Source organism: Protopterus annectens, chromosome 12.part0, assembly GCF_019279795.1.
Source record: "Protopterus annectens isolate FY-2018-M chromosome 12.part0, PAN1.0, whole genome shotgun sequence".
NCBI lineage: Eukaryota > Metazoa > Chordata > Ceratodontiformes > Protopteridae > Protopterus > Protopterus annectens.
The window spans coordinates 1,183,782,166-1,183,926,344 of NC_056746.1; the positions used below are offsets into that span (position 1 = coordinate 1,183,782,166).

At 39.4% G+C, this 144,179-nt stretch overlaps 1 protein-coding gene across 1 annotated transcript; it reads right to left on the reverse strand.

Moving 5' to 3' along the window:
- Window positions 1-17,902: 17,902 nt before the first annotated feature.
- NEURL2 (neuralized E3 ubiquitin protein ligase 2) lies at window positions 17,903-102,349 on the reverse strand. The gene is made up of 2 exons (XM_044090223.1): window positions 101,565-102,349; window positions 17,903-20,642 (listed from the first exon to the last, which is right to left on the reverse strand). Exons 1-2 carry the CDS (start codon window positions 102,250-102,252, stop codon window positions 20,527-20,529), a joined length of 804 nt encoding a protein of 267 aa, XP_043946158.1. The 5' UTR covers window positions 102,253-102,349; the 3' UTR covers window positions 17,903-20,526.
- Window positions 102,350-144,179: the final 41,830 nt, after the last annotated feature.

A 144,179-nucleotide genomic window follows, 5' to 3' on the forward strand; every position in this document is an offset into this window, starting at 1 on the left:
CTGCATGTCCCTATCAGACAATCTTGCAGAAGATACCTCAGATTCATAGCTGGCTTAATGCATTACCAATTCTCTGCACTGCCCTTTGGCTTATCTACTGTGCCCAGGGTCTTTACAAAATGCCTGGCACCAGTAATTGCGTTTTGCAGACAAAAAGGAATTTAAATATATCCCTACTTGGACGACTGCCTAATTCAAGCAGAGAACAAAGGCACATTTCTAAAGCATCTGGCATTTGTAAAAAGATTACTAATTGGCCTAGGGTACACAGTAAACGAAAAGAAATCAAAACTAGTACCCTCTCAAGAGATAATATTCCTGGGTGCAAGCTTAAATACAGCTGTCCAGATGGCTTATCTCACGCCAGACAAGCAAAAACAACTGACTACTTACTTCAAGAAATTGGCAACAAAAGCCCACTTATCTGCAAGGAAAATCCTGCAGACCTTGGGTTTCATGGCATCCTGCATTCTTCTAATTCCATATGCCAGACTGCATATGAGGAAACTACAATGGTATCTGAAAAGTGTTTGGACTCAGCATTGCCACAGCCTGGAGACAGTAATTGCACTCATTCCCTGCCTACAACAGGAGTTTCGATGGTGGGCAGAAGCCTGTCACCACAACAAGGGTCTGCCATTCAGTTTACCCACAGCCAGACAGACACTGACAATGGATGCATCAGATTATGCCTGGGGGGCCCATATGGCAGGAAAATGTATTCAGGGCACATGGCCTGCGAACCAGATGCATCTTCACATCAGTCAAAAAGAGATGCTAGCTGTTCAAAATGCCCTGACAGCTTTCAAGGACCTGCTTCATCCAGGACAATTACTGATAAAGACAGACAACACTACGGTCATGTGGTACATAAACAAGCAGGGAGGTACTCATTCCTACCCCCTCTGCAGACAAGCAATGACCTTATGGGACACAGCATTGGCTTTTCAAGTTCACCTGCAAGCACAATTCCAGCCAGGAAAAACAAATACTCTGGCAGACGAACTAAGCAGAAACCTCATGGTTCCCCATGAATGGAAACTGGATCCACAAGTCTTCAGGATAATAATAAGGAAATGGGGCTGCCCAGACATAGATCTATTTGCCTCCCCACACAGCTGTCAATAGCAGAGATTTTGCACAAGGATTTACCACAAGCAAGTATGGAAAGTGGGCGCCCTATCATTCAGCTGGAAAAATCTAACAGTATATGCTTTTCCCCCTCTACCTCTCCTTCCAAGAGTACTCCTAAAGGTCAGGCAAGAGAAGCCAAAAATGATTCTGATTGCACCAGACTGGCCATGCCAGCACTGGTATCCAATCCTAAAGAGCTTGTCTCAAGGTCCAGCATGGATATTACCTCAAACTTCTGACTTGCTGACCCAACAAAACAAATCAGATCCTGCACAGCCAACTCAGGACCTTAAATCTGGCAGCATGGCGGATAATGTAGCCATTCTGAACACTTCTCTTTCAAAAGCTGTTATGGATGTTATCTTGGAGGCCAGGAGGCCCAGTACCAGAAAATCTTATGTAGAAAAATGGAAGAGATTCTGTGCTTGGAACCAGGAACAAGGCATTGACATGTCTGTACCAAACATTCCTCAGATTTTACAATACTTAACTGAGATGCTGAACAAAGGCCTTTCTTTCTCATCAATTAAGATTCATGCCTCTGCCATTTCTGCACATTACAATACGGAACCACCTATCTTTTCTCATAAGGCAGTACCTCAGAGGGGCCAAAAACATTAGGCCTCCAAAGAGAGCACCAATTCTGGCATGGGACCTCAATTTTGTTTTGGAAAATCTCACACTGCCTCCTTTTGAGCCAGCATCAACAGTGGATATTAAATTCTTATCCTGAAAAACAGCTCTGCTCCTAGCCATTACCTCTGCAAGGCGAGTCTCGGAGTTACAAGCACTCATGGCTGTGGAACCTTTCATCATTTTTCATCCAAACAGGGTTTCTCTGAGGACAAACCCTACATTTATGCCTAAGGTGGTGTCCAGTGTGGCCCTCAATCAAACAATTCACTTGCCTACCTTTTACCCAATTCCACAGAACAAGGGTGAGAAAATTCTGCATTCTTTGGACATACACAGCAGTTACGCTTCTACTTGGGCAGAATTAAAGCTTTCAGAAAGACTGAGCAACTTTTAGTGTCATATACTGCAGGATAACAAGGAAAGGCTATCTCAAAACAGACTATTTCTAAATGGGTAGGCCATTGCATCCATTTCTGCTATTCTCAACATGGCAAATCAGTGCCTAAGGGAATTACGCCTTGTTCCACCAGAGCAGCAGCCACTTCAGCAGCCTTCCTCAGGGGAGTACCAACCAAAGAAATCTTAGAGGCTGCAACTTGGAGTTCAGTGCACACCTTTACAAAGCACTACCACTCGCCTCTCTACTCTAAGTCCAGAGCAGGCTTCACCACTGCAGTTCTGCAGGGCCTCATAGCCTCTCCTAATCCTATTTAGCCCAGCCACCCTTCCTCAGCTTTGGGATTCAACCCAAGAGTAATGACTGCAACAGTGAAACACGATGAACAGTACAGTTGTGTACCTACCATAAATGTAGATGTTCGAGCGTATTCACTGTTGCAATCCAGGTTACCCACCCACCATCCCCCTTCTCCTTGCTGGGACTTATCTGCACTTCTCTATTCTTTACAACCCTTTTGGTATATTTGCTTGTAAATGAAGGAAATGTTATTTTTGTGTATGCATTTCATATTAATATATTTTTCAGCCTACCTATTTGGGGCACCTGACATCTGGGGCAAGAAAAACTGAAGAAAATGGCGTCGGCTGCATCTTTTATACCCCTGGCGCACTGACATCAGGGAAGAAGCGACAGCAACTGACGCCGGACCTAGACTTCGGAATTCTGGCCGACTGCGGGTAGCCTGCCAGCAGGATAACCCAAGAGTAATGACTGCAACAGTGAATACACTTGAACATCTACATTTATGGTAGGTACACAACTGTACTTTCTCAGAGGTACAGACTCCATTCATTGGTGAGTTTAAAGTGGAATCAGCTTGTTTTTTGGAAGTGGGAGGAACCCCACAAAGAGCATGCAAACTCCAAACAGACATTGGGCGGAGGTCAGGATTGAACCTTGTGCATGGGAGGCAAAGACCTTAACCATTATGCCAACTGATCTCTATATGTGGCAAGTAGGATTTAATGCAAAATGTGATGTTGTGTAGGTAAAATGTTTAATTCTGAGCTAGGTAAGTGAGAATTCCATAACTAAGAGACAATGTGCAAAAAATAGGGACTTAAATACCAAGTCTGAGAAAGCCATGCCTCAAAGTATTCTTTCTCTGAAGTGTGCATGTATATATATATATATATATATATATATATATATATATATATATATACATGCACACTTCAGAGAAAGAATACTTTGAGGCATGGCTTTCTCAGACTTGGTATTTAAGTCCACAGGCATATGGTGATGGTGCAAGAAGGCCTTCTCCTGCAAAGAATAACTTTATAAAGGAGAACAATTGTCAACATTCACTGTTGTCTTTCATAGCTGCTATTTCTACAGAATAAGTGTTACTGGTATTGCTAACATGCTGGTGTATCCTAACATTACTGACTCTACTCTTTGATATTACTGTGTAACCAGAGGTGTGCATCATGACAAAAGCTGATCTGAGTTGAATACCACTATAGGGGCCCTCTAATGCACTGCCTGAAGCAGCTAAATAATTTAAGTCAATAAAGAAGTGCAAGAACAGTGACCCAAGAAGTAACTAGCATGGCTAGAAAAGTGGGTTTAGATACTTAGATGCCAACTGCAATGCTGGACTGAATGGATCATCTTCTTCCACTGCCATCTTATTATTTTCATATTTTTTTCACCTTAATTCCATTATAATCTATGAAAAAACTAGGAGGTGGAAGAACACATTGCCTCAGGAGTAACACAGCATAACTGGAATTAAAATAGAAAACCTAAATAAATATATATGACACTTTGTACATAAAGTTATGTGATGGTACGCAGTGTGGCCTTACCGATACAAAGACGCATATTGTTTTACCCTACAATGCAAATGAATTGTAAAAGTTTACATGCTTGACACTGTACTGCTAACATTCCCAATGTTGGTTTGCCATGACAAACATTGGCACTTCACCCTCTAACCTACCTTTCCACCTTCTGAAAGATTCTTCCCTTTCCAACATAATGTGTGTGCACTTTGGAACACTGTTTTAAGTCCAAATGTCTGAACACTGGCAATCAACATTTTAATATGATTCACAATAGTGTTAAGCATGGATATAACTGCAAGCATTAGCTTCTTTTTCACATTTTAGGATTAAATTCTGCTTCAGGTCAGTGATACTAAATAGAAAGTTGGGATTTTCAGTGTAATGTAGGGTCCATGCCCCATGCCGAGTTTTTGTGTACTCAGACTAATAATTTTATTTCCATCAGAAAACATAAAGATGGTTAAATCTGTCAGGATGCTAGCCCTGTCATGGCTGGCGCCTTTCAAGATGACCTTCTTAACTCTGTGTGACCCCTTTCATAAGTTTACCAGCCAAAGTTAGTATTCCTTGTATATGATATATTTATTCATTCCTTATTCTTTGATACTTGCTTTATCCATTTCAGGATCTCTGGGGAGCTGGAGCCTATGTTTGTATTCATTGGCTAAAAGGCAGAGAAACTAATCACTAATAGAATGCTAGCCATTTGCAGAGCACACACATTAGAGCAATTTGAAACTTCTCCAATTTACCCGTGGCACAAATTTTGGTATATGAAAGGAAAAGAGAAAAAAGACAAGCTTGTTAAGCACCTTTTTTTGTCTGATGTTAAGTCTCATAGTCTCATAGTACTGCTGTATCAGATCTCGCTCTAAGAAAAAACAAGGATAGTGCTATATGGCAAAGAACAGTTGCAGAAGGTTAAAACTAAAGCTTTTAAAAAGCTGTTAGATCTTCTGTCCGTTACATTTTTAAACAAAAAGTGTGGTAGAACAAAGTGCATAACAGCTTTTAAAACTGTTTGTGTTACAGAGAATCGCTTAGTTTCGGCCTTCTGTTTCACAGTGAGAAGTGTTTTACCAGCTTTCGAAGGCTTTGAAAGATTTTGTGGTCCTACACTTGTAACTGGTAGTACATGGAGCAGATAGCCGATCATAACCATTTATTATGTATTCTCAGCTTGAATATCAAGATTCACCTCCCAAGCTTTGCTCTTGATGTGAATTTCATGGTATCCATGTCTTGAGCACATAATATGCTGGTTATGATAAGGGTTCCTGTTCATAATCCTTTGTATGTTTATCTTTAATCAAACCAAACCCAGTTAACTCTATCCCTACCAGTATGAATGAAACTCAACTCTGTGAGAGCTAACTTCTCATACATGCTGCTAACTGTAGAAGTATGTAAAGAATGCTAGAAAGACATGAGTCAGGAAATGCACAAAGACTAACCTAATTTCTGACCTAGAAATTGATATACACTTAAGCAACAAATGTAAACAAGTCATAAACATATTTAAAATAGTAATTTGAATGGGCAAATTCAGCTATCATCTCACTAAGCTTTTTTTTTTTTTTTTTTTTTCTTTTTTTTTTTTGCAGTTGATAAACTTCTAAAGCCAGCCTGTAACAAAAAAACTGTTGACCTTCTATGCAACTACTTAGAAACTACAATGCCATCCATATGCACTCTACCCTCACATTCATTACAAACATCAAAAATTTGGGTCTATATTAGAACACCGAACGTTCAAAATTTCGAGTGTTCTAATATCGACCCGTTTTCAGCAAACACTGAAAATATTGACGAAACAGAAAACCAAATTTTTTCCTAGGGAAATAATTTGGTTGTCCATTTCTGTTGCTTCTGTATTTTCAGCGCTGTGGTGGAAAGTTACGGGTCGGGTTCAGGTAAGTGTTCGATTGTGTGGACGTGAGGGTTGGGGCGGGTTAGGTGAGTTAGGGTTAGGGCACGGGTCAGATTGTGTGGACGTGAGGGTTAGGGCGGGGTAGGTGAGTTAGGGTTAGGGCACGGGTGAGGTGACTGTGCGATAGTGACGGACCTTAGGGTTATGGTTTGGGTTAAGGTAAGTGGATAGTTAGTGGTGTATGTATAGTTTAGTGTAGGGTTAGGTGTAAGAGTTTAGGTGTATGTGTCTGGATTGTTGTTTGTTTGGTGTGCTTGTGTTGTGTGTATGTGTTTTGGAACAGCAAATTTTTCCCTAGGAAAAAATTTGCTGTTCTGAATGTTCAATGTTTTCAATTTTCGATTCATAGGGTTCGATATTAGAACACTCGACATTTTGAATGTTCGGTGTTCTAATATAGACCCAAAAATTCAACAACCAGGACAATTCCAAATTAATAGAGAGTTTTTACTGTCAAGAAACTCCTGTGAAAGATCAAAAATTAAGGGTCTACAAGAGCAGATCAGCTACTACTTAAATTCCTTAAACTGGGAGCTCACTCTGTTGTCACTACCTAAAATGATTAATAAATAGATGCATTCATGAAGGCAAACTACCTCCAGTTTGGTAGAAAACCCATATTATAGTTATTCACTGTCTCGATGTCATATGTAACATCTTTTTTAAAAAAATATTTGTGTGAAAAGTGCATGAGCAACTTGCAAATTATCTAAACAAATGCAAACTCCTCACTTGCACACAACATGACTTGTACACTATAAATTTAGCACCGCTAAGTGCAACTGATTATGCCTTAGCAAATATAAACATGGGAGAAGTGGCAGGATTATTTCTACAGTTATCTAAGGCTTTTGCCAACATTAATCATATAGGTCTTATAAACAGACTCAACCTTGGTTTCCACTACAATACTATGCATTTGAAAACTACCTTTCAGACAGAAATTTTCCTATTTTATCAATTTATTTATGAATATTAGAACATTAATCCTGTATCAGAATATATAGTGAACAACTTAACATGATACAGTTTATCAATGACATGACTTTTGTGCTGGACAAACCATACTGAAGCAGAAAATAATCAGTCGGGCTTCTCATCACTAAAAAATGACTACATGACTCTCGCATGATGCTAACTGCATGTAACAGTAAGACTGTCAACCTTGTTTCTGACAATATAAAAGTAGGCATTCACCCAAACTAGAAATTAAACTCCCAGGTAATACTGTCTTAATTTACCCCTAGATAAAAATTGATAACACATTCTCACTAGTGTAACAAATACTCTGTGTCTATACTGAATCATTGACATGATTTAACAACGAGACTCAATTTATGGTGCACAGATCATAAAACATTCAATATTATTTATTTTATTTGTATCTGTCAACTAGGGTAGAGAATTGATCTCCATGGACCTTTTGTAGACTCATGCTGGGAGCACTGCCTTTTGTAAGTGACTTGCTCAGAGCCTAACAATTAGGCAGTGGAGGCTGGGGGAATCAAACCCTGGACCACAGGAAATAACTTTCTAACAGCTCATTAATCCCCTGTGCCAGGTGCCAAACAGTCCTTCTGTTAAAAAAGAAAGAACATCATACAAAGCAAGTGATTTGTAGGGAGCAAGCGCCTGTACACCCCCATCCCTGCTACTCCAACATGGGTTAAGATTCCCTTACCCCACTACAAATTATTTTAACAAAACACTGTCAGCACCAGTCAGTGTCAGTGTAAGTGAGAAGTGTGAACCTTCTGTTCCCCTTCACTTATACTATTATCTTCCAAAAGACTGAAATGCTGATGTAAGTTTTTGATGTAAAACACATCAGTGGATTGCATTCTGACAAACTGCAGCATTCCCCACTCTCAACTATAAAAGAGCAACACCACACCAGGTAGTTTATACAGAGCCAGATAATTCATGTCACCCAGAGCTAAGAAATAAAACTCACAAACAGTACATATACGACAAGAAAATAAACTGTAGAAATCAAAAAACAAAACACTGGATTGGATAGATAGATTGTTAATCTACCAAAATAAACAACTGAACACTTTATTTATTCATTCATAGGGGTCTGAAAGGAGAGATGATAAAAGCACTAAGAAAAGGAGAGTAACATTGCTGGAATTGAATTCATCCTCAAGTCTTGGTGATTACCTTCACAAGGTGGACACTATGTTTATAAAATCTCACCAAGATGACACTGACATGTAGACCGTATTTCATAATAAAAAAGCTGGGTCCACAAGTTCAAAGATAAAAAAGTGCCTAATCCTGGAAAAATGGCAGTGTAGAATCCTCAAGACACTGAAACATTCCTAAAATGGGTTTAGGCCAGGCTTAGGGTGATAATGGCTCCCTGTTGTAGAAGAATATAGTAGTCCACAAAAAACATAAAAAACTGACAGGCCAAAAAATAGCCATAAAGATGATAGAGTGAACTATTTAGGATAAGGATGAAATTATGTATTGTTAATTATTCTGCAAGAAGCCTAGAATTTCCAGATAGAATATATTCTAAAAGATTAACAGAGAAATTAGAGGAAAGAAAACTGCTTGCACAAGAAAAACTGTCAGAAGCTTCAAATGCAAATTTGTGTTCATTAATACAACAGACCCATGAAAACATTATACAGATCAAGAAACTTTAGGATGTTTGGAAAAAGAAGCAACAGACGAAGTGCGGAAATATAAAGACAAAACCTAAATATTTTTGAAAGATATTAAAAAAAGAATTATGGACATGGGAAAGCAAAAGAGATTTAATATGGTGTACTATTTATGCAAAGGAGAAAGCAAAACTAATCACAAAAAAGCAGCATCAAAGACATTTGAAGAAAAATATAGGCAAAGGCATCTGGATGTGAAGAATTTCACAAAACAAAAAATAAGTAAACAAAGTGGGAAAATAAAAAAGGATTAGTAACGGAGAACTTAAATACAAACCGAAGTTATGGATTTCTTGTGAAATGAAGGATTTCGTGTAGAGAATCCAACTCTAGTAATGTCACAGCATGATGGGACAATGAGTCCCCAAATTAAGGAGAAACAAGCTGAACAGGAAGCCACATGAAGATACTCCGGAGCCTTCAGTAAGATACCACTACAAAAGTTCAGATGGAGTTGCACAACAAGGGAAGGAGCATAAAACAGTGACAATGCTGACATAGTCAAAATTGTGGAATGATACACCAGTGAGTTCCAATATGAAAATGTAATGGATGAAGCAGGATGCAGCTGAAGAGAATATGTCATAGGAAGATGTTCTAGAACTTTCTGTAAAATGCTCACAGGAAATGGAGAAAATAATCCAAGGGAAGAGTTGCTTGATTTAATAGAGATGGATAGACATATTAAGACCGATGAAAGAAACAGATTACAGAAAGTCAGTAAGACCCAAAATGTTAGAAATCCGATAAAACAAATGAACACAGTAATCAATTAATAGAAATTCATGTGATTTAACAGAAGTAAAGAGAATATATTACTGTGCAACAAAATTAATAACATATAAAGTCTTACTGCAAAAACACAGAGCAATAAGGGAAAGGAAGAAATCAAATGCCATTGTGGAAGAATTGAGTAGAGAGAAAGCTAAAGCAACTAAGGCAAGAAGTGTCACTGTTAGAAGTACTGAAGAGGGAAGGGGAACCAGATTAAAAAATACTTAGAAAGATAGATGTTATAAAAACAATATGCAGTATCAGAACAGACAAGGATCGGTTGTGCACTATTGCAAACAAACTAAAGATAGCACAGTCAGAAAAACTTTGAAGATATGCAGATAAATATAAAGGAAAAGTGCAAAGTAAACAATTCATTGATGACTCAAAAATGTTTTATAGAGAATTGGGGAGCAAATCAAAAGGAATAGAAACACCACCAAAAAAGAAGAAATAGACACATTTTGGAGAAATATCTATGAAGACCCTATGGAACATAACATAGATGCTGAGCGGATGGAAGAAATAAAACGTTTAAATGTACAGGATATGAAATGGAATGACGTAATGGGCAGAAAAATTGAAACAAAATTAAGACAAGCTCATAAATGGAAAACCCTAAGCCCAGATGCATACCTAAATTCTAGCTAAAAGTATTAACAACTTTACACAAAGCTTTACCCCTGAGTAATAACTACTTAGATGCACATCCCGAACAGACACCAACCTGATTAACAAGAGGAAAAATTATACCCTTCCTTAAGAGTGAACCTGCAAGCTATTCTAAAAACTATAGACCAAATAACTTGCTTTCTGACAATTTATAAAGTATATACTGGAATTGAGCCAACAGAGTTTATAGACATTTAGAAGAAAACTCAATCATGGCAATAGAACAAAAGGGTAACACAAGAAAGTCATATGGAGAATTTTAAAAAGGAGAAGACTCTAAGTATAGCATGGATAGATTGCAAAAAAGCTTTTGACACCATCCCATATTCATGGATAAAGGGGTGCTTACAGATTTACAGGATACACCCTACATTGATCAGTTGCATTACAGTGAACATGAAACAGTGGCAAACCACTTTACAGTTAAACCATGATAAAGGATAAATTATTATCTCAGGGATAAAAAATCCCTGAGGGATATTCCAGGGTCATTCTTTGTCAGCGCTGCTCTTTGGTTTTGCCCTTAACCCATTAAGATGTCTACTTAAAAGATTAGGTCATGGTTACAATGTGGATCTCAGAAAACAACAAAGTATAAAGACCTTTCATGTTCTTTTTGTGGGTGATTTAAAATGGTATAGTTCATCAAATGAAGGGCTAAAACCACAATTGCAAGTGGTCAAACCTTTCTTGGATGATATAAGAGTGTCATTTGGTCTTGATAAATGTGCAAAAGCAACATTTAAAGCATTAAAACTGCAGCACCAAGAAAATATCAGTGTTGGACAGGAATGTGATATAAAGGAACTTGAGCAGGAGGGAGTGTATAAATATTTGGGAACTAATGAAGGATTGACAATAAAACATTAACAAATACAAACAAAATTCAGTAAGGCATATTTTAGAAGTCTAAAATTAATACTGAAAACAGTCCTGACATCTAGGAACAAATACCAAGCTATAAGCCAATTTGCTCTTCCTGTTCTAACTTACAGTTTTGGGATGATTGACTGGCCCCTAATGGTATTGAATCAGTTGGACAGGAAAACAAGAAAAAATGCTTCATGCTTCTCAAATGATATATAAACATTAATGTATACTAACATTATATATTTCTCATTTGGAAGGAAGTACGGGCCTCCTCAAAAGTGATTACATGCATAGATCTGCAAGTGTAGGACTGCATACATATCTACTCATTTCATCAGATCCAAACACAGTAAAAGTTTTAAAACATGAGAACAAGTCTAAGATGACTTCCCTGTTTAATTTAGCAAAAGCATATCAGTGTCAAGTGTGAATGGCAATCAAAACACAAGTAGACAAACATCAGGCAGCAACTGAATGTGTCAAAAAACAAAAGAAAAAAATATAAGGATCAGCTGAGAAGGCAAGAAGTCTGGAAAAGGCATAAATATAGTTGTGAGTACAGAAAACTCCTGGAATAACCTCATGTTGATCAGGATCTGACCCAGGAATGGTTAAGGATCGGTGAATTGAAACCAAAAGATGAAAGGTCAACATTGGTGGCCCAGGAGAGTGGTCTATGTACACACTGGTTTACAAAGTCCATTGAACAAATGGGAGAAAGAGACAGATGTAGGTTTTGTAAAACAGAATTAGACACAATTGTACATCTTGTTGCTGGTGCGATACACTAAGGGGCTGTATATTGAAAGGCATAATAATGTGTCAAGACTGTCACACTGGGGATTGTGCAAATGTTACAATACTGAAGTAGATGAGAAGCACTGAAAACATGATCTATAAAGCATTATAGAGAATAATGCAGTTTATACCACATGAGATCACCCATTATAAACGGTTCAAAAAATAGATGTGAGAAAACCAGATATAGCAGTCCATGAAAGGAAGACAAAAGTAGCATTGATTATTGAAATTGCTACAGTCAGTGATTACAGTGTCTTAGGCAAAGAGAGACACAAAGTCATAAAATACCAGGATTCGTAGGCAGAAATGAGGGCAATGTGGTAGGACACCCAGACAGATACAGTAGTTGTAGGAACAATGGGTCTCATAAAAAAGAATTTACAGTCATATTTAGATATGCTACCAGTACATGTAACTCCATATGAATTACAGAAGGAGTCAGTTCTGGGCACACTGCTGATACTGCAAAGAGCATTTTTGGCTAACATCAAAGATTGAAACAATATTAATATCATGAACTTCAATCGTACTTTGACTTAGGAATGGGGTCCATTCCCTTCATGTTGCTATAAACCTAAAAGACATGGAGAAATTAAAAGCCAGACAATTCCTCTCACCCACAGCTAATAAATAAAACTCACAAACAGAACACACAGGACAGGAAAATAAACTCTACAAATCAAAAAACAAAACATTGGAATGAATAGACAGATCTTTAGGCCTCAAACAGATGCCCTACGCAGACCGTCTCAAAAAACTCCATCTTTACTCCATCGCATATCGCCTACTCAGAGGCAATCTCTGCCTAACATACAAAGATATGTCAAACCCAGAGCTGTTGGACATGCTCCACTTAAAGAAATCCCAATCCCTCCAAGCTACATGCTCTAGGGACCTAAACCTTGTCACCACAATAAACAAAACATGCTGGAGGGATAGATTCCTGTCCCAGAGACTTCCCATACTCTGGAACAGACTACCTATCTATGTCAAACAGAGTTCCTCATTAGCACTCTTCAAGAAAAATCTTGATGATTGGATGGGTAATAGGAAATTCACCCCGGGGATCACTTCTGTGGCTCTGCTTGACAGGGGCACAGGAAAATAATTTTCTTGGGTGGCAAAAGCCAGGGTACCTTTTTGGCTAGGCTTGTATAGGCCCTAGGGCAAATAGCCTAGTACCTACTTATGAACCTATAATATACTGGTGTGTGTGTGTGTGTGTGTATATATATATATATATATATATATATATATATATATATATATATATATATCAACAGTGTGACATAAGAGAATTGATTTTTTTCAAGAGATTTGAGTTTAATGAGCACATAAATAAGAACACATGTATTTGAGTATCGTGGAATTGCATTAGTGGGATATGCAGTAAAGTGTGCTGATTTAACCATTGTCCATGAACAGGTACAAAAGGATTCCTTTAAAAGATGTCCTTTTATTTGCAAGTTAAATTGTTAAAGAGATCCATGTTCTGTAACATTTGCAGGCAATTTATTCCGTATGGCTTGACCTAGCTTAGGAAGGCTCCTTTGTCCTGTTCTACTTTTAAATTTAGGCCTTATAAAGGTCAGGTCTTTCTCTAAGTCATGTCTGAATGAGTAATTTTATTTAATGACAAGTTTAGTTATTAAAGGGGGTATTGCAGAACCACACCCCAAAACTGAAAAAGCATATGCTTTTTCGGCAAATCTTGAAATTCTCTGCATTACTGATATCTCTGTTTCAAAGTAAATGGCTATTGTTGTTTTCTAATTTGATCTGAAAGGGGCTGCCATGTCTTACAGTCATTGCCTCCGCCTTCCTGATGTCATTTTAGAGAGGTGGAAAGAAATCTTTATTATGAGGGATTCATTTACTGTGGTTTTCTCTCTCATCATTTTATAGCAGTACTGTGACTGCCTACTTTTCACTGTCAGCATAAATTTTCATTTTTAATTACTGTGCCTCCTTTGATTTTCATTAGTGTCAGCATCAATTTGCATTTTTAATTACTGTGCTTCCTTTGATTTTCATTAGTGTCAGCATCAATTTGCATTTTTAATTACTGTGCTTCCTTTGATTTTCATTAGTGTCAGCATCGATTTGCATTTTTAATTACTGTGCTTCCTTTGATTTTCATTAGTGTCAGCATCAATCTACATTTTTAATTACTGTGCTTCCTTTGATTTTCATTAGTGTCAGCATCAATTTGCATTATTAATTACTGTGCTTCTTTTGATTTTCATTAGTGTCAGCATAAATTTGCATTTTTAATTACTGTGCTTCCTTTGATTTTCATTAGTGTCAGCATCAATTTGCATTTTTAATTACTGTGTTTTTTTGATTTCATTAGTAGTGTCTAACATTTTTTTTTAATTTATGTTTGAATGACAGGTTTTCTCATTAGTGACGCGCACTTTTTGCACTTTTAATTAGTACAATTAATTTGATTTTCATTAGTGTGATTGTCTCATGCTGCATTTTTGGGAATTGTAAGTGATTACAGGTTTTTTTGTGTGTAGAGTGAACAGTATTGTTCTTTTTAAAGTTCATTGTTTGTTGTTTGTCTAATGTTCTTCCCTTTAACTAATATTGGAGCTAAACATAATTTGGCTGACATTGTTTGTATTGTTAAAAATAGTGTTAAAAATTAACTAGAAAAAAACAAACTTATTTTATTTCTTTCTGGCACTGAGAATTTTATTGAAGGGAAAGAGTTATGTGAGAAAACTAAGCATGAAAGCCCTGCTTTTGTTCAGACTCTAGGTTACACTATTTATCTGAGGTGTGATGCAGGTACACTGGTAACTAATAAGGCACATTTAAATGCCATTGTTTTCTTAATGGCTCTGCATTTGGGATAAGTGGCCTAACCTAATTATTCTGCCACTCTTAGTAACCTTTGTGATGTAACAGATGAGGCAAATGCAGGGAAGAAAGGCAAACATGATTAGTAAATTATCCGTTTTCTGTATATGAAGCATTTAGTGCTGGATTACAGGGACAAAAATTAACTTTTTGAAAACAAGAATATGGCATTTGAGTGGTGTTGGCGACATTTGTTATGGGCAGCACATTAAGGGTTGCAAGTTAATGGCAGTGATAGAAGTGGCTGTCAGCCAGCATGACAAGCACACAGATGGGGTCTATATCAGATTGTCGAATACTGACAACTTCGAAGCTTCAAACTTCGAACTTGAAAGTTCGAAGTCTAAAAACGTTGAATGTCAAAAAAAACCCACTCAAAACCCAAAACAAACAAACAAAAAAAAATGCTCTATGCTGGGGGCAAGCCCCCCTCCACCCCCCCCTACTTAAATATATCAACTCCAAAATCGCACTACAGTGCGGTAAAGGGAAATCTTCCCTTCCCACACTCTGTGGTGATCTCCGTTATATGTTTCAATGTTTTTACATTTCGAACTTTCAAGTTCGAAGTTTAGTGCTTCCAACTTGTCAGTATTCGACATTATGATATAGACCCCACAAATGTTATTTACTGCTATGTGTAATTTATGTGTGTTGTACTGAATGGAAAGTTTTTAGGGGTAGGCCATGCGCCAATTTGGGTATTAAGATATTTCTGGCTGGACAGAAGATAAAAATGTAAAAGGTAAATCTTATAACAAAGCGTTAAATGAGACAGTGTTTTCTTAAGGACAATTTCAGTGTGTTTGGCAAAGTCAAATGTCATGCCAGATACTTTAGCTCAGAGACTAAAGTAAAGATATTGCCCTGCTTGTTAGTGATGGCTCTAGGTGGGTATCTAGATAGTTTATGTGTAGAACCAATAATCATTAGGTTAGAATTATCTGTGTTGATCAATAGTCTGTTGTTACAGGTCCAGTTGGACAGAGCTGTGAAATCATTTTACAACTTATGGAGGGTAGGAAGAGGTCTACTTTTTTCTAGCAGTAGAAGGTTATCTGCATATAAAACCGTTTTCATGTTTGAAAGATCTCAGGTTAAGTTGTTTATGATGTGAAAGAATAACAAGAGGCCCTGTTACTGATCCCTGAAGGATTTTTGAGTTTAAGGTGCCTGTACTAAAAAGGGAATTATTTAAAAATACTCGGAAAGTTATATTTGTGGGGTAGCTATTGAACTGCTGTATTGTAGTGGTTCCAAAATTACTCTTGCTAAGTTTGTTTATGAGAAAGTAATAATTATCTAATTTAAAAGCTCTGGATTGATTTATGAACAAACCACCAGTTACCCTGGCATCTTTAATGGTATTAAAAATTATATTCTTGGCTGAAGATAGGACAGTCATGGTGCTGAAAAAGTTAAAGAATCCATGTCGTACATCACAGATTAAGACATATTTGTTTATGTGCTTGAACAGTTATTTCTAAGTTTTTTTTAATATTTTTGTTAAAAGGCAAAGATTAGCAATTGGTCCATAATCTTTACATTCCTTAGGATGAGAAATTTTTGGGAAAGGGATTATGATAGCATGTTTAAATTGACTGGGGAATTGTCTGATGGATAGTGAAAGGATGTAAATATAGATTAAGTTCTTTAGCTAATTGATTTACAGACATTTTGAAGAAGGTGGGATGCATCATACTGAACTTTGACCCTGATGTGGAGTTCAGGTTGAGAACAGATTTTTTAACTTAATTGAGAAATATTTAAAGAAGAAAACAGGATTGTAAGCAGTTAGATTTTGTAACTGGGACTCATAGAAATTAGGATCTAGTGTGGCACTTCTAAGACTGGTAGTATTTGGTAAAGGAGGGAAAGTGGTAATTATATCTTTGACAGTTTAAAAGAAAAAAAATTGTGTAATAGCAGTAATATGACAGTTATTGATGAATTTGGATGACTTTGTGGGCTCATAATTGGTGCCTGCTACTAATTTTAATTCCTTCCAAAATCTCTTAGGGCTGGTTATAAGTACCTCTTGACTTTTCGTAAGGAAGGAGGCCTTTGCTGCATTAGTGGCTATTCTAGCTTTCTTTCTAACACCTAGAAACTGTTCATGTAGTTGGTTATTAGAGGCTTGCTGTTTATATTCCTTCCATGTTTTGCCCCTTACTATGAGAAGCTTTTTAAAATCACTAGTAAAGCAAGGGCAAGCTTGGCCTTTTAAACTTTACCTAACTCTGGGAGAAGATGGCATTGTGAACTATAAAGAGTTTTATAAGCAATAAGAGAGTGTATTACTACAATCTGAGCAGCTGTATAAAGAAGCCCAATCAATGGAGTGTATGTAGGCATTAAGTAATTGTTGTTTACCTTCAGGAACTGGTCTATATGATAGAATGTGAGGGAGTTTAAGGACCATGTTGAGAACATGGGGCAGTGGTCACATAAGGTGTTAGGTGAGCTGTTCACCTGTGTGCATCTTGACCTTATTTTAGTTATTATGAGATCAAGTGTGGAATCATTTCCTGTTCTGGGGTTTGGTCTACTGAGCTGGTTAACGATTTGTTCTAAATAAGATTATATAAGCTATTAATGGGAGAGAAGAGAGACCACAAGCATTTTTGTTGAAGTCTCCCAGCATAATAGTCTTCTTGGTAATATTAGAAAGGTAGATTTCCTCTAATTGTTGAATGTTGGGTACTGTAGATGGAGAGAGAGTATAAATTAAGTAGATGTGTGATGATTAGGTAGGACCTGCAGACATGAGGTGTGTTGAGATTCTTTCAGCTCATCAAGCTACTGTCCAGTGGTACCCCTGATTAACAAGTGTACAGGAGGCTGCACTTTCAGCAGGAGGGCATTGAAGGTCTCCATAGTGATGTAGGTAGCTCATTTACCCCCAATGTATAGGTTTAAGTCACTCGTGTCCTCATAGTCAGGATGGTAGTGAAGACATCAATAAACCTCATTGCTGCCTGAATTACAGTTCCTCTGGCTAGATCTCACCTCCATAGCATGAGTACCCCCCACCATGGAGGAACAAACAGGCTTGAGTCCATTTGGGGGAGACTTGATGGTTGGCACATCTGGGGGCAAGAAAAAGAACAGAGAAGAAGAAACTTGAGAGTATATTATTAAGTATAACTGTATTCAAGACAACCTTACAGTATACTTTGTCATTAAAATTCATTAATTAGCTGCTAATCATTACTTTATTTTACTTACCCAGCATAGCCTAGCTGGCTCAGACATAACAACACTGAAAAGCAAACTAGAATGCATCTCTTTCTTTCTTTTTTTGGTACTACACAATGTAAACCTTTTGCATTTATTTTCTTTGTCATACTGAATTACTGTCTTATTTAACTAGTAACAAGTAATTGTAAAATGCATTTTTAAGTGTGAAATTTATGTTCATCTGTTATCAGTTTTGTCCATGACATTGCATTTATATGATATCATTTTCACTTTACATGTGTAAAATTTCACTGCATTTTTACTGATGCTTTTATACCAAGGCCTCCACTGTAAATTGACAAAAACATAGCTGGAGACTCTAGTAAGCAAGTAAACAAACAAACAAATAAAAAGTCACATTTTTTCATTATTGAAAACAAAGCAAAATTCAGGTTATTGTCTATTTTATCCTTATATTTTGATATATGTACACCTTATTCAAATAATCTTGTTAAAAATCTGTTTATAGCTATATAATTCTGCTTGTATTCATCATACCAAAATGTGCTTTCAGGACAATTTTTCTTAAATACCTTGACAATTCCCTGAATTATTTGGAATTTATTAGGTAGTACTGTGCTTTTTCATTGGATTTCAGTCAGCACAGCATCATAATTATTGTTTAGTGTAGTTTTAACTTTTGTTTCTGGTTTTACTATGGGCTAACAAATTGAGTCATTAAACACAGTAATACCATACGTACCTATATGAACCATTTGCCAGAATGATTTGGGGGCATCATGCCTACAATCTTCAGAGCAGGAGTTTGTGTCCTTATAACCCCCTACTTAAATAATCAGCTCAGAGACCAACTCAGTTTGGATATGAGTCAGATTCTCTGTGATGAAGGGGTCTTTGGTAAAACTGCCTGCATTTTTTAAATAGGCTTGTGAAACACTTCTTTGCTTATCATTTTCATGGTCAGTCGTGTAATTAACCTTGTTTCTACCATCATTTATTTCACTTTTATTCTTTTGTCTTCCCCATATATCTCAACCTGCAGACATGGAAAATAAGTTTAAAGGCCTTTCAAAAGTAGAAAAATCTGGACTTCTAATTAGCATAACAATTGAATACCAAATAGCACATAACTCTTCCCACTTCCAGGAATGTGGGATTTTAGTCAGAAGCATGTTTAAAAACAGAATGACAAAAAGTGATGGAAAAATAAGCACATTATCAAAGAGACAGTGTATAAGATCTGAACTGTATTGCAAAATACTAGGTCATTTATTTTTGCTTCAGAAAAAGGAGATATGTCCTCTTTCTTTAAATTATTGGTGCCACTAATACATTGGTCAAGAAGTGTGGTTTTCTGTGTGCTAGACAGCTTCAAAGGAACAGTGTAATAGGGGGAATTCAGAAAATTGTGTGAAGGGGTATGTGAAGCCTAAAATGGAGACATACCACCAGATATAAATACATCATATGCAGTGGTTAATCAGACCTGAAAATAGGAATGTTTCTCCAAAATAGACACAGCTGAGAGGTCTGGTCTTGCCTTTTTCCTCCACTGGGCATTCTTTATGCTTCTTTCTTTTGTTGCCTATGTTATCAGAAGTACAGTAAACAAAGTGCATTAAAGGAGCTTTGTGTTGATCTCTCCCTGCTTCATATACAAGTATAAAATAAAGTAGCACGGTCCTTGCACTGCTAAAATTACCCCCCAAAGTTCTCAGGCAGAGTTATCTTTTCCTTTAACTCCTTACCCCATTGAATAATCTTGGAGACACATCCTTAGGGTGATAGTACCTCTTTCTTCAGATTTAGTATTTCATATCCACATTGCTGTCTTTTTACATAGACATAAAATATATAACAAAATAGTATAAGTGAATAACGTATGTAACCCTTCATCACAAGCACTGCAGTCAGTACATGACACCTTTTAAGTAAATGTAATGTATTACATACCGTGTGAGGATGGATAAGAGACATTATGAGTACATAACACTCTTTGCAATAAACTTAATTGTACCTGTTCTAGAAAACATTTTTTTTTTTTAAGTTGACCATTTTGAATTTTGTTTTTGAACTCACCTCTGTGTATGTGCTGCCTGGATTGTGGTGGTTTTATTGCAGAACTGCAATTTTGAACAAGCAGTATAGCTGGTAGCATACAGTTTAGTAAGACCTACTAGTACCAATCTGTAGCTTTCTAAACCCACACTGACTATTCCATAGACTAAAAGTTTTTGCATTTCTCTGATCTAAATGGTGGAAGGCTATAGACAATTACCTTCAAATCTACATAATTATGTGCTCTTAGGATGATTTTTGTCTAGATGTACTGTAATTCCTTACAAATCACACTAGAATTTCTGAAAAACCTCTATAGTGCAGGCAACTTGGATGAGATTCAATTCCCAAAATTGTTCTGTCCAGAATCATCACAGTGTTTTTTTTTTCTTTGGAGTAGTGTTTGGAGCCCAGAGATACTGTTTCCAGAAACTTCCAGACTGAAATAATGCAGGAACTTAAGAAGTCTCACATTTATAGTAGATATTATTTTCTGGAGGATTTTTCTCCTGGCGATAGAGGCAGGTGCATTTATCATTTATGCGCTTTAAGACCAACTCAGAGTTCAGGTTTAGAAAGGTGCCTAGCAAGAGACACAAATCTGTTATGAGTGAGACTCTGCTCCTTGCTCCTTTGCAAGTGTTGTCCCCTGCAGTCTTACTCGTACTTGCAGAAGTTCTTTAGGAGTTCAGGGAGATCGAGCCAGTCAATAGCCAGCCTGTGAATAATATGTTTCTGAACCACCTTTCGACACAAAGTCTGCAGTGAAGGAACTGAAACGAGAAAAAAAAGCAAGAATGTGAATGAACAAATTTAAAGAGACACTCTCAGTATTGAAAATTCGGTCAGAATTGAAGGTGACCAAAACAACACCCAGTTTAACAAAGTCACGTTTATTCCCACCCACAGTGTCATTTTACTTGGAATATCCTGTAAACTGGTGGTTCCAGTCTTGTTTTAGTTTCCAGTGTGATCTAAGTTTTAGTTTTGTGTTCCTTTTAGATTCTGAATGGATTTTTACTTGAAAGTTTAATAGTTTTATCCTGCTGCCATTTACTGCATCATCCTTCTCGTCTATTTTCCCTTATGAAATATTACCATCACAATCTTTTAAATTATAAGTCACATTCACAGGGGATCCTGATATGTTGCAGGTGCTTGTAACTTTTATTACACACATGCACAGAGTTTTATGTAAAACAGTAGAACAGGTTTTGCATCATCTTGCATTCTCAGAAAAATAAAAAATATGAAGATCTACTGTCTGGCATTGTTGACTAATTCTAATCCTTGACGATGTATCAGGAAAATCAATAATAACTTGGGGACAGGGCAAAAATATGATCAAATTGAGGACGCATTGCAAAAATCTGGATAACCAAGGGGCATGCTTTCACCAAAGAACTAAAATGTTTGATAAATGTATAAAGAATAACACTTCAAAAATATGTATAAAAAGCAGATTGCACAATGTAATTACAAAATAAATGTACCAAAGCAAATACTAAGCACTTCTGTCATGCATACAGATTTTAGCCTCAGAAAATCATAATGAAATGTAGGACTAAAGCCGCTAACTATTTGCTTTAGTAAAGTGTTTCTCCTGCCCATGCATTACCCAAAGTTTTTTTTTTTTCTTAATAACAGTTAAACATTTTTCTGTACTCATTCAAAGCAGCAATTTATACTCACAAGTACAGCTCTGTTTTTGCATAATGTTGCCGTATAATGTTTCCGGAGCAGGCCGCTCCGAGCAGTAAGTACTTGTGAGCGCATTATTTGTTATAAAAAGTCAATTTGAGGCATTGTTACCAGCAAGCTAATGCTCCAAACTTATTTATTTGCATTTAGTGTTGCATTGCTACACAGACAAAGCCAAAAAATAATTATAAAAAAAGATCCAAAACCAGGGACGGTTTTTAATTAATAGTCCATATTAGCTGAAGTGTTACTAGAACTTCGGGTTTTGCATGAATTCACACTCTCTAAACAATGCAACATATGAAACTCTAATGTCTGGCACAATTGACCAAGTTTAATCCTTGTTGATTAACCAGAAAAAAAAATCAAACATTTAACGAGAGCATGGCAAAAGTATTAAAATCAAAATTGTTCTGCAAAAGTCTGCACTGCTGATGGGTGCATTTTTATCTAATATCTAAATGGTCCAAAAACAGCAGAAACAGTAACACTTCAAGAACTTGGGGTAGGGTACAGCTTGTGTAATTTAAAAGCAGAATAAACTTTCTTAAAACATTAAAACGCTGAGCGCTTTCAGCTTGCATTTCATTACGCACTTCAGTGTGATGAATGCCAGACTGAAGTGCTATTTGTTCTTACGAAGTGTTAGTCTTGCATTTGCATTACACAAGTTGTGGTGTTTTATACATTTTATTTCAACTGTGGACATATTAACATAAAAAAACTTTATAATTTAAATGGCGCTATTTCAGTTGGAGCAGCAGACAAGTCCACAGCAGGTGCAACTCTGATCTTGATAACTGTTTCCATGATACCACTCGCTCGTGAAATAGCTGCAGCAAAGACTCACCAGTGTATTTTCTGTTATAAAAACTAAATCTGGAGTGCTGCTATGAGCAAGCTAAGTCTCCAAACCTAGAATTTAGTATTTAATCAATTTTACTTAACTGAAAGCTCTGATAATAGGGAAAACACCTAACACTTCTAAAAGAATAAAAATAATGCTTCTGTGTATTAGTGAGGGCCCTAGTTTATAGGGTATTTAATCTGGTGGCATCTGATTGGTGTAGTCATCTTGTACAGGGAATTAGTAGTATTTAATGACCTAATCATTTCGGATGCCGGACTTGTGTAACACAAATTTACAGTGACTCAGTTGTAAAAATAATTTTCTTTAGTAAAATGTATCCCATTTGCTATTGCTCATAATTTGTTCTGCTACATCATTAACTGGGAACTTAAGTTTGAGACCCATGGAGAAACACCTTAAAGATCAGTGGAAGATGTATGTAAGAGGAAAGTACAGTTGTGTAAAATCTTACCATAACAGTAGATGTTCTTGCCTTCACCACTGCAGTATTCATCATGCATGGGATTCTCTGCAAAGGAAGCCTGACATCTGACCAGTCTACCAAAGTCTACCATTGCTTTAAGGTAGGGTGAACGTCACTTAAATGCTTCTCTCGTAGGTTAGGGCATAAAGGTGACTTTCAAGTGTACCATCCTTAGAAATGATTGCCTCAGTAGGAACACCAGTCCAACAAAAACCAAAGAGAACCTGCACATCCAGGAAGGAAAAAGACTAGGGGAATAGAGGGAGGGAGTGAATACTGCAGTGGTGAAGGCAAGAACATCTACTGTTATGGTAAGATTTCACATAACTGTACTACGTGCTTACATTCACCACTGCAGTATTCATCACATATGGGAGAGTGCCAAAGCTCAAGAAGAAACTTGGGAGGAGGAAGCAGCAGTGGAGCCGTCTAAGAAGCCACAAAGAATGGCATTAGCAAAACCAGCTCTAGCTCTGCAGATACCATCCAACTTGCAGTGTTTGGCAAACGTATGCACAGAAGTCCAGGTAGCTGCTTCAAGACTAGAATTAGTGTCTAAGTCCTTGAGAAAAGCACCAGAAGAAGCCACAGCTCTAGTAGAATGAGTCTTTACTGAAGAAGAAAGGGTCTTGCCATTGAAAAGTGTAACAAAAAAAGTAACCTTTGAAATCCAAGTAGAAATAGTTTGCTTGCAAACAGCTAATCCTAAAGACTTAGGATGAAGGGAAACAAACAACTGATCAGATTTTCTGATAGCTTTAGTCTTATCCAAATAAAATCTGAGCTGTCTAGCCACATCCAAAGTATGCAGCACCCTCTCACTGTCATATTGTGGAGAGGGAAAAAAGGTAGGCAAATTAATAGACTGATTAAGTGACAACTTATTAAACACCTTAGGCATAAAAGAAGGATTAGTATGGAAGGACACCCTGTCCTCCTGGAATATCAAAAAAGGCAGCCAAGCCATAAGGGCTTGCAGCTCAAACACTCGTCTGGCAGAAGTAAGAGCTAACAAAAGAACTGTCTACCAAGAATAATGTTGCAAGGAAGCTGAAACAGCAGGCTGAAAAGGAGCCTGAGTCAATTTCTCCAGAACAAAATTAAGATCCCAGGGAGGAGGGGCAGGCTTCCTGGGAGGTCTACTATTAAGGACACTTCTAAAAAACTGCTTAGTCTCAAATCTAGAAGCTAAAGGAGGAGTTAAAGGCAGACAAGAAGAAAGAGCTGATAAGTGGACCTTAAGAGAAGAATAAGCCAAACCAGCATTGAGCAACTCACACAAATAAGAGAGAACCAAAGGAACATCCACAGTAAGTGGGTCCAGGTTACAACAGAGACACCAAATAGAAAACCTCTTCCATGTAGATAAGTAGGATTTCCTAGTAGTAGGTTTCCTGGCCTCTTGCAGGACCTGCAGCATGTCCTCAGGAAAAAAAGGTTGTCTATGAAGAATCAAAACCCTATCACCCACAGAGTCAGTTGAAGCATGGACAGGTGGGGATGGATGAGAGATCCCTTGTCTTGTGTGAGTAAAAATACCCTGTGAGGTAACTTTTGATAATTGCCCTTGGCTAGATACAGAAGTAGAGGGAACCAGTGCTGTCGCAGCCAAAAGGGAGTCACCAACAAGATTTTGAGAGCATCCTGTTGAATCTTGAACAGGACGTTCGGAATGAGAGGAAGGGGAGGGAATGCATAAAGAAACATCCCCTTCCAGGAAAATGAGAGGGTGTCCACCTTCCACACCAGATGACCTGGGACTGTGGCACAAAACAGGGGAAGTTGATTGTTCAGAGGGGAGGAAAAGAGATTTACTTGAGGAGTACACCACTGGTGAACAATGTCCAGAAACACATCCCTGTGAGGCATCCATTTGTGGGATTGAGAGAAGGACCTGCTCAGAGTGTCTGCCACAATGTTTTGATCTGAATGGATATAAACTGCCTGAAGAGTCACTTGATACTTGATAGCCAGATCCCATACCAGAAGTGTCAACCAGAAAAGAATGTAAGTTCTTGTTCCCCCGTGTTTGTTGATATACCACATGACTGTGGCATTGTTTGTAAATACCTTGAGAGGCCCCGGAGAGAAAAGCAGATGAAAGGCCTGAAGAGCCAGCATAAGAGTTCTCATCTCTTTGATGTTGATGTGCTCCTTCTGCTGATGAGGCGACCACACTCCCTGTACTTTCAGGGAGTCAAATGTTGGTCCCCATCCCTCATCTGAAGCATCTGTGAACAGATCCTGAGAGGAAAGAGGGGGATGAAAAGGGAGCCCTGGAGTCAGACACAGCTGCTGAATTCATCAGAGAAGTTCCTTCTTGAAACAAGAAAGAAGAGGAACTGTAAAGTCTAGAGGATGTGCATGTTGAAGCCACCCCGACTTCAGAAACCACTGGAACTTCCTCATGTGGAGTTTGGCGAGAGGGACATTGGAATGGTGGAAGCCATGAAGTCCAGAGCCCTCAGAAACTCCTTGGCTGTAATGGAGGCCAGGGGAAGAATAGTCTGAAAGTAAGAAATGAGAGTTAAGGCCTTTGGAGGAGGCAAGGATGCCAGCACTGGCACTATCTGAATCTTGTAACCCAGAAAGACATGATCCTGAAAAGAAGTCAGAGAAGACTTTTTGAAGTTTATCATGAACCCCAGGCTCTGAAGAAGAGAAATGGCAAAACAAAGATTTTACAAAAGGGTCTCCGGAGGGGATACCTGAATCAGCAGGTCATCCAATTAAGGAAGTATTTGGATTTCTTGAAGCCTGCAAAAAGCAATCACTGGAGCAAGGCATTTGGGGAGCACCCTTGGAGCAGTAGAAAGGCCAAATGGCAAAGCACAGAACTGAAAATCCCAGGAAGCAACAGAGAAAAGTAAAAACTTCATGAAAAGAGGAAGGATTGGAATATGGAGACAAGCATCCTTGAGATCCAGAGAAACCAAAAAGGCCTGAGGGAGCAAGAGAGGAAACAGAGTCTGAAGGGAAAACATTCAAAATGAAGGCACCTTCAAAAAAGTGCTTAGACGAGACAGGTCTAGAATCAGTCTCCAAGTACCCTCTTTTTTGGGCACTAGAAATATTCTTGAATAAAACACCATCCTTTTTGGGACATAGGCACCTCCTGAATAGTACCCTGAGACAAGAGATCGCAAAGAACCTCTGGGAAATAAGGAAGTTGTTCCTGAGGAGGCTGAGGAATGCCCTTAAAAGGAGCATGGGATACGCACACCATGAGGTACCCCTGACAAATGATTGACAGAACCCAAGAATCCTGAGTGATTCAAAGCCAAATAGGAAGGGAAATAGAGATGCAAAGAGAAAGAGGAATGTGGCTGGGAAGAGGTGGATAGTCAGACAGCACCTGGTTTGTAAGGAATGGAAGGTTTCTGAATCCCTGAAGACTGATTGGCCTTAGCAGGAAGAGTCCGTTTACCACCCTTTTTACCTTTAGCAGGAAGACAAGATTACCTACGAATGAAGGCTGGCTTAGAAGAGTAGTTTCTTTTGAAATTTAGGCACACAAGAAACAAACACATGTTTAAGCTCCTGTAAGGCCTTCCCATTGTCCTGAAGAGACTTAAACAAGCCAGCAGCTGCTTCCCAAAAGAAAAGTTTATTATCCAGAGGGGCATCCATCAACTTAGTCTTAATATCATCAAGCAAAGGTTGAAGCCTAAGCCAAGAATACATCCTCATTACTGAACCAAAAGCAGCAGCCCTAGAAGAGGCATCTACTGCATCATAACTACTTTTGCTAGGATGACGAACTACTTGAGAGGAAGTTCTTAACAAGGAAAGAGCAGAAGATTTACTCTCAGAGTCTGCAAGATCAGAAAAATGTTGACAAGCTTGAGAAAGAAGAGCCAACACATGCCTAGATAATATGAGTCTGATAATGAATTGCTCTAAAAGCTAGGGTAGCAGAAGTATAAACGTTTTTACCTAGCCTGTCCATGGTTCTCTTGTCCTTGTCAGATGGCAGTAACTTAGACAAAGGAAGCAATTGAGATGGCTTATCAGAGGCTACAGACACCACAGAGGGGTCAGCAGCAGGACATTTGAACAAAAAGGAACAATCCTTAGGCACTGTATAAAACCTGTCAGGCTTCTTGGGAGCAGGGGGCAGAGAATCAGGTGCGTTAGAGGCACTGGAAAAACATCCAGTAAAGCAGCCATAACAGGGGGAATGGCCACATGTTTAGGAAATTCCATCTGCAGTAACTCATAGTACCTCTTATGGATATCAAGAGACCTGAGCATAATCCCACTTAAAAAGTTCCATCATCGTAGAGATTGTGTCTCCAAAGGAAATTTCCTCAGAAGGAGTATCGGGACTATTAGATTCCTCCTACTCTGACCCCTAGTCCAAAGGAGAAGGAATCTGAGTAGAATAAGTAAGGGATTCTTCCTCAGAATCCAACTCTTCCTCAGTAGAATTCATTTTTCTGAGCCTTTTAAGTGGAGAAGAGGACCAAGGAGGAGCAGGAACTGATACCCTTTGAGGAGGCCATAATGACAGTAAAGCATTAAATAACCCCTGAGTAAAGGCCTGCCACTCACTTTGTGGATCCCTAGGAACAGAAGAAACATGTTTAGTTTTCTGTTTCTTTTTTAAGGGAATGTCCTCCCTAGAAAACTGAGAAGGCTCTGACTCAGGACAGCATTCAACAAACGTGGTAGGAACTTCTTCCCTAAGAAAAATCTGTGGACCCCCCCCCCTTGACCCATTGGAAACAGTCAACTGTGGTTTCCCCTGAATGTCTGAAACGGACACCTTCAAAGCTTCGTTGGACATGCTGCCCACCAGATCCTCAGTGGCCTCCAACTTGGTCATGACAGAGAAATCTGACAACACAGCCAATCGAGCCTCCAGGTTTGTAACAACCTCGGGAGAAACACCCACCAGAGGGTGGACAGTGGAAGATTCTGGTCTTACCTTTTTCACCTTCTTCTTCCCTGACGGCTGACCCTTGGGGTGGAAAGTTCCTTCCATTGTATCTTTACCAAGAAGCTTAAGACACTGGTTCTCAAGATACAATGACAGGGAAGAAAGCCGACTGTGAAGGGTTTTCGGGAAAAGACCAGACAAATTGAACAAGATGCATGGTCGTGAGAAGCTCCTAGGCAAAAAAGATAGTTGTCATGGCGGTCTTTAAGGGAAATCTGTCTCCCACACTGCCATTTACCCTTCCTGGATGACACTAACCCCAAACAGCACAAAACATTTCAAGAAAAAGAACAAAACCCCAACTGGGTACTTAACAGCAATGGTGAGGACTTCAGCAAACAGGAGAAATCACTGGAACACAAAATTGCAGTAAAAATGGCAGAAAACGGACATAGGCAAACGGACCAATGGTTAGAAATGGTGTTCTGATTGGCAGCAAAGAAGTTCTGAGGATGGTGCCCCTGAATACCACCTTTCTGCCCTACTCTATGAGAGGAGTGTTTACGTGATGTTCAACAGGCTTTGGTAGACTGGCTTGATAGTCGGGCTTCCACGGCAGGGAATCCCATATGTGATGAATACTGCAGCAGTGAATGTAAGGGCATCAAGTGTAACAGCAAGATTTAATAAATTAGAGATGGCTGTTGGTGCTTTTTATAGGAATTGCTCATCTTCAGAGCACTGAAGTATTTAGGAAGGTCATGGATGCAATGGTATACCCATGAGTACTATTTTTGTCAGAGTGCCAATCTTTATTTTTTCTCTACAAGTTGTCATTTACACATTATAGAGGAAACAATCACTGTACTGGCATTCCATGTAGTTCTGTTATTTAAAGTATTGCAGCATTTGTAAATGTAAACTTGATAAAAAAAAATACAGTAAGGATCGCTAGTCTGGTGTTCTATGATTTATACTCAGTGTATACATGCAAGGTGATTCCAGGACTTGCTTTACTGTTAGTCACAGAGAACCACTTCAGCCATTCTATTCTGTGTTTTTTGTACTATGTTTATTTTATTAATGTTTTTATTTATTTATTTTATTTGTAGGTGTGTGAATGAGAGAGAGAGAGAGTGAGAGAGAGAGAGAGAGAGAGAGAGAGATCATCATGAAAAGCAGCTGCTTCCAAAGAAACTCAGAAGGGTGACATTGAAAGCAGGAAGCAATATCAGGTTCCTTCTTCAAGTTAAAAAGAATAAAAAATCATTAATTAATTTTTCTCCACTGATGCCAGTTATCGTCATCATGGTTATAGTATGACAAAGTTAATCCACATTAGGCAGGTAGGCATTATAAAGCATTAGTATTTCTCTGGTCACCTGCCGCTTGAAATAATGCCTCCATTGCGGTTCCGGTTTGCAGTTAAGGCTTTTAGTTTGTTTCATGGTTCCTTCTTTTTCTTTTTTTAACTGCTGTAAAAAGTTATTTTGTAATTCAGCACAGTTACAAAACAAAGGACTTTAACAGCAGTTACAAAAATGTATTTCAACCAGGTAACTTGCACATCACTTCAACTACAAAAGTACGGAAGAAATCCAGACATTCTTTCAAATGGGAGATAAATGGAGACAGGATAATCATGAATGGATGAAGAGTGAGAAAATGATGAGCCAGTGAGCAAGTATTTGTATATGAAGATTTATAATTTCTGTTGCTTTATTATTATGGTGATGCAAGTCATTGTAATGAATGCTGACTGATACCATCTTTACTGCCTTCCTCAGTCTATTTCCTGTCACACTGGCTATATGAAGACACTCCATTTCCTAAGGTGTTCACATAAGTTGTGGTTCTATTGCATTTGTAGAAATTTTATTTTTAGTTTTCATTTGTTAACGGCTAATTAATCTGGTCATGGTGCACACTTTTTGTTAACAACCCAGTCCATAATAGTGAGGGTCAAAGCAACATGTATGCATACTTTAGAGTAGGTAGTCAAGCAATATATTTTGGGGGTAGTGAGGGGGAAAAGGAGTAGCCTGTGGGGAAACACACAAAGACAGAACATGCAAACTATGCAAAAAGTAAGTGATTACTGATGAAGACTGAACACTAGACCCTGAAACGGAGAGCTATGCAGCTTAACTTCTGAACCACTGTGCTGTCCTTTGATAGCTTAAATTCTTCAGTTCTTTCCAACTAAGACATTATTTAACATTTGCTAGAGAACGGGTAAACTGTACATCAGCACCCTGCTTGGAAAACGAGCGTTCTCCAGCAGGGCATTAATGTACACTGCCATGGAGCTCGGACAGAAAAAAACTAACAGCCGCTATTATTTCACGTTCATTAAGCAGTGCTTTAGCTGTTTAGCAAGTGTAAAATAAAAAAAAAAGAAAATTAAAATAAAAAAATGTGTGTGTGTTTCAGTGTAAAAAATAAATGAAACAGGAAAAAGGTGTGTGCATGTCTGTATTTATGTTGATGTCTACATGTGTGAGTGAATGTGTGCATGAAAGTAGAAGAGACAGTGTGTGTGTGTGTGTGTGTGTGTGTGTGTGTGTGTGTGTGTGTGTGTGTGTGTGTGTGTGTGTGTGTGTGTGTGTGTGTGAGTGTGAGAGAGAGAGAGCGAGAGTAACCAACCTTTTCCCTGGCAGCAGCAGCAGCATCAGTTATGAGATTTACGTACCTCTTGATCATACCTCTCAACCTCTTAGTTGCTTAGCACAAGAAATCTGGACAGACACACAAATAACAGGGGAACAAAGGACCAAAATTAGGGATGAATTTTAAATATTGTTCTTTTAAACTTAGTAAGTTGCTAGAATAACAGAGATTCTGTTAGCATGTATTTTCTGAAGCAGTGGTGTGTGTTACAGTGAGTGAGATCGACCACTGGTAGCAGCAGCAGTAAATAGGTTTGCATACCTCTGGACTTTTCATCTAAAGAAATCTGGACAAAGCCTAAAATAAAGGGGGAACAAAGGGCTCTAAAACAGAAACAGATTTTAATTTTTGCTCTTATAAAATTACAAAGTTGCTTAAGTAAAGGATTTGTGTTAACATGAATTTTCTGATGGAAATAAAAGTCTGAAACTCAAATATATGTCATTACTTTGTAACTTCAATCTCCAAAGACTGCCAACTAACCAAACAATTTAGGAGTAAGGGACCAAAAAATAAAGTAAATACCTATTGCCTAGACATGGTAAGGCCTTACTGTGTCTAATTATGGTGGCTACCAAAGAAGCAATTACTAAAAAATGGAAATCAAAATCTAAACCAACTATATTAGAAGATGTGAATATAGTAACAAGGGTAAAACAACTGGAACTGAGATCTTTAGGAGCAAACTACATAGGGAAATGGGAATTATGGGAACAATACATACAGGGGAGGAATGAAGTTTAAAAGAAGGCAGGATTTAAATGAGCTATGTAATGTTTGACTGAAAATGACTTGGTAGAGTGTAAGTGATGTATAATGTTTGCAACTGGGAGTGCCATGGATTGTGATGTAAAATATTTGCAACTTGGATTGTGTCAGTGTGGTTTGTTTTCATTTATATAAATATATGATTGCTTATGTTGCAAGTGATTGTTTAATAAAGATGTTTCTTGTTTACAAAAGGGAAGGCAGGAACTGAATAATTCATGTAATGTTGCTTAGGTTATATAGTATATAGCAATATATGTGAAATATAATGTTTGTTAATGTTAATTTATTAATACAGTTTGATTAATGTTGTATACATGTAAATTTGCCTATATCACAAGTTGATAATTCAATAAAGGTGTTTAAAAATAATAAAGTAAATACCTGGTTATTTTTTAAAGTGTTATATTTTGGATGTAAAATGTTTCCTCCAACACCATTAACATATACTACAGCAAGTTTGAAGCATTAGGTTTAGGAACTGTTTTATATCAAAAATATATTAAAAAATATAGTAGTAAAAAATAAGCAAGTAAAACACAACAATTTTACAGAGAGTCCATTCTCTAAGAGCAATAATGCCTGACAGAGTGTGTGTTAATGTGCAATTAATTTTCACCTGAGGCAGGGGCAGAAAAGCTCCAAAGTATTACAAAACATTTTAAGAATAATAAATTTACAGTCTTTAAAAGTAATACAAAAACAAATACAGTTTAAATAATTATATAAAATTAGATATAATATGAAAACATTTATTCAGAATTGATACAAATTATATGGCAATGATTTAATAGTCAGATAAGTTTTTGCCATTTTACAGACAGCTTAAATCTAAGTTAGTATAATACAAACAGGAATTGTAATAGCAAGTGAATGAAACTCAGGCTTATGGATGGTATATTTAGAGAGAAAAGCAAGGGAGATAAATTGATAGAAGTAGGGAAGTTAGACGAGGAGGGAGAGTAAGGAGATGTAAGGTATGAACAGGTATTTGTCCACATTTAGGGATATAGTTTATCCTGGTGTTGAGCAAGAACAGAGACAGCTTTTGGCTAGGAAGTCTTTCAGAATGATTTTTGAAAGATAGGAGGGAGGGTCCTGCCCTGATGGATACAAATAAGGAGTTCCAAGCCTTAGGAACATGGTATGAGTACAGACAATGTCCAGTAGGTAGAATAGGTTTGTGAACAGACAAGGTTTTTGATCATTGGATTATAATGACCGACTAGAAACATAGTTGTATAGAATGTTATTTAGTGCCTGATAAGCCCATGGAGTCTATATAATTTTACAGGTGGTAAGAAGCTGCATATATCTTAGTTGATGGGGTAGTTCTAATCAATTTAGGCTTTTTAGTGCTATACATTGTATGAGTTTTAAATAGGGTATTTGCTACAAAGTTGGCAACTTTGTTATAGCATTGTTCAAGTTTTGATTTTTGAGATGCCTGAAGGTTAGTAGAGATAGGAACAACATAAAGAAGTGTGGCGATTGGAAGAAATAACTAGTGGCAAGTATAGCTTTAGTTGCTTCACTGAGAACATTTTTGGCTCTATAAAGTGTCTCTAGTTTCTGATGAGTTTTTCCTTATGCAATTTTGTATATGCAGGTCAAATGTAAGATTATCATCCACTATCATCACTAATAATTTGCTATGAAAAGTGACTTCAATGGTTGTATTATCGAGAGATATGACTTTACATTTTTTTTTATGGAAGAGGGATTTGGGAGAAAAGTAGTCGTTTTTTTAGGGTTGAGTAGGAGTTGTGAGTTGCAAAGCCATGTTTCAGTTGCTGTTAAAGCTTCCTGAGTAATTTTGTTTTAGGTGTGCCACATTGACAAATGTGCAAATGAGTGTGGAGTCATTTGCATCCTGTATTAAGGAGATCTATTGTGTGGATGTGTGGAATGTGATGGTGAGAATGTTAAAGTGGAGGGGACCAAGGATAGAGCCTTGTGGTACACTGTTGTTGACTGGGAGGTATGGAGAGAAGGCTGAGTGCCATTTTACTGACTGATACCTGTTGGATAGGTAGCTTTTGAACTATAGAAGGGTGTACTGAGGGAGACCCAATGAGGACATTCAAAGTAAATGTTTGCTGTGACAAACTGTCAAAGGCTTTAGACAAGTCTAGAAATAAGGAGGAGACTAGTTTGTCATTATCTCAAGCTTTATTGTCAGTATCTATATAGGTTAGAAGTGTAGTGTTAGTACTATGGGAAGGACAGAAGCCATGTTGGTTGGAATTAGGAGGTCTTCCTGCAGGAGATAGTTTAGCCATTGTTTAATAACAGAGATTAATCCGTTTATAACCAACACGAAGCAATTAGCAGAGAGGTAACAAGAAAGAACAGGTTTTCTTTCATTTCCAGAATGTAGAAACCTGTTAGCCAGGAAGACAAGGTAACTGGCATACACAGTGTAATCTACTGGTTAAGTGAAAGGACAGTGGCCAACTTAGTGAATGTTCCTTAGAGTGCAAGGACTACTCTGTCAGGGGGAGGGATGTTAAAAACTAATTTCCAGCAAAGGCAGGCATGTATTTAACTAGATGAAGTTAATATACAGCAGGGTTCTTCAAGATAAATTTGCTTACATTGTACAATACAAAATCTTCAGTAAAAATGTTTGGGAGTTGGCCCTTGTGGCAGACTTTCAGCAGTAACTAACTTGAATGTAGTGACCACAGGCTATTGTACAAAGACAAATTTCTCAGTGAAAATGTTTGGGAGTTGGCTGCACCTACAAATTTACATGGCCTTTCAGATAAGGCCACTTAGGGTGCTACTTTGCTACTCATGCATTTCCATGATTTGTTTGTGTATTTGTTTGCGTATTTATTTTAAGTAGAGAAATATTACATTTCTTTATTTTAAAAATACATAAACTGGCCCAAGGCACTTCATTTCAAAGAAACATCAGCTATACTTCCCTAGGCGGTAAACTTTGTATACCTGACCACTGAATTTGTGAGTTTTCTGCTCTGTCCCGTACATATTCTGCCTGTAGAGATAGTGGGAAGGATGTGCAGAAAACCTACACATTTGAAAGTATATAGTGATTGGTATAGTAACAGTGTGAGAGAAGCTGACATTTCTATTAGTGGCTTTTTTTCTTTTTCTTTCTTTTTTTTTAATATGAATGCAGATAACCAGATACAGGCAGTGGACAGCTTTGCATGACTGGGTTAGCCATACCTCAACTATATCTTATATCCAGGAACATTCTTCATTCACACTGAAATAGACTGTCCCACATTTATTATTATTATTAATTTCAGCATGAATTTGTGAAATAACTGAATTTGAAACCAAGGAAAAGTGAGCAGGGCCCACCAACTAAGCTGTTGTTTGCAGTTTATAGATGATAGTTGTGGCTATTTTCAGCTGCTTTCTCCTAATAATCCCTAATGATTTCATATTAATACACCAAAACATTTGTATATGCTCATATGAAGAAACAGTTATTAACCATGTTGTGAGCATTCTCATTGTTAGTAAATGTTTCACATTTCGTCCATTTGTCCCACATTGTAAGATCTGAGCTGTGTCATTCGAAAGTGTCTATCACGTCCAACCCCCCCCCCCCCCCCCATAGCCGTAACCAGGCAAAAAACTTCTCAAAAACTGGCTCCAACCTTCTAAGGAAAGGTATCAGTAGCTTCACACCACCGCCCCCCTCAGAGGATGCAGACAAATATGCTGAACATTATGCCAGTGCAGTATACAAGCAACTGTACAACTGCATGGACTCAGCCATACCCAACAGAACTAAAACCTGCTTCTCAAGGAAACATAAACTTATGTGGTGGACATTCTCTATCAACAGGCTTTACAAGAAAAGGAAGAAATTGTTGTCCAAGGGTAAAAAGGCACAAATTCCTAATTGGAAAAACTCCTTCCTTAGCCTCAACAAGCAAATTAGATCACTAATGAAAACCTCCAAAGCCAATTATGAATTGAAACTAGCTTCCGAAACAAAGGCTAACCACAAAGCCTTTTACAGTTATGTCAGAAACCTCCATAGCAAAGCCCAGGTTTGTTCCAAATTAGTTCTTAATGGTACCACTTACACTGATCCTGTTGACTTAGCCAACCTGCTAGCAGACAGCTTCAGGGCAAACTTCACCCTCTGTCCCCCCCAAAGGCCCATTTGACATCCCTGATACTTGCCCCGCACCTCACATCTCCATAGATCAAGTGTTAAAGGCCCTATCCAAGGCAAAGAACACAGCTTCCATGGGACCTGATAGTATCTCAGGCTGTATTCTGCAACATCTTCAGCAAGAACTAGCCTTGCCATTGAGCACCCTATTCATCCATAACCTAAGTATAGGCTTCATTCCAGCAGAGTGGAGAACTGCCATTGTCATCCCTTTGCACAAAGGTGGTGCCACTACTGACCTTGGAAACTATTGCCCCATTAGCTTGACAAGTCTGATCTGTAAGGTCATGGAGTGCATTATTATGAACTACATAAACAAGAACATAGACAATCTCCAAGCACTTGACCCCACCCAGTTTGGATTCGTTAGAGGCAGATCTTGCCTGTTGAACCTGGTTGACTTTTTTGAGATTGTCACCAAGGTACTGCATGAGAGAAAGTTAGTACATACAGCATACCTTGACTTGGCTAAAACCTTTGACACAATCCCCCACTCAGGCATCATCAAAAACATATAAAAGCTAACAGAACTTGGCTTAAATCTCTATCTCATTAGGTGGGTGTCTGATAGGACCCACAAGTTCAAAATAGGTGCCACTACCTCCAACAGCAGACCTGTCACTAGTGGTGTCCCCAGAGATCTGTCCTGGGACCCCTATTGTTTGGCATCTACTTCTCAGAGGTCCAGGCAAAGACAAAAGGCCTGTGACTGACCAAGTTTATGAACAGCTGTAAGCTGGGTGCTGTCATTGACTCTCCAAATGATGTTAACATACTTCAAGAGGGTCTCACAGCAACAAATGACTGGTGCCAAAGTCATGGCCTTAAGTTAAATGCAAAAAAATGTATTATCATACCATTCAACAAAAACATAGCCCACATTTGCGGCAACCCCCTAAGCACACAACCTGTGGTGAGAGACCTGGGTACACAAGTTGACGACAATCTCACATTTGACCATCATGTAGCGACAGTGGTCAGAAAAGCCTTTTACTTGGTTCATCTCATAGGTCAAGGGATTGCATCCAGAAAAAATGAGGTTATTACGTCTCTGTACTCCTCCCTTATTATGCCAGTAATTGAGTACAATGCCCCATTTGGTATGTACCTCTCCAAACACATGTACCAACTGGAAAGGCCACAGAAATACCTCACAAAGAGAATCCATGGCCTCCAACACCTGTCCTATGTGGACAGGCTCAAATCAGTATCACTCTACTCTGTACCATACAGATTGCTCAGAGGTGAGCTGTATTTCACCTACAAGGCAATCTCAGACCATGATCTAGAAGCGATGCTCCATATCCGGAAGTCGAACTCCTCGTGTAGTACTTGATCGAAAGGCTTAAATCTAATATGTGACATTAACAAAACCTGCTGGAGAGACAGGTTTGTCTCCCAAAGGCTACCCCATCTCTGGAATAGACTCCCCATACACGTCAAACAACGTACGTCGCTGACCCTCTTCAAGAGCAACCTTGATGAGTGGATGGGCAACCACAAATTTGTCCCAGGGGTTCCACCTATGTCCCTCATTGACAGAGGTGACAGGTGCTGATTGAGGTTTCTCTTTTGGGGATAAACTCTTGGCTAATCTTATAAGGAGCCCAGAGCCATTAGCCTAGTAATCTCCTGTGATCCTATGATCCTATGATTATTCCTCATTTTGGAGATGGAAGGTTAAAAGCTCTGAGACTAGCAAATGTGTGTGATGTGTTGTTTAAAATGGATTTGAAATTCATCATTACGGCTCTTAATTTGTTTATTTGCTTTATAATATTCAAGCATCAAATAGCAAAGTAGCTATAACAGCAGGCTATGGGGATGTCTGCAGATGTCAATGACTGACCCTGCTGTCACTTGTATGTTAATCTTGTTTTTCAGGGGTAGCATGCATTTGTACAAAGTAAGCTGGAATGCTTTACTGTCAGAATGCATAAAATAAGCTTAAAATATATTACTGTGGCCATTCCATTCATCCATTCTCAAATCCTTTTTCCCATTTTTGCACATGGGGTCATTATTATTATTATTTATTTATTACCACAGCCAGATATCCAAAATGAATGCAGTCAACAATCTGGCGATAACTTCTAGGTGCAGAATCTGTATGTAGATGCAAAACTGGCCCTGTTGTCATGATCAAGTTAAACAGTGCATTAATAGGCTTTATAGGATAAGCCTGCATTTGTTTGAAGCAATTTGGAATACTTTACTATGGCCATCTTCTTATCCCAGATGGACTTATACAATGTGCATAGTAAATAAAGAGGTTGAAATTAATGGGTATGGAGGATGTCTGTGGATAAATTGCCTTACAACTGTTTGTTAATTAATGCTAAACCATCATTAATGTGGCATGTCAAGGTCAGTATCGCATTGTGTGTTGCATTTCCTGAAATCAGTGTAAAATGCTCATTGCTATTGTTTATGCTTGTAAGTGTATCAGTGGGTACGATGCAGTCTGTTTAAGAGTAACAAGTTAGCCCTAATTTATTCTGCTTTTCATCACAGTCAGAAATCAGCATTGTACACAATAAGTGGCTCTCTGCACAGTACACAATAAGTGGCTGTATGCATTGTACATAATAAGTGGCTGTCTGCATTGTAAACAGTAAGTGGCTGTCAGCATTGTACATAATATGTGGCTGCACTGTACACAATATGTGGCTGTTTACACTGTAAACAATATGTGGCTGTCTGCACTGTACACAGTAAGTGGCTGTCTGCATTGTACACAATAAGTGGCTGTCTTTGGTGATCAGTGGAGGATATGTGTGCGAAAGCAACTGTCCACTTACACAATGGTACTGTGATTACCAATGCCATCTCACAGTCCTTGGCTGTTTGTCTGAGTACTTGATTATTGTCCACCCTATCACTGCATCTCAGTGTGGGTTTTATTCAGATGCTCTGGCTTCTATTAACACCCTACAGACATGTAGTAGTGGTAATGTTTCTCCATTTTGTCTGTATGTAAGCATGCAGTGTGTGTGTGTGTGTGTGTGTGTGTGTCTACTTTACTTACCCAAAAAAAAAAAAACACATTGCAAACCAGAAGACCGACATCTGGAACACTGACATTCTGAAGTAACTGCTTGGCCATCCTGTTGAACTTTGCAACTTACCCCTGCAGTAGTGCGATCTCAGAGTTGGCATATTTTGTTAGGGGAGTGTGGGTTTGTTTTTTTTTGTTTTTTTTTTTTTTTTTTCCCGGGACGGCCAAGCGGTTACTTACCTCAGGTCGGAATGTCGGTGTTCCGGATGTCGGTCTTCTGGTTTGTTGGTGTATTCGTCTTGGTGAAGTGAATGTCGGCCATGTGGTTCTTCGGGTAATTGAAGTAGACCCATGTGCACACACACACACACACACACACACACACACACACACACACACACACACACACACACACACACACACAGCAGACAAAATTAGTTTGCAAATCATTTTTCAAAAATAAGGTATAAAATAATGCATCAGAAAACATTTAGACCCTCATAGATTATGGTGGCCCTCACACACCATGAGTTAGTTTTGATACCAGTATAGAAGGGACTTCTGCCCTGGGTACCAGCAAGTTTAAACTGACCCTACTCAAAGGCATACACAAATGGTCACTATAGCTTGTATGGGATGCTGAGGGCACAGGGGGCAAGGGTGATTATAATCATTATTTCTTTAATTTTCATCACAGTCAGACTTCAGAGCTGTTCACAGGTCGCTGCAGTTTGTATAGGGGCAGTGCTCTGTTTACTAGCAGTAAGACAGAATGCATTGCTGTGTTATTTATGTTTTACTTTCATTACAGTGGAACTTTAGACGTGTACAAGTGGATATTTTGGGGGATGGGTAGGAGGCATACTGTTTATATACATCTGACAGCAACAGGATGAAACGTTACTGCATTCTAGCTGATGTTTCACTTTTATCTGGGTCTAACATCAGAGGGGTACACAGATGGAGGCTGTCTTTTGAGGGTAAGGGTGGGGAGGCATGCTATGTAGATGTATGATAGCATCAGCATGTATAATTTGACTGTGGTCACTTGTGCTTTCACTTTCATCTCACTCTAACCTGAGAGTTGTACACAGGAAGTCAGCTTTGCTTATTAAGCCATAGGCACAACCTTTTCATTTCTTAAAAAGAAAAGAAAAAATAAGGCTGTGTTTTTTTGTTTTGATCATGTTTTTTTTTTCAGGCCATTATTCAATTAAAAGGTTGGAAAAAAAGCTTTAAAATGCACCTCAGAGCATTTAGAATCCCACAGCTTCTGGTTTAATTCATTCTTTTCTTCACAGTTTTTACAGTGCAGCCTTGGCCAGTTCATATATGTTGAAAGGATGCAGGAAATGCTGAAGAGTAAGACAAAGTGTGACAAGTGAAAAGAAGTAATCTGGGTACTGAAGGATAGCCATCATGAGAGGAAAAATGTATTATAATTCCTTTCGTGAAGAGCGATGTTCCTGCAGATTACCACATCAATGGCAATACCCTAAGTATGCACTCAGTGGTGAGACATCTGGGCACTCAGGTTGACAGCAACCTTACCTTTTATCACCATGTCTTCAGAGTGTTAAGAATGACATTCTATATCGTTCACCTCATAAGTAAGGGCATTGCCTTGAAAAAAAGTAAAGTTACCACCTCCCTGTATTCTTCATTCATTAGGCCAATAATTGAGTAAAATGCCCCTTTTGGCATGTACTTTTCAAAACACCTGCAACAATTGGAGAGACCACAAAGGTTCCTCACAAAGAAAATTCAAGATCTTCAGCAGCTATCCTATGTGGATTGGCTGCAATCACTGTCACTTTATTCTGTTTCTTACAGACTACTCAGAGGCAATCTCTGCCTTGTATATAAGGTGATCTCTGACCCCGCTTTATTGGAAATGCTGCTCATCCACAAGTCAAGTGGCACACAAGTTACTCGCTCTAAAGATCTAAACCTGGTATGTGACATCAACAAAACCTGAGGGAGGGACAGATTTGTCTCCCAGAGGTTACAACACCTGGAATAGACTCCCACTTCACATCAAATAAAGTACCTCATTGGGCCTCTTCAAACACAACCTGGATAATTGGATGGGTAACCATAAATTCACCCCGGGGGTTCCAACTGTGTCCCTCCTAGATAGGGGCAATAAGTGCTGATCATGGTAACAAGGGTAACATTTGGTTAGGCTTGTAAGGGTCTTCAGGCCATTAGCCTAGTAACTTCCTATGATCCTATGAAAAATGGGCCATGGGGGCCCTGTGGGGGTGATGGACATTATGGAGGAGGGAAAGAACAAAAACAGCAACAGTGGTGATAAGGGCAGGTCTGTAGCAAAAACAATAAAATCTAAGAATAAAAACAAAACCGACCAACAGCTAAAATGTATTTATTTATTTTTACATTTGTTAACCGATTTAGTCTGCCTGGGTTCTTAGAAGCCCTTTTTCAGTAGAGACCCGAGGAGAAAAGCTCCCCCCAAAAAAGTTTAAGTAAACAAATAGTAAGAACAAAGATAAACACATATCACATTTTAAGTATACATACTTCTGAAGTAATTACATAACATGCAATAAAGGAATATATAGAATGGATAGAAATACAATACAATGCATATATGGAAATTTTCAAGTAGTATGACAAGAAACTAAGCAGAAATACGGTAAGACTAAGGTCAATGCATTGCTGAACCAAGGTACTAGGCATGAAGTAAGTAAATATACAGATACAGTTGTGTGAACTTTGGAAGTTAAATAAATTAAAGAACAGTAATAAGGGATTATGGGAATTGAGTGTAACATGAGCTAACTAGTATGGAATATGACGGAAAAAAATGTGTAGGTAGTAGTAAGAGAGAGAGCTAGAAGTGATATAGTTCAGTTAGGTTATCCCTGAATGTTTCTTGGGTATTAGTTTAGAGGATGAACATATCCAATTTGATATGAAAAAAGATTTAAGCTGTTTCTTGAAGGCATTTTTGTCTTTAAGTAGTCTAAGGGCTAAAGGGAGTGTGTTCCAATTTTTTGCAACTGAGTGACAATAGAATATTTTCCCAAAGATTTTGTTTGGCTTATGAACTTCAAGAAAGTATTGATTAGTACTTTTTAGTGGGTGTTGAGGAGTATAATGTGTCAGAGAATTTGCAAGGGATGGGCAGTATTTAGTATATTGTGGGCTATAAGGAGTTGGGTTTGAGACAATAAGTTGTAAAATTCAGGCCAGTGTAAAGCCTTTAATGAGAGGCAGTGATGGGATTTGTAAGGTTGATTTGCAGCAAATCTGGCTACTTTGTTATATATGGTTTCTAGTTTGGATATTAGGTTACTCTGTAGATGGGTAAGAATAGGTGAAGCATAGAGTAGGGATGGTAGAAGCAGAGATTGGGCAAGGCATGGCCTGGATGCACAGGGAAGAAAGTTTTGTGACGGTAAAGCAGACCTAGTTTTTGGTGTTTTTTTTTTTTTTTTTTTTACTGAGCTATGAATTTGATGGTTGAATTTAAGTTCATCATCAATTATTGCTATAAGGAGTTTTGTCTGGGTGTCAACAGAAATTTTAGTTCCATTAAGGGATGTTACAGAAAAGTTCTGTTTTGCATGTTCCAGATTTTTAAGTAGGAAAAGTAATAGCTTAGTTTTGCTCGCATTTAGCATGAGTTGGTTGGATTGTAGCCAGTTTTCAACTGAGTGGAGTGAGTTTTGCGTAAGGGATTGAAGGTTTTCTATGTTGTCAGCAGAGTTGATGATGGTTGAGTCATCAGCATACTGAATAAGATTGGATTGGGACTAGGATGAGAAAAGGTCATTGGTAAATACATTGAAGAGGAGAGGGCCCAGTATTGATGCTTGTGGGACCCCTGTCCTAACTGCTAGAAAGGGGGAGTAGGAAGAGTTCCATTTAACAGCCTGGTGTCTATTAGTGAGGTAATCACAGAACCAGGAGGTGGTGGAGTTTGAGAAGCCTAGGTTGGAGAGTTTATGGTGAAGTATGGTATGAGATACAGTGTTGAATGCTTTCAACAGGTCCAGAAAGAGGGCTGATGCTAATTTGCTATTATCCCTGACTTGAGCAATGTTATTAGTAAATGATACAAGAGTGGTAGCTGTGCTATATGTTTGGCGGAAACCATGTTGAGTTTCTGTGAGTAGGTTTTCTTGTAGCAGATGATTAAGTACTTGCATATGGATACACTTTTCCAGTATTTTGGAGAGAGGAGACAGTATGGCAACTGGTCTGAAATTGGTTGGCTCAGTGGAGTTTCCTCCTTTATGAAGAGGTACTACAAAACTTTTCTTCCAAATTTCAGGGACTTTGCCTTCTTTTATGGATCTATTAATCAGGATAGATATGGGGTAAGCTAGAGATGTAGCTGCATGTTTAAGGAATAATGGAGGAAGGTTATCAGCTGAGGGTGAACCAGATTTTAGTTTAGTTAAGGGCAACTTGATGTAAGAGGTGGGAACAGGCAATAGTGAGAATGAGAGTGAGGGTGAGAGAGGTGAATCAGAGGTGGATGAAAATGTAAATGGATTGAAAGAGGTGCAGGTGGAAAAGTTAGTAACAGTTAAGTTTTCAATGGTTTCAATGAAGAACTTATTAAGGAGGGTTGCTATTTCCAGAAGAGTCTTGTCAGAATAAGGTGTGGGTGGGGTAGGAGTACCAGGTGAAAGAAGTTTATTGATAGAGTTCGAGAATTATTTAGGATCACAGTTGGGATTGTTAAGTGAGGATTCGTAATAGTTCTTTATATCAAGATTGATTTGTTTCTTAGCTTTGTTTCTAAGTTCCCTGTAAGAGATAAGGTTGGAAGAGGTATTATTACCTTTCCAAGTTTTCCAAGCTTTATCTCTGGTCTTCATGAGTGTAAGGGTAGTTTTAGTTAGCCATGCAGCGTATCTGAATTTGATGCAAGTTTTCCTAGTGGGGGCAAGGGAGTTGAGGATGGATAGAAAGGTGTTGTTGAAGTGTAGGACTGCTTCATCAAGAGTGAGATTAGAGAGAAAGGACCAGTTTATAGTAGAGAGGAGGTGATTTAGTGAGTCAGGAAAATAGCTAGATAGATCACAGGTCACCTTATGGTGTTGTGATTTATGCAGGTGTTCAGAGTTTCTGTGAACTAGTAAAGGTAGGTGGTCACCTAATGTGTCTGGTATAGTGGTTGGATTATGGTAATGTTGGGGGTGAGATACTAGTATCCCGTCAATAAGTGAACCAGTAGAGGAAATTTTATGAAGGTGGGTAGGGGAAGAGATGAGCTGTGTGAATCCATACAGGTTGAGAGAGGTAGAAGGTGATTCTTTATTGATCTGCAGCCAGACAATATTGAAATTTAGTATGATGGTTTCATAAGGGATAGTTTTAGATATCCAGGACAGAAAGTGTTCTAAAATGGGGACATTATTTCCAGGAGGGATATAAATTGATGCAATTGCAAGTTTTTTATGGTGGCTAAGTTTAAAGTCAGCTAAAATTATCTCAGCTGGGAGAAAGTCAGATATGGGAAAAGAGATAGGAGAGACAGACAGGCAGTTAGAATACATTATTGCGACTCCCCCTCCTCTTTTTGAAAGTCTGTCATGCCTGAGGATATTGTAGCTAGGAGGAAGAATTTCAGAATTAGAAATACTTGGTTTTAAACAGGTTTCACACAAGGCAAGTATGTTTGGGTTACGTTGAGTGATCCAAGCATGAAGCATGTTGTTTTTTTTTAACTATACTTTGAATATTTATAGATGAGAGGGTGAGTCTTTTTTGGGGAATAGTATTAGTAATGGATGATGGAGAGGTGGAAGAGGGCACAGAGGTGGTAGTGGTATTGAAAGTATTTTGAGGAGAATTGTTAGGACCTGGGTTGGGGTGGACGTCTCCTGATACTAACAGGTTGGATAACATGAAATTGATTATTGGAGAGATTGGGTGCATGTATGCATGTTTGTTTTTGTGGTCGACATGCTGTTTAGGTGTAAGGAAGTATTTGAATCTGTGTGGCAATAATGGTGGTGAGATAGGGAGGAGGAAATGTGAGTAAAGGTAGATGGGTTGTGGTTTGGAGATAAAGTGAGTGTGGGTGATTTGGTGTGTATAACCGTAGTGCTTTGATAGCATGTGAGAACTGAGAGAAAGAGTAGTGTAGTTGAAAGAAGAAGGAGAAATAGTATATTAAGAATAGTAGACATATTAATAATTAGAGTAGTGTGAGATAGATGAGATTGTTAGTTCAGAGAGTGATGAAAGACTATAGGAATGGTGTAAGATTGTGAGTACTAAGGGGTGGGGATTTAAAAAGGTGTGGATGTGGCTAACTATAAAGGAAATTGAGTCAGGGGTGGGTGGGAATGGGAGCAGGGTAGGGGAGCGAAGTGAGCCTGAGGGACTCAAACTCAATGCAAAAAAATGCATTATTATCCCTTCACAATAAAACATTATTCCTGCAGACTATCATATCAATAATACTACCCTAAATAACAACTCAGTAGTGAGATACTTTGGTTCATAGATTCATAGGTTCATAGATTAGTACTAGGCTAAATGCCCTTGTGAGCCATTTTAAGCCTAGCCAGTTATCCATTGTGAGACTCAAACCCTGCACCTTGTGTTTGTAAGGCAAACACCTTAACCATTAGGCCACCCTCTTAACCCTTGGGAACACAAGTTGACTGTAGCCTAAACTTTGACCACCATATGTCTACTGTGGTAAGGATGGCACTTTACATTGCACACCTCATTAGCAAAGGTATTGCCTCAAGAGTGAAAGAGATCATAACACCCCTGTTCTTGACCCTCATTATGCCAATAATTGAATACAATTCTTCCTTTGGTATGTACCTTAGCAAGTACCTGCAGCAACTTGAGAGACCTCAGAGATTTATAACCAAGAACATTCAGGGCCTCCACCACATGCCATACATTCACAGACTGAAGTCACTGTCACTGTTATTATACTCAGTACTGTGCAGACTACTTACATGAGACATGTGCCTGGCCTACAGAGCAATCTCCGATCCAAACATAATGCATATCCACAAGTCAAATGGGACAAGGGTCACCTGTTTTAGGGACCTTATCCTGGCCTGTGACATACATAGGATCTTCTGGAGAGACAACTATGTCTCTCGGAGGTTGCCACTCCTCTGGAATAGGCTACCAGTTCACACCAAACAAAGCTCCTCTATTACCCTGTTTAAGCATAGCCTGGATGACTGGATGAGAAACCATAAATTCCTGCAAGAGATTTCACCTATGACCCTCCTAGATATGGGCAGTCATTGCTAACTAAGCTCTTGAGTTTGATGCAGAACTTGAACTTAAATCCTGTTGCCAAAGGGTTGAACAAGTGGTTTGACCATTTATCTAAAGTAATACAGAGTGAATGTAATCCACTTTTATTATACAAATCCTCAGTGTTATAGAAGCAGACAGATTCAGCTAATTATGATGAAGTAACATTTGATTCTTCTGTGAAAGAGCTGGAGAATAGTTTGTATAAACTGAAGAGACTGCAGTGGCAGTGTATGCATCTTGAGCCCTGCATTCATTTTAAAGTGGTACCGCGGAGTTTATGAGTGACCAAAATGCCTAAATATGGTGAGTCCCATTCTGAATTGTTAATTAAACAGCAGACGCTCAACCTAGAGATGAGCTTCAACTGTATTAAACTGCTGATAGAATATTTTAGGCCCTGGGAAGAGACTTTGCTTGTAGAGACTGATTTGTTGAACAGGAGTTAATGTACAGTTTTCCAAATGAGATTGTACATACCACCTTTGATGAGTTGGCCAGTAGTGTTTTATTTTTTGAAACAAATTTTAATTACAAAAGAAAAAGAAAATGAATTGTGATTTGGTTCACTTTAGGTTGGGGAATGTGTTCTCATGGCCCAAGGGAATCTCAGTAGTTAGTGCAGCAAGTGACTCTAATGAACTACAGGTACATCGCAATGTAGCCATGTGCAGTGATAACATTAACGCTTCTTCCAAGATTCTTCCTTGGGACTGGTCAACAAAGTTTTCCACTTTACCTCAGGGATGTTCATAAGAAAATCACAGCACCATTGGTTAAGGATTCTCATCAGGCTTTCCCCCTCTGCCTTTACCCATAAGGGATGTATCAAAGAATGGACAATTGCAGAACAGAGGTAAGAAAAGGTGCAGGTAACAGAACAGCCAATGCATGTAACCCTCAAACAGATGTGGGATCCATAGAAGGAACCTTGATTTGGAATATTTCAAGTGTTAAATTGACCCCCCCCCCCAAGCAATCTTCTTTAAGGCCTATGTTTCTGACACTATTTTGGACGTTAAGATGTTTGTAAGGACTGTTATGTCAAAGCTTATGTTTCCAAGTGATTCTAAGAATATGGATGTGTTTAGAAGACCTAGCACTTTTGTCCTTCCCCTACACCCTCTACTGGAAGCCTTTTCCCAGTTATGTGAAAAAGATTTTTACAACAATTGAATTGTTTTAAAAAAGGTGATAGGAAATTTCAAAGAGACAACTGTATATGTTGCCCATTATATTTTGAGCTTTACAGCAATATTAGAGGTAAATAGCTCTCTGTACCATAAGTCAATCTAGTATCTGACATATCGCATTTTAACAGTTAGAGACTTTCTCATAGCTGAATTAAAATTAAGTTTAAGCACAATCTCACTTATAATCCTTAAAACACTAGCTTTATTTTTTTGGAATAAGTACACAGAATAGTACTAAGAATATGCCATGATATATAAAACCTTGAGCGTTGAAATTTTTATCCCAGATAAATTGTTTTGGAACTACTCAGCAAAAGTTAACAAATAAACTTTTTCAGAAGCCAATAAATATTTAATATCTAAATCCATAAACAAAACATTATCATCCCCTTACTAGACATTTTTACATGGAAATTCCTACACAGAAGTTTCCTAACTCCACACAAAATTGCATTAATGTATATAAAAGATTTTAAATGTTGGAGATGTGATGAAATATTATGTGTGGATTGGTCACACATGTTTTTAAATTGTAAAATGATATCTCCATTCTGGGCTGAATTTAAAGACTTCATTAAAGCGTTGTGGTCGGACAATTGTGAAATAACAGATTCACTATGATTATTCAATGCACCAGTACCAGATTCAATAACAAGAATACAAGTACATCTTCTTTGGTTACTTCTTGCGATTGCGAGAAAAGTTGTTACAATAAACTGGAAATGTCAGAAATTCCTCTCATTTTCAGAATTTCTTTCTTTAGTAAAAAATGTTTGTAATAGGGAATTACACACTGCCTATGACAGAATATCAAATGTCACACATAAACAATTGTCATTATTAAAACTGAAAGATCTTTTAGAAGATTTTAATAATGATAAGGAAATTATATCTGTTATGGACCTTGCATATAGTTTTGTTTTTTTCTATTTCATGTATTTTGTCTTTATTATTGTCCTGGTTTATATATATTGTATAATCCATGGTTATTTAAAATCTAATAAATTTTTTTTTGAAAAAAAAAAAAGGTGACAAGAGGTTTTGTAACCTTGGAAAAGATGAATTTCCAGCTATTAAGGAGCTGCAAGATGATGCTGGACTGGTTATCCGTCCATCTGATAGAACAGGGGCAGTAGTGGTGATGGATAATAGTTTTTATTCAGAGAAAATTAATGAATTGCTTATCAGATGTTGACACATATGAGACTGTTCATAAGATGAAAGTTAAAGCTTTGATACAAGATGTGCATTCAAACGTATATGACTGATGAGTAGATATATTTCATATGAACTTTTTAAGTATCTTAAAATGTTAAATCTACATGGTCTTCCAAAGATGCATAAGGAACCAAGAAGGCCATCTATGAGACCCATAGTGTCAGGAAAGGGGTGGCTAACAGAACTGCTCTCTATATATGTACAGAAAATGTTAAGACTGATTGTGGATTGAGCCCCTACCATACTTAGAGACACCAAGGATCTTTTTACAAAGTTTGGTTAGCTGTGCACAAGATAAGCAGGCCATTTCCACATCAGTACTTGTCATTTCAGATGTGTGTTCTTTATTCACAGCTATACCTAATTCAGTTGGAATCAATCCCGTTGACTATTTCTTATGAACAACAGTGAATATACTGAAGGACAGATCAGTTTAATATGTGTGTTACTGGAAATGGTCTTGAAGATCAATGTTTTTGTTTTTGAGAATGAATACTATGTTCAGAAAGCAGGAGTAGCGATGGGCACTGCATGTGCCAATTCTTATGCCAACACGGTCATGGCACAATGGGAGACCACACAGGTTTTAGTTAACAACCAGTTTTCGAGTCCTTTTCACTATTATAAATGCTTTGTGGATGATATTTTTATCTTGCAGATAGGTTTGACTAGAGCTCTACAAGAACTTTTAGGATTTCTGAACTCTTTGACCTACTTCTTGAGATTCACTATGAGCTTCTTGGAGACAAAAGTTGATTTTCTAGATGGCAGATTGATTAAAAAATTCAGATTTCACCTTGACTACTATGCTGTTTAGGAAACCATGCAGGAAAATGTCCTACATAGGGACAGTATGCACCCTCCCCACTTATATAAGAATGTTGTTAAGGGGCAAGGGATGTTAATGTCCAGACTTAATAATAATGATGAATGTTTTAAAGGTGCTTTAAATAACCTGAAGAAAGAACTTTCTGACAGGGGATACTGTCAAAGAAATCAGAAGACTTTTAACCCCCTGATAGTGTAGATAGGTCTGGGAAAGCTAAACCATTTTTATCAGATCCATAGGTTTCTAATTGATCTGAGGGTCTCAATAATAGCTCTTGTCCTAACAAATTAGGGATGCTTGTCTTCGATTCTTTTAATATTAATAAAGTTTGTGAAATCATGAAAAAGAACTGGCACATTCTGACAGCAGATGACAGGATTAAAGAAGTGGTGGTGGGAGGGACACCCTAGTTCTGTTTAAAGAATTGGAAATCTTTGAAACGCCTTGTGATGATGTGAGGTATTGCCAGCTGTGCCAAGGACTAGGGCAGTGCATGTGTAACATATGAAAGCAGGGCTAGAGTTTTGTAGGGAGTTTTGTGTCATTTGACTATCACACTAAGTTGTACAGATACTTGTGTTAAAAAATGTTTCAACAATGTTATTATAACTGATTAAATGTATATGTTTAAACAGAGAATTCTGGAAGGGAAGAGTAGGAATTTTTGAAATTGTTCTATAGCTTTCAGATACTGCAACAGATCTTAGTAAAGCTCCAAATGTGTATTGTACCAGAGTCAGATGATCAAATGTGATGCCATTCTATAACCACCACTGAGAGGATAGAACTCACACAGCAGTTTGTTTTGTTTTGCTTTCTTTGGAACTTGATATAAAACATCTTATCGGTTATCATAGTTCAGTTCAGTTTAGTTTTGAAGCTCCTCATCTTGACCTGCTCTATTAATTAAGTTAACTAGGGACCAGTTATTATTTAGAAAGTCAAGAAATACAGTGATATTAGTTAAATATTGTTTTTCTGCATCTGTGTGAATCTATCCAACTGTGTTATTTTCATATCTCATGTACTAAAACTCTGGTGTTTATCGTACTTAGATATTTAGTATACACATGTTTTCTATTTTATTATTTATTATTAAATATTTTATACGTTTCATTCTGGTTGGTCTTTTACAAAATACTTTTAACATCTTGAGAGTACTTGTGCTTATTTTATTGATGCCTTGGCCACTCTGAAAAGCCTAGCTGCTTTCGTTACACTCTACCATTTATATTGGTATTGATTTTACTCAGTATAATTGAATATCCTTGTAAGAGCCTTAAAGTGTCTGACTGGTGGCAGCATGGTTAGCTTATAGTCTGGGCAGAGGGGGTACAGCTAATAAATCTGTGCCAACCTTTCCCAGCAGAGAGAGAGAGAGAGAGAGAGAGAGAGAGAGAGAGTGTGTGTGTGTGTGTGTGTGTGTGTGTGTGTGTGTGTGTGTGTGTGTGTGTGAAAACCAAATACCCAGGTGTGGGTGTGTCAGCTACTTGAAAGTGGGACAAAATGCTCCAAAGTGAGTCTTGTTTGGGATCTGGACAGACAGAGTCCAGTCCCAGGGCTGGAATGCACTTCCTGTGTGCTCTTGAGGGAAACTGTGCTTGATGCAGAGAGCTGCATCTGAAAAATATTGTGTAAATCCATTCCTGTTCTTAGTGAAAGTATGTCACCAGTGTCAGTGGTGAGGAGTGAGGCTCCTTGATTACTGGTTGGAGAAGAGAGGCCATCACATATTGGTGGCAGAGTGGTGGGATAGTAATTGAACTTCAGTAGCCTGTGGGTAGTTGTCACTGAATGTGTGTGTATTCTCAACAGCTACAAGATAAACATTCAAAGTTTCATTTTCACAACAGTTGTATTTATTTTGTTAATTTAGTTTAGTCAGGGAAAGCAGGCAAAGATGTAAGTAGAGGATTACAGTAAGCTGACAAAGAACCAGTTGGCCAAAGTGCATGAAGCATACTAACCAGGCTAAAGAGGAAATTATTTCAGTCTTAATCACAGCTGCAGTGCAGACCTGTGGCCAGGAGGACAACCAGTCTGGTGATGGAGATGTGCAGTCTCGGAAATAAGGCAGTTCACCTTTTTTCCTCAGAGGACTTAAAAATCCATCTGCAGTTAAAGAAACTTGAACTGGAGGACAGACATTTGGAAGCTGGGGAAAAGGAGAAGCAGTGACAGCAAGAACTGAAGACCAAAGAGAGACTGCAATTTTTTTAGGCTAAAGAAAAGGAGAAGCAGCAACAGCATGACATCAAAGAAAAGGAGAAGCAGCATCAATATAAGACTGAATAGAGACTGCGGCATTTGGAGATCAAAGAGAGACTGAGGCATTTGGAGATCAAAGACAGACTGCGGCATTTGGAGATCAAAGAGAGACTGCGGCATTTGGAGATCAAAAAGAGACTGCGGCATTTGGAGATCAAAGAGAGACTGCGGCCTTGGGAGATCAAAGAGAGACTGCGGCATTTGGAGATCGAAGAGAGACTGCGGCATTTGGAGATCAAAGAGAGACTGCAGCATTTGGAGGCTGAAGAAAAGGAGAAGCATTGTCAGCATGAGAGAGAAATGCTGACCCTTCATCAGGATCATGAAGATAACAGGGAAGGAAATAACCAGACCCCAGAAACAATAAAGGTCAGTCAATTTCTTCCACAGTTTTCAGAGGGGGATGACTTTGATAATTTTATTCATATATTTGAAAGAGTACATAAGCAATATAATATTAACCATGAGCTCTGGGTATGGATCCTGACCCCCTTACTCCATGGTAAAGCTGTAACTGCTGTTTTTAAATTGTCAGATACTGATTGTTTAAACTATGATAGAGTAAAACAATGTTTATTAAACTGTTATAAGTTAACACCTGAAGCTTACAGAAAAAAAAGTTTTCTGAGCATAGACACAAGGCAGATGAAAATGTATATGATTATATTGTTGAGATAAGCACTTATTTTCATAGGTGGGTGAGTGGGTGTCAGGTTACTATTTTCAAAAGGCTGGCAGATTTTTTTGAGGGAACAAGTCCTTAGTACTTTGCCTGAGGACATGAGACTCTGGTTGGCAGACTGAGAGTGTAACTCTGCAGAAGAGCTGGGAAGAAAAGGGGATCTCTACTTAGGAAGCAGGGCATCACTGCACAAGAAGGGGATACTCAGTGCTCCACATGGACATAAGGGAACCCATAGTGGGCAGCCTAAATCACCCCAACAGAGTCTAGCAGTAACAGGGGATAGGCACTAGTTCAGGTACATGGCTGGGATCAGGGGTTAAATGTTTTAAATGTAACCAGAGGGGCCATGTGGCATACAAATGTCCACTGAAGCAAGGTTGGGAACAAAAGGTGAGGGAGTCAGCAATTGGGAATAACAGTGTGCCAGTAGTAAGTTGTCTGGAGGCAACAGGGGTACTTAATTATCACTGGAGTTTGTATCCTATCTTAGTGGATGGAAGAAAGGCCACTGCTAAGGCAGAAACACAGACTTGGACATAACCATTGTGAAGCCTGCAGTGGTTAAAGAGGAGCAGCACTTGCTTGGGCAGTCCACTTCAGTCAGAGCTTTAGGAGGGAACACATTCCAAAATATCTTTAGCTAGGGTTCATCTTAACTGTGAGGGTGAAAAAGGAAGCAAGCAGGTAGCTGTGTTTGAGGACATTCCTGAGATATCTTGATATGAAATGATTTTGATAATGCAGTACCTTGTGTGCATGCAGTTACAAGCAGTCAGGGTTGGAGACAGATATGTAGGTCTGGTAGGCTGGGGGAGATCCAGGCAGACCCCACACCTGAGGCTGGTGCTGGTAATGTGGCTATTTCAGGGAGGGAGCTACCCTGTAGCAGTGAGCCACATCTGCTGGTAGGTACTGATGTTCCCATGGACAGGGTGACAGCAAGGATAGAAGTGAGTGGTAGTACCCAGGCTGACAGTGAGGCACTACTGTCTGAAGATACTAGGCTTCCTGTGGAAGCGGAGCTGGGAAGGATCAAAAAAGTAGAGTTTAGACAGGCTCAGCTTTCGGACCCTACCTTACGAAGCTTGAGGGAGATGGCTAAGAAAACCCCTGGTGCTCAAGGAAAAGGGGAGTCTGTATAGTGGAACAAAGGGTTACTGTATAGAGTGGACCCCTGAGGGAGGGCTAGAGGGTGAGGTAATACAGCAGCTGGTAGTCCCTAGACTCTACCATCTGGCACTTCTAGCTATAGCCCATGACATTCTTTAGCAGGTCATATGGGTATAAAGTGTATCAAGACATATAATGCAGAACTTTTATTGGCCTGGGATTGCAAGGGATGCAACAGGGTACTGCAGGACCTGTGAGCAGTCCCAAAAATTACAGACTTCAGGGGGCAAGGTCAAAGCTCCTTTGATGCCTTTGCCTGTGATTGACGAGCCATATCAGAGGGTAGCTATGGATATTGTGGGGCCTCTGAGTACCCCAAGTTCCACAGAGAAGAAGTATATCCTGATGGTAGTCGGTGGCTCTGTCCTCCACTGAGGCAGAGCATTTGGCAAATGCTTTGTTAGTGATTTTCAGCAGGTTAGGTTTCCCGAGAGAATTATTGACTGACAGAGGTGCCAATTTAATATCAGACCTGCTGGCTTGTCTGTGGAAGCATTTTGGGGTGAAGCACCTAAAGACCAACCCCTACCACCCCAAGACTAATGATCTTGTGCAGAGGTTAATATCTACATTAAAGACCATGCTGCAGGCATTTGCAAACAAGTTTAAGACAGAGTGGGGCAAATATTTGCCCCATCTACTGCTTGCATACTGAGAGGTACCCCAGGAATCCACAGGTTTTTCACCCTTTGAGTTGCTGTATGGGCATAGGGTGAGGGGTCTTTCAATTTAATTCATGATGAGTGTGAGGGTGAGTGTGATTCCCACAATGAGTCTGTTGTGGCATATATCCTAAACCTCAGGACAAGGCTTAGGGAGCTCATGGACTTGGCCCAGGAGAACTTGGCAGGGGCATAATAGCAGAAAAAGGTCTGGTATGGCAGGAATGCTCAAGCCAGAGAGTATGCTGTGGGACAGCAGGTTATGGTGCTCATTCCTATCAGACACAATAAGCTGCAAGCAGCTTGGAAGGGAACCTTTGAAGTGGTAAGGAAAGTCAATGACATTAATTATATGGTAAACCTGATATGCTGGAGGCAGGGGCACAGATTATACTATGTTAACATGAAGCCTCAGCATGTCAGGGAGGTCCTGGACAGACTGCAAAAGGCAAGGTTGACCATTAAGCCCAGTAAGTGTTGGGTCGCTATGGCAGAGGTCTCTTACCTGGGGAAGATTAGGCCAGAACCTGCCAAACGGAAAGCTATTCAGGTGTGGCCTGCCCCTGTTACCAAAAAGCTGGTGAGGACATTCTTGGGGACAGTGAGGTACTATAGAAAGTTATTTCCCAATTATAGTACAATAGCTGCTCCCCTCACAGATCTGACAAGGAAAAACAGGCCAGATAAGGTAGTGTGGACCCCAGCCTGTGAGTAGGTGTTCCAAAAGTTTAAAAGGGCTTTGGGAGGATCCCCTGTGTTAGCCAGTCCAGATTACAGCAAACAATTTGTTTTGCAGGTGGATGCTTCAAACCATGAGGTAGGGGCTGTACTCAGCCAGGCTTCCTCAAAGGGAGAACAGCACCCAGCTGTATATCTCAGCCATAGATTCCAACCCAGGGAGGAATGTTGTGCAGCTGTAGAAAAAGAATGTCTAGCCATAATATGGGCACTGCAGAAACGTCAGCCTTATCTGTATATAAGGAGATTCACTGTGGTTACAGATCACAATCTCTTAACATGGCTACATAGAGTCTGCCAGCAAAATGCCAAGTTATTAAGGTGGAGCCTAGGGTTGTGGCATATGACATGACAGTACAGCACTGTAGTGGTCTCAGCAATGCCAATGCAGATGGACTCTCAAGACAAGGGTATAGGTTAATTTATTCCAAGACAAGTCCATTTCTCTCAAGTAATGTTTTTCCAAGGTCACTTGAAAAACTAGCTTGAGTCTTCAAAGGGGGGGGGGGTGTGATGATGTGAGGTATTGCCATCTGTGCCAGGGAGAATGTGGCAGTGCATGTGTAACATATGCCAGCGTGACTTACTGAGTTTTGTAGGGAGTTTTGTGTCATTTGACTATCACACTGATTTATACAAGTGTTTGTGTTAAAAATTTATCAACGGTGTTATTATGACTGATTAAACGTATATGTTTAAACACAGAATTCTGGAAGGGAAGAGTAGAAGTTTTTGAAATTGTTCTATAGCTTTCAGATACTGCAACATCTCTTAGCAAAGCTCTGAGTGTGTATTATACTAGAGATCGGTGATCAAATGTGATGTCATTCTATAACCAGCACTGACAGGATGGAACTTGCACATCAGTTTTTGTTTTGTTTTTTTTTAGAACCTGATATAAAAGATTAATGTCAGTTATCACAGTTCTGTTCAGTTCAGTTCAGTTTAGTTTTGAAGCTCCTCATCTTGCCTTGTGGAAGTAAGAGTCTTAGTGTTTCATCTTGCCTTGCTGTATTTATTAAGTTAACTAGGAATCAGTTATTCTTTAGACAGTCAGGAAATACACTGAGATTAGTTAAGTATTGTTCTTCTGCATCTGTGTGAATCTATCCAACTGTTATTTTTATATCTCCTGTAATTTGAACGTCTGATGTTTATTATATTTGGATATTTAGTATGCTCATGTGTTCTATTTTATTATCATTAGATATTTGTATACCTTTCATTGTGGCTGATCTTTTAGAGAATAATTTTAACATCTTGAGAGTACTTGTGCTTATTTTAGGGATGTCTTGTCCCCTATAAAAAGCCTTGCTGATTTGGTTACACTCTACCATTTATATTAGTATTGATTTTACTCAGCATAATTGGATACCCTTGTAAGACCCTTAGAGTGGCTAACTGGTGGCAGCGTGGTTACTTTATAGTCTGGACAGAGGGGGTAATGTTAGTAAATCTGTGCCAGCCTTACCCAGGAGAGAGAGAGAGTGTGTGTGTGTGTATGTGTGTGTGTGTGTGTGTGTGTGTGTGTGTGTGTGTGTGTGTATGTGTGTGAAAATCAAATACCCAGGTGTGGGTGTGTCAGCTACTTGGAACTGGGACACAGTGCTGCAAAGTGAGTCTTGTGTGGGATCTGGAGAGACAGATAGTCCAAACCCAGGTCTGGACCATGTTCCCTGTGTGCTCTTGGGGGAAACTGTGTTTGATGCACAGAACTGCATCTGAAAAATACTGTGTAAATCCATTCCTGTTCTTAGTGGCCATCTCTCACCAGTGTCAGTAGTGAGGATTGAGGTTCCTTGATTACTGGCCTGGAGTAGACACGCCATCATGCACCTTTTATGTTATAAAGGTAACTGTGGTTTACATGTTGTTTCACAATGTGCAGGGACCTATAGTTGTAGGACTTGCAGTGTATGTAAATATATAGATCAGGAGAGACTTTTTATTCACCCTACTACCAAGAAAGTTTATACTTTTTCTTTTTATGCTGATTGTATGAGTAAGAACCTAGAGCAAGAACCTAGTGTACTTAGCTAAGTCCCTTCATGAACGTATGCATGAACATCTCTGTGAAATTCATAAATTAGATAGGAATAATGCACTAGCTAAGCATATATCTTGTCAAGGTCCGGGTCATGCTTTTACTTTTTTAGTGCTGGAGCTGATTTCAGAGAGCATGGGAATGGGAGCAATTACTAATAAAACAGAGGAATGTGAAATGACATGGATTATTTTGCTTCAAGCAGATAAGGGGTATGGTCTAAATTAAACTGTACCTTTAGAACCACATCTGAGGTCACGTGACCTGTTCAAATAGCTTTAGCAGTTACTTTGTTTCAAGCTGCATATTTAAGCAGTGTGCTCATGTTATTTTTATGGTCTGATGAAATGCCCTGTGAGACATGAAAGCTCTTACCTAATTGTACAATTCAAGTTTTATTTAATTTTTAAGCCGTGCTCTTGGACTTCTCTGCATGCTTTTGACTTTTGATTGTTTTTGCTGCCATGGAGGAATCTGTATACCTGCACCTGGTGATTTTTTGCTGCTGTCAAAACAGGAATTCCCTCATGACTGTTTTCTACTTTGTCAGCATGTTTTCCAATTCCAAACCATGATGAGCTACAGATTTTTTTCCGTTTAGTGTAAACAGTCATGAGCATGACTAGAGACAAAATTTGAAGAGGCACTCAGAATATTAGGGTGATCAGGTTCAGAAAAATCAACTTTTTCCCCTAAATTGTCCTTATTGAAATATGTGGTAAAGAAAATATTGCAAATATTGCAAGAAACAGTGAATACATCATAACATAAACCAGACATTTTATAATATTCCCTCATTCTTGGTGCTGCAAACTCATTTCCCACCGACCCTTAGCCCAGGAAGCATTTGCTTGTTCTGTTCTGTTACTGTGAATGTAAGATGAAGGGACAACCAGTGTCAATGCAGATTCTTTCCAATTGGTTGTCTAAGGCTATTACCTTATACTCACCATAAGCCTTGGTTTCATTTAGTTTTTTTTCCTCTAAATGGTTAGATTCTAGAAGCATTCTAGAAGCAGCAACTTGGTCCTCTATACATATGTTTACAAGGCATTACAAGCCTGATTCCTTCTCTAGGTCTAGATCAAGCTAGGACCATTCTCTAGGGTCTCCTGGACCCTTTTCAGATATGAATTTTGCATCCTTGCAAACATTTGTCTTCTGACTTTATTGTGAACTATTTTGCCAAACATAGCTTATTTATTTCCTTATTCATAGCTTTTTTCTGACAAAATGCTTTATTGACAAAACATCATAAAACTGCAACAATGCAAAATATGTTTAGGAGCAGCAGTAAAAACACAAGAGCTTTTAAAAATTAACTGAAATCTTGGTTCAGATAAAAGGGCTTCAAAATGATCCTAGTAACTGTGTGAAGAACAAATTTAGTGAATTACATAAGTGTGTCAGAGAGTACTGTGGTGGTGGTGCTGCGGTAGCGTTGTTGACTCACAGCAAGACGTTGTCCGTTCGATTCTCAGCTAAAGCGTCTTCTGTGTGGAGACATGCGTGAAGGGGCGTACCTTCGTTGAAGGTTGTGCGTCAGAGCTGGTAACTCGGCACGTAAAAATCTTCTACCAATCATTAGTGGACCGGAGTTCCGCTGTGGTGACCCCTAACCGGGAAAAAGCCGAAAGACACAAACAAACATAAGTGTGTCAGAGAAATAGATTTGATGGTCCAGTGACCTAAAATCAAATACTATTTTAGATTACTATGTGTTGAATTAACCAGATCAATAAGAAACTCATGTATAACTTATGCTATGAGTCCAGTATTAACAGTGATATTACATTTTAAGCATATCTGTGTAAATATCTTTCTCATGGCTTGTGTTCAGGCCATTATCAGATCAAAAGGTTGGTAAAATGGTCTAAAATGAACCTCAGACCATTTAGCACCTGTTTTTTTTTTTTTTTTTGGGGGGGGGGAGGCTAAGTGTAACTCAGTAATTTCCTTCACAAGTTTTTGCAGTGAAGTCTTTGACAGTTATGGTGTGCTGAATGTATGCAGGAAAAATAGCTTAAGACACATACAAATTGTAAAAAACAGTAGAAAAAGTAATCTATATTTTGTGGTGATATCAGTATGGGGGAAGTAGGGAATAGGGAAACCAGAGGATGAGTGTGCTGGAAGGGAGCAGTGGACAGCAGAAAGGGCATCGAATCCTTCATCTTGAACGCCATTTCACCTATGGCTGGCATGGAATCCTTCATCCTGGATGCCATTTCACCTATGGCTGGCCCTCCTTATCACCTCCCACCCCTGTTAGTCTACTTTCCATCAATCCCGGTAATCTACTTTCCAGATTGTGACCCCTTCTGGGAATTCCTGGATGTGTCACTGCTCTTCACCTTTTCTAGCTGATTTTATTTCAGGCTCTCTAATTTTCTTTTTTGCTGGCATCCAGGCAGTGTACTTACTAGACAGCAGCTGAATTTTACTCAAGCTAACAAAAAAAGGCTCTTATTTCTCAGTTTCTTTTTTTTCACACAGGTAGAGCTGAAATCAAGCTGTTGATCAGTGTGCAGCCATCTTGGAACTCTCATGGTTTCCCATTGTTGAGAAATTTCAAGATGCTGGGGCACAGTTTATGCATGAAAGCAAAGGACAGTCATGTAATTTCCTTTGAAATAGTTAACATGGCTTTTTGGTGATAAAGGCAGTACATATATGTATGTGGGCCACAATTTGAAACAGACTGATGCATTCTTTCTTTCACTTTCATCATAAATTACCTTCAGAACTGTAGCTTGGCAGAGCTCCAGCTAAGAGAATGTTTGGGCCCTGGTCACATTTTAAGTAACCGCATCTCCATTGCTCTCGTCCATTTCTGCAAGCTTAACACTAACCTATAACCTTGTATATATAATACTGGTGATACTCCCTGTTCTGCAATGCCCATGCTAAGTTCTACACAATTCATTACTTATAGTGATCACTGTAGCCAGCTGCCATATTTCAGGGGCAAAAAAACATAGAGACGTATTAAGACATAAAGAGGAATACATATATATTTTATAAAAGGAATGTTACTAGGGTAGTCATGTTTTTCATTGTGGCCAATGTTGTTTCACAGAATTGGATGTGGTTCACCCTCCAGCTCAAGTACAGAAGTAACCTTACTTGCTGGGGTCCTGATGTTGGCACTAACTTTTTAGTGCACTACAGTACTGAAACTTACCTTTTTAGTTGCATAACATTATTTTTCTTAAAATTTGTCTCCAGATTAAGAGCTTGGAAGTCATTGCCTGAGAAGAACCATGAATATAAGAGAAGAACCATAAATATAATTATATACTGTACCAATATAAATTGTACATGTTTTATACGTGTGTGTATATGGTTTTAATTGCTGCTCTCTGCAAGCTAGCTCTGTGCAGTATACACTATACCAGTTAATCTCACCCACAAACGGTTACAATTTATTTTAATTTTTAATATTATTTATAACATGCTTTCTGATTTTTGTCTGTGCTTGCTTGTTTTGTTTATTTATTTATTTATTTTACTTTATTTGTAGATTTTTTTTTCCAAACCGCTGAAATAAACTTTATTCTTTATCTAGTAACTAGTTTGGGTCTTAAAATGGAAAAAGTGGCCAAGTCCAGTGATGTGGTAAACAGAAATTAGTCCACATCACGTGTAAAAGTGTGTCATGTCTTACCTTTGAAAAGGAAATTTGCTATACTTAAACTGATCACCAAGGGCAGCTAGCCTATTACTTGCCTATGAGCCTATCTCTCAACCTTTACTGCAGAGATACAAATAATGCAAAGATTACTAGGCAAAAGGCTCCACACTAGGATATGAGGGAACTTTTTCTCCACACTAGGATATTAGGGAACTTTTTAAATACCAATACTATTAACTTAGAATGTCTCAAAATAATCTCCAAATTTAGGAGAGATGGAACAAAAGTTTAAAAACAAGTTAGGGGTGTCACTCCAAAATCAGGAGGGATGAAAAGTGTATGTGTTTTAGCCCTTTGTGGGTTATGACTGAAAAAGGATTACTTTATACTTTCAAAAATAAATAAATAAAATAACATAAAATAAAATATTTAGTAACAAGGCACCTAGAAGAGGAGGAGGAGTGTTACCAATAGTATTCAGTAACTTCAGAAAGACCCATCTATGAACATCCCTCCCCCAAAATGCTATCTTTTTGTGCTGAAACTGGTGAGGATAAGATATGCACACTCAATGATGTGCTAATGGCTTATGTTTAGATTTCATAGGGACATGTTTGCAAGCATTAAAAGATCAGCACTTGTGAGTGTTGTTCCTTGTCATTTAATGAGATTATTTGCTATAGCTGTAGCCTGTAGCCCATGGTGAAACAAATTCTGGTATGAAGAGGTTTTGTGATTAAACAATTTAAACCTCAGTTAGCTAAAAACATCTTATTATACTTTGCAGTCAATTACAGTAATACACCTTTTGTATGTTAATCAGCCAATCACAGTAATACACCTTTTATATGTTAATCAGCCAGTTGACTACATACCCAGATTCCCATTGGCATGTCTTCCCCACTGATTGATATAACAAGATCAGAAAAATGAAACTGTGATATCATCCATAAAATACTAAAAAAAAAAAAAAAAAAAATCTTTGCATTCCTTTTGTAAAGGATCATAGCTCGGCTCTCAGCTGTTCTGATTTTCACAAACTATCCAGATTTTTTGCCTTATAGTTTTGGTCTATTCCTCATAAAATGTAAGTTTTTTTTCCTGGCAAATCACAGCGGAGTGAGGTCACTAAATAATGACAGACATTTGATTTTGAGACTTCATTTATTTATTTGACATTTGTTTACTGTGAAGGTCTGACTTGACAAGAAGCCCATTTTCAGTGGAGGCCTGGGAAGAAAAGCTCCACATGAGAGTTAACAGATACAATTTTATATAGAGTAATACAAAACAGTATCTAAATTATTAGCTTAGTAAAACAAGGCATGCACATACATTCTAGTATATATACTAAAACACAGAATATACAAGGAGAATCATATTTACATTTTTTGTGTTTAGGTGAATAGCGGAATGGAAATTTGAAGTTATTACACAACGGAAATAGCATGGAAACAGTGGCTTGTGGATAAAAGAGGGAGTAAGGGGGTACAGGGGAGAGTTTAGATTGGTTAGTGAAAGTGATGAGATGGAGAACAGAAGGGTGAGGTAAAACAAGGGTGAGGATAGAGGTGGAAGGAAAAGGTTGAAGAAGGGAAGAAGTTAAGTGTGGGACAAAGAGAGTATACAGAATCATGAATTTAGGTTACTGCGGAGGTAAGAGGGGTATAAGTGTGAGAATGAGAATGTTGGAGAGGTGGCAGTCTCAGCCAGGGGGTATACATATACAATGCCAGGAGTTAGCTGAGTCTTAACGAGTTGTTTGAACTTGGAGGGGTTTGTGGCAGTTAAGATGTGTTGGGGATGGTGATCCATTGCCTAGAGATTTGGTTGGAGTAGACAGAATCCCCAAAACGTTTATCTGATTTTGTGACTCTTAGTAAGAATTTGTTGGGAGATCACAGGATTCTATTATTAAAGTGAGGTTGTAAGATATTTTGGAGTGCTGGACATTTATTGGGTTGGTATATCATGGTATGGGCAGTTGTGAGTTGGGTGTAGGATAAGAGATTGGGTAGTTCTAACCAGCTCAGTTGGTGAAAAGCAATACAGTGGTGGGATCTGTGATGGGAGTCAGTTGCAAATTGAGTGATCTTGTTGTAGCAGGTTTCAAGATTAGTTAGGTCTGTTTTCTTGAGGTTTGTGAAGACAGAAGAGGCATATAGAAGGGTGGATAGTAAGCGAGTCCAGGCAATAGATTGTCTGGTGGCGTTAGTGAGGTATGGCTTGACTCTGTATATGAATCTAGTTTTATGTGAGTCTTTTTAAAGATTGCTGCTATGGGTTTGTTGAATTTCATGCTAGCATCAATAGTGGCTCCCATGAGTTTTGTATGAGTTACAGGGTTGATTATGGTATTGTTTGATGAGTAGATGATAAAGGAGGATAGATAATCATTGGACTTGTTATTGGAGAAGATCATTAGCTTAGTTTTATTGGGAATGAGGATTAGTTTGTAGTCAGTGATCCAGGATTCTATTGCTGAAAAGGATTGTTGGGTTATTTCTTGGAGTAGAGGGAGAGAAGGAGCAGTGCAGATGAGAGTGGTGTCATCAGCATATTGCATAATAGTAGCAGGTAGGGTAGCTCTGTGGAGTTTGTTAGTGATGATAGAGAAGAGGAGAGGCCCTAAGATTGATGCTTGTGGGACTCCAACTGTGGTGGGTAAGAGGGAGGAGAGGTCTAATTGCCATTTGACAGCCTGTTGGCAGTTGGATAAGTAGCTATGAAAGCATGAGAGGGTGGTTTGGCTTAGATTTAAGAGTGACAGTTCATGGAGGAGTTTTTGGTGGGATATAGTGTCAAATGCCTTGGATATAATCGAGGAAGATGAAGGCTACTAGTTTTCCATTATTTTTAAATTGGTTGACTGTGTTGGTGAAACCTGTGAGGGTTGTTGGGTACTGTGACTGGGGCAGAAGCTGTGTTTGGGAATTGATAAGAAGATTATTGGAAGATTATTAGAACATTATTCATATCCTTCAGAAAATGCATGCTAACACAAATCCTGTTATTCTAGTAACCTTCTAAGTTTATAAGTACAATTATTAAGATCTGTCAATAGTTTGGGGCCTTTGTCCCCCCATTATTTTATGCTTTATCCAGATTTCTTGTGCCAAGAGATTCAGAGGTATGTGAGGGGCATACAATAAAAAAAAGATAGATTTAATGGTTTTATTGGTCGATAACCTTTTCCGCAAATTTAAAACAGATCCTAAGAACAGAACTGTCAATAAAAAAGTGACAGTATTATAAGTAGCAAATATGAGAAGAAATACAGGTTTTGGTGAATAAGTACTCTGGCCTGAAATGCCAAATGCTGTAAATCCCATGGTTATCTAGTATTCACACATCCCAGATTTGGGATATACTGATAATTTTTCTGAAAAATAAAAACAGAAAATCTATGTCCCTAATCATCAGCAAACTTTGTTAAATATAGTCTATTGTCATCAGCTTTCATGGCAGAGAAGTATATACTTCACAGGCAGGACCCTGGACTAAGACTTGGGGGACAACAGTGATGACAGTTTTCTGTCTAATGCAAACACCCCAACCTTAATAGTATACATCAGATGCCCAATTACCTATCCAGAAAACTATGTATGAGCTAATGTTAAGTTGAGAGAGTTTGTCAGTAATCACATCCAGAAGATATTGTTGAAACCCTTGGCGTGTCTTAGCTAGTTAGCATGTATGCCCTTTATCATTGCCCTAAGTAACCCTAATCAATCCCATTGTACTGTAAACTCCTCCTAAGCATCCTACTGTGTTGGCTGACTAGCTGTATGGTATCACCATCCATACCCACTCACCAGGCTACAATAACTTGCTCAACGGTACAGTGCAGTGTCAGCATGTGTGTGCATTGTGTTTGAAACATTTTGAGGTGAAGATATATTGAGTTGTCATTACAAGTGAAGGAAAAAATCATGACTATTTTATCAAACTAGGTAACACTGTTATGCTGACTAGATTTTTATAAATCATAGATCTTTAGACCAACTAACCCATGTCCTAGCTAGTGACTCAATGTAACCCCACTATGTATACACCTGTAGTTACCCTATCAGTGGTCAAGGAAAGGAGCTTGTTCCATGTGTGCTCTTGGGGGAAATTGTGCTTGATGCAAAGAGCTGCATCTGAAAATATTGTGTAAATCCATTGCTGTTCTTAGTGACTGTCTCTCACCGGTGTCAGTGGTGAGGATTGAGGCTCCTTGATTACTGTCCCGGGGTGGACAGGCCATCACAGACCTGTATCAGGTGTTTCTGATGATATTTCTTTTACAGATATGCAACAGGTACATTAGGGCTAGGCTTGAGGGATGCTTTGTAGTCCATGCAGAGGTTGCCTCTCGGCAGCCTGTAGAAGATCGAATATAAGGACAAAGCTTTGAAGTGGTCTGCGTAGGACTTGTTTTTCACATTATTTATTCTTATTGTGAGGAGCCTCTGGGGATGCTGCAGTTGTTGCATATGCATGTCCTGGTACATACCAGAGGGGGCAGTATACTCAATGATTGGTCTTATGAGGACATAGTACAATGGAACAATGGAACAATGAGCTGTCTGGATCTAGATGTCATACTCCTGCTTATATGACTGTTTCACTTTATCAAATATCAAATTACTGTCTATGTGGATTCTCAAATCCCTGACTATTGAGTCTACTGTTACGTATGTATTGTCAAGGAAGTGGTTTGCTGGGGTGCACATCTTACTGAAAGATACTATGATGTACTTTTAGCATTGACTTTTAGACGATGGCTGTGGCACAAATTATTAGTTTGTGTCAGGCCATCTTGAAGGATATTTGTGTGTTGGGGGATTCAAATGCTGCACACAATTTGCAATCATTGGCAAATTTGGTCAGCTAAAAGCCCTTGGCATTAGCCTTGACATCCAACAAGTAGATATCAAACAGGAGTGACCCTAGCACTGAGCCCTGAGATACCCCACTAGTAACTAGCCTTTTTGTGAAGGAAGCCTCCCCTATTCTAACTTCCTGGATCCTGTCTGTAAGCCAGCTGGTTATCTGGTGTATAATATATGGATTTATACCTAGTTTAGTGAGCTTTTCTACATTTCCCAAGTGGTTATTCTGTCAAATGCCTTGGCCAGGTTGAGGTAGGCAGTATGCACCATTTTCCCCTTGTCCACTGCTTTGGTGAACTTCTCGAGGAAGTCCAAAAGGCTGAGTAGGTAATACTTGCTCTTGACAAACCCAAACTGATTTGGGTCCAGTGTTTGTAGGTTACCTATATTCTCATTTAGGATATCCATGATTATTCTTTCCATACCTTTGCAAATCATGCTAGTCAGGCTTCTGGGTCAATAATTCCCCAGGTCCGTAGAAGGCCCACTCTTGTGGAACAGGATAGCCATTGCAGACCAAGTCATATGAAACATCCCTATTGAAATGTCAGCACTCAAAATGCTGTGTGCCAACAAGCCAAAAAAAAAAAAAAAATCATGGGAGAACAGCAAATTTCCAATATCTCTGTTCTCCTTAAAACCTCTTTTTGCAGGAGGGGCAAGCCACCCTGCACCCTCCCACATGGGGAGCTCTTGAACTTATATATATATATATATACCAACTGTGAGATCACCATACCTTGGAGAAAAGGGAATATCCTGAGAAATGGCACTTCGGACTTTGCATATATAAATCCATTATTTCTGCCATTCAGTCTCCATGTTTCAGGACTTGCTGTAGAGGGTCCCAACATTTCAATTGGTTACCTCATTTGGCACATAGCCTGTTTGGAGGCTGTGAGTAAATGGTGTTTCTAGTAGTCCCTATAGTTCATGTTTATTGCTGTTTAAGGAGGTATCTTTGGATATTATCAGGACCCATTGATGCAGTCATTTTGGCCTTGAAGACCACCTTGAGAATCTGCTTTCTAGTGATAGTTTGGGGAGTTATGGACATGGGTATTTCCTGGAGGGCATATGGTAGGGAGAGGGGGGTAAAACTGGAGCTAAATTTTTCAGCCACAAGGTTTGCTATATTTTTCCCACTCCATATAGGTGGCACCATTTACCATTAATTGAGTATATTGCTGTGTATTACTTTTGAGGTTCTGGGTGGCTATTTTCCCAGAAGGCGCTATAATTCATTTCTTGGCATGGAATTTTAATCCATGACATTGAAACCAGTCATTTGCCTGTATTAGGCTCTCTTACACAATGTTTGTGTCAGAATCAGGATCAGCATGGAGATAGGGTTGCCAGCTTTCTTTATGGCTAAAACCAGACTAAGACACACCCCTCGCATCACCCATAACTCCACCTATTCCCACCCCCTCTCCCATCCATGCTCCACCCATTTTGTGACATCACCACGACAGCTGATGGGAACACCCTCTTTTTCTGTTCCTGATGCTTGCTTTCAGCCAATTTACTGTGTATGCTTTTCTGTGAAAAAGCATAGTAAATCAGCCAATTTAACAAACACTGATAGTCTGTTTCCTTTTGTGAAACAGAATACTGGAGTTTGTACAGTGTTTTCCTGACTACCAGAAAATTGATTTGATTGTGGATATTCCAGAAAAAAAATGGATAGGTGGCAACAGGGATGATTTCCAATTTCCCACCTATTGGTCAAAGTTATGCTTAATTAGGGTTAGGGATGGACTCTGCTTCACATGGATGGAAAGCTTGTTCCAATGCATGGGGACCCTCTGAGACACATTTGTGTCTCATCAACATGGCCTAGTTATGTCACAAGCAAAATTTAAATTCTTGGATCTAATGATTCTGATATTGTTTGTTTTGTGGACGTCCAAAAGGTCCATCAGTGTTGGACCCAAGGATGCCTTGTATGCCAGACATATATCATCTCTCAGTAGCCTGTAGGATACCTGGTATAGTGATAGGGCTTTAAGGTGATCTGTATAAGACAATGTGTTTAGACATTGGATTCTTCTAGTAAGGAAGCTTTAAATATGTTCCAGCTGTTGTATGTGTCTGGTTGGTCAAGTACATTTTTTATTCAACGTTGAATAGTTAAAAAGTGCCAAAAAATGTTTATCAGCTCTATATTTCCAGATTGTTTGAGAAATACACTCAGTCCGAACACAGGGAGATTCTAGCAAAGTTTTTTTTATGTGAATTAATATATATTTTCTGAAATAAAGTCCATAACACTAATTATTATCATTATTTAAGTTTAATGCACCACCTTTTCTCCAAAAGCTACCAGTTTTAGGAGGGATTAAGAGGGACAGAGCTAAAATCTAAGTAAAAATCAGGTTGAGTTGAGAAGTACTCATGCACAAGGCATCATACCCCTAAACTATCCATGATTTGGGCTCAAGGTGGTGGGAACGGTGTCTAAAATGTGTTAAGTAAAAAAAGAAAAAAGAAGTGTGACCCTTAAGCAAATAAATATCTTGAAAACAAATGCATGTTAAAAACTGAAGATAGTTATAATCATTCTATCATCAGAAAAATAATAATGACTGTGCTGGCATAGGCGTTGTTATTCTACTGATGATAGATGAATAACAAAGACTGTGCTAGCATGTCAAGCAAGTAATCAATAATCTCTAACTAATTGGGCATTAGGGAAAATAACAAACCACCATGGGAAATTCTGAGGCCTTATGCCAGAAATACGGAGTGTTGTTCCCGATATTATTTATCACCCACAATGGCCTCATTTTACCAAGAAAATGGCAACAGTACACTGGTATATACCCAATACAAATACAGTACGGTACACCATTATCAACCAGTTGTATCATCACATGACTCAGAATCAGGAAGTGTAACCATACCGCTCAACCTCTGAACAGGATACCTCTCAATCTCTTATCACAAGAAATATGGACAAAGCCAAAAATAATGGGGGGGACAAAGGCCCCAAAATAGGGACACATTTTAAATACTGTTCTTTAAAACGTAGCTACTACAATAACAATGTTTGCATTAACATGCATTTTCTGAAGGATTTCTGCAACTCAAATGTCTGTCATTATTTAGTGAATTAAGTCCTCTGAGATTTGCCAGAAAACCACAAATTTTATGAGCGCCAGACCACAGATATGGGGAAACAGTCGAGACAGCTGAGAGGTATGCTGAACAGTAAAAAGCATAGCACCAACCTTCATATATCATAGCACACAGTCAGAGAGAGTATTACTTTCATATTTTTTTAGAATGGCTAATACTTATTTACTACGCCCCCACAGTTACTGATAAGGAATCTTTGCATAAGCTTCATTTAGTCAGTCAATAACATATTTAACCTTAAACCGGTCTAACCTTATGAAGAACATCAGTAGATTATGAGAAATAAAGCTAAAACTGAATGTAAAACCACAGTACTATGCCTAAATCATACAGTTGAAAGGCATACTGTAACTGGCATAAACAAGCAGCAACACTTAAAACACGTTTAGCTTTTAACACTGACTAAGAAAGTAGTGTTCTGGTAGCCTCAAAGCTTAACCCAAACTTACTAATCAGACATTTACCTTATCTGTAAATCTGCAATGCAAGTGTACACACAAAGCAGTGGTTTGTGTGCCTTATTAATACATCTATGTATATATAAAATCTTAGAACACGTGTTGCACTGTACATGTAGGGCTGCCACCTTTTCAAATGCCCAAAGTGGGACACTTTCTGTAGAAATGTGAGATTTTGCATACCCACGGCCAGTGCAAAGGACAGAACTTCAATTTTTTTTTGCCAAAGTAAAAGCTTATTTTTGTAGCATTTGAGCTACTTATGCTATTTCACATAATATTTGTGTGTTTCAGATACAAAATAACTGTTTTATGCAACTATTACAGAAAACTTAAGAAACACATTTTGTCTTAAAATCTCAGGACATTTGCCATTCTTTCGTTTTTTTCGTAGGACACAACTGCTCAAAGTCTGACTGTCCCTCACAAAGAGGGACAGGTGGTAACCCTAAACATGGACTTGTTCACAAACTGTTTCTGTAAACAAACTTACTTTTATTTTACCCTAAATTTAACTGAATTTTTAAATAAATAAATATGTGAAGTACAGCTTAAAAAACAAAATACATTGGTCCCTCAGTTATAACAGGAAGAGATAAAACTGTCGTACATAGGAAGTGGATCTTACTGCGTCCTCTAAACAGCTAATAAAGTAGGTGACAACCCAAAGATCGTGGGACAGGCAAGTCAGGATTCCAGCTGTCACTATTTAACTTCAAATAGAAAGGGACGCCACCACAACTACAAACCTATCCATTTCTTTCAAAAATAAATTGTACAGTTGCTGCTTTTCTGTATCACTGCTAGTCTTTCATATTAACACAAGTGAGATCCCACCCTGTCTGTGCATGTACATATCCCGTTTGCTCGTTCAACAGTAGTAGTACCTCTTACTGGTACATCTCAAGCTTAACAACAACCAGCTCACACCTCCAAATAAATTGATGGTTATCTTTCCCAACAGAACCAAACCAGCCTGCATCCTAAATTCTGCACACGACTTTTGCAGCTCGCCTACTTTTTTTCCTCCTAGTGTTCACTCCCGTCAGCTGTAGGAGACACGGCATACCTGTTAATTCAACGCCCGCGAGAATTTGATACTTTCTCACAATAACAAGTTATTCCAAGCATTCTGACCTATCGTGAGAGTAACCAGTGATTGGAGTGCTACTGTACTATAGATTCTGGTACCGGAAGTGTATTGTATGTTGTGTTGAAATGTGGAATTAAGCAAAACAAATTGTGGCAATCACAGTGACACAAAACCTGGACTTCACATGTGTCCGGTTTTGAATTAAATTTGTAACCGGACAGTTTGTTAGAAAACCGGGCAGTCCAGTCAAAACCCAGACAGCTGGCAACCTTAACCCCTGAGGTTCCCTGCTGGTGACCAGTCTCTTAGTGAAGGTGATCTCACCAGCCCTGACTTCCTGGTTCCTATCTGTGAGCCAGCTAACAATCCAGTGAGTTATGTAGGGGTTTATGCCCAGTTTGGTGAGTTTGCCAACTATAGCCAAATGGCTATTGTATCGAATACCTTAGCCAGGTCTACGTAGGTGGTATGCAGTTATCCCCTCATCCATTGCTTTGGTGACCTTTTCAAAGAAGTCTACCAGGTTTAGTAGACATGACCTTCCTTTGACAAAGCCAAGCTAGGTTGGAGCCAGTGTTTGAAGGTCATTTATGTCTTTGTTGATCATGTCCATGATAATTCATTCTATGGCTTTGCATATTAGATTAATCAGATAACTGGCCTGTAGTTTCTGAGGTCAGTTGATGGTCTATCCATCCTTCTGAAGTGTGATAACAATTGCAGTTCTCTATTCATAAGGTACAAAGTCTGTTTGAGGCTATAGTTGAAAAGTGACTCAAGTAGTCCTGTCAGGTCATGTTTCAATCTATTTAGGAGGCATGCCAGGATATTGTTGGCGCCCATTCAGGCTGTGTTTTTTAATTTAGCAAGTGCAGCTAGGACCTGTTTCTTGCTAATAGTTGGGGGATAGGGTTATGCTAGTAGCTAGTTCATGGAAGAGGTATGGAGGGAGTGAGGGTTGATGTTTGAGCTGAATATGTCAGGCAGCATATTCACTGTGTCACTCTGCTCAGTAAAGGTGGCATAATTGATCACTAGTTTGGCAGACTGCTGTGTGCAGCCTTTGAGATTTTGAATATAGCTCTAGAAGGCCTTGTGACTGTCTTTAGTCTGTGAAGTTATCTTGATCTCATAAGCGGCCTTGTTGGAATTAATTAGTTGTCTTTGTTTATTGTTTAGCTTAATTAGACAGCTCTTATTATAAGAACTGCACTTCTTGATTTAAGCCACAAATGTTTTCCTTTTGTTAAATAATCTATTAAGGTTAGGATTCCAACAGTGTGGTTTATTTTTATAGTTTATTTTGGGCTTACTTCTATTAGGGCAACTTCTATGCAACAATTTACATGGTTATACACAGGGTCTCTGTGAACAATTCCACATAGATTGCTGTGAACTCAGGAGTACGAGGGGCATTGAATTTTGACAAACTATTGCTAAATTGGATATAGTTTGCTTAAGAATATTTCCTAACTGTTATAGAGTTTGCAGAAGTTACCAAGCTGATTATTATTTAGAAGGAAACAGCTTTGTGGTTCAACCTCATAAGTGAGGAAGTCACACTGGTGGGTGCAATGGTCTTGCATATTGGTGAGTACAGGGTCTGGTATGTTTGACCCTGTGGTAGGTGCGCACACTATCTGGTCAAAAGTATTGTGTTAATAAAGTCCAGGAATCATTCTGCCTGTGATTTTGAGGCAGTGTATTTTTCCCAGTCTATAGAGGGGTAGTTAAAGTCTTCCATGAATAGGGAAGGTGGTTGGATGGTGAGTGTCTCCAGTAGATCTAGGTACAAGCTATGGTATTCTTGGGACATAAAGGGTGACTTATAGCTTGCTAGGATATGGTGTGGGACTTTGCCTAAGGTAATTTGCATGTGGATAAACTCCAGGGTATCATCCTGTTTAGCCAGCCTAGACGTATACTTGTTAATGTACATCGAGACACCTCCACTTTTTGTCCCTGTTTGTGCAGCTGATGGTCTAATTGTGTGGAAGGCACTGAAGCCTTGCACTGCTAGAGTACTTTCTGTAGCTTCAAGCTATATCTCAGTAATGGCACAAATGTCTATATTCTCTAGAGTGAGGAGAGCTTGTTGGTTGTGGAGTTTCTTGTTTAGGCTCCCAGCACAGAACTGTAATACCTTTAGGTTTCTTTGGGTTTTGTTTGCTATGTCAGTAGAGTTGTCAGTTTTGGCATTGTCTAAAAAAGGCACTAATGGGATGGAAAAAGTTTTAGTTAATATTCAGAAGCCTAGGGGGAAACAGGTGCAGAGCATCCTTTGCAAAACAAGGTGGTTTGTTAACAATGATCTCCCATGCTGACAAATATGGAATCCCTCTGGAATGACATGAGAAATTAAGCCAATTATTGAAGTTGATCATTTTTTGTTCATACTGTGGCATCCTTGGAGAAGGTAGAATGCTTCTCAGTGCAAAGCACATACTTGTCTAAGCCACATATTCAGACATATCAATAATGTTTCTCTTCATATAGTCCAAGGAGGTATATCCCAGGTCATTTACACCCACATGGACTATGAGAGAATCATACTGGTACCTGTGGAGTAGTGACTGGAGTGTGTCCATAACCTGGTGATCCTGGCTCTAGATAAGCAACTAACCATTACCTTCTCCTTGCTCAGTCTGGTCAGTGTGGCATCTGTGCATCAAACAATGCAGTCCTAGGTAATGTGTTTGACTGTCTTATGGGCTTTGATCTTTGGGCTCCACTGGGTGTAGGTGCATGTATGGTGTTTGGTGAGTGGTTTAGAGATTGCAGAGGATAGGCATTGCCATTTATAGGCTTAGGAGTCTTTGAAGTTTGGGAAGGTTGCTTTTTAGTGCATCAGTATAAGTTGGTCTATGTGTCTGGAGGACACTACGTGTGATGAGTGTAGTTTTTGTGTTTATGACAACTTTGCATGCAATATATTATATGTTAGCAATTGTTTTAACCCCCAGTTGGTTTCGGCACATTTGGTATTACTATTTAAGAGAAGGTTTCATTCAAGGGAAGCAGTAATGGGGAAGGGATTTGCCTGTATTACACAGCAGACTGTATACAGTCAGCACAGTGCAGTTATTACGACTGAACAGTGAAATCAGATAATTACAGCATGGTTATATACAAGGACTGTCTATATTTGAAGCTAATAAAAATCAATGTTCTGTTTATGAGGCTTTAGACAACAATAGGTTTATAAAGATGCTGATGAGTAGGGAAAAATTGTCCAGGGCACCTGAGAAATTCCACTTTTTTCAATATGTGCTGTGAGATCCTTCATATCCTTCTGAGCTAATACCAACTTTGGTATATGAGAACTTCAATTTAACATCTCCTCTGAAGGCAGGTACACGCAGGAGTGTAGCACCCCTTGAGCTATACTACAGTGTCAGTAATGTGAAATTAATCCAAGTACCTTGGGTGTAAACACCAAAACCTTTACTTGGAAGAGATGCCTGGAGAGCACACAGAGAGGTTTTAAAGAAAAAGTAATAGTACCTTTAAAAGATGTCTGCGAGGGAATGTATAGGATTTTTCCCAAGCAAAAAAGGAAGGCTCCATGGATGAAGTCATGAATATAAGTGCCTGACATGACATTGCTTTGTGTAGGATATCTAGGTTCATGGAATATACTAGGCTAAAGATATATATTCTTGAGATATAGATGGTGACCTATAGCTTGCTAAGATATGGTAAGGGACTCTATCTAAGGTTCATAGGTTCATATGTGTTTACTAGGCTAACAACCACAAGGGCCTTTTTACGCCTAGCTATGCATCCCAAATCTCTGACAAGTTCTTATACCCTTGAATAAATGTAAGCATGGGCCTGGGAGATGAACCATTTACAGATTACTTGTTTGCATCAGAGACATAGGTGCCAAACCAGGGATGGATATTCGGTTTCCCATCCAGTTGTCCAAGTTACACTTGAATTGTATTAGGGAGGAACTCTGCTTCACATGGATGGGGAGCCTGTTCCATAGACAGGGTAGTCTCTGGGATACATACCTATTTTGCCAGCAGGTCCTATTTATATCACAGACAAAGTTTAAGTCTTTAGAATGCGTAATTCTGGTTACTGTTTGTTTTATGGATATGCAGGAGGTCCAACAGAGTGGGATCTAACAATGCCCTGCATGCCAGGCATAGATCTCCCCTCAAAGGCCTGTAGGAGATAGAATACAGCGATAGGGCCTTGAGATGGTCTGCATAGGACATTTTACTTACACCCTGTATTCTTTTAGTGAGGAACCTCTGTGGACGTTCCAATTGTTATATATTCCTGGTTAGGTACATACCAAAGGGGGCATTGTACTCAATGATAGGTGTGATGAATGCCAAATACAGTGGAACAATGACTTCCTTGGACTTAGATGCCATACTTTTCTTTATATGTTGCGCAACCTAGAATGATTTCATCACCACTGCAGACATGTGATGATCAAAGGTTAGATTACTATCTATGTGTGTCCCTATGTCCCTGACTACTGGGTCATCTCTAAGGGGTGTGTTGTCAATATGATAGTTGCCAGGGATGGATGACTTTCCAAATGATATTATGATGCATTTCTTGGCATTTAGTTTAGTCCATGACTCTGACACCATTTGTTTGTCTGTGTCAGCCCCTCCCGGAGAACATTTGTGTCAGTGTGAGATTCAATGACTGCTCCTCATTTGCAATCATCTGCAAATCTAGTCAGCCAGAGACCACTGACATTGGCCTTGACTTCTGAGAAGTAAATGCCAAAAAGGAGCAGTCCAAGGACTGATCCCTGTGGGAATCCACTTGTGACTGGCCTCTTTGTAGAGGTGGACTCCCCAATTCTAACTTCCTGGGTCTTGTCTGTGAGCCAGTTGGCTATCCACCAGTTGACATACGGGTTTGTACCTAACCTCCTGAGTTTGTCAACAATGCCCGAGTGGGGTATTGTGCCAAATGCCATGGCCAGGTCAAGGTAGGCAGGTAGGTGATATGCACATGGATGAACTCCAGGGTATCATCCTGTTTAACCAACCTTGAGATATACTTGTTGCTAATGTAAATCAAGACACCTTCACCTTTGGTCCCTGTCTGTGTGGCTGATGGTCTAAATGTGTGGAAAGCACTGTATCCTTGCACTGCTGGAGAACTTTCTGCGGCTATAAGTCATGTCTCAGTAACTGCACAGATGTCTATATTGTCTATATTCTCCAGAGTGAGGAGAACTTGTAGGGTGTGGAGTTTCTTGTTAAGACTCCTAAAGCCACTCACAAACAGTACACAATGCAAATGTTTGTGATCTAGGAGATCTTGGTATACAGTTACTATTGTTTCTCTTTGACATGAGTGACTGAAGCTGGTTAGAGCAGAGTGTCAGGATTCACCCCAACATGTAACACAAATCACTTAAAAATGATCCTGTGGCAGACACCCTAGATATGTAGAGTGACTACACAGGATGAAGTGAAGACTGTTGATTGACATTTGAAAGTGAAGGATATGCTTTACATCTTGCAAAAACCAAGAGAAGTGGCTTATAAATGGATGTATAGTGGTCTGTTTGACAATTGAGCATACCCTTATAAAAATAAAAAAATAAAATAAAAATCAGTGACAGGCATAAGGTGTCAGAGTAGCTGAGGAAACATGCAATTTTTTTTCTAAGTATAGAGTATGATCAGAAACAGCATGCATATTAGAGCGTAGCTGCACTGTTTCAAGTACAGCCATTAAAGGAAAGTAACATTGTATAATTTCAGCGATACAACCAAAAGACAAATGGTGGTGCCCTTGTGATTAACATACTGCTCTAATAGAGAGAGGACTCTGTAGCACATAGTTTCATAAGAAGTATTGTACTGAAAAGAGAATTTTGACCCAGACATAATGACAGGTAGTACTGCATTAAGGAATGGTGATAATTCAGAACAGGCTATCATTATATTATAAAGAAAGCTTCCAATGTGTGGTATGTATCTTCAATAACAGCAGTGAGCCGGGGTTATCACATGTGGATTTATATCACAACATCGAATTATCAGAATTTCGAATCACATAACATCGAACCTGTTACATCGAACCGGGAAAACATCGAAAGGATGTCAATGTCAGTTTCCAACGTGGACATGAAACATTAAGGGTGTAGACAGGGGGGCAAGCCCCCCTGCAACCCCCACACCACCGCTACTTAAATATACCAACTCCGAGATCGCGCTGCAGTGTAAAAACGGAAATCTTCCATTTCCACACTGTGGTGCACTAAAGTGCAATCTCCAAAGTGATACATTTAAGTGGCATGAGGTGTGGGGGGGTGCAGTGGTTGTGTCCCCTGCTTGGAGCAATTTGTTGTTCATAGGTTCATAGGTAGACACTAGGCTATCTGCCCTAGGGCATTTATAAGCCTAGCCAGAGTGTATTTGGCTTCCGCCTCCCTATTAGATTAGCCTACTGTGCCTCTGTAAAGTAGGTCACAGAAGGTACCCTTTTAAGATTAGATTACTGTGCCTCTGTCTAGCAGGGACACAGAAGAGATCCCAGGGGTGAATTTGTGATTTCCCATCCACACGTCCAGATTTTGCTTGAAGAGGGTCAGCGAGGGGCTATGTCTAACATGAATTGGGATTCTATTCCAGAGTGAGGGGAGCCTCTGGGAAATGAATCTGTCCCTCCAGCATGTCCTATTTATTTTTGTGCTGAGGTTTAGGTCCCTGGAGCGTGTATCTCTAAGGGACTTGGATTTTTTGAGGTGGAGCATGTCCATTAATTCTGGGTTTGACATGGCTTTGTACGTCAGGCATAGATCGCCTCTGAGTAGGCGGTAAGCAACTGAGTAGAGCTGGAGTTTCTTTAGTCGAGCTGCATAGGACATCTGCTTGTAGCCCATGATCCTCTTGGTGAGGTACTTTTGGGGTCTCTCCAATTGCTGCAGGTGTCGGGTAAGGTACATCCCAAAAGGGGCATTGTATTCAATTATGGGCCTGATGAGTGATGAGTAGAGGGGCACAATGACCTCTCTTGATCTAGATGCGAACCCTTTCGTGATAAGGTGGGCTATATAGAAGGTCTTTCTAACCACTTTGGCAACATGATTATCAAAGGAGAGATTACTATCTACGTTGGTCCCCAAATCTCTAATTACTTCTTCCGTACTTAATGGATTACCACCTATGTGGTAGTTTGTGGGCACCTTGTTTTTCCCAAAGGGGATGACTATGTACTTTTTAGCATTTAGCTTGAGGCCGTGGCTCTGGCACCAAGCATCTGTCTCTGTGAGACCCTTTTGGAGGATGCTTGTGTCAGCTGGAGATTCGATTATGGCCCCCAGTTTGCAGTCATCTGCGAACTTTGTCAGCCATAATCCCCCCGTGTTAGCCTGAACCTCAGAGAAGTATATACTGAACAAGAGAGGTCCCAGAACTGAGCCCTGTGGGATGCCACTTGTAACTGGTTTGGTTTTGGACATGGCACCTGCGATTCTGACCATGTGGGTTCTATCTCTGAGCCAGTTTGCAACCCATCTTGTGATATATGGGTTGATATTTAAGCTGGTAAGCTTATTTATGATGCCCGAGTGGGGTATTGTGTCGAAGGCTTTTGCGAGGTCCAGGTAGGCTGTGTGGACTACCTTGCCCTCATCTATGGCTTTGGTAACTGTTTCAAAGAAATCAACTAGGTTTAAGAGGCAAGATCTGCCCTTAACAAAGCCGAATTGGGTAGGTTCCAGTGTCTGGAGGCTCCCAATGTCTTTATGAGTTCCATGATAATACGCTCCATAGCTTTACAGACCAGACTAGTCAGGCTTATGGGGCGATAGTTTCCAGGGTCCGTTGTGGCACCACTTTGTGGAGTGGGACCACTGTAGCTGTACGCCATTCTTTGGGTACATATCCTGTAGTAAGGCTAAGTTTGAACAGTGACTTAATGTGAGGGTTTAGTTCTTCTTGGAGCTCGTGTAAGACACAGCCTGGGACACCGTCCGGTCCCATAGATGCTGTGTTTTTTGCTTTGGAGAGTGTAGCTTTCACCTGTGCATCTGTGATGTCAGGGAGGTTACATTCAGTTGGGATAGGCATTTGCTCCTTTGGGGGGGGAAGGGGGGAGAAGTTTGCGCTGAATCTGTCTGCCAGGATGTTGGCTATGTCTGTAGGTTCGGTATATTTTGTACCGTTATGCAACAATTCAGAGCATATCTCATATTCTCCAGTGTTCTCAGAATGCCAAGTGGGGTTCCTGTAATAGGGAAGGTGTTCTGTAGCAGGCTACAAACTGAAAGACAGTTTTGCCCGCTGTTAGTTGCACATGGATGGTTTCTGATGCAGGTATCTTTGATGAATATAGATACTCCCTCTCCTTTTGTGTTTCGGTCCGAGTTTTGGGGCCGAAACGCATGGTATGAGTTATAACCTGGTAGTGCTGGGGTGCTCTCAGGAGCCTTGAACCAGGTTTCTGTTACTGCACAGACATCGATTTTCTCCATACTGAGGAGAGCCTCGAGTGCGTGCATCTTGAGGTTTAGACTTCTGGCATCGAGTAGCATTACCTTTAGTTTTTTTATCCTTGGGTTGTCTATGGAGGTGGGTTTGTCCTTTGAGCCTTGCCTAAAAAAGGCGCTATGGGGGTGGCAAGAGCCTTGGCCAGTATACGAAAGCTTAAGGGTGATGGTGCAAGCCGTCCCTAGCGAAGCAACGTGGCTTGTCGAGCATGTCATCCCAGGCTGACAGACACTGGATCCCCTTTGAATGACACCAATACTTTAGCCAATTGCTGAAACTGATCATTTTGTCTTTATACTGTGGCATCATTCTTGGTGAGGGCAAGATGCTACTCAAGGTCAGGGTCATACCAGCCTGGGCTACATGGTCAGAGAGCTCCTCTATGTCTCTTTTCATGTCCATGCTGGTGTGAATGACCTGAGACGTACCTCCCTGGACTACATGAAAAGAGACATAAAGGAGCTCTCTGAGCATGTAGCCCAGGCCGGTATGACCCTGACCTTCAGTAGCATCTTACCCTCACCAAGAATGATGCCACAATATGAAGACAAGATGATCAATTTCAACAATTGGCTTAAGTACTGGTGTCATTCAAAGGGGATCCAATGCCTGTCAGCTTGGGATGATATGCTCGACAAGCCATGATGCTTCGCTAGGGATGGCTTGCACCTGTCACCCTGGGCTTCGGATATTGGCAAAGGCTCTTGCTACCCCATAGTGCCTTTTAGCCAAGGCTCAAAAGACAAACCCACCTCCATAGGTATCACAAGGGATAAGAAACTAAGAGTAATGCTACTCAATGCCAGAAGTCTAAACCTCAAGATGCATACACTCGAAACTCTCCTTAGCATGGAGAACATCGATATCTGTGCAGTAACAGAAACCTGGTTCAGGGCTCCCGAGAGCACCCCAGCACTACCAGGTTATACCTCATAGCATGCTTTTCGGCCCCAAAACTTGGACCGAACCACAAAAGGAGGGGGAGTATCGATATTCATCAAAGATACCCACACCTCCAGGTTGGTGGCAAAGAACGAAGCATCAGAGACTATCCATGTGCAACTAACAGTGGGTAAAACTGCCTTCCAGTTTATAGCCTGCTACAGACAACCCTCCCAAACCCAGGAACCCCACTCGCCTTCCTGAGAACACTGGAAAATATGAAGGTCTCTCCAAACACCATTATATTGGACGACTTCAACTACCCAAACATAGACTGGGAGCATTACTCTAGCTCCAACACCCTAGCCCAAAGGTTCCTAGAATTTATAAACTCAAATGCTATGGAACAACTTGTTACCACTCCCACAAGAGGGAAAACATACTGGACCTGATCATCACCAACATGGGGACTCTATGCTCCAGACCAGAAGTGTATCCCTCACTGGTAAGATCAGACCATAAACTAATCTCACTGGATATTCACATCCTGACCCCACCCCATGCCCAGAAAACCACAGTGAAAAACTTCTCTAAAGCAAATTTCACACTCCTCAAAACTGAGGTAGAATCCTTCAAAGCCCCCGGGCCTGTGGAAAATACGGCCCAGACTGCAGAATCCTTTATAAACGCATTCTATGAACACCTTCAGGAATGCATGGATCATGCGATCCCAAATAAAACCAAGACCCAATCCTCCAAAGGCAGACGTCCTGTCTGGTGGACCCCAGCCATAAACAAACTATACAATAGATGGAGGAAGCTACTAAATGATAGAGCAAAATCCCAAAAAGGGAAGGCATCACTGATCAGTATTAGCAAAAAACTACAGGCACACATAAAATTGTCTAAGGCCAGCTTCGAGAGAAAAATTGCACAGGACACTAAGGATAATCACAAGGCTTTCTTTAGTTATGTTAGGAACATGGGTGGTAATTCCCAGATATGCTCAGAATTAGTCCAAAATTACAAAAAATACACCGAACCCACAGACATTGCCAACATCCTAGCTGACAGGTTCAGCGCAAACTTCTCCCCTCCCACCAAAAGGGCAAATATCTATCCCAGCAGAGTGCTGCCCCCCTGACATCTCAGATGCTCAGGTAAGAGCCGCCCTCTCCAAAGCAAAAAACACAGCATTAATGGGACCAGATGGTGTCCCGGGCTGCGTCCTACATGAACTCCAAGAAGAGCTAAACCCAAACATAAAACTACTGTTCAATCTCAGCCTTACTACAGGATATGTGCCCAAAGAGTGGCGTACAGCAACAGTGGTCCCTCTCCATAAAGGTGGTGCCTCAACGGATCCTGGAAACTATCGCCCCATAAGCCTGACTAGCTTGGTCTGCAAAGCTATGGAAAGGATCATCATGGACCTCATAAATAAAGATATTGGGGACCTACAAACACTGGATCCTACCCAGTTCGGCTTTGTTAAGGGCAGATCCTGCCTCTTAAACCTGGTTGATTTTTGAAACAGTCACCAAGGCCATTGACAAGGGAAGGTGGTCCACACAGCCTACCTGGACCTCGCAAAAGCCTTGATACAATACCCCACTCGGGCATTATAGATAAGCTCACCAGCTTAAATATAAACCCCTATGTCACTAGATGGATTGCAAACTGGCTCAAGGACAGAACCCACATGGTTAGAATTGCTGGAGCCATGTCAGACTCCAAACCAGTTACAAGTGGTGTCCCACAAGGCTCAGTCCTGGGACCTCTCTTGTTCGGTATATATTTCTCGGAGGTACAGGCCAACACGGAAGGACTGTGGCTGACCAAGTTCGCAGATGACTGCAAACTGGGCGCCATAATCGACTCTCCAGCCGACACAAGCATCCTCCAAAAGGGCCTCATAGAAACAGACAACTGGTGCCAGAGCCATGGCCTCAAGCTAAATGCCAAAAGTGTATAGTCATCCCCTTTGGCAAAAACAAAGTGCCCACAAATTTCCACATAGGTGGTAATCCATTAAGTACAGAAGAAGTAATTAGGGACCTGGGGACCCAAGTTGATAGCAATCTCTCATTTGACAACCACGTGGACAAAGTGGTTAGAAAAACATTTTATATAGCCCACCTAATCATGAAGGGATTCACATCTAGATCAGGGGAGGTCATCGTGCCTCTTTACTCATCCCTCATCAGGCCCATAATTGAGTACAATGCCCCTTTTGGGATGTACCTCACCAAGAGGATCAAAGGGCTCAAACAGATGCCATATGCTGCCCGGTTAAAGAAAGTCCAGCTCTACTCAGTGGCATACCGCCTGTTCAGAGGCTATCTGTGCCTGACGTATAAAGCCATGTCCAACCCGGAATTAATGGACATGCTGCACCTCAGAAAATCCAAATCCCATCGAGCTACGGGCTCGAGAGACTTGAACCTCAGCACTGAAATAAATAGGACATGCTGGAGGGACAGATTCATAACCCAGAGGCTCCCTTCACTCTGGAATAAAATCCCAGTCCAGGTTAGGCAGAGTCCCTCATTGACTCTCTTCAAGAGGAATCTTGATGAGTGGATGGGAGATCGTAGGTTTACCCCGGGTATCACTTCTGTGTCACTGTTAGACAGAGGCACAGTATACTAACCTCAAAAAAGGGCATAGCAAAATAAATTTAAAATGGGTGGCGAAAGCCAAACACATTCTGGCTAGGCTTATAAATGCCCTAGGGCAGATAGCCTAGTATGAACCTATGAACCTATGTAGTCCAGGGAGGTACGTCTCAGGTCATTCACACCAACATGGACAATGACAGAGTCATACTTGTACTTGCTTTGGAGTGACCTGAGTGCTTGCGTTATGTGGCGGATCCTGGCACCCGACAGGCAGCTTACAGTGACCTTCTCCTTGTTCAGTCTGGTGAGCGGGACGTCAGTGTGCCAGACAATAGAGTCCCCTATAACAAGTGTATTTGGTGTGTTGTTTGGCCTTAAGGGCTGTGAATGTGAGGCACACTGATTTTGTGAGATATGTGATTCATGGGTATTGTTGAGGGGTGGCTGTTGCTTGGATAGCTTAGGAGGTCTTTGCTGTTTAGGCAGATTTTATTTAGAGCCTCCGAGTATGTTTTTGTGTCTTTATGTGTTGTGTATGCAGATGCAATAGGTCTGTGTGAGACTGGATTTGTGGTGTGGGTGGTTACCTTTTCCTCCTGACTGACTGTGCCAGTCTTGGGTTGAGAGAGCTCTGCCTCCAGTTTGGCTGTATAACTGCATCTCTCACATGTATTAGAGTTTGTTGGAAGGAGGAGAGGGTTGTCTGCAATTGTAACATTGCCTCAAAATTCCCAGATTCACCAGCTGGACTGGAGAGTAACCTTGAAACTGACCCTTGGACATACCAGATTAGTATAGGGAACTGTTTTTTTACTGATCAGATTAGGGAAGGGAACTGATTTTTCACTTGATCAGGAAGGACCAATCGGGAGCCTAATACTTATGAGAAGTCAAGGAGGGTGTAGTGCTTTAGTTAGTTAGTGTTTCCTTATAAGAGCTGAGCAAGTGCAGGGCTTTAGAAAGAGAACAGAGTGATTACTTTGAGAGTTTGAACAGTTCTAAGGGAAAAAGTGAAGAGCAGACTTTGTGGAGCCTGGAATAGTTTAATCCTGTTTAGCCGGCGCTGCCTGACGCTGCTCAGTGTGCAAAACCGTGCAAAAAGAGAGTTGTAGGGTTTTAAGAGAGAGAGATCAAGGAGTTTAGAATTGACCCAAAATGCCCAATAAAACTACAGCTTCTAGGTAGTAACCACTCCTACAGGGACAGGCAGGCTGTTCAGTGTTAACCACTCCCACTAGTGAACACAGAGACTTCCCTTTAGCCCAAACTCCACATGTTGCTGCTTTTTTCCGTTTCGATGTTTTCCGTTTCAATGTATTCAGTTCGATGTTATGTGCTTCGAGATTATGATAATTCGATGTTGTGATATAAACCCATCACATGTTCTACTTTATGCAGGACAGTCCCTATCTGGGCAGTTGTGCACTGTGAAAGAACATCAAAATAATAAATGTACAGAGATTTTTTTAGGACAAAAATGTAAAGTCGCCTTGAATAGTTGCATAAAACCATTATTTTGTAATTGAAACACCTAAATATTATATGAAGCAACACAAATAAATCAAATCAATTACATATATGTAAAAATGAAGGAGCTTTTCTCCCCAGGCCTCTGCTGAAAAGGGGATACTTACGGCCCAGTCAGACTTTACAGTTAAACAAATGCAAATAAATAAATAAATAAATAATAAATTCTTTCAAAAATGAACTTTTATTTTGGCAATAAACTGAATTCCAGTCCTTTGTACTAGCTGTAGGTGTGGTTTGTCCTGCAAAATCTTATATTTGCATAAAACAAGTCCCACTTTGAGTACTTGGGAAATGTGGCAACCATTCAGTGACACTGCATACAATTATACAAGAGCGGTATATGAAGTGAGGTGACAGCAAACACACAAAAATGTGTTGTATTTATCTTGTGTTGATTTACCATGGGGACACAGCATTAGAGAGTTTGGGGTAGTAAATGGGTAGGCTACTACTTCTGCCACTACTAAGCTATCTTGTGAGTGTTTTGGAATGGCAGCTGTAGTTTGAATGGCATTATGTATGATTTAATGGTTGTCAGACTGAGAATCAGTCACTCATCAGGCATTACAAACTGTTAGAATGATAAAAAAAAAAAAAAAAAAAAAAAAAAATTACACTGTATTAAAGTTATCTATTTACACAGTGGGACCAAACATAAATGCATGCAGTTGTAAGGTAGAAAGAGAAAGAAAAGCACTGAAGAGCAAATTGTACAATGCAGTAACTTACCAAAATGTAGCATGTACACTACATAATGCACTTACTAAAAGACAGACATCAACACAAAATAAAACAGGAGAGTAAATGAATAGACGAGTGTGGTTATTAATGTTTCAACGATAGCTCTTGACTGATTCAGTTAACTTGAGACCTTAGCAGAATAAGAGAGTTGTTGTTTGTCTTTTTCGGCTTTTCCCGGTTAGGGGTCGCCACAGAGGAACTCCGGTCCTCTAATGATTGGCAGTAGATTTTTATGGTGCCGAGTTGCCATCCCGACGACCAACCTTCAGTGAAGGCACACCCATTCACGCATGTCTTTCAGAGGCAGAATAAGAGAGTATGACGTAATATACATTTTCTGAAGTAAAAGATGTCTAAGTATAACCATTGTCATCATTTATTAAGGGAAATTCGCCACCTTTTCTACAAAAGTCACCAGTTTTAGGGGTGATTAAGAAGGGCAGAGCTAAAATTTGAGTCAAAATCATGAAGATCACTAAAAATCAAGGACAATTGAGAGGCATGGTTTGAACAATGCATCGATTATCCTTCCAGAGAACTAGAAGCAGCCAGGTCATAAAATTGGGCACTTGGCTAGTATTCAGAAATCAGTGCTATCGACTAGAAAATCAAATGAAAGAAGACTGTCTACTAATCTCTGAACCTTGCATCACACACATGCTTTTTTAAAGAGCTACTTGCAGGTCAGAAAGGCATTGCATAAGGCTATTATTCAGAGATAAAAAATAAATAAAATTAAATATGAAAAAAGAAAGAGAAGACTAAGTTTCTACACCTGTCTGAGCATTCAACTGCTTTTTACAGAGCTAGTGGCAGTTATGCCACTGAATCACTTCACTTGCGTTCAGAAATCAGCACAAAATAAAATATGAAATGAAAGAAAAAGAAAACTCCAGTTAATAATCTTTTAACCTTGTATTTCTCATATGCCTTCCTGCAATGTAGTAGCAGTCAGTCCATAAAAGTCCTGAAAGGCTACATTTCTCTGAGGATAAAATGCACAGGCAAAACTAATGAATGGTTAAGCGAGAGCTATTGTGAGTACAACTGCAATTTGACATGGAATCTGGTTAGCATCTTTGAAACTTCCTGTAGGCACCCCTCCCCCAACCCCCCACAACCAAAGTTCTGACATGTTCAGAAAGCCAGACTGAAAATGTAAACAAAGACCAGAATGAAAACAAAAAATCCCTGGGATTGTCCCTTTAAAGCAAGATGGCTGCATTTCCCACATCACAGCCACTGCCTCTATCTTTTCACTGTCATCAGAGGTAGTCCTTTCCTCTTTGCATAATTTGTAATGTCATTGTTTGGCCGTGGAAAACCTGGTGTCATTCTCCCTGTGTAATATTGTGGAGGCAGCATAAAGATAGTAAAGACCTGTAAGGCCACCTGTAGATTTCTAGTTTGTTACATTTTAACAGAAGTATATTAAAAAGCTTACTGGCATTTACTTTGCAAAGTACTTCCTGCCTCTCTATGTTTTTACTTGGTAGCAGTGGGGGAAGTTCAAAAAAGCTTGTTGCCTGAAAGCTGATGTATCAATAACATGTCATTCAGTATTCAGTAAGCTGTTAGTTTTGTCTTTTGAAAACATAGTTTCTGTGCTCACTCCCAAAGTGCTAAATTGATAGTCTCTGAAAACTTAGAAGGCATGCCATTCATTATTTGCTGCACTAAACTATTTTGTTTTTTTAAATGAAATTTACTGAATAAGGGAAAGGGAGATTTGCTCATACAGTTTATAGGACTTAGTAGATTATGACGTTGTACAATTTGTATACCTGATGCCTTCTGTCAGGGTAAGATACTGCTCTATGCCATAGTAAACCTACTGGAACTCTTGTTATCACTGCTGAGATCTTTTGTTAATATTACATATTTTAAAATTTGTCATGGTGAGATAGTTTAGCTTTTACATATGTTTGTTCTAGGTTTTACTAATTCCTCTGTCCCTGAAACTGCAGCAGCAACTTTTTAAAGTGGCTCATTTATCTGCTTTTTATGTTCAAATCATAGCAAATGAAATCTGTTTAACTAGAGTTCACTGTCAGGTTATTTTTTTCCTCACCATGAAACAAATATCTTTATAATCAATATCACATGTGCATAATACAAAGAGATTTTAATCATCTTCTTTCGGCTGATCCCGTTAGGGGTCGCCACAGCGGATCACCTGTTTCCATTTCTTCCTGTCCTCTGCATCTTGCTGTGTCACACCAACCACCTGTATGTCCATTCTCACCACATCCATAAACCTTATCTTAGGCCTTCCTCTTTTCCTGTTACCTGGCAGCTTCATCCTTAGCATCTTTTTCCCAATATAATCTGCATCCCTCCTCAGCACATGTCCAAACCAACGTAATCTTGTCTCTCTGGCTTTGTCTCCAAACCTTCCAACCTGGGCTGACCCTCTAATATACTTATTCCTAATCCTGTCCACCCTCGTCACACCCAGTGAAAATCTTAACATCTTTAACTCTGCCACATCCATCTCAAACTCCTGCCTTTTTGTCAGTGCCACTGTCTCCAACCCATATAACATAGCTGGTCTCACTACCCTCTTGTAGACCTTTCCTTTCACTCTTACAGGTACTCGTCTGTCACAAATCACTCCTGACACTCTACTCCACCCACTCCATCCTGCCTGTACTCTCTTCTTCACCTCTCTTCCACACTCACCGTTACTCTTAACTACTGACCCCAAGTATTTCAACTCATCCACATTCGCCACCTCTACTCCTTGCATCCTCACCATTCTTCTATTCTCCCTCTCATTCACACACAAAGAGATTTTAATGTGACTGTGAATTTTAAAGGATTTTTTAATACAGTGATCTTCAAAACAGATAGGTAAGCAAAAACAGAAGTGTAGCTTGGTATTCGTTCATGGAGCACTAAAGTGCTTCAGTTCTGGGGAAAAAAACTCTTTTTCCTCTCAAACTGTAGTATCTGTTTGCTAATTTTGTAGCAAGCAGCTGCTACATCAGCACATGGAGTGCTACAGAACTTCAGTTATGAACTGAACTTTCATAAAAAAAATGTTTTTCCTTTTAAACTGTAGCAAACTGCTATCAAGCAGTGTACTACAGTTTATGAAATACACAGAATGCTAAAGTACTTCAGTTCAGAATACAAATGTAATCCCAGTAATGCACCGAAGACTTACCAGCCTCTGCCAATTGCAACCCCTAACACTTTGCACCAAGTGAGGCTGCCCCATTCACTCCACCCTAGTTATGCTGCTGAGCAAAACTACTATAATAGCCTGCAGGAAAACCACAGCAAAACTCCAAAACAGTTTTGATCAACAATCAATAAACTTATAAAACTTGGTAAAAATCAGAACCCTAGCCTTTCACAGATGAAACAAACTATAACATAGCAAATCTGGTCTCCTTTAAGGCCCCTGAGCCAGTGGTAAACATTACTCAAACCGCTGAATCACTTACAAATGCCTTCTACCAGCACCTACAGGACTGCATGGATCAGGGAATCCCAAACAAAACTAAGACTCTCTGTACCAAAGGCAAGCGTCCAGTCTGGTGGACCCCAGCCATAAACAAGCTCTACAACAAAAGGAGGAAGCTACTACAAGATAGAGCAAAATCCTTGAAAGGTAAGACACCTTTGATCATTATAAGTAAAAAACTAAGAGCTCTCATAAAATCATCCAAGGCAAATTTTGAGAGAAAAATCGCCAAGGACTCAAAAGACAATCATAAGGCCTTCTTTAGCTATGTTAGAAACCTAGGAGGAAACTCCAGATATGCTCAGAATTAGTTCAAAATGATGTGAAGATTACTGAACCTACAGACATTGCCAACATACTGGCTGACAGGTTCAGTGCTAACTTCTCCCCTCCCCCCCAAAAGGAGAGATATCTATACCAGAGGATTGTAGCCCCCCAAACATCTCTAAAGCCCAGGTGAGAACTGCTCTCTCCAAGGCAAAAAACACAGCATCCATGGGACCGGATGGTGTCCCCGGCTGTGTGCTCCACGAACTCAATGAGGAATTAAACCCGCAGTTAGGACAGCTGTTTAATCTTAGCCTCACCTCAGGATGCGTACCCAAGGAGTGGCGCATGGCGACTGTGGTCCCACTACACAAGGGTGGTGCCTCCACCGACCCTGGAAATTACCGTCCCATTAGCTTGACAAGCCTTATCTGCAAAGCCATGGAGAGGATCATAATGGAACTCATAAATAAAGACATAGGGAACTTGCAGACTTTGGATCCAACCCAGTTTGGCTTTGTCAAAGGCAGATCATGCCTTTTAAACTTGGTTGACTTTTTCGAAACAGTCACCAAGGCCATTGATGAGGGTAAGGCAGTCCATACAGCCTACCTCGACCTGGCAAAGGCCTTCGACACAATACCCCACTCAGGTATCATTGAAAAACTCATCAGCTTGAATGTAAACCCATACATCACAAGATGGGTTGCAAACTGGCTAAGTGACAGAACCCACAGGGTCAGAGTTGCTGGCGCCATGTCAGACTCAAAGCCGGTCACAAGTGGTGTCCCACAGGGCTCAGTGCTGGGTCCACTCTTGTTCGGCATCTACTTTTCTGAAGTACAAGCAAACACAGGAGGGTTATGGCTGACAAAGTTTGCAGATGACTGCAAACTGGGCGTCACAGTCGAAAACACATCTGACACAGATATCCTTCAGAAGGGCCTCACAGAAACGGATAACTGGTGCCAGAGCCATGGCCTAAAGTTAAACGCCAATAAATGCATAGTCATACCCTTCAGGAAAAACAAAGTTACCTCTAGCTACCATATAGGTGGCAATCAACTGAGCACAGAAGAAGTTATCAGGGATCTGGGGACCCAGGTTGACAGTAACCTTTCGTTTGACACTCACGTTGCTAAAGTAGTTAGGAAGACCTTCTACATTGCCCACCTGATCATGAAGGGATTCACATCTAGATCAAGGGAGGTCATCGTCCCCCTGTACTCATCACTCATTAGACCAATGATTGAGTACAATGCCCCATTCGGAATGTATCTGACCCGACACCTGCAGCAGCTGGAAAGGCCCCAAAAGTTCCTCACCAAAAGGATAAAGGGTCTCAAAAATATGTCTTATGCTGCCCGACTGAAAGAACTCCAGCTCTATTCAGTCACATACCGCTTGCTCAGAGGTGACCTGTGCCTGACATACAAGGCCATGTCAAACCCAGATTTGATGAATATGCTTCACCCCAAAAAATCTAGATCCCTCAGAACCACAAGGGCGGGAGACTTAAACCTTGACACGGTTATTAATAGAACGTGCTGGAGGGACAGATTCATCACCCAGAGACTCCCTATGCTGTGGAACAAAATCCCAGTACATGTGAGGCAGAGCACCTCGCTGGCCTTGTTCACGAGGAATCTTGACCAATGGATGGGAGATCGCAGATATACCCCAGGGATTACTTCAGTGTCACTGCTTGACAGAGGCACAGCAAAATAATAGGCATAGTTTTCTTCAAACTAAAGTGGTGGCAAAAGCCACACAACTATGGGCTAGGCTTATAAATGCCCCTGGGCAGATAGCCTAGTATGAACCTATGAACCTATGAACCTATGTATCCAACATGTCAGGAAATGACATGGACAGTGTAACTGCAACCTTCTTACTACAGCTCCTACAACCACAATTAAAAATAACTCGCTCAGGAACTTAAACCCACCTCTTTTGCAGCATACCTCTCACTGTACAGATTTTTGCAGAATGTTCAGATTTTTGACTCATGTTTTTGATCTGTTCCTCATAAAAATTGTGTTTCTTTGACAAATCACTGGGATGATCTAAAGATTAAAGTCACTAAATAATGACATGCATTTGAGTTTTAGACTTCATATCATTCGGAAAATGCATGCCAACACAAATCCTGTTATTCTAGCAACTTGCTAAGTTTATAAGAGCAATGTTTAAAATGCATCCCCATTTTTAGACCTTTGTCCTCCCATTATGTCAGGCTTTGTCCAGATTTCTTATGCTAAGAGGTTGAGAGGTGTGTGCAGCTGATATCCTTCTAGTAAAGTGTTTCAAAATGGCTACAGCAGCCATTTAATGCACAGCATTTATATTTATAACTTGTTTTTGTCAAGAAGGTATAGACCCTAAAATCTGGAAACATTCATATGTTATCACATTTCGTAAAGTGGCAAATCTCTTGAACTAGCAAACTATAGACCTATAGCCATCTTGTACCCTCCAGCTAACATACTTGAAAAAATATATTCATCTGCAACTGCCTAGCAGAGAACAGGTTACTTTACATTGTACAATATGGGTTTAGGCCACGCCATAGCACAGAAACAGCATTATTAACTTTCATAAACTGTTTTTGTGAATGACAAAATAAAGGTAAAATCGTGCTATCCCTATTTTTAGAACAATCCAAAGCATTTGATACAGTTTTACACCCCATACTATTACTTACACTCAAGGAACTGAGTTTAAAGTTACTTCAGCAGCTGAACGTAGTATGTACTCTGGAAGGATAAACTGTCAACTCCTTAGCAAATAACAGTAGGTGTGGAACAAGGTTCAATATTAGGACCTTTATTCTTTAATATATTCATAAATAAAAGGCATACAGTCTGTCACCCATCAAAGCTAATCCAATATGCAGATGACTCAGCAGTATTCTGTGTAGCCTCTTCAGTCAAACAGCTCCAAGCTGACCTACAGCATTCCTTCACAGAAACTGAAAACTGGCTTGAGCAATCTAAACTACTATGAAATCCAAATTAAACAAAACTAATGGTATTTTTACCTCTAATCCAACAAACTGTAATGACTTAGTTTTGAATATCAGACCCGAGCCAGTACCAAATGCTCTATCTCTCAATTTAAACACCATATTCTTATTCTAAGGCCCTTCACTGGTCCAATTAAGTAATCCTACAAGTTAGCACTATTAAACCATAAGCACTACTTACTCTTATACTCTCTACGATTACCCTGTCCTCTATTGGTCCATCTTAAATTCAGTTTCCCTATATTACTCTAGCATGTCCAAAGGTCAGTCAATGGTTTCCTCTCCAGTCCAGCTGGTGAATCTGGGAATTCTGAGGCAATGTTACAACTGTCTCATGTACACTGACAACCCTCTCCTCCTCCAAACAGGTTCAAATATATGTGAGAGATGCAACTATTTAGCCAAACTGGAGGCTGAGCTCTCTCATCTCAAAACTGGTGTAACCAGTCAGGAGGAGAAGGTAACCTCACACAACACAATTCCAGTATCACATAGTCCCACCACATCAGCGAACCGAACACATAAATACACAAAAACATACTCGGAGGCTCTAAATAAAAATCTACCTGAGCAACAGAGACCTCCAAAGCAGACATCCAAGCAAACGCTACCTCAAAACAAAACACACACAACACATAACCCACAAAGTCAGTGTGCCAAGCAGCCACAGCCCTTAAGGCTGAATAACACACCTGATACTCTTGTAATAGGTGACTCTATTGTCAGACACACTGACGTCCCTCTCACCAGGCTGAATAAAGAGAAGGTCACGGTGAGCTGCCTGTCGGGTGCTAGGATCCGCCACATAACACAAGCACTCAGGTCACTCCAAAGCAAATACAAATATGACTCAGTCATTGTACATGCTGGTGTGAATGACCTGAGACGTACCTCCCTGGACTACATGAAAAGAGAAACAGAGGAGCTCTCTGATCATGTAGCCCAGGCTGGTATGACCCTGACCTTGAGCAGCATCTTACCCTCACCTAGAATGATGCCACAGTACAAAGACAAAATGATAGATTTTAACAATTGGCTAAAATTTTGGTGTCATTCAAAGGGGATCCAGTGTCTGTCAGCCTGGGATGACATGCTCGACAAGCCATGTTGCTTTGCTAGGGACGGCTTGCACCTGTCACCACTGGGCTTTCGGATATTGGCAAAGGCTCTTGCCACCCCCATAGTGCCTTTTTTAGGCAAGGCTCAAAAGTCAAACCCACCCCCATAGACAGCACAAGGAACAAGAAACTAAAGGTAATGCTGCTAAACGCCAGAAGTCTTAACCTCAAGATGCATGCATTTGAAGCTCTCCTCAGTATGGAGAACATCGATATCTGTGCAGTGACAGAAACCTGGTTCAAGGCTCCAGAGAGCACCCCAGCACTACCAGGCTATACCTCATATCATGCTTTTCGGCCCCAAAACCCAGACCGAACCACAAAAGGAGGGGGAGTTTCCATATTTATCAAGGATATCCACACCTCCAGGTTAGTGGCATTACACGAAGTATCGGAGACCATCCATGTGCAACTAACAGTGGGCAAGACTGCTTTTCAGTTTATAGCATCCTACAGACCACCCTCTCAAAGTCAGGAATCCCACTCGGCTTTCCTGAAAACATTGGAGAACATGAAGATCTCTACGAACACCATTATATTGGGCAACTTCAACTACCCAAACATTGACTGGGAGCACTACTCAAGCCCCAGCACCTTAGCCCAAAGGTTCCTGGAAATTATAAACTCAAATGCTATGGAACAACTAGTCACCACTCTCACAAGAGGGGACAACATACTAGACCTGATCATTACCAACATGGGGACTCTATACTCCACACCAGAAGTATATCCCTCATTGGTAAGATCAGACCATAAATTAATTTCACTGGATGTCCACATCCCGACCCCACCCCCATCCCAGAAAACCACAGTGAAAAACTTCTCAAAAGCGAACTTCTCACTTCTCAAAACCGAAGTGGAATCCTTCAAGGCCCCAGGGCCAGTGGAAACTACGGCCCAAACTGCAGAATCCTATATAAACACATTCTACGGACATCTCCAGGAATGCATGGATCATGCTATCCCAAACAAAACCAAGACCCAATCATCCAAAGGCAGGCATCCAGTCTGGTGGACCCCTGCCATAAATAAACTGTACAACAGAAGGAGGAAGCTACTACATGATAGAGGAAAATCCCTAATAGGGAAGGCATCTCTGATCAGTACTAGCAAAAAATTACGATCCCTCATAAAATCCTCCAAGGCCAGCTTCGAGAGAAAAATTGCACAGGACACCAAAGACAATCATAAGGCTTTTTTCAGTTATGTTAGAAACCTGGGATGCAACTCCCAGACTTGTTCTGAGTTGATTCTAAACGACAAAAAATATACTGAACCCACAGACATCACCAATATCCTGGCAGACAGGTTCAGTGCAAACTTCTCCACCCCCTCCCCCCCAAAAGAGCAAGTATCTATCCCGGAGAGGGCTGCCTCCCAAACATCTCTGATGCTCAGGTGAAGGCTGCCCTCTCCAAAGCAAAAAACACTGCTTCCATGGGACCAGATGGTGTCCCAGGTTGCATCCTACATGAACTCCAAGAGGAACTAATCCCTCAAATAAAACAGCTATACAATCTCAGCCTCACTACAGGATATGTGACCACAGAATGGCGTACAGCAACAGTGGTCCCACTCCACAAAGGTGGAGCCTCTACGGACCCTGGAAACTATCGCCCCATAAGCCTGACTAGCTTAGTCTGCAAGGCTATGGAGAGGATCATCATGGAGCTCATAAACAAAGACATTGGGGACCTACAGACACTACATCCTACCCAGTTCGGCTTTGTCAGGGGAAGATCCTGCCTTTTGAACCTGGTTGACTTCTTCGAAACAGTCACCAAAGCCATAGATGAAGGGAAGGTAGTCCACACAGCCTATCTGGACCTTGCAAAGGCATTTGACACAATACCCCACTCGGGCATCATAGATAAGCTATCCAGCTTAAATATAAACCCCTATGTCACAAGATGGGTCGCAAACTGGCTCAAAGACAGAACCCACAGAGTGAGAGTTGCTGGAGCCATGTCAGACTCGAAACCGGTCACAAGTGGCATCCCACAGGGTTCTGTCCTGGGACCACTCTTGTTCGGTATATACTTTTCTGAGGTACAGGCAAGCGTGGGAGGACTATGGCTCACCAAGTTCATGCAGCGACTGCAAACTGGGCGCCATAATCAACTCTCCAGCTGACACAAACATCCTTCAAAAGGTCTCACAGAGACAGATAACTGGTGCCAGCACCATGGTTTAAAGCTAAATGCCAAAAATGTATAGTCATACCCTTTGGCAAAAACAATGTGCCCACAAATTACCACATAGGCGGAAACCCATTAAGTACAGAGAAAGTTATTAGGGACCTGGGGACCCAAGTTGATAGCAATCTCTCCTTTGAAAACCACATTGCCAAAGTGGTTAGAAAGACCTTCTACATAGCCCACCTCATCACGAAGGGTTTCACATCTAGATCAAGAGAGGTAATCGTGCCCCTTTATTCATCCCTCATCAGGCCCATCATAGAATACAATGCCCCTTTTGGGATGTACCTTACCCGACACCTGCAGCAATTAGAAAGACCCCAAAAGTATCTCACCAAGAGGATCAAGGGTCTCAAACAGATGCCATATGCTGCTCGGTTAAAATAACTCCAGCTCTACTCAGTTGCATACCGCCTACTTCGAGGCGATCTATGCCTGACATACAAAGCTATGTAAAATCCAGAATTAATGGACATGCTCCACCTCAGTAAATCTAAATCCCTTAGAGCCACACGCTCGAGGGACTTGAACCTCAGCACAGAAATAAATAGAACTTGCTGGAGGGACAGGTTCATAACCCAGAGGCTCCCTTCACTCTGGAATAGAATTCCAGTTCATGTGAGGCAGAGCACTTCACTGAATCTCTTCAAGAAGAATCTCGATAGGTGGATGGGGGATCGTAGGTTTGTCCCAGGGATTACTCCCGTGTCACTATTAGACAGAGGCACAGTAAACTAAACCTTAAAAAGGGCACAGTATACTCAAATCAGGGGGTGGCGTAAGCCATACAGAATCGGGCTAGGCTTATAATTGCCCCAGGGCAGATAGCCTAGTATGAACCTATGAACCTATAAATGCAAAACTGCTGGGAATAATTATTAACCATAATTTAAAATTTTGTCAGCATATCCAGATTCCAATCATACATCAGACTTCAAACCTTTCGTAACTGAACATACATGTTACATGTTATAATGTTATACATGTTATGTTACAACTTTGTTTTAACTTGCCTCTCTCCAAAGATTTTATGTCCTGTCTTAATGTTTTAAGAATGTTAAACTTGTTTGGACCATTACTGTGTATTATTTGTAAATTTCGTTGGAGCTTTTCTCCCCGGGCCTCCACTGAAAAATGGACATATATCCAGCTGGACTAGCCCGGTCAACAAATGTAAAATAAATAAATAAATAAAATAAAATAAATGTAAGACCATAGCTCAAACACATCTGCTCCCTAGTCACCTACAAGCCTCATCAATTTTTGCTGACCTACAGGCCCTCTCAATTAGATAACCTGGAGCAATATTTTAATAAAATTGCAACATTTACAAGTAACCACATTAACCAAATACATTAATAGCTTGCACTTCAGTCCCTTGACTGGTTGGAGGTACCTGTCTACAAGCCTACACTCACCATAAGACTGCCCAAAGCATCCTCTCTATACACCAGAAGGATGCCATGACACCAAACAGTTGTTAAAGTGGCACACACCCCAAAGATAACTTTGCTCACTTTGCTCACTGAATCAGGACTGTATACATTGCTAAACTATGTGACCTGATCACAATAAATATTGGAAATATCCCATCTACAATTTAAAATCTCATTGAAAATATTCATATCAACAAATTGCTCCTGCATTTGTAACAACCCACTGCAGCACTGACCTGCCAAAATATAACACCACCTATTCAGTTGCTTCCTGCACCCCTTATTGCTTTGAAGATACCAGCTGCCACTGTATGTGCTTTATGGTGTACATAACATGGTGATAAACTGTTAAACTATATTTACCTCAGTGTTATATTGTGTAGTTTTGACTATTAACTCATGTTAACTGTGTGTTCAAATGTTTGCATAGTGAAATTTTTCTGGACAGGCTTTTACTAAAGGTATCTTTGCCCAGATTGACTTTCCCGTTAATCAAAGGCAAATAAATAAATACAGACATTCATCTATTTTTACATGATATAATTAAATCTGTAGCTCTGAAATAAAGAGTATTAAAACATAAGCGAATGCTAAATTGTCTACAGATGCTCTCATGTAAAGCATAATATCTGTAAAATAAGTAGGGTGCATATGATGGTAGAATCTATGGGTCCCATTTGGTATGAAAGTCAGTGGATGGCACAACAGTTACACAACAACAACACACACACACACACAAATGCAGGAGTGTGACTACTTATGCACCTCTGTCTAGATCTATCAGCAACTCATGTACTAGTTCATCACTACTGACAGCCATATTCTTGTTGCCAGAGGGCTTCACTGTTACAGAACCAGACAATTCTGATAAGCACATAAAACAAACATCCTTTACATTAAAAAATGTGCAGACATTTTCATTCAAACTCCGCACAAGGTTGGAAAAGTTCTTACTGGGTTACAGGTTAAATGCAAAAGGATGTAGAATATGCCAAGCTGGACAGAAGCACTATGTCATTAACATATATACAAGGGCATGCATTTCGTAAACCTGGTTTTATTTCTAGTTTGTTAATGCGTAAGTATAATGATCTTTGCAACCATTTCCAGCCCTGACATGGGCTACATGGGGGAAAGGCTGTATGCATGCACAATTTAGATAGCCAATCTGCATAGCAGTATATCTTAGGGAAGTAGGAGGAAATAAATTAAATTAAGGCAACATGAATAAGCACATGGAAATAACAGAAAAGGAGAACACAGCACACAATGTTTTAGTAGAATGAAAGGTTCAACCCTTTTAATGTATTTGGTGACCCCGGTACACAAGTAAAGCCCATGAGTCAAAGATACCTGTTTTTGCAATTTTATACAGCATGCATAAGGAGGATACAGGAAATTCTCACCACTGGCTTTGTCAGAGATGTGGTGCTCATTCACAGCTTGTTACTCTAATCTCTATGCCAGGGTTTCTCAAATGGTAAAGCTCCATTTTGGCCCCAAACAAATGTGAATATTTTATTTATTTAAAATGTTAAGCATGTGGAATTGAATGTAGATATTGATTAGTAATAACACTTTACTTGCTGTTTGATGTATTTTGCAAACAGTTAGTTATAAATCAGGAGCCTGTGGTCAATATCTGATATCTGGGACAGCACAGTACGGGGTCTTTTCTGTAACATGACAAAATTTTCATATCCAAGTCTATGAACCTCTAGTGTACTCTGTAGTGCCACCTTCACCATTAAAAGTAATTTTTGAACCTCAGTTCTGAAATCTTCATGTCTCACAGGCAGATAGTGTACAGTTAATTTTCATTGCAGGAAGATATAACCATCTTAACTCTGTTGCAAGTCCATCTCTTAGTGAAAAGTAATACAGGTCAACAGACACTGCATGGTGAAATAGGTTTTTGTATGCAGGATATTTATTTTCTTTAGTTCCCAGAGCATACTCACATGGAACTACTAAGTAGATACAGTTATTTGTAGGGTATGGACTAGACAAGGCAGCATGCTGGCAGCCACATAATCCACTGCCAGTCACTGTCACATAGACATTGCATGCTGTTTGACTGTAGCAATAGGTTTTACTCAAGTAATCTCATTCATGCCAGAGAAAGTCTGACAGGAAGGCTTTTCTCACTCTAGGTATGCCATTCCATCCAGCTTCATTGGAGTAAAGGAATAAGCTCTGAGTACAACTCAGGTGACCCGAGTTTGATTCGCAGCTCAGGTTCCTAGTGGAATCGGTATGGGGGATGGACAGGAAGAATGTGTTTTTTCCGGCTCATTTCTGTTGGATGAGAGGGTATGGGAATACATGCCTAAGGCACTCATGTTCCTGTGGCTGAATCCCTGCTGAAGCCCTGAGACTTCACCATGAATATGGTATTGGGCTGGATGGTAGGTGATTCTAGTAACTCTAGGTATGGGTTTCCTGGTTCATGGCGGGGGACCTGTAGCTTGCAAGAATATGGTAATAGATTTACTCATGGTTAGTTGGATATGGAGTAGGTCAAGCATGTCATATTGTTTGACCAGCCTTGAGGTGTGATTATCCTTTATGTAGGAAAATACACCTCTGCCTTTCGCTCTTTCATGTTCAGTGGGTGCTTAGAATTTATTGAAGGCATTATAGCCATGCACTGCTGGAGTGCTTTTTGTGGCTTTGAACCATGTTTCAGTAACTGCACAGACGTCAGCATTTTCCAAGGTGAGGAGATCTTCTAGGGTGTGCAGATTCTTCCTGAGGCTCCTAGCATTGAGGAGTAAAACCTTTAGCTTGTCTTGAGTAGCTTTTGTTGTGTTGGAAGGTTTGCCTGTTTGGCAATACCTAAAAAAAAAAAAAAAAAAAAAAAAAAAATATAGAGGTGGATAATGTTTTGGCCCATATTCGAAAGCCTAGAGTTGACAGGTGAAGACCATCCATGACAAAGCAGCATGGTCTTTCAACCATGTCCTCCCAGGCTGACAAGTATTGGACTCCTTCGAAATAACACAGGTAGCTAAGCCAATTGGGAAAGTTGATCATTTTCTGCTGGTATTGTGGCATCATCCTCGGAGATGATAGAATGCTGCTCAATGATAGGTTCATACCTGCCTGTGACTATCATCCTCAGAGATGGTAGAATGCTGCTCAATGATAGGCTCATACCTGCCTGTGACACATATTCTGAGAGCTCGATCACATCTCTCTTCATATAGTCCAAGGAGGTACATCTCAAGTTATTCACACCCACATGGTCTATGACTGAATCATATTGGTACTTAGGGGTAAGTGACCCAAGTGCTTGCATGATATGGTGAATCCTGGATCCTGACAGGCAACTATCTGTAACCTTTCCCTTATCCAGCCTGGGAAGAGGGGCATCAGTGTGTCTCACAATGGAGTCTCCTATGACCAGAATGTTGGGTTGTGGAGTGTTTCACCTTATGGGGTTGGCAGACAAGGCACACTGAGATGTGGCTTTATGTATTGTGATGTGAATTGTCTTGTTTGTGTACATGCAAAGTTTCTGAGGACTGTGCCTGAGAGGCCTTTAATGTTTGGATAAGTTACATGTGAACACCTACGCATATGTGGGTCTGTGATGTGGTCCTTTTTCCGGGTGCAGTGAGTGATATGTGTTAGTCACTAACAACCTGTTTGTTGCTTTTTGTGTGTATATGTGGGAGTCTAACCTCCAGTGTTAGTGTGCAACTACTTCTCTCCTATACTGTATTTCTCTGTTCGAGAATTAAGTGGTTGCCAATGTATATAAGGCAATTGTTACATTGTCTCAGGATATCCATGTCCACAAAGCTAGATGCAGTTCAGCATACAGGAAATACAAATACTAGTTCATTAAAGTGAGATTTCTGATGTGAGCAGAATTACAACAAAAAGTAAAAGTAACCATTGCACTTGATCTATACAAAAATTGTTGATTAGATGCCCTCTACCTGTAGTCTAGATTACTGTGTACAGTTTTATGGCTTTTTCCTGTGAAGACTTCCCATGTTAAGGTTATTGTGTCAGCCAAAATAAAAGCTTAGTTAACTTATGTTAGACTGTTAAACTCCACATTTCATAGCTGGTTGTTTCCTACAGGAGTTGATATTAGTTTATGATTCTATTTTGCTTGTCTTCATAGTATTATTTGCAACTCCTTGTTGCTATACATCCTCCATAAGCATATGAAATGCTTTTTTCCTTGTATCTTTTTCCCTTCTGCTATACTAAACATCAAGCATCCCCTTATGGGATTTGAGCCCAATTATTCACCAGAAGTGGGGAGACTCCCAGTGTAAGGGATCACTTCAGATTCTCCATGGCAAGAGCTGTCTGTAGGGTCTGTCATACTGGCAAAAATCAGGGATTTTATGTCTTCATTGCCATCCCAGCAACTGAGGACATTATGTATTGTGTCAGAATTCTTCTTCCTTTATACTGCCCCCATAACCTGTAAATGCATAATGCTCCTTCACACATACAAGCAAGGTCTACTATCTTTGGCTTGGGCAGCCTATCCATGTCTGCCCTAGATGACCTCCCCCAGCTCAAGACTTTCTTCAGCCCTCTGGTGTGAGGTCTGTCTCTTTCACAACTTTGAGTATGGCTGACCAGGGCCATTAGCCCCTCTACCACAAGAGGGGCAGGCCCATCTTCCCCTGCCTGTTTCATTAAACACTATCCCCCTAAGTGAACTCAAGTCACCTGACCATAGCCAGAACTTTGTCCCTGTATGCCACCACTGCAGGCAGGTTATGAAATGATTGATCTGTTTTCTGTCCTCAGTTGTTACAGTGGGAACCATTTGGTATTGCAAAGTTTTATGGACAGATAGTCTGTTTCCTTTCAGTCATTATTTGAGCACACTGTATAAATCATTGAGTTATCAGGAATAGCTATGAAGTATAAATATATGTAACACGTGTATTTTTATAACTTTTCATGCATATTTGATCTAAATCATATCTGAAAAGTGCCTTCAGACTAGACCTACTACACATTTAACAAAGAAATAAAATAAGAAAAGAATATATAGTTAATAAATATAACATTTTTTTGTCCATCACAGATGATTGATGTGATGCTCTTAATTAATTACAAATTAAATGTTATATAAAACTAAACGAAATAAAACATATTCCCCATACAAATTAATGAAGTATGCCCTGCCACATTCCCATGCTTTCATCATAAGTTTAAGGCGGAGTTTTAAAATTACAAACAACTTCATTGCATAAATACAAAATTATGAATGATACAATCATTGGTTTTAGAAAAAAAACTTGTATAAGGCAAGTTCAGATGGTAGAAGTTAGCACCCGGCATGCTGCGGTGCAAGATAAAACAGAAAAAATGTTTCACATAACCCTAACTTGTTTTGAACTGCGTATGCCTTTTGTCTGATTGTACTTAGCTGCATATTTTAAAAGCAGTTTGCTTTTTCTTCTTCTGACAACGTAATTGTATATATATTTGTGCTGTACTGTTTGAACTTGACTCTGTGTCACCCTGAAAAAGGGATTTATTTCAGTGAGGTTCTAACGAGTTAATAAATGTGCAAAATAAAGGCATAAAGAATTATGAGTGGTTAGATGGATGTCCTTACCCTGTTTTATTAGTTAATAAATAATGTCTCACAAATACAGTGTCCAGTCATAGCAGTCTAAACTGAAATTATACTCGCTTCAACACAGGCTATAGCTACAAAATGCTGCTTAGGGAAAAGTGTTTCAGTTTAACACAACATTATTGTCACACCTTACCAGCCGGAGCCTGAACATGGTCCATGTGGATCAGTGCTCTACCCTGGTTAACAAATATATAAATAAAAAAATGAAAGTGATGGCATTAGGAAAATTATTATCTGACTAGTTACTCCCTGTAAGAGCTGCCTGTACCTTTCAGGTCTACTGAGTGATGCTGTTTGCCATTATGTGCAGGCCTGTAAAATAGTAGAAATATAGTGTAACAAGTGAGAAGGAGGAAAACTGAAAGAGCACTGAAGAAAAACATTTAAATAAGTGTTTTTGACATTCTCCTGGTCATTCTATGTGAAAACAAAACAGTAGACCTTACCAGTTTCTAGTATGCAACACATAAGTACAATCTGAATGAATAAAACTTACAGCCATACTCAATCTGCACAATGCGAACACTCTTGGTTGAAGCAAAGACATCCACCACAACATAGAGCGGGTATTGGGGAGGAATTCCCTTAGCGCTGGCTCCCATATCTTCTCCATTGATAATAATGTGCATTTCCCTGGTTCCATCTGATTGAATAGTATACAGCACTCCAATTCGACTTCTACGGGCAGTTGGTGGCAGGATGTTTGATTTGTACAGATCATCTAGTAGATGACTATAAAATCCTGGCCTGCTTCTTCCTACCAGTTTCTCTCGAGGTATCCTGATTTTTTCAATTTGGAGATAGGGCTTTTCGAAAATATTGCAGGGCTTGAGAGATGGGACAGTCCCATCATTCTCACATATGACTCTGTTGTGGTTTCTTGTCACTGCAAACACCCAGCCGTGTCCCAGATTCACCAGGTCAGGCAGAGAATATTCTGGTACCACTGCCAAACTGCTCGGGTTTTGTGCTGTTAGTCCAATCCTCATGTGCCCACACCAGCCACGTTCTTTTTCATCAATTTCTATTAAGAATAACTGCCCTGGTTCAAGTGGATCTTTGCTGAAACAGATTCCGTTGGCAAAGCTTTCCACTCTGGTAGCCTGAGTGTGTGATGGATCGAGCTGTATGTTGGTTCCGTGGACATGATGAAACTGCATGTAAGGGTTATAGGCCGCAGTCATGTTGTTAAGTCTCACATCAAGTCAGAGTGCAGGCTGTGTTTCTATTTTTGAACTTGCTGAAGAGACAAGACAGGTCTGTCACATAGCCTACTGCAGCTGGTGTATGGCATACAAATTCTTCCTATCCCATATAGGGCAAATGCATGTCTTCTAAACACTCTAGGGCCCTAGTGCCCTTCCCTGCTGATCAGTGTTATACACGTTTTACCCTTCAGATTAAAAAAAGGAAAAAAAAAGAAGGGAAAATCTGAAAGAGTATATTCTGAGTAACAGCTTCTTACAGAAGTTTGTGCCTGTAAGCACACTAATGAAACTTGATATTAAAACACATTCTTTACGTTTCTTAGGGCTCAATCTTGTTCTCTTGTAACACTGATCACACCCATGTGCACAGTATGCCTTGGCCTTATTGTATACCTTAACTGAGGTTTGTTTCAACGCAATCATTTTAAGTTTACCATTGCAATTTCAGCCTCATATGACCATTTCTTCCAGTATATCTTAATCTAGTGAGTGGTGTTGTAATCCTCTGAACTGCCCCAAACTTGGAACTTTTCCTATTCATATCACTAAAATTGTGAATTTGTAATCTGTGCTCTTTCTGGTTAACTAAAACAGACTCTAAGATATTGTGTTCTCTGGCAATTTGTGTCCGTGTTACTTTTCAGCCCTCAGCTTTGCATGTCATATAAAGGTCCATTACTGTACTGGTATGAAGGATATATTAATTTAGACAGCACATAGCAGCAGCAGCAGGGAGAAGGTATGTTTTCTACAAAGAGGCCAACTTCAGCAGAGAGCATTACAGGAAAGTATGTAATGTACAGTCTTTTTTTTTCAGTGAATTGTTTAGTATTATAACCGTTATTCATTTTCAAATGGATTCCTTGAGATGGCAGAGAAGGGCTGCTGCATCAGCTCTTTATAGCTTGTACTGCACTGTGATTTCAAGTGAAACACAGGAACAAATTGTTGTTATTTGCATGACAGCCAAACATACTGGTGGGCTAAACATGACTGCCCCCTTATGGAGAACAGTAACTAACCATTTTTATTGCTGCCTATATATATATATATATATACATATATATATATATATATATACATATATATATATATATATATATGTATGTATGTATATATATATATATATATATATATATATATATATATATACATATATATATATATATATATATATGTATATATATATATATATATACATATATATATATATATATATATATATATATATATATATGTATATATATATATATATATATATATATATATATATATATATATATATATATATATATATATATATATATATATATATATATATATATATATATATGTATATATATATATGTATATATATATATATATATATATATATATATATATATATAGATATATATATATATATATATATGTATGTATTTGGCATTAAAAGTGTGATACACAAAATCCAGAGAACAGAATTGGCATCGTATTCTACAATTTTGATTCAAGGTCAGAAAGGGGTAAAAATGGGGAAAAGCCTACCTCAATCCATGGGGGAAAAAGTTACGAGTTGTCAAGGCCACACAGTATAACAGTAAATAATAGAGGGAATTCCTTAACAAAATGGTGACAAGGTTAGCAGAGGGGATTATCAGAAGGAGTTAGGCAGGTTGGAAAAGAGAGATAAATCCATAGTATAAGAAAAAAATTCTTATTGCAAAAGAATTTCTAAGCAGAGAAAATTTGGCCAGGACACTGAGTAAAATTCCTCTTCTCTTTATTTCAGTAAGGGCTGTGGGATTGTTAACATCCATCTGAGCTACAACCAAATCAAGCAGAGTAGAACTTAGTTTAACATCTCATCAGAAGAACTCCATCAACTTATGCTGCTCTGCAGTGTCAGTATTGGAACATGAATACAAGACGCCTGTGTGGAGATAAGACACCATAGTCTAATGAGTTACCCAGCATCAAAGACAACTGCTCTCCTTATAGAAAAAAATGACACAGGTAGTTGTTGTTATTACATCTACTTTCCAGCCTTGGGACTAACACTAGTAGACCCTCACTGGCCAATGGTGGAGGAGGGTAGTTGAGTATTTCTAAATGTACTTTACTTCCTCTCGTTGAGAACAAAAAGTCTAATAAGGGTACTTGCTGCTACCTAGAGAATGCAGGTGGAAGTGCAGCAATTTGGTACTAACTTCCCTTTTAGAAGAGAAGGGATGAACTGCATGCTTTGCAATCAAAATGAAGACTCATCAGCATTCCACAAATTGGTTCAGAGTTACATACTTGGCCATGTGCCCTTGCAGGCTATTTTAAGCCTAGACAATTTCCCTTCTGCTGTTTGAATTAATCTATCCTATTTGGTGTTAGATTGGTCTTACTCAGCCCATGAGAATAACTGTGATCATACTATAGATAACATGAGGGGACCCATGCATCGGATAAAGCATTTAGGAGCTGCCTCAGTCCATTAGCAGTACATGGGGCATTTCTGGAGTACATTTTCTATTATTCATCTATAGATCCAAATTGCATTTGAATATGGTCAGGGATGACCTTTATTTTAGATGGGTGGGAAGTCTGTTCCAGAGCAGTCTTGTCCTCTGTGAGCTACACCTGTCCTGCCAAATCATTTTACTAATGTTGCAGAAGAGGTTTAGATCCATATACTGAGCATTTCTGATGCCATTTGACTTACAGTATGTCCATTAGTATTGGGTCAGAGGATGCCTTGCATGCCAGACACAGATCACCTTTTTAGCAGTCTGTAGGATACAGAATAGTGATGGGAATTTGAGGTGGTCCATGTAAGACATATTGTTTAGGCCTTGTATCCTTTTAGTAAAGTATCTCTCTGGTCAGTCCAGTTGTTGCATGTGTCTGGACAGATACATGCCAAAGTGGGCATTATACTCAATGACCAGCCTAATACGGGCCAAGTAAAAGGGAACAGTGACATATCTAGATCCAGACACAATCCCTTTATTTATAAGTTATGCACATGTTAATAAAAAGTCAGGTCACTGTTCACATAAGTTTCCAAATCCCAAACATCTGAGCCAATTCACAGGGGCATATTGTCAATGTAGTTCTTTCACTGTGGTAGATGACTTCCCAAAGGATATAATAATGCAGTTTTTGGTATTTAGTTTCAGTTCATGATTGTAGCACCAGTTATTTGTTTTGGACAATCTTCCTGTAGGATGGCAAAGTCATTTGGGGATTCAACAACTGCTTCTGTCTTGCAGTCATCTGCAAATTTGGTCAGCCAGAGCCGTTTGGTATTGGCTTTTACTTCAGAGAAGTAGATGGCAAACAGGAGAAATGAATGAAACATTCAGACTTCAAGAAGGTGGTAAACAGTATCTAATGAAAACACAGCTAAATGATATTTATAGCTATTATGAGAAAAGTCTGCATTCAGAAAAAAAAATGTATTAGCCATGGGAAAATTACATCTATTTACAAAGATGCACTGAAATGATATGGCCAAATCTTAATTAAAATATAGAACAGAAACTATGAAGTAATTCCAGAAAACTTTTCATCTTTCAAGAAAGTCTGCTATGCTTGCAGAAGTGATATATGCTGATATTTACTCTTTTTTGTCTGCATTACCCTGAGCAGGTTTCAGTTTTTCAAGTGATCAGAAAGGATGTTATTTCAGGTGGAGGCTAGAAATGCATGTAACCTTTGTAAGCCTAGTTAACTAATAACTTGCTGCAGGGTTTATCACATAATGACCTACTGGTGTTTGAACATACTGATTAGGAAACTATTATCCCTTGATTTTTCCATGCATTTGCATCTACTGTAGAGACATAGTTTTGGATTTAGCTGAAATATATGATTGCCAGTCCTACTAACACTATACACCAAGCCTATCTACCAGCCACATCAGGCTCAGAGCAGCATAGCAGATATGCCACACCTTTCCCTTTCTTTGGCATCAAGTCTGGGCGTAGCAACAGGGAGATGTTTTTGTCAGCTTAACAGGAAGTAATTAAAAATATGCTGCCAAAGGAACATGAGCTGAGTACACAGCCTTAACACCTTCTGGGCCCACTGCCAGATTCCAGTTTCTGTTTTAAGTCTTATGGACTACAACTTGCTCAGCGGGCAAATTATTTGTAGAACATTTGGTGAATAAACAAGAGAAAAAGGAAAATATCAACCTAGGACAGGAATATGATATAAAGGATCTTGAAAAGGAGGGTACATATAAATATTTGGGAAAACCTGAAGGGTCAGTAGTAAAACATGAACAAATGAGAACAAAGCTTAGTATGGAATACTTCAGAAGACTAAACTAATATCAAAAACTGCCTAAACATTTAGGATAAAGTTCAAATCAATTAGCTCTTTATGTTCTAATTTACAACTTTGGTATTATTGACTGGACCCAGACAGCACTGAATCAGTTGGACAAGAAAACATGAAAAGTGTTTCATGCTTAATCAAATGATATATAAAAAACAGTATGTGCCAGACTTACATACCCTCATTCTGTAGGAGGTATGGGCCTCCTTGAAATTCACTATGTGTGTAGATCTCCAGTCATAAGACTGCATGCATATTTGTGGACGTCATCAGATCCAAACATGGTGAGAGTTCCAAAGCATGAAAGAAATCAAAGATTAAATATTTGTGTAATTTAGCAGAAGCATTTCCGAACACTTCAGAAAGCGCTAGGAATGAAAATCAACCGGAAGCTGACAAGTATCCGGCAGCAACCGAATGTGCCAAAAACAAGATAAAGGACATAAAAAAAACAGGACCAGAAAAGGAAAGAAAATTAGAAAGACCACAACGATAGTAACAAGTATAGAGAACTCCTGAAGCAGCAACATATTGACCAAGGTTGGATGTAGGAATGGATAAGGAGAGGTGAATTTAAAACTAAAGATGAAAGGCTAATAATGGTGGCTCACAGTAGCGGACTACATACACTCTGGTTTACAAATTATATAGAAAAAGCTGGAGAAGCAGACAAATTCAGGTTCTGTAATACAGAAATGGAAACAGTTGCATATTGTTAAATAAATAAGTAAAATATTGCTACGTTATGATTTACTCAACTGAGTGTCTGTATACTGAAAGGCACAATAATGCGACAAAATTGTTGCACAGGGGATTGTGCAAATGAAACACTATACAAGTAGCTGAGAAGCATTGGAAACACGAACCTCAAAGCAATAGTGAAATGATGAAGTATTGATTTCAACTGATCACAGTGGTGTAGTGGTTAGCATTGTTGCCTCATACCAAGAGGTTCTGTGGTTCAATTCTCAGCTGGGGTGTCTTCTGTGTGGAGTCTGCATGTTTCCTCCTGGTGCTCCAGTTTCCTCCCACATTTCAAAGACATGCAGTAGGTGGACTGAACACTCTAAATTGGCCCTAGGTGTGAGTGTGTGCATGCGAGTGTGTGTGGTGCACCCTCCAAGGAGGGTTGGGCCTTGGGATGAGACTGTAAAGCCTGTAACTGCTACAGAAACAACGAGCACTGAAAGGTGCTCATTGTCTGATGTACCACATGGTGTGTAAACAGGAAAGAGAGAGACCATCCAATACCTACAGTTAAGAAAGAAGAAGCAAGAAAAACAGATATTAGTCAAAAAAGGACAGATAAAGCATTAATCATTGAAATATTTAGAGCCAACAATTATGGCTGTATGCTGCCCCAATCTTCCCTAAACATCATGTCTCACAACTGTCCATATTTTAACAGTATTATAATAAAATAGCCAAATTTGCAGTAAACTATAATAACAGAACACCCCACTGCCTACTACTCAGAGAATTAAACTAGTTAGAACTATCACATCCCCTAGCACTTTCAAAACTAACTACAATACAGACTTCTCTATAAGCCAGAAAATGATCCAGCCCTTAACAATTTAATACAACATTATTCCCCCAACAGAATTTTATATTTTAGAGAAAAAAAAATCACTAATCACTATAACCAAATCATCTAATACTGCAGGTGACTCTCTTTATTGTAATGGTGTATCCCACTTCCACTGGAATCCATTCAGAAAACACAACTAAAACTTCACCTATTAAATCAATGGATCTGCTTCTGTGCATCTCCAGGATAAATGTCACTCTTATCTCCAGCTTGGTATACCATCCAACCATTTGTCTTCTTTCAGAATTCTATACCAGCCATTACCCATTCTTGAATAGTTTTAGTAGCATCTCCCAGCTATATTCATAATTTTGTGACACTGCTCACCCCACCTCTATACTTCTAATATAAACTTTATTATAGCCATTTATATAATTGCCTCTGAACCTGCTTTGCACCCCACTTCTGAACCACAATATCAACATTTTCTGCCCTACCTAGTTCTTTCCCTCACCTCAATTTCTTTGGATTTCTAAGCACTAATCACATGATCTATTATCTGTCAGAGAAACCCACTAATACACTTCTTCAAAAGTTCAGTGTTCAAAATCTGCTATCTTTAATACTGTAATAGCAGTCTCTGCTTTCATATGAAAGTAATCTAATCAGCATGTGTATGTGTAATTGCTAATGTGTATTATGTACTGTCTCTTCATGTATATTACTGAATGTATGTTTAAAAATATTTGTAATATGTTGGAGCTTTTCTCCCCAGGCCTCCACTGAAAAGTTTTTTTTGACTAATCCCAGTTGAACAAACACGGTAAACAAAAGCAAAATAAAATAAAATAAATATTGTCCTATGTACTGAGAGACACACAGTCATAAATGGCAGGATTTATAAGAAGAAGCTAGAGCAATACAGGATAAATACAACCAAACAGTTCCAATAGCAGTAGGAAGAGCAACAGGGCTAATAGAAAAAGCATTTTCCATTTTCAAGTGTATTTCAATACGTTACCAGTAGATGTTACCTCATGTGAACTGTGAAAGGCGGCAATTCTGCATACATTGCAGGTGCTGTGAAGACCATTCCTGGCAAAAAAAATGAAGCAATACTAATTTCTTAAGTTTTAGTCAAGCTTGACTCAGGAATGGGGTCCATTCCTGTGTTATGGTTGTAGAAACCTAAAATATCATCCTCGCTCTTCACCTTTTTCCCATTTTTACATGGGGTCATGGTGGCACATCAGTATTTGTCAATGTGAACAAAGATAAATTAAAAAGAAAGAAAAAAAAATCCAATCACAGCAGACTTTCTCTGGCAAGAAAAAAAATGTGTAAAATAGTATGTGTGTAGAAAATAAGCAGGAAGATTTGCTATTTCTAAGCATCTAATAGTGTTACATAGCTTTATATACTACATATGTGTTTTAAGTTTCTACAGTTCCACAAATCAGTTATGTAGCCCCCCCCCCCCCCCCCATGGACAAGGCAGAAGTTAAAAGATTTTTTTATAAAGTACAACCTTCTCTTCTGCCAAGAAACCTCACCACTGTAGGCAGCAGACTTTGATCCTTAAAGGAAGTTAGTGGGTGCACATGTACCTCTGAACTCATCTATGAACTATGCTGTAACGTAATTGTACTGCACTAGGTATGTACTAAGTGAATTGCCATCACTTCAGAAGTAGCTTATACTTTTGAATGTCGCCAGCTTAAAAACGAAGTAGCAACTCAACAGAACTTTCATAATCCATATACCATTAGCTAGGTACAAACTAATAATTTCTCAAAGGACTCTCAGTGATCTCATGCAACCATAATTGACTTCTCAGTCTTTACTTTCAGGATCTTTAGATGGTTACATGGGTACATTTTGAGTATATTAATTCAGATAATTGACTGCCTGCTAGCTATTATACTACAAATTGTCTATCAGGCAAGGCAGTTATTATTTCATAATGATGAAGTTATAAACTATGACTGTGTACTTGGAGTGGTATTCTAATGAAACCAGATAGAACCTTTCTTGAATAAAAATAGAGACAAAAACATTTTCCCTGGGCCTTTTTCTACCCTTTGATTGCTGAACATCAGCTCCTCAGATGGGACTGTCATCTTAACAGTTACCAGCTTTTTTTTTTGCTTGTCCCAAGCCTTGATTTCCTTTGACAGCTGGGGGGCATGCAGTGCTCCCAACATGCTAGGGTTAGACATGTGTTCTTCACTGCATTTATGTATGTTACCCAACTGCAGCATGCATGTTGTATAGGGGACACACATCCTAGGCCTTGCAATTTGCTCACTTCCATCTCTAACTTGAGTTAGGTTTCAATTTTCTATCATACTGAGCAACCATCCTTAACCCTAGGATTAAATAATTCACAATGAAAAGAGTTGACCAGTCTGGGAGATCAAATAATTAAGAGTGTGACATATGCATATATTCTAATCAAACTGAAACAAAATTAGCTGAAAGACCTAGCAATCAAAGCAAATACTGATTCTTTCCCTCTTCTGAGCATCAAAACAATATCTTCATGGAAGTCTGTCCAAAATCAGCTACATATCTACTGTAGTGTCTTTCATAAGTGTATTTTATTTTGTTTTTGTGTTTGTACATGTACAAAGAACAACACATTACATCCAGAGTGCCTCTCAGGCAATATACAAGTAAATACATCTTCAAATATATCTTTATACAAAGATAAGCAGTAATGAAATTGGTACTTGTTACAATGCATTTACCATTAGTATTAATGAGAGGGCATATCTAGTACCCAGGGCCTGATCCATCACAAGGTGATGTAGGCAGCTGCTTAGGGCCTGGTTTGGCTGGGGGGGGGGGGCAGTCAGGCCATGCTACATTATTGTTTAAAGACCATTGCTCTTACATTTTCCTGCTTCCTGACCTCTCAATATTGCACACACAGCATGCAGATAGCTCACACAATTAGAATTCAAATGTTCAAAGATGTTTTTGTAGCATTACAATGATCTCCTTCTCAACAGGTTAGTGTTGGTAGCATCCTTAGGTGTGTGTGTGTGTGTGTGTGTGTGTGTGTGTGTGTGTGTGTGTGTGTGTGTGTGTGTGTGTGTGTGTGTGTGTAAAATACTCCTCTTAGAGCACACTATTTAGTTATGTGACTTGGTCAGGGTCACATGGAATCAAACCCTGTACCAATAGGAATCATGAATCTTAATCCTCCATACTGGCTGCCACGCCTCCTTTAGTTTTTTCTTATTGAATTTCTGAGGACTACAATCTATCAATGTCGGTCATACAGTTTAATAATGATGTGGTTCATAAAATACATGTTGTTCTGTTAACTTTTTAAGTGATTTAAAGTAGTCTGTTCTGTCTCCAGTTTCACAGAACTCTGATTTTGCTTTATATTTATTCTATGCCCTGTCCTTGAGCAAATCACTTAACCAGCCAGTGTTGTGGGGCAACTGGACATTTGGGCTAGTCTCCTCAATGATTCCATGGACTGCAAACCTAGTAACCACTCATGAATCAGAGCAGTTATGATGTAAATGAAGGACATTGATTGTAGTAAACAGGAGTATTAGCATATGAGCCATGTTCCTTGGATGTAATTCTTGGTTTCCTTGTTCTGTAAAATGCTGACAGCATGTTCTAGTCACGGATAAACTGGACAACATGAAGTATATGGGTTTAATGGAAGCATCTTAACCATGAATACATTTTATTTTATTTGCAGGCATACAGGTGTAAAATGCAGTGTGTTTGGGCTACAATATGCCCAGCACTTAGTGCAGGTGAATAAGACTATGAGCTGTTAAAGAGCTGCTTCCTATAGAGCATGGTTTGAATCCCTCAGTCTTCATTTGTCATCTATGGAACTCTGCCTAGTGTGACAAAGGGAGATAGTGTCAGCACAGCTGTCTGGAATTTTGTAAATAACTGTATATCATTTGTGAATATCAACATGATTTATGATGCTTGTGTTACAAATGTATTAGAACTGTATGTCACATGTATATCAAACTGCTGGTACAGAAGTGTGTGTTGAAAAGGTATTTTATAAAGTGCTTGTGCTAAAAATGTAACTACGGTGTGCTCTACCAGAAAAAAACAGAAATGTACATGCGCTATTGTAACTGTTTAAATGTAGATATATTAACAGTGGAAACTGGAATACAGGAGGTTAACTTCAGAAAAATAGCTACAATTTAATTACTTTTTGGCTATGCAATAAAAGATGGTATCTTTCAGTTTTCAAGGCAGCTAGAGCATAGAGTCTGTGCTGAAAAGCTCTCTGTATTGTCTTCAGAGTGAACTAATTACTAGTTTTGAAAGCATGAAGGAATGTAATTGTTTTATGACTTCCAGCATCTTCCAAAGATCTGAGGTTTATATATTTTTACAGGTAGATGCTAAATACTGCTAGCTTTCAGCAGTGGGGGGGGGGGTTCACCTGGGATAGAGTCGGATGACAAGAAATGATGTCATTCTGCAAGTTAACCCAGCAGTACTATTTGAGATAGTAATTTGAGGAGTCTCTTAGGGCATTCTGTATTCTGTCTTGGACCTGGCAACAACAAGATCTATTCACCACACATATTCCTTGTTGTAATGAAGTAGGTTTCTAGGGAATAGTATAATTCTCTTATATATAGTCAAGAATATAGAAAAGCTTAGTTTAAATATATTTCTTTATTTGTTTGAGACTGCCCTACAATGTTGTTTTAAATATTTCCTGTGATTTTGAGCTCTGATGTCACTGTGAATATATATACTGAGTATTTTCTTGTTCTTTTATTATTTATTATTAAATATATTTAAACCTTTCATTGTGGCTGATTTGTCTAGAGATAATTAAGTTTTGAGAGTACTTGCATATTTCTTCGGTGACACTGTGTGCGCTTCTCCTAATAGCCTTCTCTTGGTCAAACTAATATTAATATTACACAGTAGGATTGGACAGCCTTGTTAAGAGTCTTAAAGTAGCTGGTAAGGAGTTGGCTGGTGGCAGTGATAACTACCTTATAGTCTTGGCAAAAGGGGGCATAGGTTCATAGGTAGGTACTAGGCTATCTGCATGAGGGCATTTATAAGCCTAGCCAGAGTGTGTCAGTTTTCGCCGCCCCATTGATTAATTAACTGAGCCTCTGTCAAGAAGAGCTAATGAAGTGATCCCAGGGGTGTATTTTCTGTTACCCATCCACTTGTCAAGGTTTCTCTTGAAGAGTGTTAGTGAGGGGCTCTGCCTAATGTGGTTAGGAATTTTGTTCCAAAGCATGGGGAGTCTCTGTCTCTATTTATTGTTGTGGCGAGGGTTAGCTCACTAGAGCAAGTGGCTCACAGTGACCTGGATTTCTTTAGGTGGAGCATGTCCATCAATTCTGAGTTGGACATGGCTTTGTAAGTCAGGCAGAGATCACCTCTGATTAAGTGATATGCCACTGAGTACAGCTGGAGTTTTTCCAGTCGGGCTGCATAAGACATATGTTTCAGGCCAGTAATCCTCTTGGTGAGGTACGTTTGTGGTCTTTCCAGCTGTTGGAAGTGTCTTGTGAGGTACATCCCAAATGGGGCATTGTACTCTATGATGGGTCTGATGAGTGACGAGTAGAGGGGCACTATAACCTCTTTATTTCTAGATGCGGAACTCTTTAGTAATTAGATGGGCTACATAGAAGGATTTCCTAACTACTTTGGCAATATAATTGTCAAAGGAGAGATTACTATCTACCTGGGTCCCCAGATCTCTTATTACCTCTTCTGTATTAAGGGGGCTGCCACCTATGTGATAATTCATGGGTGTTTTGTTTTTCCCAAACGGGATGACTATGCATCTTTTGGCATTTAGCTTGAAACCATGACTTTGACACCAGGTGTCCGTCTCAGTAAGTCTCTTTTGGAGAATGCCCATGTCAGCCAGAGAGTCAATTATGGCTCCCAGTTTGCAGTCGAACTTGGTTAGCCATAGTCCTCCTGTGTTTGCCTGTACTTCTGAGAAGTATATGCCAAACATTAGGGGTCCCAGGACCGAGCCTTGTGGGACACCACTTGTGACTGGCTTAGAGTCAGACCTGGAGACTGCTATTCTTACTGTGTGAGTACTGTCTGTAAGCCAGTTGGCAACCCATCTCATGATGTAGGGGTTTATGTTCAGGCTGGTGAGTTTTTCTATAATTCCTGAGTGAGGAATGGTGTCAAAAGCCTTGGCGAGGCCAAGGTAGGCTGTGTGAACCACCTTCCCCTCATCTATGGCCTTGGTGACTGTCTCGAAGAAGTCAACCAGGTTTAGTAGGCATGATCTGCCCTTAACAAAGCCGAACTTGGTCGGGTCAAGTGTTTGGAGGTTCCCAATGTCTTTGTTAATGAGTTCCATAATGATGCGCTCCACAGCCTTGCAGACCAGGCTAGTCAGGCTTATGGGGCAATAGTTGCCAGGGTCAGTTGTGGCCCCTCCATTGTGGAGTGGAATAACGGTTGCTGTGCACCATTCTATGGGCATGTAGCCTGTGGAGAGGGTGAGGTTGAACAGTGTGTTTAGGTGGGGGGGTTAGTTGGCTTTTGAAAGGGCTGTTTTCACCTGTGTGTCTGTGATTTCTGGGACACTACACTTTTCCGGTATTGTTGTGGGCCCTTTTGGGGGTGAAGTTTGCACTGAATCTATCTGCCAGGATGCTGGCAATATCAGTAGGTTCAGTATATTTTGTGCTATAGCTGGTAAACCTGTGCTAGCCTTTCCCAGGTGTGTGTGAGTGTGTGTGTGTGTGAGAGTGTGTGTGTGTGTGTGTGTGTGTGTGTGTGTGTGTGTCAGAAGAAAAAAATTCAAACGAGTCGCATCTGCCTCAGGCGATGAATTTTCCTTTATTAGCAGCTAACCAGATTACACAGCATGTTGGCCAAGATGTCCGGTCTGGACTGATCTGATCTCCTCTGATCTCATCTGATCTGATCAACTTGTTTACTGACATCAACTTTTATACTGCAAGCAAAACAACTTTTTGTTACATTTCTGACCGTTGACAGTTGGCTATGAAAAACATATAGGAAAAACATGTTTATCACAAATTACCTCAAACCCACAGCCAGTACAGAATGTTCAAGAAGTACAAAATGTTCAATTCAACAATGGTAGCTCAAATTTTCCAGGACACACAGCCTGCCCCAGTAAATTAACTCATACTCGGCCGCAAGGTCCTTATCCCAGGCTTCACTGAGCTATAACCAAATCTCTTTATTCTGAAATGCAGAAAACAGATATCATTCAGGTTCATAAGCAATGCTGCATTTTGTTCATAGATGAGGCCCATCTTTGATAGGCATATCCCAACAAATAACATGTTCACTTTGCAAGAACAGGAAAAAGACAAATAACAGTAAGTTTTTAAAACTTTTTCTCTTAACATTTCCCCCCCTGAAAACACTTTTGTCTTTTATTTCAGCAATATATGGTAAAAGCTAAGTTTTTCTTTGCATACATTACTTCATTGGCAAGACAAATTTTTAAACTTCAAAAACATTTGCAAAGAGTCACATTTCAATGTATTCACTTTCACCAGTCTGTTGCAATTGCTGGTACATCGTCTTCATAACAGCAGTATCAACCAGTCTTTGTAGAAGACCTCTGATACAGGGTATACAACAACAACCACATACCACCATGATAGCCACAGCGACTCCAACGGACACCAGGAAACTGCTGATGAGATGACTCCATTTTCCAAACCACGCTTGTAGAAAATCTGTAAAGGGATTATTTACCCCAGAGTTCTCTGCCAATTCTTCGGGTAACATCTCCAAACCTTTCAAAGCTCGAGTGATACTTCCATCAGGTGCAGTGTTGTTTGGAATATATGTACAACAGAAAGTCCCAAACATCTTGCAAACTCCTCCTTCTTTGGCCAGGAGCATATCCAACGCAATTCGATTCTGCCATGCCACCTGTGAAGTGGCCTCCAGTTGTTCAGCAATTCCTTTCAATGCATCTTTGGTATAGTTCACAAAACGCTGCTGGTTATAGTAAATGTAGTTGATCCAGTCCACATTCTTATTAGGTTGAATCCAGACAAAGATGGATGTAAAACCAGCTGCTATTTGGTTTATTGCTTTGTATTCATCAGGTACGCCTCTTGGTACGCCAATGCTATTGATGTAGACACCGTTATCGAAAGATTGCTTCGGTGCCTCTCTTTTTCTCCTACTCAACCACTTCAGCTTTATTTCAAGTTCTCTTACGAAATTGCTTGCTGGAACTGGGAAAATGTAGAATGGCAGAATTAACTTTACAAGTGCACAAGTTCCCTTCCAGGGAATCGTAAGCCTTGATCTGAGTTTGTTGTCTCCACATAACCACCATACGTCTGCTAAACTATGAGTTTGGTTCTCCAGAAATGGATTCCCATTGCCATTCACAGTAACATTGCAATAGTTCTGTCCCATATTGCTATCATTTTTCCCTGTGTCATCTCTGGAAATGCACATATACGAACCTGGATAGGAAATCGCTGCAGGCTGTTTCTCAACTTTGCTTATGACCGGAAAACGCTGAGTTTCATCTTTGCATTTATCTTCAGTTTTGTTGAAGAGTAATTTCAACAGACACGTTAAGTTACCTTCATCTTGCATCAATGGGACTGTTGCTAATTGCTGTTTACCTTCAGCACAAGAAATACAGTTCTCACGATGTGCTTCTCGGGTACTATATCTAACCCAAGATAACCATTCATTATGGTGTACGAATCCAGTCTCGAGTAACAATTGTTCTTCTTTTGTGAAGGCAAAATCTGCTTTATTTATAGCATTCTTAAGGCTTTGTACTTTAAGTTGGAGGGTCCCCAAAGGATCAGTTCTAGTTGGAAGAGACACTCCGATTCCATAAACTCCTGAATCACTTTCTTGTGGTGACACAATGGTTATAGTAACTACTCCGGTACCTTGGAAATGCACAATTTTTATTCTTTGTTGTCTGCTTAATCTTTCTCTGGTATCACTGCACCACTTGTTTCCCATCCATTCACATCTGTTGACCACCAAACACTTGACCAGGATGTACAGTCTCTATTGCACAAGTATTTTGCACGAGTCAAGAAATTATTATTGTTCCATTTAGAACAGTCCAAAATTCCTTCACAAAGTTTCACCTTAAACACAGTAGTAACACCTGTTTGTGCTTGCAGCACCACCATTCCTTTTTCTCTTGCAATTGTTCCTTCTCGTATGGACATATTTACTTTCACCACCAAAATCATCATCATGTGACAGTTCAAGTACCAGTTGAACATGGCCATCCTCCCTAAGGACTACCTCGCGCCATTGGTTTCTTCACTGGGTTTGAGACGAACTAACCCCTATTGGGCTAATCCCCCTTTGTAGCCAGACTTTGCGCTCAGAGATCCGGTGGAGTTTGACCAATATCAATGGCAGAAGGAAGAGCCTTGAGTTTTTTACAGTGGGTGATATGAATCCAAGAAGTCCTCTCAGCGATCTTTACAGCCGTAGGTGTCGAGATAAGTACTTGGTATGGGCCTTCCCACCTGGGGGATGACCAATTCTTTCTCTTCACAATTTGGATCCACACCCAGTCCCCAGGTGCCATGCTTAACAAGGTTTAATTTCTGGAATCTGCAAAGGAGTCATTGGTTACAAGAGATTTGACATTTAGCAGCTTCTTCATATAATCCGCTAGATCCTCACCCCCCTCACATTCCGCTGGCAACAATCCTTGCCACTGCGGGACGTAATATGGTCTCCCAAACAAAAGTTCAAATGGTGTAAGTCCTTTGTAGGAAGGTGAGATTCGCCTGCACAGGAGTCCCAACGGAAGGCACACAGTCCATGACCTATGTGTTTCTGCCATTAGTTTGCAGAGCTTACTCTTCAAGACACCACTGTGTCTTTCCACCAGTCCAGCTGATTGGGGATGGTAAGCACAATGATTTTTGAGATCAATTTGAAACACTTGACCCAATTTCTGAACAATCTGGTTAACAAAATGAGACCCATTATCACTGTAAATGTGTCTTGGTAGGCCAAATCGGGGAATTATTTCTGTAGTCAAAAACTTTGCTACTGTTTGTGCATTCGGATGCTTCATTGGAAAAGCTTCTACCCATTTAGAAAAAGCATCAGTAATGACCAAACAGAACCTTTTTCCCTCTGAGGGTGTCAATTCAATAATGTCCATACAGAGTGTGTGGAATGGATACGGAGGGGTAGGAAATGCCTGCTGAGACTTCTTAACTCCCCCGAGCATGATACTTTTCACATAATAAACAAGATAAACAGAATTGCTTTGCATAAGTTGAAACCCCTTTACACCAAAACACCTTAGACACTATTTGAATCATCGTCTGTACTCTTACATGGGCAGGTCCATGGCTAACCAATGCCGCATACCTAAAAAGGTTTGAAGGTAATACCATTTTGCCATCTGATGCCCTATACAACCCACTCTGTTGAGTGATACCATATTTTACCCAACGACATTTTTCCTTCTGTGTCGTCAATGTTTGCATTACTTTTAGTGTCTCTAAGTCTAAGAGGTGTCCGGGCTCTAAATCATTATCATGTAAAAGCAAATCATTTTCTTGAGCTGCCTTTTTTGCAGGTATATCAGCAAGGACATTTCCCCTGGGGACAGGATATTTTCTGTTGGTATGTGCAAAACATTTACATATCGCTATCTGAAGTGGTAGCTGCACTGCATCTAACAACTGTAAAATTAAATCTCTGTGATTTATTGGTTTGCCTGTCGCAGTAACCATTCCCCTATTCTTCCATAGTTGAGCGAAAACATGTACAGTGGAGAAAGCATATTGACTATCTGTATAAATTGTCACTTTTTTACCCTCCCCTAAGGTACAAGCTTGAGTCAAAGCCACCAACTCAGCTGCCTGTGCAGAATAAATGTTTGACAATCCTTTTGCCTCCAAAACTTCAGTTTCTGTGGTGACAGCATACCCTACTAGTGTTTTTCCTACAGTGTCTTTCTTTGCTGATCCATCTACAAACAAAACGAGATCAGAATCTATCAACGGAATATTCGTTAAATCTGGTCGGGGAAGTACTTTGTCATGAATGCTCTCTAAACAAACGTGTGGAGTACCTTCTTCTGGAGTTGGCAAAAGTGTCGCCGGATTAAGAGTAGTACATCTTTCTATGGTCATATGAGGCTGTGTCAGCAGCACTGTCATACACGACAAATGTCGACTAGGAGATAAAAAGGTTATCTTATCTTGCAAAAGTATAGTAGCTACTGAATGTGGAACCCGCAATTGTAATGGGTGAAACAAAACTAATGATGCTGAGGCTTGTACTGCCATGGCGGCCGCCACTACAGCTTGAACACAATGCGGCAATGCCCTTGCAACAGGATCTAATCTGGAGGAATAAAAAGCTATCGGCCTCTGTTTATCCCCATGTACTTGTACCAGAACCAAAGTCATATATCCTCCCTTACAATCAACCATTTGTACAAATGGCTTAGAATAGTTCGGAAAACCCAAAACAGAGGATCCTGCTATCAATTGCTTAATTCTAATAAATGCCTGTATTGCCTTATTTGTCCACTGTATATTATTCTTAGCCGCCATGGGAATATCATATATCAGTGCGGTCAATGGCCCTACTTCCTCAGCATAGTTAGGGATCCAACTTCTACAAAAATTAGTCACACCTAAAAAGGACATCATCTCCCACTTAGTCGTAGGCATAGGTGCTTCAAGAATTGCTTGTTTTCTTTTGTTCTCCAATTGTCTACCTGCCTGCGAAATTAAATAACCCAAGTACTTTACTTGTGCTTTCCACAATTGTAACTTTTCTTTATTTACCTTATGTCCTTGCTCAGCTAAAAAACTAAGAAGGGCAAGGGTATCCTTTCTACAACTTTCCTGCGTGGGTGAGGCCAACAAAATATCATCGACATACAACAGAACCTGGCTTCCCTCTGGGGAAACAAACTGAGCTAAATTCGCAGCCATTTTTACTGCTGGTAGTAACTTGATTAAAGTGTAGCTATCATTTCTAAGTCTTTTGGATTAAGCACTTGGGCTTCAGACCAGTTGTTTTACATTAGGAAGGTTTGTGGCCTGCACTGTGGTGGCAGGACAGGTAGCTTACATCCTTCTAAGTTGGGAACTGCTGATTGAGAGCTCAGTGTCTGTTATTCTAAAAGTGTATTAGTTCTGGTTTAAGCACTTGGGCTTCAGGCCAGTTATTTTACGTTAAGAAGGATTGCGGTCTGCACTCGTGTGGGAGGAGAGGCTGGACTCTGCCCTTCTGAGCAGGGAATTTCTGGTTAGAGGCTTATAGTGCCTGCATATTCTAACTGTTTCTTACTGAAATTGGTACACCTTGTTTGCTGTAGCATAGACTAGATCCAGGCCTGCTGAATCTAGCTTTATTTGTATGCTTGTTGTTTGTTTATTTCCCTGAAATGCTAATTCCACCTAAAACGTGGCCTTTTAGCACTTCTGTGAATCCCTAGTGATATCTGCATTGCTTACTGTACTTATTTCCTTGTTTCACTTGAAAGAAAGTTACTGTTTGTCGTTTTTGCATTTAAGTTACCTGTAACACATTGCATTTAAGTTACCTGGCACTTGCTCACTAAAGCAATTATATAAGTCAGCTCTAAAAAATTAAAAGCACTACACCCTCACAAATTCCCCTTGAGTACCTTGTTCCCCATTGGCCCTTTTTTCAATTATAAAGGAATTCCCAATACTATTCTAGCATGTCCAAAGGTCAGTTGTCAATCTCCTCTCCAGTCCAGCTGGTGAATCTGGGAATCTTGAGGCAATGTTACAACTGCCTCATGTACACAGACAACCCTCTCCTCCTCCCAACAAATTCCAACACATGTGAGAGATGCAACCATATAGCCAAACTGGAGGCTAAGCTCTCTCAACTCAGTACTGGCGTAACCAGTCAGGATGAGAAGGAAACCACACTCACTACAATTCCAGTCTCACATAGACCTACCACGACAACAAACCAAACACATAAACACACAAAAACATACTCAGAGGCTCTAAATAAAAATCTGCCTAAGCAGCAGAGACATCCAAAGCAGACACCCAAGCAACCGCTACCCCAAAACAAAACACGTGCAACACATAGCTCACAAAACCAGTGTGCCGAACAGTCACAGCCCTTAAGGCTAAACAACACACCTGATACACTTGTAATAGGTGACTCTATCGTCAGACACACTGACGTCCCGCTCACCAGGCTGAACAAGGAGAAGGTCACGGTGAGCTGCCTGTCGGGCGCTAGGATCCGCCACATAACACAAGCACTCAGGTCACTCCAAGGCAAGTACAAATATGACTCAGTCATTGTCCATGCTGGTGTGAATGACCTGAGATGTACCTCCCTGGACTACATGAAAAGAGACATAGAGGAGCTCTCTGAGCATGTAGCCCAGGCCAGTATGACCCTGACCTTGAGTAGCATCTTACCCTCACCAAGAATGATGCCACAATATGAAGACAAGATGATCAATTTCAACAATTGGCTTAAGTGTTGGTGTCATTCAAAGGGGATCCAATGCCTGTCAGCCTGGGATGACATGCTCGACAAGCCACGATGCTTCGCTAGGGACGGCTTGCACCTGTCACCCCTGGGCTTTCGGATATTGGCAAAGGCTCTTGCTACCCCCATAGTGCCTTTTTAGGCAAGGCTCAAAGACAAACCCACCTCCATAGGTATCACAAGGGATAAGAAACTAAGAGTAATGCTACTCAACGCCAGAAGTCTAAACCTCAAGATGCATGCACTCGAAACTCTCCTTAGCATGGAGAACATCGATATCTGTGCAGTAACAGAAACCTGGTTCAAGGCTCCCGAGAGCACCCCAGCACTACCAGGTTATACTTCATACCATGCTTTTCGGCCCCAAAACTTGGACCAAACCACAAAAGGAGGGGGAGTATCAATATTCGTCAAAGATACCCACACCTCCAGGTTGGTGGCACAGCACGAAGCATCAGAGACTATCCATGTGCAACTAACTGTGGGTAAAACTGCCTTCCAGTTTATAGCCTGCTACAGACCACCCTCCCAAACACAGGAACCCCACTTGGCCTTCCTGAGAATACTGGAAAATATGAAGGTCTCTCCAAATACCATTATATTGGGCGACTTCAACTACCCAAACATAGACTGGGAGCATTACTCTAGCTCCAACACCCTAGCCCAAAGGTTCCTAGAATTTATAAACTCAAGTGCTATGGAACAACTTGTTACCACTCCCACAAGAGGGGAAAACATACTGGACCTGATCATCACCAACATGGGGACACTATGCTCCAGACCAGAAGTGTATCCCTCACTGGTAAGATCAGACCATAAACTAATCTCACTGGATATTCACATCCCGACCCCAACCCTGCCCAGAAAACCACAGTGAAAAACTTCTCTAAAGCAAATTTCACACGCCTCAAAACCGAGGCGAAATCCTCCTTTCCTGTGGAAAATACGGCCCAGACCGCAGAATCCTTTATAAACGCATTCTATGAACACCTTCAGGAATGTATGGATCATGCAATCCCAAATAAAACCAAGACCCAATCCTCCAAAGGCAGACGTCCTGTCTGGTGGACCCCAGCCATAAACAAACTATACAATAGAAGGAGGAAGCTACTACATGATAGAGCAAAATCCCAAAAAGGGAAGGCATCTCTGATCAGTATTAGCAAAAAACTACGGGCACTCATAAAATCGTCTAAGGCCAGCTTCGAGAGAAAAATTGCACAGGACACTAAGGATAATCACAAGGCTTTCTTTAGTTATGTTAGGAACCTGGGTGGGAATTGCCAGATATGTTCAGAATTAGTCCAAAATGACAAAAAATACACCGAGCCCACAGACATTGCCAACATCCTAGCAGACAGGTTCAGTGCAAACTTCTCCCCCCTCTCCCCACCAAAAGGGCAAATATCTATCCCAACAGAGTGCTGCCCCCCTGACATCTCAGATGCTCAGGTAAGAGCCGCCCTCTCCAAAGCAAAAAACACAGCATCAATGGGACCAAATGGTGTCCCGGGCTGCGTCCTACATGAACTCCAAGAAGAGCTAAACCCAAACATAAAACTACTGTTCAGTCTTAGCCTTACTACAGGATATGTACCCAAAGAGTGGCGTACAGTAACAGTGGGTCCCTCTCCACAAAGGTGGTGCCTCAATGGATCCTGGAAACTATCGCCCCATAAGCCTGACTAGCTTGGTCTGCAAAGCTATGGAAAGGATCATCATGGACCTCATAAATAAAGATATTGGGGACCTACAGACACTGGATCCTACCCAGTTTGGCTTTGTTAAGGGCAGATCCTGCCTCTTAAACCTGGTCGATTTCTTTGAAACAGTCACCAAGGCCATTGACGAGGGGAAGGTGGTCCACACAGCCTACCTGGACCTCGCAAAAGCCTTCGATACAATACCCCACTAGGGCATTATAGATAAGCTCACCAGCTTAAATATAAACCCCTATGTCACTAGATGGGTTGCAAACTGGCTCAAGGACAGAACCCACATGGTTAGAATTGCTGGAGCCATGTCAGACTCCAAACCAGTTACAAGTGGCGTCACACAAGGCTCAGTCCTGGGACCTCTCTTGTTCGGTATATATTTCTCGGCGGTACAGGCCAACACGGAAGGACTGTGGCTGACCAAGTTCGCAGATGACTGCAAACTGGTTCCCATAATCAACTCTCCAGCCGACACAAGCATCCTCCAAAAGGGCCTCATAGAAACAGACAACTGGTGCCAGAGCCATGGCCTCAAGCTAAACGCCAAAAAGTGTATAGTCATCCCATTTGGCAAAAACAAAGTGCCCACAAATTACCACATAGGTGGTAATCCATTAAGTACAGAAGAAGTCATTAGGGACCTGGGGACCCAAGTTGATAGCAATCTCTCATTTGACAACCACGTGGCCAAAGTGGTTAGAAAAACATTTTATATAGCCCACCTAATCATGAAGGGATTCACATCTAGATCAGGGGAGGTCATCGTACCTCTTTACTCATCCTTCATCAGGCCCATAATTGAGTACAATGCCCCTTTTGGGATGTACCTTACCAGACACCTGCAGCAACTGGCAAGACCCCAAAAGTACCTCACCAAGAGGATCAAAGGGCTCAAACACATTGCATATGCTGCCCGGTTAAAGAAACTCCAGCTCTACTCAGTGCCATACCGCCTGCTCAGAGCCGATCTGTGCCTGACGTATAAAGCCATGTTCAACCCAGAATTAATGGACATGCTGCACCTCAGAAAATCCAAATCCCATCGAGCTACGCGCTCGAGAGACTTGAACCTCAGCACTGAAATAAACAGGACATGCTGGAGGGACAGATTCATAACCCAGAGGCTCCCTTCACTCTGGAATAAAATCCCAGTCCAGGTTAGACAGAGTCCCACATTGACTCTCTTCAAGAGGAATCTTGATGAGTGGATGGGAGATCGTAGGTTTACCCCAGCTATCACTTCTGTGTCACTGTTAGACAGAGGCACAGTATACTAACCTCAAAAAAAGGCATAGCAAAATTAATTTAAAATGGGTGGCGAAAGCCAAACACACTCTGGCTAGGCTTATAAATGCCCTAGGGCAGATAGCCTAGTATGAACCTATGAACCTATTTCTTGTGCGAATTTTATCGGACTCTCACAATAGCCCTGTGGCAATCTGGTGTAGGTGTATCTTTTACCTTGATAAGTGAATGCAAACCAAAATCTACTCTCCTTATGTAGTGGTATGGAGAAAAAGGCATTGCTTATATCTATGACAGAAAAATATCTGTGCTGAGGTAATAAATCATTAAGTAATGTATAGGGGTCAGGGACCACCGGTGCTCTTGGGATCACAGCTGAATTAACTGCTTGTAAATCCTGAACCAACCTCCATGACCCATCCGGTTTCTTTACAGGAAACAACGGAGTATTGCAGGGTGAATCTGGGCATTCAACAAGAATTCCTACCTGTTTTAGCTGCTCAATGACTGGCTTAATTCCTTCCTCTGCTTGTTTACTTAGCGGGCATTGGTGCTTACGAGGTCTAAAACCTGACTTTGGAGTTATACAAACTTCACCTGCTGTTTTCATCAGTCCTACATCCCCTTTACCTTTTGACCATAAATCTACAGGTAAGGCACTTAACGCACTATCTTCCTCTTGAGTTAGGAGGATTTGTCATGCCATTTCTATTTTGTCATCCCTGATGTGCACACTTGGTTGTGCCCAAGTCACCCAATTTAATCTTTGTACCTGGATCTGTTGATCCTTCAACCGACTTTCGGACATTATGTCCCAATTTGTTACCTTTTTCACCAAATCTACCCAATGTCTCCCCACCGCTTTAGTAATTGAAATATGTGGGCTATAACCTGAGCGATATAAAGAACTCATTTCCTTGGTCAAAGTACAGGTCACTACTGTATTACCTTCCTTATCCCAAAACATATCATTCAAAATTATCCTTGCACATTTGTGCCTAAAAAATTCTTTTTCAAATTCTTTATCCGGACCAGGGGCCTGTCTGTAGTACATAGTACAATGTAAGTGCGCCGCAACCTGCAGTGACCCGCTCCTAGATTTACTTAAAGCTAGGTTGATCAAATCTGTATCAACCCTCCCCGGCCCATTTGAAATCAAGTCCTGGCTATACCAGTAAAACAAGTCTTGTACTCCTTGTACCACCAAGCCATCTGCTAACCTTTTCGCCTCAATACCTTTAGGTGTGGGAATTGCCCCTATTCCAAACAAATGCATCAAATCTCTTCCCAGCAAATTAACTGGACAAACTTTCAATATAATTACCCTACACCTAACAGTTTGGTTTGTTTGCGGATCTGTGAACAGTAGAGGATGACACAGTGGTTCCTTATAGATTTTCCCGTTTGCCGCTTTCACAAGGACAAACTCATCTGTTTCACAGTTCAGGGGTAGAACTGCTGGACCCAAAAGTGTACGCGATGCACCTGAATCACATAAAAACTCCACTTTCTGTCCCTCAACCAAAAACTCTATCATGGGTTTTTGATCCAGATGCATAGCAATACCCAAATGTGCCAGGTTTATGACTTCACAGTCACAATCCCACCCTTCCTTAATTTCCTGGGTGTCCTGACATTCATCGCAGAGAGTGTCTGCCTCATCATCATCACAATCATTCTCGCTTTCTTCTTCTCTACAATAATCACAATAATGAATTTGGCGCCTTCCTTTACTATCATATAGTCATGTGGAGCCCTTGTTCGTAAGCTGTGGGGGATGTTGCCACTCTTCGCAGTCGGCAGGAAAGTGCCCACATCTACCGCATTTAAAACATTCTCCACGTTTTAACCTCCCCTCATATTCCTCTGAATGTCCACCCTGTTTATACGACGTGTCCCATTTCGGGCCCCCACGTCTTTGTACGCCACCACGGCGCCCTTGCCTCCTTTGGTCCTGCACCAAAAATATACCACCATCATCCCCTACTGCTAACACTTGTACTTTCTTTTTTAAATTGAAATGTCACTCAGCATGCCGTGCATATTCAAACAAAGGTTGCAGTCTACATGTTCTGTGATCAACTATATGCTTAGTTATAAAACTATTTATCAGAGCCTTACAACCTTTAAGAAAAGCGTTTTTCAATTGTTGTTCATACGGACTATCAGTAGTCTGATCCTGCGGAATCATCATTCCACAATGGTTATTGAACACTTCTGTCAATCTTACAATATAGTGATCTACAGATTCATCATCATTTTGGATACACTGATTTATTACTGTCCAATCTGCTACTTGGACGCCACTTATCTGTAATTCTCTTCAACAGATCAGTGACTCGCGTGTCTAACACCCCAGAATTATGCTTTAATGTAGTGCCGTCATCTGCCTTACATGTCCAAGTACCACAAACTAAGTGCCAATCTGGACCCAGGATTTGTCACACTACTTGTTCTACATCTAAACCATTTAGATGATAACTTAAATGCATACCAACTATGTCCTCAGAAAACTTTTGAAAATTAACCTTGGGATGAGGAATACCATCCGTAGCTCGTTTTATATCCTCTCTAGCCCAGGGACGATAAACTAAAATAGTTGGCTCTTGTCCAACATCCCCTGCTTGTGGGTTTGCAACTTGTATTAAGGGAAGGGCTTCTGAGTGGTCAGAAAGTTTAATGGCCCAACATCCTTGCCCTGCTGGTCCCGACCTTAACTGCATAGGTTGGTCTACCTGTTGCAAAGCAACCTTGGGTACTATGGGAATTTGTGGGTAAATTGGAGGGGTCACAACGTTTCCTTAAGCAGCCAATAACCCACCCTACTGTACAGATCCCACATCTTCAGACTGATATTGAGGAGGTTCTGCCAGTACAGCAGCAGCAATTTCCCCATACAGTGGGGCAGTTGCCTGCCTTTGTACTGCACAAACTGTATGCTCATCCTCCTTATCTAAAAATAAAGCTACTTTTTCACTTGGCACCAGTGATCCCTTTTGATTTATTTTTTTTCTTTTTCCTGGCACTGTTTTTCTTTTATAGCTCGTTTATTTGCCTCTTCTAAGCATTTTTGTGCTTGGGGAAATCCCAGTTGTCTTTGTTTTTTAGTTCTAGTTCCCGCATCTCTTTTCAAATCTCTAACCAATTTTGCACAGGCATTCCTATTCAGTGTACCATCAAAATCATATCTCGACTTCCACTTTTTCAAAAATTTAACATTATTTTTGTTTAAACCTTTCATATACTTAGCATCAACATTCAAACAGGCATCACTCTCACACTTGCAGCAACTCGAACCCATGTTTCCCCTAGATTTCTTATTTTACCTTTTCCTTTTTTTTTTTTTTTTTTTTTCAGGTATTTAGGACTGTATCAAAATTATTTTACAGGGCTTATTATAAAATGGGACTATCTTAATGTGTGACCCTAACAAAATAATCTTAACAAGTAATCCTACCCATCCTTAACTAAAAATAAAACCTTGTCGACAAGATTAAATTAAATTAAAAGAAATTTATTTTTTATCCTACCTGAACCAGATGAGACTCCGTTTCCCATTTTTGTTCAGAAACCGTCCCTCAGATAGGAATCAGAGAGCGGCCGGCCTCTTTTCAATGACAGATCAGTCAGAGGGCTTTTAGTCGAGGGAATCTTAAGATGAGAAACCCTCACCTGCACAGGTTTTTCGGTCTCTCTGTCAGTCTGATCCGTATCTTTGTAGAGGTTTCCGTTCCAAAGGACCAAAATGCCAGAAGAAAAAAATTCAAACGAGTCGCATCTGCCTCAGGCGATGAATTTTCATTTATTAGCAGCTAACCAGATTACACAGCATGTTGGCCAAGATGTCCGGTCTGGACTGATCTGATCTCCTCTGATCTCATCTGATCTGATCAACTTGTTTACTGACATCAACTTTTATACTGCAAGCAAAACAACTTTTTGTTACATTTCTGACCGTTGACAGTTGGCTATGAAAAACATATATGATAAACATGTTTATCACAAATTACCTAAAACCCACAGCTAGTACAAAATGTTCAAGAAGTACAAAATGTTCAATTCAACAATGGTAGCTCAAATTTTCCAGGACACACAGCCTGACCCAGTAAATTAACTCTTACTCGGCCGTGCATCCTTATCCCAGGCTTCACTGAGCTATAACCAAATTTCTTTATTCTGAAATGCAGAAAACAGATATCATTCAGGTTCATAAGCAATGCTGCATTTTGTTCACAGATGAGGCCCATCTTTGATAGGCATATCCCAACAAATAGCATGTTCACTTTGCAAGAACAGGAAAAAGACAAATAACAGTATGTTTTTAAAACTTTTTCTCTTAACAGTGTGTGTGTGTGTGTGTGTGTGTGTGTGTGAGAATTAAGTTGGAATACTTTGGCTACTTTGTGTATGTGTGAAACAATGACTTTGATCATTATTATTGTTAACTTTTTGACACAGACATCTGCGAAGGATATAATCAACCATGTAACTATAACTGCTGGGTTTGGGGGATGTTTTAGCAAGTTGCCATCAGTATTTGTGCTATAAAATTTGAAATAAAGGTTTTAAATCGAATCTAAGTAATTACTGTAAAAGTAAAGAGGAAAACAGTATGCATAATGACAGGTTTGAACAGTGTTTATTGTAGATGGAGAGAGAAAAGGTCAAGTAATGGGACACTGGTATGTCTCGGGGAGGGCGCTTCTGCTCTAGTCCATTACCCTGCCTAGGGCCCCATTTGAACATGATCTGGCTCTGCTGGTATCATGAACCTGAAACAGAAGTTGCTGCCATTATCTTTCTTTCTCTAGCAATGTGTGCACAGTCATTTTTTAGTCATAAAACACAAAGCAAAATGTTATGGTTACAGTCATAAAAAATGTTTTTTATTATTTCTGTGCATAAATATGCATTGCGCAAAGCAGCACTACTATCACTGCTTATTGTACAAACACAAAAGAAAAAATGAACATTATGTCATTGCTTTACATTAACACAGTACTTTAATATAGCCTGCACATGCTGTTTTATGCAACTCCCCATCAGAAAACTCAAGACCAGTGTTTGTTACCATGCAATAGTGCTGTGCTGCTTATAGCATCTGTAGTCCCTTTTTATATTCAACGGTATAGTATCAAATGTGTTTTGCAGTCATTTTAAAATGTTGCATCTTACTTTTCTATTATAAAGTGCTAAGCAAAATGTAATAACTCCACTTGTAAACATGTTACCCCCACAGTGAACATTAATATGCATCATACAAAGCAATGCTAGTTTTACCATCTATTGTATAAAGGAGCAACTCAAAATGGTGCTGAGTAACTAAAAATGTATGTCCCATCTTTTTTTTGGCAAACACTCTCTCTCCCTAGTCATTTTAAAATACTGTTTCTTACTTTATCATGTTACAATGTTGCATTTTGCTTACTCATCATCATAAAGTGGGAAGCAAAATGGCACATCTCCACTGAGGCATATGTTTCCCCATATGATGTGCATTTATATACATACAGTTGTAGTGCAATGTCAAATGGGGCTTTTCACAGTAATTTCTAAAGTAAATTGTATACTATTTTTTGAATTAGCTGAGTCTGCTTTGCCATTTAATATATCCATATGCTTTAGTTAAAATGACATTATTTCCAGCTGATTCATTCTCTAATATTTTATATGTTTCACTTCCTTGTGATTATGTTAATATACTGACATATTATTTTCCTAGTTTTTACATTAGGCTATCTCATTTCAGATTTAGTCATTGTATTGTATAAGTCAGTAAACTGTAGTGCTGCCAGTTGGTTGCACATAGTGGCACGTTAATGTAGAAGCAACAGTCCAGAATAATTTATTTTAATACATTTGTATTATTTACAGACTGTGAATATATTTTTCTTTGTTGTATTCAGTGTCATTATTATTATGCTCTCCTTTTATTTTGAGTTATTTTCTAACCAGACACAATCAGCAGAAGGATCAAGCCCTGAGTTATGCTGCAGGTAACCTGAGTTTGAACAGCAGCTGGGCACCTGTAGGAAATGGTGGTAGAATATTGGAGTGGGTGGCCATTGTTGGCTCACCAATCCTGGGGGCAAGAAGGCACACCATATGAGTGACTACTAACAGGGGCAATAGGTGCTCTACCCATTGGAACTTGAGCCTAGTGAGTGCACACTGCTGAGTGCAGTCACAGAGTAAGTTGAAGGGAATTGACTGCATGGACACAAGCTTCCTCTGGGAGAGCAGCACATACTGGAGTTTGTAAGAACCACTACAGGAAAGGGGTGCTCCACCAGTGGGAGAGGTGCAAGACAAGTAAGCTGGCCTGCTCCTTACCGTGTGATGCTCATCATGGAGTTTATTAACTGATTTTGATTCCCAGGCAGAAACTCAAATTGGCTGCAGGGCTCCATCCTTGCCTGGGGTTGGCTGCAGGGCTCTATCCTTGCCTGGGGATGGCTGTAGGGCTCTATCCTTGCCTGGGGATGGCTGTAGGGCTCTATCCTTGCCTGGGGATGGCTGTAGGGCTCTATCCTTGCCTGGGGATGGCTGCAGGGCTCTATCCTTGCCTGTGGATGGCTGTAGGGCACTACCCTTGCCTGGGGATGGCTGTAGGGCTCTATCCTTGCCTGGGGATGGCTGTAGGGCTCTATCCTTACCTGGGGATGGCTGTAGGGCTCTATCCTTACCTGGGGATGGCTGTAGGACTCTATCCTTGCCTGGGGATGGCTGTAGGGCTCTATCCTTGCCTGGGGATGGCTGTAGGGCTCCATCCTTGCCTGGGGATGGCTGTAGGGCTCTAGCCTTGCCTGGGGATGGCTGCAGGGCTCCATTCTTGCCTGGGGATGGCTGTAGGGCTCTATCCTTGCCTGGGGATGGCTGTAGGGCTCCATCCTTGCCTGGGGATGGCTGTAGGGCTCTAGCCTTGCCTGGGGATGGCTGCAGGGCTCCATCCTTGCCTGGGGATGGCTGTAGGGCTCTATCCTTGCCTGGGGATGGCTGTAGGGCTCTATCCTTGCCTGGGGATGGCTGTAGGGCTCTATCCTTGCCTGGGGATGGCTGTAGGGCTCTATCCTTGCCTGGGGATGGCTGTAGGGCACTACCCTTGCCTGGGGATGCCCCGTGGCTGTTGCATGGGCTGATTGAGTACAAGTAGAGGAGAAGCTACAAGGGTTGATCCTGCAGTAGATTAAAAACATAACCAGAAAGAGTGGGAAACATAGTTAAGTTATTGACTAATTATAAGGCAAACAATTAATGTTCAAAGATTGTGCAGTTGATGCGATTTTAAACTGTCTGATAATTATAATTCTTACAGGTTTTTAACAGTGTTTAAGTTTTTGACCATTACAAAACTGCTTATATTACATATTTAGCTACTTAGGTTATTTGATGTATACAACATCAGGATGCCGTAATAAAACAGATAGATGTACATGTTATTCTCCAGTTAAGAAACAGTATTACTTTTTATGAAGAACACATTTTCTGTTTAAAATTTAAACTGACTACAAAGTTCAGTGTTCTGTAAATACTTAATTGTTATTAAAAAGACAGTATAACAATGTTAACGCTGCTTAATGAAAACCATAGCTTCTTCAGATATTAAGTAGAATAACACATTTTATGTTTTCACTGAGTGCACAGTTAAAATGATCTTGCAATGTCACTTTATTTTAATATTTAAATTGTACTGTAATATACTGTAAAGCTTTTGATTTGCTCATATCACTTTTACTGTTTTGCAATGATACCCAGGTTTCGTGATGCAATTGATATATTGGATCTGATAGAAATAAGACTTTGTAAGCTGTATTTCACTTTTAGATATAGTCAGTGGATCATTCATTTTAATTTTGTTCAAAGAACTTATCATTATTACAGTAAAAACTGAGATATTGTGAGATACTAGTTCAGTATGGTAAAGTTGTATATTTAATAATATTGAAATATTATTGTTTGCTTACCCAGATGGCATGAGAAGGGAAACAAACATTATAGTATAGTTTCATATTAGTACAATAGCTTTAATGCTGCCTGTGCTTTCTGTTTCATGCACTTCCCATAAGAGATCTCAGAATAATGTTATGGTGATAACAATGTGCCATATATTTTTATATTCAACAATGCAGTCCCAAATGGTGCTTTCTGTAGTTATTATAAAATGCTATATCATTTGGCTGCTCCATTTATCAAACAGCTCGGTATACAGAATGTGTAAGGACATGGTAAAATATACAGAAACATTTATGCGAGACAGTGCTGAAACCTGTAAGTAATCTGCTTCTGACATGAATGAAAATATGATATGAGTAACATTTACAAATGATATTTCATCAGCTACCTGCAAATGGTAACATACCCAAGTTATTAATAAATGCTGGCCAGCATTGCAAAAAAATACTACTTTATAGTTATGAAACTTCTAAATTTAAAAGTGTATTCTTTACAATGTTTTACCTCTACAGCAGCAAATATTAAATAGTTGTTTTACTGACAATTTCAGAATAACTTAAAGGACAACAATGAGATTCTATTATTAAATGCTCAAATTGTCTGTCCTTTTTCTCACTATTTACTATCCCTGCTATGAATAAACAACAATACAGCATTTAAAATATTTTAAATTGACTGTTTCTCTCCACTAGAACAGTACCTTACTATATTGTGGTGGATTTACTTTAAAAAAAAATGTTATCCCACTCTGGAAAACCTTGCTGTAATCTCCAGTTTATTGATGTAATCAAGGCCAATAAATACAGGTAGTTTTCTGGCTAATTGCCTCCCCAAACTGACATCATCACGTCTCTCCTAAAAACCCACCCATGCTGTGATGTCACAGCTCCCTGGTCCTTCCCCTATCCATAGGGAAAGTAAAGGGTAGACGAAGGAAACAGTACAGGAGTCAAGTAATCACAGCAGCTAACAGCTCAAATTACCCTTAGCACTTTGACAGCTAGGAAAGTTAGCTGTGAAGGGAATGGGAGAGGAGTCAAAGTAGTACAATTCAGGCTTTATGAAAGACTGCAATTTATCTATTCTAAAAAGAAGCAGCAGTAAAAAGCACTTTGAAAGTCTGTTATGTGGCATTTGCACTGTTTGTGTTTTAAATAGTCATTGAACGGCATGAACTGTTACTTAAAACTAACTGACTGAAAGACAGCAGTACATGCATGTAAAATCAATGCAGTGACAGGAGCTTTAGGAAGAAAGAGGCCTGCATGATGTATTTTTTTACAAACAAGTACTGCATTATGGGATATCTAGAGGCAGACTAAACAATCAGAACTACTTTAAGATGCCAGACCCCATGTGGTCAGACTCAGAAATTACATATAAAAATATTTAAAAACCTGTAAATTGTCCCAGAATGGTGTTAAAATGTGGGAAACACCAAACCGTGATGAAATAAACATTGTTTTTAAGTCTGTGAGTGTGGTTCTCCTTAAATCAAGTTCATCAGGCAGACTGCTTTGCCACGTCAGAAAACTGATATGCCATATTATAATGTCATATATTGGATATTGTCAGTTTGCATAGGGAGAATGATAGTTAAAAGCAAGTTTGCTATTTATTTGTACTGCAGCACAAACCCTACAGTTCTCTAACTAAAGCCTGTTACTGTTAAATATAAACTGAGCATTATTTTGTGGGTAAGCTGCTAACTCACTATGGAGTAGTTTTATTTCTGCACTTAACATACAGTTTACTTATGTGCTCTCTCAATTAAGCATAGACAAGTAACAGTGGTGGCTCCTGGTGCTTTTTCTTGCTGTGGCACAATAGGGGCAAACTAGCTAGCTGGTGGGGCACATAGGGCATGTGAAAAATGCACCAAAATACCACACTGTACCAATGACATACAGAACACATGATGCATGGTAACAAGTCACCCACAATCCACTGTTAAAAAATGAAACATAATTTCCCCATGAAAAAAAACAGCAAATGTCATAATCTTACAAATCCTGGTAATATTCACAACACTGAAAAAATACTAATTTGCCATGCTCAAAGATTATGGTTTGAATGAAGTGTTGGAAGGCTACAGTATAATAAGTCAAGGATGTAGCTACCAATAAAACAGGGGGAAATGTGTGCAAAGACATTTTTGCATCAATAGAAAGAAAAATATCATTAACCCATACTCAAGAACATTATTGTGTCCTGTGCTGCATTGTAATTAAACAATTTTAAACAAATACAGTACATTTTGCCAGTATTCAAGATAAAACACACACGTTCCCACTGCAGATACAGGTGAAAGCAAAGTAGTGTCTGTTAAAAGTTCTTTCAATTAGAAGCAAGAGTTGTCAGTTAACAGCTTCTGAATTACAATGATAGTTTTGGCACCTCAGGAAGAAGGTGGGAGAGGATCTGTCAGCACTTGGACTAAAAACTGGAAGCCTTAAAACACGCAGTTCAACTAGTTTATTTTGTTGAGCACTTACAACTAATATAATAGAGGTAAGAGTTGTTCTGAGAAGAACACAAATCAGAGTCATTCAAGCAACAAAATGAAAATGAAAATAGGCTCCAGGAGCTGTGTAAGCTGCCCGTGACTCACACTACTGCCATTTTATTTACATGCATGTGCATGCTGCCCATGACTCACACTACTGCCATTTTATTTACATGCATGTGTAAGCTGCCCATGACTCACACTACTGCCATTTTATTTACACGCATGTGCAAGCTGCCCATGACTCACACTACTGCCATTTTATTTACATGCCTGTGCATGCTGCCCATGACTCCCACTACTGCCATTTTATTTACATGCATGTGCATGCTGCCCATGACTCACACTACTGCCATTTTATTTACATGCCTGTGCAAGCTGCCCATGACTCACACTACTGCCATTTTATTTACATGCAAGTCCGTATGTGTAACATGACTAAAGGGGGCTTGAAGTGGATTCTGCCAAAAAAGAAAGCATCTGGATCATTTTACAGCAGGTCCAATGAGATGTAATAAACATATCAACTTGATTCTGATGCATTTAAATAGTTAAGAGTACAAAGACACAATGAAATAGATAATATATACTGGCAACCATACAGAAGTATAGCTGGTTCAACCAGTGCCTTTGGCCAGTACTATGAACCAGCACCGAACCCCTCAGCTCTTCAAGTTAGAAAAAAAATCACTTCACTATAATAAGCTGATCGCAAAACAGACAAAAAAAAAAAAACAGATGCTCCTTCTACTGACACACCAACAACAAGGAGCAGATGCACAACACACACTCCATTCCTCCTGCCCCAGTCATTCAGGCCCCGTTTCTGTGTCCTGCCCCAACATTCTTTCAATATATTTTATTACAAGACAAAATTATTCTTTTAAACTGTAGCAAACAGTTGCTTCAGTCTGTAACCTGCCTGTACGGACAGTTATGGCACTCATGTTTTAATTTAAAAATATATATTTTTTTTAAATGTAGCAAACTGCTTTCTACAAATGTAGCAAACAGTTGCTACAGTTTGTATGCTTGCACAGAGCACTATGGCACTCATGTTTTAGTTTAAATGTTTTTTTCTTTTTAAACTGAAGCAAACAGTTTGCTCATTTTATAGTCTGCTTACATGGAGAGCTAGGGTGCTCTTGTTTTAGTTAAAAAAATCCTTTTAGACTGTAGCAGCAAATATACCCTACCTGCATGGAATGCTATAGCTCTCAGGTTTTAGTTTAAAAAACAAAACTTTTTTTTTTACTTTTAAACAAGCAAACTGCTTGCTACAGTTTAGACCACACAAAGAGTGCTACAGCACTCAAGTTTAACTGCAAATGCAATATATTAGAGACTGACTGGGATTGGCTGATCATGCCTTCCCAACACATTGTGCCCAGGGTAGTTGCATCTCTCATCCCACTGTAGACATGCTCTGTAACCATAATTAATTAATGAATTTATTTACAACAAAATTAGTCCCTTTAGACAAATGGCCTCTTTTCAGAAACGCTCCAAGGTGGTATTCATACTGACTAGGAGAAATTTGGCCAGGACACCTCGGAACTCCCCCTACTCTTTTGCATATGGGGACAGCAATGGGCTCTTTTCAGAAAAGCTTCAAGGTGGTATTCATACTGACTAGGAGAAATTTGACCAGGACACCTGGAAATTCCCACTACTCTTTTGAGTGCAGGGACACTGTTTGCAGATTCACTTCCTGTCTTCCGCTGCAAGTGCAGAAGTGACTTGGAGAAGCAGGAAGTTGGTAAGAGCAAGCATGGTGGTTCAGGAGAGTGATGTTTCTGTGTTGAATGCTGATTGTCAGTCATTGGAAGTATCATTTGTGTTGGAGAAAGAGTCGGAACATCAGGAGGCATTCAGAAGAGATAATGGTGTGTTGGAAGTATTAGAAAAGGCATTCAAGCCTTTTAAAAAGCAGCTAAAGAAGTTGGAAGGATGTGCAGAAGATCCTGAGGATCTGTTTCAGTGTAACATCTTTGAGTTAGAGGTTGCAACACAAAACTGTATTGTTACAACCCTCCAGTTTGGTGGGTTGCAGGATGATTATCTTAAAGAAATTATTATGCAGAATGGACCAGAAAGTGAAGTGGTGCACCCTGGAGTGACATTAGGGATAGAATTCAGGAGGAAGAAATGAGAGAAACTACAGAAGGCAAAAAATCATATGCAATGATGCTGAAAGAAGGCAAGAAGCAAATAAAAGAGGGAGGAAGTGAGGTCATGAAGAAGACGTTTGTTGTACATCTCAGCAGTAAGGAAGAACAAGAACTAGAAAGATATAAGGTATGGAACACAATTATTGCAGCCTTGGGAATATCATCTAACAAGGTAAGAACCTTTATTCATCTTAATAGAGAAACTTTTTGTGACATTATATTTGAGACTGGGCAACATATGGAACAGTTCTTAGACAGGCTTGAAAAAAAGAAATACTGTAGTCCTTGGAACTCTTATGTGGTGCCGAGTTTTAATACATTGAACAAAAAGAGAATTACTCTACAATTTCAAATGGAGGTGGATAAGAAGCATTGAAAGACTGTTTAAAAATTGTATGCAAAGAAGTGTTGGACATTATGAAAATGTATGATGATAGAGGTTTATGGACTGGAGTGGGATTGTGGGATTATTCTGAAGATGGAAAAAGATAGTACTGTACATATTCCAAGTATAATAACTGTTGAAAGAAATAGAGGTTATGTAAAATATAAGGGACAGCCGAAAACTTTTTTTTTTGTAGAAAGAGTGATCATTTAATAAGTAATTGTGTTAACAGAAGATGTTTTATTTGTGGAAAAATGAGACATGAAGTAAAGAAATGTGATTTGATGTGTAAAAATGAGGAAAAACAGGACATGACTCAGTTAATTGTGATGAACACTTACATGTTGAGCAAAAAGGGCAGACACAGGAATATGTACATGATGTAGCAGGACTGTAAGATATAAACATGAAAAACATAATATCATGCAAGAAGAAAATAAAAACACGAAGTGTAAAGACAATAAAGGTGATGTATTAGTACTAGAAACAAGTGAAGAGGAAGATAGTAACTGCAAAATAGTAAGGGTTAAAAAATTCAATAGGGAGAAGGATGAAAGACAGGAAAAGAAAATGTAAAGGTATGATTATGAAAGAAAATAAAAAGAAAGATAAGTGATAAGATGAAAATATGGTAAATCCAGAAGAACCTGAAAGTCTTATCAATAAACGTTAATAGTATAAAAATGTTAAAAAGAAAGTTAGATGTATTGGAATAGTGTATGCTACTTGATATGCATGTAATTACTGTAGAGGATACAAGAATCTTAATGGAAGCTGAAGGAAAGCAAATGGAAAACTTATGGGCTAGGAACATTGTATGGAACATGGGAAAAGATACATGTTCAGGGATTGCTGTGTTATGTAATGAAACAGTTAAGGTCTTAGATTATACTTTAGTAGAGTTGGGTAGATTAACAGTGTTAGATATAAAAAGGATATGTATATATATATATATATATATATATATATATATATATATATATAAAATTATTCAGTATATATGCATATGTCACTAAAAAAGGAAGAGAGGAAATGTTCAAAAAATCTTAAGTTACGTAGCAGTGACTATGGAAAGAATATTGGTAGGAGATTTTAATTGTGATTTGAGTAAAAGAAAGAAATAATGGAATGATATTAAAATAGTTTATGAAATAATAAAAAGCGTAAAGTTATAAATATGGGATAAATATACAACGAATGTATAAAAGAAATGAGATTAAAACAGAGATTGATTATTTTATAATATCTGATACTTTGAAAATTATAAAAAAGGAACAAAGGAAACAGGTTTCTCAGACCATTTGCATATATGGATAGAAGTAAAACAAAAGGAAGAATATACAAGGATGGGTAAAGGTATTAAAAGATTGAAAGAAAAAGACTGAGATGAACAAGAGAGAAAATAAATTGCTCAATTATGGGAAGATCATTCAGAAATGAGAATATTTTAAAAAAAACTGGACTGACTGGTAGTTAAGATTTAAAGGGAAATATAAAAAGTGTTTTCTGTAATGTCAAACGATGAAAAAAAGAGAAAGAAAAGCAAAAATATAGGTTGATAAGTCAGACAGTATTCAGAGAAATATTAAGAGATAAAAACTTTTATGGAAAGGAGAAGGAAATCTATGAAATAAATCAAAAGAAGATTAAGAATATGTTATAGAAGCATAGGTACTTTTTACAAGGGGAAAAAAGAAGTAGCTCTGCATTTGAGTAAAATAGTGAGAGAAAAGGAGAGGTAAAAAAAGAATTGGAAACCAATGAAGGAGAAAAGGTGACTAAACAGGAAAAAAATATTTGAGGTAATAGACCAGTATATAAAAATAAGTTTAAGAAGATGAAGACAAAAAAAGAGGCAAACATGGGAGGTAAATAAGTTAAATAAAGAAGAGAATGAGATTATGGAAATATAAATACAGGACAGCTTGATGAAATCTTAAAAGATTTGGCTATGGAGAAAGCTACTGAATTAGATGATCTTGGATATCACATGCATTATAATATGAAAACATTGCAAAAAAGTGTACTTTGTAGAAGTTTTAAAGGAATGGTTAGAAAAAAGGATAAATTAAGAGACACGTATGGGGGAGTTGAAATTTTATATGGAAGAAGGGGAAGAAGGAAGACATTAGGAATTGGAGACTAATAGCATGAAACAATACACATTATAAAATATTTATGATAATAATAAAGAAAAGACTAGGAAAAGGTCTGTATAGACTGATGGAACCTATGATTTTTGGAAAAATGGAAAGGAGGTCAAGATTTATTATGGGTGTTAAGATAGGTAATAGATCACAGATTTAAACAAAGCATTTGATAGGCTACAATATGAAGAACTATGGAGTATATTAAGAGATTATGATGTAAGCAACAAAATAATAAAAGTTATAAGGACAGTATATGAGAACAATATTATTAAAATAATATTAAATGGATGGTTAAGTAAAGAAATAAGAACAGTGTGTGGGATAAGAAAAGGTTGTCTACCAAACAACTTATTTGCATTAGTTATGAATGTGATTGTTAACACAGTGAATAGAGAACTGAAAATAGCAAGGTGTGTTATAATAGAACAGATCTATTGTCCAGTTATTCTTACTTGCGCAAATTATATAGTTTCAATTGCTAAAACAAAAAATAGATAGAACAAGGAATTAGGAAATTAAATAAGTACTTAAATATGCTTGGTCTAAGCTTCAATAAGGATAAAAGTAAAGGAACTGGATTTTTGGGTGAGTTAGAAGGTATTCACTTTAATGATGAAGAGGTAGATATTCTAGGAGTAAAGTTTGGGGTTAATATGAAGAAGGAAACAGAATGGGAGAAACTGATACAAAAGCTGAGAGAGAGAGATGTATATTTTTATGGTCATATAGATTATCATATAAGAAAAAGTTTTTTTTTTTTTAATAAACTCTATTGTGTTACATAGGATTGCCTGTTTGGCACACATATATATGATCCCATCTAGTATGGAAAATAATTGCCACTGATTATATTTTCATTTATATGGGGATCAAGATTAAATCCTGTGCGGAGAGGAATTTTGTATGTTCAGGAAGAAGAAGAAGGCGGATTAGGGTTATTAAATCCCATAGTACATGCAGCTTCATTAAATTTGTACAAAATGTTGAGGAGATTAAAAGAAGAAAATAGGAACATAGTAAATGATATAATAAAAATCAAATATAAAGATGTTTGGGAAAGTTTAAAATATGTGATTGATGGAAGAATAATGTCAATAATGAGATTAAAGAATATCAAATTAAGATATTATTATGGAAATTGAAAATAGGACGTGTGGAAAAAAACAGAAGAAAATGAAATGAGGGAATGTTATTATATTTATCCTTGGAAAAACTTAGATAATGAAAAAAGAAATGCAATTAAAATATGGGTTATATGGAGCAAAAAATGTATGAATGTAAATACTTTATGTGGAGGTTAATGATAAGTAACCTGCCTGTTAAAACAAATATGCCCTATAAAAGGATTCAGGAGAGGGCATGTAGCTGTTGTGGAGAGATTGAAAAGACAGAACAAGTTTTCATAAATTGTACAAGAGTGAGAAAATTGTGGGAAAATTATATGAAATTAACATATTCAATTACTCTAAAAATGTGAAAGATATAAACATAAACATTATAGAATATGGATATTATGGCAACAAAATAACAAAGGCAGTGAAAGAAACTGATAAAAAATGCTTTATGTTTTGTGGGTCATATGGAATGAAAGATTGAATTAGATAAAATATAATGGAAAATGGGTATTAGCTGATTTTTTTTAAAAAAAAGGTAGATTTTGGTTGTGGAAGAAAGAGTTGGGGATAATTGAAATATATGAAGTTATATGATGTTTTGTTAGATGTATGCAACTATAAATAATGAACATATTGTATATAATGTAAATACTGTATATAAACTGTTATAATCAATAAATAACCCCTAATCTTTTTGATGAGTGCTGTGAGATATTTTACATCCATATGAGCTACCACAAACTCAGGCAGATGGGGCCTTGGTTTAATGCCTCATGCAATGCATGATACACCCAGAAGTGTATGTTGCACTGCAGTGTCAGTAGTGGAGAAATTAATCCATGGGCCCAATGTGGGAACACAACCCACAGCCTTCTGCACCAAAGGTAAGTGTGCTACCTGTTGAGATACTGAAACAGCAAACCAGCACATTCTAGTTTTCCTACCCCTCCAAAGAAAACAGCGCTGATGAAGACTAAAACTGTACCAAGTGAATGCAGCAACATGAACCACCTAATACTCCACTTCTGGTTTTCTAAAATAACACCAATAGGAATAATTTAGATGTGAATGATTGGGGGTAACACCATACCTCTTAAATTATTTGGTCAAAAATTCTGGATGAAGCCAAAAATAATGGGGAAGGGGGATAAAATCAGAAACAATTTTAAATATTACTCTAATTAAATTAAAAGGTTAATAGAACCGTGTATTTTGCATCTACATGCATTCTTGAACAATAAGAAGTATAAAACTCTAATGACTGGCATTAATAATGACTGACTGTAATCACGAGTGATTTCCCAGAAAATCAAAAATGTTATGAGGGAATATGACAAGCGTTTGAAGCAAAATCAGTGAAATTCTGCAAAAGCAGGGACAGTTGAGAAGTGTTTATAGCACTCAAAAGAGACTGTCCGATACTGATAACCCATTCCAGGATTTAAATACTTTGGATGTGCATGTTTATAAATGCTGTATTTCTGATGTTCTGAATGTTATTATAACTATCTATGAACACGTCTCAGCAGAAGACTTTAAGAAATTGTAGTTTTAATGACTGAGATAATTAAAACTACATATCCTTAAATTCTTAACCTAAGACTTCTTCATTTTTCAGGCAGTTTAGAATAGTTTCATACTACCATAACACCCATAGCACCAACAAGCAAAATAATTAAAGAAACTGCAGCCATAGTCAACTTTTCTTCTTCAAAATATGGAACACTATACTATCTCTTATAAGGTAGAACAAATAGGTAAAGTGTGGAACATTTACTACCCATTAGTGAGGGAGCTCACAGCATGGCTAAAATGTTGGTTTACACTTGTTTTACCACATATTCAGCTTTTCAACCATTAGAGACTCCCAGGAGAAACAACTCAAGGTGCAAAGGTCCAGAGCTCCAGATGGGCAAGCCAAACACCCCCCACCCCCCATGGAAAAAAAAGCACAATCAACTCCTCTCAGGATTAAGCAATCAAACAACACAGGTAAAAGTAGGTTTGCAACATCATGAATACCATGCAATCCATAACACCAACAAGCAAAAGAATTAATGAAACTACAGTCGTAGAGAACTTTCCATCTTCAAAATGTGGAAGAGATGAGTAACGTGTGACACATTTACTAACAACCAGGAAGGAAGTTGAGACCATGGTTAAATTGTGAACTTTAAACTTGTAAAAAATTATTTGATAACTCCAGTATCTCATTGCTTGCCAGAACATTCACTTGGTTATAATGTAAAATGTTCCTTTTACACTATTTATAAGACAAAAAGATATACAGTAGTTGTAGTATATTGTGATTCACCACAAATCCAGCTTTTCAAACATAAGTAACTAGGCAGCAACTTGAAAACGTCCAAGACCTTCAAAAACACATGATAAATTATTTTCATATTGTCTCTTAGTATCTGTAGTTACAAATTTGCAGAGACAAACAACTTCCTTTCTCCCTATCTCAGTTATTATTCTTACTTTATTTTAGATACTGCATTGTTAAAACTTTAATCTTTGACAAACATGCATTAATGTGTGTGCACGCACTCACGTGCGCACACACACACACACACACACACACACACACACACACACACACACACACACACACACACTCTCTCATCAATTACAGTCACTTGTATGACTGTACACCATGGATATTTTCTTGGAATCAAATGAATGAATGAATTTATAAATAATGGCCAGAAATGTAAATCAGCTCACTGATGTCAGAACCACAAAGCGCAACTCCACTCTTCCCTCTCAAAGTCTTATCTCAAGAATAAGATACAAGGAACAAAATCAGGAACAGCTTTTAAATATTTCTAATATATTCTTAGAAAGTTGACAGAATAACAAGTTTGGATTATCAAGATTTTTTCAAGGATACAAAATCTGAAACTCACACGCCCATCACTACTTAGTGACTGCAATTTGCAACAATTTGCCAGAAGCCACAAATTTTACAAGGAGCAGACCAAAATATCTTTTAATTTCTTTTCTCAAGAATTCTGATCAAAGCCTAAAATAATGGAGGACAAAAAGGGACAATATTTAAATATTATTTTATGTATTTGTTAATGAGATAAACCGAAGAGACACAGTATCCCTTATCAGGGATGACCTTTGGCACACTGTCTAGTTAAGTGACTTTCTCAAAGTCACAAAGTAGGCAAATGGAGGTGAAAGGATTCAAATCCTGAACCTTTGACTGCAGGAAGCAGTTCATTAACATAAGTAAAAGACAACTCTAGATCACTTAAAATATTAACAGAGCAATAAGTGTTGCATGGACATGCA

Excerpts from the sequence above, each read along its gene's own strand:
- NEURL2 (XM_044090223.1), bottom strand. The coding sequence starts at position 102,252 with ATGACTGCGGCCTATAACCCTTACATGCAGTTTCATCATGTCCACGGA. Across the intron at positions 20,643-101,564 it reads TGTGCAGATTGAGTATGGCT|TTCCTTCACTGCAGACTTTG; the intron begins GTAAGTTTTATT and ends TTCTCGTTTCAG.